This window comes from Watersipora subatra, chromosome 3 (genome assembly GCF_963576615.1).
Source record: "Watersipora subatra chromosome 3, tzWatSuba1.1, whole genome shotgun sequence".
NCBI lineage: Eukaryota > Metazoa > Bryozoa > Gymnolaemata > Cheilostomatida > Watersiporidae > Watersipora > Watersipora subatra.
Window position 1 is genome coordinate 51,720,083 of NC_088710.1, and position 144,179 is coordinate 51,864,261.

General features: G+C 35.1%; 6 protein-coding genes across 13 annotated transcripts in view; 3 read left to right on the forward strand and 3 right to left on the reverse strand.

The window, feature by feature from the left end:
- The first annotated feature begins 1,069 nt into the window (after window positions 1-1,069).
- On the forward strand, window positions 1,070-44,836 carry LOC137391705 (protein boule-like). Of its 4 annotated transcripts, XM_068078236.1 has the most exons (11): window positions 1,070-1,183; window positions 13,576-13,683; window positions 13,924-14,015; window positions 19,013-19,130; window positions 21,047-21,068; window positions 26,950-27,080; window positions 29,019-29,114; window positions 31,338-31,421; window positions 39,451-39,591; window positions 39,772-39,871; window positions 44,172-44,352. In XM_068078236.1, the coding sequence occupies exons 1-11, from the start codon at window positions 1,181-1,183 to the stop codon at window positions 44,201-44,203; spliced, it is 927 nt and encodes a 308-aa protein (XP_067934337.1). In that variant the 5' UTR covers window positions 1,070-1,180; the 3' UTR covers window positions 44,204-44,352. The 4 variants fall into 4 exon arrangements, with proteins under 4 accessions (XP_067934337.1, XP_067934335.1, XP_067934334.1 ...); XM_068078234.1 differs by lacking the exon at window positions 39,772-39,871 and having other exon boundaries at window positions 44,172-44,836; XM_068078233.1 differs by lacking the exon at window positions 39,772-39,871 and having other exon boundaries at window positions 39,451-39,562.
- Window positions 44,741-58,697, reverse strand: LOC137391706 (HAUS augmin-like complex subunit 4). Of its 2 annotated transcripts, XM_068078237.1 has the most exons (9): window positions 58,662-58,697; window positions 55,872-56,018; window positions 55,405-55,533; window positions 55,167-55,292; window positions 54,900-54,996; window positions 52,277-52,413; window positions 49,216-49,346; window positions 49,020-49,088; window positions 44,741-45,059 (listed from the first exon to the last, which is right to left on the reverse strand). In XM_068078237.1, the coding sequence occupies exons 2-9, from the start codon at window positions 55,941-55,943 to the stop codon at window positions 44,867-44,869; spliced, it is 954 nt and encodes a 317-aa protein (XP_067934338.1). In that variant the 5' UTR covers window positions 55,944-56,018; window positions 58,662-58,697; the 3' UTR covers window positions 44,741-44,866. The 2 variants fall into 2 exon arrangements, with proteins under 2 accessions (XP_067934338.1, XP_067934339.1); XM_068078238.1 differs by lacking the exon at window positions 49,020-49,088.
- Window positions 57,177-84,920, forward strand: LOC137391704 (polypeptide N-acetylgalactosaminyltransferase 13-like). Of its 2 annotated transcripts, none has more exons than XM_068078230.1 (14): window positions 57,177-57,264; window positions 59,752-60,052; window positions 60,860-61,022; window positions 62,673-62,848; window positions 65,112-65,216; window positions 66,337-66,439; window positions 69,406-69,576; window positions 76,813-76,930; window positions 79,817-79,997; window positions 81,274-81,413; window positions 81,823-81,921; window positions 82,742-82,864; window positions 83,557-83,623; window positions 84,438-84,920. In XM_068078230.1, the coding sequence occupies exons 2-14, from the start codon at window positions 59,758-59,760 to the stop codon at window positions 84,494-84,496; spliced, it is 1,800 nt and encodes a 599-aa protein (XP_067934331.1). In that variant the 5' UTR covers window positions 57,177-57,264; window positions 59,752-59,757; the 3' UTR covers window positions 84,497-84,920. The 2 variants fall into 2 exon arrangements, with proteins under 2 accessions (XP_067934331.1, XP_067934333.1); XM_068078232.1 differs by having other exon boundaries at window positions 57,194-57,280.
- Window positions 84,921-87,320: 2,400 nt separating this feature from the next.
- LOC137391816 (lim and transglutaminase domain protein ltd-1-like) lies at window positions 87,321-102,498 on the forward strand. 2 transcript variants are annotated; one of them, XM_068078353.1, is made up of 14 exons: window positions 87,321-87,505; window positions 87,940-88,061; window positions 89,641-89,876; window positions 92,811-93,035; window positions 93,239-93,328; window positions 95,132-95,239; window positions 96,862-96,894; window positions 97,433-97,701; window positions 98,677-98,817; window positions 99,502-99,657; window positions 100,450-100,650; window positions 100,985-101,213; window positions 101,295-101,576; window positions 101,655-102,498. In XM_068078353.1, exons 1-14 carry the CDS (start codon window positions 87,369-87,371, stop codon window positions 102,234-102,236), a joined length of 2,811 nt encoding a protein of 936 aa, XP_067934454.1. In that variant the 5' UTR covers window positions 87,321-87,368; the 3' UTR covers window positions 102,237-102,498. The 2 variants fall into 2 exon arrangements, with proteins under 2 accessions (XP_067934454.1, XP_067934453.1); XM_068078352.1 differs by having other exon boundaries at window positions 101,295-102,498.
- Window positions 102,499-102,638: 140 nt separating this feature from the next.
- Window positions 102,639-117,336, reverse strand: LOC137391818 (ornithine transcarbamylase, mitochondrial-like). Its single transcript, XM_068078354.1, has 11 exons — window positions 117,197-117,336; window positions 111,613-111,736; window positions 111,363-111,444; window positions 110,905-111,024; window positions 110,588-110,709; window positions 106,871-106,934; window positions 104,728-104,789; window positions 103,935-103,988; window positions 103,702-103,851; window positions 103,015-103,152; window positions 102,639-102,831 (listed from the first exon to the last, which is right to left on the reverse strand). The coding sequence occupies exons 1-11, from the start codon at window positions 117,325-117,327 to the stop codon at window positions 102,772-102,774; spliced, it is 1,107 nt and encodes a 368-aa protein (XP_067934455.1). The 5' UTR covers window positions 117,328-117,336; the 3' UTR covers window positions 102,639-102,771.
- A 17,046-nt stretch (window positions 117,337-134,382) lies between these two features.
- LOC137391279 (homeobox protein Nkx-6.2-like) overlaps window positions 134,383-144,179 on the reverse strand; it is an 11,741-nt gene continuing 1,944 nt past the window's right edge. For both annotated transcript variants that reach the window (XM_068077700.1, XM_068077699.1), the window contains exon 3: window positions 134,383-135,045. In XM_068077700.1, the coding sequence (XP_067933801.1) occupies window positions 134,824-135,045 (222 nt within the window). In that variant the 3' untranslated portion in view covers window positions 134,383-134,823. The remainder of the gene's footprint in view (window positions 135,046-144,179) is intronic.

The window sequence follows — 144,179 nt, forward strand, 5'->3', positions numbered from 1 at the left end:
TCACAGTACTTTACCTGCCTCACGGCTCATTCAATACTCCACAATAACTGCTCTAAATATCTCAGCTATAGTTTTCAAACCGTAGACCATGGTTACAAAACCAGGACCAGATTTAAATTACCTAATGCTATAAACCACAACAAACTCAACAGTAATCTGCTAAATTCATTTAGTAACCTCTGCACTCATTTAAGAACTCTTCCTCTACAACCTTTTAAAACAAAACTCAAACTACACCTACTTTCCTCTGACCAATAATACCATTCACCATATAGCCTTACCTATTTTAACACTTCATAACTAGAATTTTGTTGTCATAGATATGCACAACTATTTTCAGAGAGCTTTTATTTGTCCACTTTGTTTAAACAATACTCATATCGATCCTCAAGTTAGCTTTTTACATATTCTCTGCATTCAGTTCCAACATTATCATATTAATTAGACTATTCATTATTTTTTAGTTAGACTATAGTTTTTTTGTGTTGTTCTTTTTTATTTTTTGTTGTACACTGCTTTTTAGTTAGTTTACTTGCTGTGGTGCCTTGTGGAAAACATATTGTGAAATATGACTATTAATTACCGCAATATAGATTGCTTTTATATATAGCTGTCAGGTTTTATTTATGTTTCTACATTTTGTGGACATCATGACTTGGGGCAATCATATTGTACAGGCTTCAGTTGGGTACCTTAGCTTGCCCTTAGCATAGTCTCAGACTTCTCAGCATCGCCATGTTAGTAGCTGGCTTTATGCCAAGCTTTCCCCGCTTATCCTTCAATAGCCGTTTTACGGCTCAAGCAAGCAGACGACTTTGTTTGAGATTTTATAGGGGTAGAAACTATATTATTTAAAAAAGATTTTAATAAAAAAATAATTATAAACAAATTTATTTATTATATTTAAATATAAAATTTATATTAAACTTTAGTTAAAAGATAAATTTATTTGTTTTATAGTTTTACTATAAAAATTTAATATTAATCAGTATCACCCCCCTCTAACAGCGCAAAGGAACCGAGTAGCAATGCGCTCACTCACCCTAAGTCATTTTTTTGTAGTTCGTGTTAGAGATTGTTACGTTGTGTTCATGTTTTTGTTAAACTAATACAAACATTTTTAATATAAAGTTCGAAGTTGTAATTCTGTTGAGTATTTCTTGTTCGTTATTCACGTATTATGGTATGTATTTATGGTTAAATTGAAATACTTGGGATAGAAAAATAAGCAGATTATCGGTAGTTTTTAAGATCATCTTTGTTACGCTGCACCTGTTTTAAACTTTTTTATGAAAGCATAAATATGTTGAACCAGTTAAAAAATTTGTTTTGTGATCTACATGTGTTTGGCTACATGTGAAATAAGATTGTCGTAAATATTACCGTAGGGCCTAAGGGTATTTTCAGAATTGTGACTAAATTGGAGAAGCAGATTAAATATTTGAATACTCAAATATTTGAAAAAAATTACAAAATACTTGAAAATTCAGAAAAAAATTCGTGTGTAGTGAATAGAATTAATTGATATAGTATTTGGTTTTGACCAAGTCCAATCATTTATCCATGTAGTGATCTGTAAATCATTAATTAACAGTGCACCCTCAAGATGCGATTACCCTGATATACGATTTTTTCACCTTATGGTGTTGAACATGGTGAGGTTTTCACCTCCTCATACGACTTTCATTTCGCCATACGAATTCAAGAAAATTTTCGCCCGTAACTTTTTTATGTATGGTTACATTGATTCTTGTGCACATTTCATACAAGAAAAACTACTGTACAACTTTCTCTGGATCATTTTACAAGCGCTAGCTAGCAATTTTCCGCATTGCACCAGCATATATAGTGCACCAGCAAGCATCATCTGCAATAAGTGATCAAGTATTCTGTTTCTTACATTGCCCCAAGTTAGTTTGCTTTTTTTAAAGCACACTCTGCACCAGTAGGAAAGCTGTTTCTTCCTGGCCGATTTTGCTTTTTAGCACCCAAAAGTGGTAAACTTTTATTTAAAACCAGTAAAAAAATTGGACAGGATTATAAAACCTTTTTAGCCTGCTAAAAACATCCATTTCATTACATATTAAATTTATTTTTCAAGTTCACAGTAACATAATTAACATTGATACGTCTTTGCCTCCTCTCTGCTCTACTTGTTACATGTACCAGCTCGAGTCACGTTACTCCAAATGTATGTACATCCTGTATAGTAAATAAAATTTAATTTTACTTTTTAATAGCCATTAAACGGTCAAGTTTGTGAAAGGCCACTTTCAATAACTGCATCGCTCGGCCTTTCTTGTTGAATTAGGTTGAAAAAGGTTCTAACTAGACATGCTAAATGTTATAGTGAAAGCGAGAACAAAAAAGTAAGAACTCCTTGCTGTACGTACTCCATTTAGTACACACATTATAATGTTGAATTTGATTGCAGATCGTAACCGTTACAATACACTAAATACGATACAGTTACTGTAGGTAACTATAATTACTAAAGTTAACATATTATTTTGTTATTAATTTTCATTATGTACACATTTATAAAAATTTGACAATTTTTATAAATGTCCCTTACCAAGAGATGTTTGCAATGTATAATTATAATGGTCTCTATACCCTACTGCTAATTTTTTCACCATACAATGCCAACTCTAGAACGGATCAACATCGTATTTCGAGGGTGCGCTGTATTGGTTATTGATGCAAGTTGGTCCAATTTTTTCTACAAATATAGTTATACTTGGACATAGGCGCAAAATGCGTCAAGGTCCAAACACATTAGGTGGTTCATGAAAAGCGTAGAGATATCGCTGGCGCGTGCCTAAACACACTTGAGCGATTCACCTGCAAACGATAACGTGGGCAAATTCACAAACTGCCAATAAAATTCTGCCCAATAGTTTCTGCGGAGTTGTTAAATTTAGGTTAGTCAATATGGCGCCGTCTAGGCAACGCCGTAAACAACTTCTGGCTTTTGTTGTTAATCCTATCTCACTTTCACGGATTGTACACTACAGAACAGACAAAACGATTTTAGTATTTTTACAGTGATATTTTACGATTTTTATATATAGTTAACTTCATAATAGTTTTTTATATTCAATATATTAAATATTTACAATCTCAAGATGGTCACCTGTGCAACAATAAACTCCCAAATGTTGGTTTCAACTAGTTTTTTGTAGTTTTTATCTGTTGTGTAATACAGAAAGTGACTTGGAATTTAATAAGATCACTTGGAAGTGATTTTATTTAATTTCTGAGTAACTCAGTGTTTGTTCTGATGATGTTTCAATCATTACAAGATAGCAAAATTTTGTTGTTGTACGTTGGTGAACATTGATAAAAAATAATTACACACCATAAAATGCATTCTGGGATATAAACCAATCGGTCGAAATGCATCTCGTTAATGATAAAGTTGTGTTAGAGAATGTCTACAGTTGTCGCTCTGCATGAGCGAGTTCTAGCGCAGATTGGCGTCACGCAGCGCGATATCGCCTCGAGTTTTCACCTTTAAGCACATAGACTATATATATATTTTTTATCACATACAGTGAAACACGGATAACTCGAACTTCGAGGGACCAAGCAAAAGTGTTGGAGTTATTAGGGCGTTCAAGTTATCAGGACAGTCATAAGTGCACGTATTTATCAGTAGATACGTGTACATATACAAACTATATATCAATCAAAAGCATAGATTGCTTGTTGCAAGTTGAAGGGTCTCTCGTGTGAAGTTTTAAATATTTTTAATCAGAAAGTATAGATATTTTTCTATCACTTGAGATTTGTTTGTTGCTTTAGGTGATGTGACTGCCAGGACGTTTTCAGATTAAAATTGGCAAAACTTGATCGCAGTTAAAAGGCTCAGAAAAAATACGTATTTTTCTACCGAGCGTTTTAACCAAGATCAATTTTGCAGTAAGTCGGTTATTACAAAACTGCTTTACTATTAAAAACCCATTATCAATTTTGCCGATATTGCTTTAAAGTTATCCAAATTTTGCCTCGCTTTTCTTGCTTTCAAAGGGCTTATCGCTAAGCGGATGTTTGGTAAAATTTGATTTTTGCAAACCTTGAGAAAAGTCGTTAATGAAAATATTTGCTGATGTTGGTAATAACGAGGCCTAAGAACTACTAAAAGTCGATGTTTATCTCTATGGCTTAGAATAAAGTGATATTCTAAAGCGATAGTAACAACCGTCTAGGTAGCCGTTTGGCAAAAAACTGTTCGAATTAACGGAGTTTCGGTCGAGTTATCTAAAGCCATTTATCATTGCGTGGGAACGGACCAAGCAAATCCATTCGAGTTAACCATGTGTTCCTTATATCCGAGGGCGATTTATCAGAGTTTCACTGTATTTCAATACATCAGAGTCTTGGCTTTCGAATGAGCCTATATTCAATACACAAAGAATAATAGAACTACGAAAACAGGGTGTCAAGTATGTCCTGCAAAAAATCACTCTGTTGCGGTTCCCACAATGCGATGTCATAATTATTATTTAGCCTTAAATCGTCGATCCCTTTCATTAAGACCATTCAGGCTGCGCTTTTCTGTGACAATCGATGCTGTTAAACCCAGAGAGCGCTAATAATAAACCAGGATTCTAGATAATCAACAATGCCCGGGAATAGTGCCAAGGTTGCACAATAGCTCGATAGTCGATTTCGATAGTCAATAGTTGTCTTTCTCGATATGAATATGTTGCCTATTTTTAGCCTATCGAAACATCCGAAACAAATATATTATTATCGAATAATAAAAAATAATATAACTTGATAGTTATCGCCCTCGGATAGCTTGAACACATGGTTAACTCGAACGAATTTGTTTGGTCCGTTCCCACGCAATGATAAATTGCTTTAGATAACGCGACCTCAACTTGGTTAACTCGAACAGTTTTTTTGCCCAACGGCTACTACGACGGTTGTTATTGCTTTAGAATATCACTTTATTCCAAGCCATAGAGACAAACCTCAACTTTTAGTAGTTCTTAGACGTCGTTATTACCTTCATCGGCAAAATATTTTCGTTAACGACTTTTCCAAAGGTTTGCAAAATCAAATTTTGCCTATCATCCGCTTAGCGATGGCTCTCCGAAAGCTAAAAAAAGTGAGCTAACCTTCGAATAAACTTAAAGAAAAATCGGCAAACTTGATCTTGGTTAAAACAATGATATACATAATACAGCCCTCTGTATATCATTCCTGGGGGCTGTATATCATTGGTTAAAACGCTCAAAAAAAGATGTCTTCTGAGCATTTCAACAGCGATCAAGTTAGGCTAATTTTAATCTGAAAACGTCCTGGCAATCACATCACTTCAAACAACAAACCAATCTCAAGTGATAGAAAAGTCTATACTTTCTGATAACTTTTTTTAAGCTTTACACTAGAAGCCTTTTAATTTGCAACAAGCCATCTATGCATTTGATTTATATATAGTTTGTATATGTACAATTATCTACTAATAAATATATGGACTTGGGACAGTGCTCTGATAACTTGAACGCTCTGATAACTCGAACACCTTTTCCTATTCCTTCCCACAATCCTCGATCTTTTCAGGCACGATAATTCGATAGTTTTATCAGCTGCCAAGTCACTCGATAACTATCGGTGAACTCTGTCTGCTCATTGATAATTCGATACTCTCGCTATCGGTGGGACAACTACAACGATAGCCGATAACAACTTTTCAAACAACAAATGCCATCCTTAGATCGTGCTAACGCCCGACCAATACAAACACATGTTCTGAGTTAATTAATTATGCTACAATAAATACCCTACAGGATGAATTTATTTGCGGAGTTAAGTTTCACGCAAATTGCCTTTTTTATGTATAATTCGCGGGTAAACACAATCACTCTCTATTAAGAATTAACTCTATTGCAGCTAGCAATAGAATTAACCCTTCGCATGTGCACACCATGTGTTTCGGTTTCTATTTAGCTTACAAATATGAGTCAATCATGCTAAGCATAAACTTCTTGCCGCGTTCAGAGGTTTTCACGAATATTCATTGATTTGGAGACCTTCGATGACCCAACAACTTGTGATGATAAGTAATGAGTAGGAGGGATTTTTGAGATGACAACGCCATGCCGAATAACTTGTGAAAACTCTAATTTTGTAAAAAAGTTTGATACTTTAACAATAGGGTTAACTCGAAGCCCTGGCGATGATTTTAAAAAGGTTTTAGTACTCAGCTACATTTAGTATTTTTGCCTAGTGGCTAGTTTTTTATTTGAGGCAGTAGTTATTCTCCCTTGGGATTAAAAATAGAACTAATTATTTGCGGAATTTGATAATTCGCGGAATTGACTGTTCGTGAAATCGCGAATTTTATATTCATCGAATATTTTCATCTTATAGGTTATGTCAATTACCTCGTATCTCGAATCAACTTTTTGTATAAACTACTTGATACAAATTGATCGTTCTCACCTCTAATAAAAACCACCTAAAACAGTATTACTATGGAAAAATATATGTTCATTTGTCTTATCTCACCACCCAGCTCACAAAGTAACAAATACCAATCATTTGGTTATCTGGTATGAAAATAATATGTACAACACTGAATGCAGTGCTAACTTTCAAGACAGATGGTAGTGGCTAATATCGTTGTGGAAAAGACTTTGATGGCAACACGTTCAGTACACCCCGCTTTTGTTTTGCGATACCACGTGACATAACATCAATTTAACACTTGTACGTCTAGTCTCGGAATAACACGAGGAAATGTTTTTCTGCCTAATCCTTTGACCGAGTAAACCTGGCTTCATAGTTTCACTTTATTTATTCATAGTTCCTGTTTACGTAGGATTACAAAATTTTGATAGCTCTGTGCAGTATAGGTTTTTAAGATAGTTCTGAAGGTTTGAAAGCTTCAGGACTATCAGTTATTAGGATATTGCCAAAGTACGGACGACATTTCTAACCAATCGAGCAATGAAAAATGGCTTTGCTAGAACAATAGCTCTTTTAGTACTTCGGCCCTGTGATCTACGTATGTTCACAACATTTTGCTCGCTTTGTGTGGTTTAGATTTTCAGTGTAATTCCAAAGCTTTAAGTCAATTGGCCTATTCTTGAGATATTGCTGAAATACTGAGGGCACTTCTAATCGACTGAAAAATCGCTGCTCCCAGAACTTTGGTTTCTAATATTATGCTGATTGAAATTATTACCAAGAAGATCAAAAAGAGGACTAGAAAGCTTGTCAGCAACAAGAGCTTTATACATAGAAACGATTTGTTTTTTATTCATACAAAATATACGCTATCAGCCTCGGTGTACATTGATCATTGTTTCTTCAGGTCTCTTTAAATCATCAAATCTTTAAAAGAGTGAGAAAAACTATGTACTATATTTGATTTCTGTTTTTTATCGAGATTTACTAGGTAATGCTAAGAATCATTTCTACAAATGTGCTATCCCAAGTAGCTTGAAAGTCAATTGAAAGTTGTTAGTACCGCGTAGAATCAGGGAACTTGCTTATGTATTCAAGCTTGGGCTTCAAAGTTGTTAACCTAAATGAATTTATCTTACTACGCACACATATGAAATGAGTTTTGTCTTCGTGTTATTTTATCTTTTGACTCGGCTCATTTTGCTTCGAATTTAGACTTGCTCTCGCTTCCACTTTTCACTGGTCTTTTCAAATCCATTTTGATCCAATGAGAAAGACCGAGCAATGCTGTTCTTGTAAGCAGTTTTGCCTACTCGGTCACCTAGCGCTGCATTGAAAATGGTCTCATATGCTTGCATCTCAAGTTTGTCTCACATCTCAAAGCAAAAATTTGCGCAGAATTTTTCATACATGAAATTTCTTTCGTGTTGGGACATTTGTATGTCGAGGTTAAACTGTATTACGGAATTCGAACCCATTGCAGTTTGGTTGTAAATAAGTCATAATAAAACAGTATGGCCCAGCCTGATGGTAAATACCATCTGCAAATATTTTTTATACGGTGATCTTTTTGTTGTTCCAAACTGCAAAATTTATCAATAGTAGAAATATGGTAATAGTATATACATGTATATTCTCATTATAAATCTTCCTGAATTTTTATAACATGTTTTAATTGCTTAACGCAAAAAGAAGATGGTTCTAAGAAGTTTGGTTTTAATTGGTTCAATACTATAGTATTATTTATATAGATGCAAACTAAACTGAGATTGAGAAATTAATTGAATGTTCCAACATATTGTAATAAATCTTAGGTCATAAGAAGTCATTTAAGTCTTTGGTGAAATGCTCCTGTTCATCATAATTTTTATTAAACCATTGTATTTGTTTTCCAAGTCAGTAGATGCTAATAAGCTAGCAATTCAAAATTTAACTCGCAAGTGGCAGTTAACGGACATTTGTTTCATAGCGAGGTACATGCTTGACCCTCAAGGTTACTTGCCATTATATTGTGATGATCGTTGTAAATTCATGATAGCTTAATCTTAATCAATTACAGATTTTGTTGAGATTAGTTTTGCTGGAGTGCATGTCTTCGTGAAATATTTATTTTGTCACGTGATTAGCGCTTTTATTTCGAATGTTTTTGTGATGTACTACATACATAAAAGTCACCAAAAATGTTTTTAATGCTCAATTAGTAAGAAATAGTTGCCAAACAACAAATTAGTAGGCCAGGATCAGATTTTTAACATTGAATGAAATTGGTGTTAAAAAGCCCAAGCAAAGCAATAGCTTTTCTGTTAGCGCCAGCAAGCTATTGAGCTAACTATTACAAAAGCGGGAGTTACCTGTACATGATATACGTAGTGTCAACTTTTCTAACTGAAGATAGTAGTAAATGTTCTGCCTCTGCTGGATGAAACACGGTGATTTTTGACAGTGTGATTCTCGGGTGGAGTTAATCCTCAATTGCATGTCCAAACCAACCGGCCGCAGATAAAGATCGTACTTTTTAGTTAGAGAATGTTAATTTTTTGTTAACATTCACGACATGCTCATATATTTTGATTTGCTAATATTTCCTTTACTACATCCTATTCAACGATATTAAACAAGATTAGGTTGATCTGATTTTCAAGCCTTGATTAGGCAAACCGAAAATAAATGGATCTTGCACTAACATATTTTGATTTTGAACATACTGTTAAAGCAAATAAACTACCTAATAGCAAAATTGTTATAGCAACAATATAAGTATTGATAGGTCACTAATGGAAATATGTTGAGCTATACTGTCGAAAGTAATTTTCTAATAGTCAAAATTTTCAAAACATGAAGTTGCTACATGCTGAAAAAAAAACGTCGCTTGGTGAAAACGTGTATAGCCTGTTCTAGCAAAGGAAATACCACTTGTGCGTTGAGGCAATCTGCATATCTCATAAAACCTTTATTTGAACCCCATTACGCGCTATCTTTCAACCCTTCCTTGTAGTGGTGTATTATTAGTTAGATGTAGCGTTCAAATGGAGGCATATAAACAGAAGTTTTAAGGTAGGAAAAATCATCCAAATTTTTCCAACTATCTGCGACTGCTGGGAAATTTTTACCAAGAAAAGAATAAACATAACAAGGTGCAGATTTATTTATAAAAGTAAATTCATATGATAGAAGCAATTTTTCTCATGCATCAATCAAAATCCTTTTTTGAAAAAATCTAGCATCCCTAGTGTCAGTTTCCTATGATAGGTAAAAGATCGTTTTATTTTTGTTGTGTTAGTGATGGATTTATTGTGTTATACAGTCGCATAATACAGTAATACTTCAACTTACGAGTGCTCTAACGTACGAGAAACTTGAGATACGAGCCAGCTTTTAAGCAAGTTTTAGCACTAATATACGAGCAATGTTTGAGATACGAGCACGTGAGTCAGTTGCAAAGTATGCCGGAGGTGTTTTATGAGAACAGCATCACTCTGTATTTTTCAACTACTCAGGTTATACTTTTGTACCGTGTTTTCTGTGCGCAATTTTCAGTGCAGAATTATGTGAATTAAAAATACGGTGCGTAGACCGAAAGTTTGCCAGTAAAATGAAAGATAATGGAAAGAAAAAGCAAATGATAATTGATATTAAACGGAAAATTATTGTAAAGTATGCGAAATGTGTATGTGTGATTGATCTAGCTCAGCAATATGACAGAAATACATCTACAATCATCAAACCGAAGGGTTATATTCAGGGCATTTAGTTTGCAAAAGGACTAACCATAGTTTCTAAACGACGCAGCGATCTTCACGACCGCTGATGGAGAGACTGCTCAGGCATTGGATAAAAGATAAACAGTTGGCCGGTGACAGCGTAACTGAAACGATGTTTCAATAAAGGCGAAAAGGCCTATGTGAAAAGGCCAGTGCTATCTATAAAAATTATAAAAAATAGCCTTTCGGACAAGTTGGCTAGTGGTCGTGCATTAACCCTTTGTGACGACACCAGTGTTCGTCCTAATCGCAACACGTTGAAAGGGCGACAAAGGCAAACGTTCTTACATAGGTTTATCTTAAAACGGCCGGCTAGTCGTGAAAGCGAAACAAAGGAAAAATTAGCTAACCAGCGAGAAACTTCCAACTATGAACGCCAAAGAAATTTTAATTACGAAAAATGAAAGTTTGCTTTTAGGTTTGCTTTTAAGTTTGTTTTTTAAGACTTTGATAAAATCCAAATTTATCAAATTCAACTGTTGTAATAAAGAATAAGACTTATATCTCCCTCCCTGGCAAATGCTAGCGTTAGCTGCTACTGTATGTGTTTAATTTTACATTTTAATTAATCACATTTCCTTGCATTGTTTTTTATTTGTTGCTTTTTGAAAGCATGTGGTAAGTTAGAACAAAAACCAACATGTTTTTTCTGTTACAATATCTTGTTTTGAGTGTTTTATTTGCATTTTTTAGAGTATAGAAACCAATTAATATATATTTAATTGTTCTATATATAAATAAATTGCACCAACATGCGAGTAAATTGACATACGAGCTCAGTCTCGGAACGCATTAAGCTCGTAAGTCGAAGTATGACTGTAGATAGTTTCTACAAGTGACCTAATATTCGAGGCAATAGATATAATAAGCTTCTATATGACCTTATATTAGATGAAATTGCTGATATAACAAGTCGACCCTTTTTACCCTTTGAATTTGCTCACCACTCGAAGCCACATATTTTCTTTTCATACAGCGTGAAAAGACTTGTCTTTTCAGCAAAAGAGTTTGTACCATAGACATTTAACAAATGTGCATAGAGGCCAAAACATTTCTCTACAAGCTTATATATTTTGCTAGCAGTTAATGCTACAAAGACTCGTCTTTTCAGCGCATTGGTTGTCTTAGGCGCTCAGTTGGTAGGTTAATTGAGATGAGCAAATACCGTTCAAGATGCAGGCGATAAGGTTAATCACTGTTATCGGCAGCTTAAAAGTGTTATTTACTTTTACAAACCCATGATGACTCAAGTATGTATTTGCATATTCAAAACGGAGATTTTTTAGGCCAAGTTAGCCAACTGCTTGCCTTATAACAAATATTTGCTAAATACCAAATGCTGTTTGAATTTGGCAGTACTTGTTCCAAAATCCGTTACCATGTAGGTCGCTTGTCATTGAAGACAACATAGATGTCATTGATTGTCATTGATGGACAACTATTTTGAGTATACCCATTGGCCTCAAAGTTCGTTTGCTTAAAGGTTGACTTGCAACAAAATTCACATAACAGTTATTTGGTATCAAAAGATTCACCATGTTTTACTCTGTTGTGTCGTAGGTGCCAAATATGTGGAAATGTGATTACAGGCTCTTAAAAGCTCAAAAACTAAAAGCCGCCGTAGATGTCTTCATTTCGATGACGTAGCCATGAAATTTAATTATTGTCTTGTCACGTGATGTTCTCACATGAATTGAAAGGCCAATAAAAAGCTCAATATAAAACTTATCGTAGCACTAGTTTATGACAAACACTTCGGGTTTTACCGAAGACCCTGTATCAAATATAGATGCTCGCTACTTTACAGTTTTGGTTCGGTTTGGTCTAATCGGCAAGTCGTAATCTGATCATGTGACCCAATACTTCGCAAATAATTTCTGCAGCACTTTTCGATTATCACAAATGACCAACAGGCTCGTCATGATTATCAGACAATGATATTTACTCCTTCAAGCTAAGGCTAAAAAATTAAATGAATATTTACGGTAAATTTTAAGACATCACAGCTAAAAGTGACAGCATTACAATGACGATAAAACAGACGCGTAAGAACAACAGACATGGTTTTATCGAATGCGTGAAGTATATTTGTGAAAATATTTCGACGAATAAGGTTGCAAGAAAGTGTCAACAGAAACCATCTACCACAGCTACGTCACATTTGAGCCGTTTTGGAAAGAGAATCCAAACTACGGCGGTCTCGTGTGGCTGCGAATAACTGTTCGTTTTTGAGCTTTCAAGAGCCTGTAATCACATTTCCACATATTTTGCAGCTACCACAGAGTAAGACGTGGTGAATCTTTTCATATTAAATAACTGTAATGTGAATTTTGTTGCAAGTCAACCATTAATACCAGTCATTGACTTTGATGCGTACTCACACTAACTGGTTTCTATAAATACAATAAAATGCTCATTTAAAGGTTTACTTGCAACAAAATTCACATTACAGTTATTTGGTATTACAAGATTCACCAAGTCTTACTCTGCTGTTTTGTAGGTGCAAAATATGTGGGAATGTGGTTACAAGCTGTTAAAAGCTCAAAAACGAACGGTTATTCGCCGCCATCATGAAACCACTGTTGATTAGAATCGGTTTATTTCTCTGACGTAGTCAATCCGTTTGGTTATTGTTTTGACACGTAATGTTCTCACGTGAATTAAAAGGCCAATAACAGGCTCAATATAAACTTTGCGTAGCACTAGTTTCTTACAAACACTTTGGGTTTTACCGAAAAACCTGTATCAAGTATAGAGGCTTGCTACTTTACAGTTTTGTTTCGGCTTGGTCTAATCGTCTAGGCGTAATCTGATCATGTGACCCATCTTTCCTGCTAAACAGCCCGAATAATTTCTGCAGCATTTTTCAATTATGACAGATGACCAACAGGCTCGTCACGTTTATCAGAGGATGATGATATGTAGTCATTCGAGTTAAGGTTACAAAATTAAGTGAATCTTCTTGGCAGGTTATAATATATCATTGCTGAAAGTGACAGCATTACAGTTATGATGAAATAGGAGCGTAAGGACAAGAGACATGGTTTTATTGAATCTGTGAAGTATATTTGTGAAAATGTTTCAACGAATGAGGTGGCATGAAAGTGTAAACGGAAACCATCTCATTCAACTATGTCCCATTTGAACCGTTTTAGAAAACGAATCCAAACTATTGTGGTCTCGTGTGGCTGCGATTAACCTTTCGTTTTTGAGCTTTTAAAAGCTTGTAAGCACATTTCCACATATTTTGCACCTACAAAACAGCAGAGTAAGACATGGTGAATCTTTTGATACCAAATAACTGTAATGTGAATTTTGTTGCAAGTCAACCTTTAAGGTTTATAACTTAACGGGTTTTGTGGCAATGCTTTTTGCTATTCTTTCGTTTTAGTCGATGTCTCAAAGCGATTTGGCGTTAAGCAATGCCATTGCTTCAAATCAGAGTAGCAAAGGCACAGTAATACCAAACCGAATCTTTGTTGGTGGAATAGCGCCAGAGGTAAGCTCAAACTTGTTTTGCTATATATAGATTTTTTATGTCTAAAAGAAATTAGTCAAGTTGAAGCAGTTAGCAAATGTTTCCAACTATTGCCCTGGATGCCTAGATCATTTGGGATATCGAAGCCTAGTAGCCTGTACCCAATGATTACTTTGAAGAACTCCTAATCATTTAACTGTTACTTGTTACTAATTCAAGTTGACATTTATTCATGCCATGCAGAAACTAATTTACTTGCAGACAACTGATTCACAACTGAAAGAGTTTTTTTCAAGCTTTGGTGCTGTAAAGGACACAAAAATCATCTGTGATCGCAGTGGAGCATCTAAAGGGTAGGATTTACCAATGCTTCTTCTATGTGAATTTTGTACATAAGCAGTGGTTGTGTATGCTTTACATTAAAGGTTAACAGACAGCTTAGAAAAATACAGTACTATTTTTAGGAGAGATATTGGTGCAATTTAGATTTTCAGCAATATTTCTGTTAAATTTTGATTCAATGCTACTTTTTAACAACCATTTAATAAATCGAAAAATGGGTGGTTTGGAAAATTGTTTGGAAAATATCAGCAAGAAACAAAAACAGTGCTATATAATTATATTAAAGGCGTTGTTCGTAAGCTAAAAATTCAACAAATTGTTCAGTCTTTATTCATGGAAGCGGAACACACGCTGATGCCTCTTTTTCACTTTTGGCATTTAAACAATGAATTTTTACAGAAGAATTCTTTTATATTATTTCTGTGTGAATAGCAAATTTATTGATGTCACATTCCAAAATATAAGTCAAAAACTTCTTGGTGAGTCTGTTAGGTCAGCTTTGCAATATAGAATTGTTTTTCCTGGTTTTTTATATCTCATCAGTTGAGATTTTTTCATCATTTCAAGTTATTTCATATTATAAACTTTCTAGATGGTATGCGTAATTGAAACTTACATATTTAGTTACATCCACTTTTTGTCAGATCATTATTAGATACTAACACCTTGACATGAGGTCATAGATCTGTATTTAAGTTTGACTTTCCTGTTTGTAGTGAACTGTAAATAAAAAAGAAGACAGCTGATAAGTGATTGTTTTAAAACTGAGATCACATTTTTCAGTATTTTACCATGAACAATTTTTGAAAAAATCTTCTGATAATGTTTATCTTTTTCTAAGCATAAATTAAGACTCATTGGTGATGGCATATGGACAATTCTCTCTCCATATTTATTTGAGTTTTACAAACTAAGCAATACCTAATGGTAGTTAGCCCCATCAGGATGTTCGTATAATGATAATTGATTAGAGCCATTGCTACTGGTTAAATTGCGACTTAGTGCGAAAGACCACTTACTGTAGCAAAGTTAGCGTGAAAACCTCTTATTTGAATGCCGCCGTCATTTGAACGCTACCTCTAATAGAACGTCACCAATGGATCAAATTGAACGATACAGCGCCACCCTCTAATTGAACGTCACCTCTATTTGGCTGCCATTCTTACATTTAATCCTCACAAACCCATAATAGAGAGCGACCAGTAGAAGAGTCCTCAAAATGGTTTACTATAGTGACTCAGTTAAATCAATAACGGTTACGTCAACAACTACTATTTCTGATGTTGTTGCTGTAGTTTTAATGGTTTTAATGAAAGTGTACCTGAGAAGCTCGATTGTCACAGTCATCATAAGTACAATCTGATTCAAAGTCATTAATGTCTCGTTTTGATGAACGATGAGAATAGGTTTCAGGAACGCCGTACGGCATAATAACATTCATTATTGTGGTGTATTGAAGTCGGTTTTTCAACTTCTAAGCTTCACAGTTATTTCTTCAAAACTTTGAAATTGACACCATCGAAAGAATTAATAACTGTATCCAACTAAAAGTAGTTCATTGTTCAACTCGATCTGATACTTTGACGCATGAAAAATGGTTTAGCAAAAATGTTGAGGCCGACGGCATTAGTGTTGCTCCGTTCGAAGGAAAGTGCAAAATATAGGTGGCCTTTGCATTTCTTTGTGCGCAAAAAGGTTAAATTTATCTTTGCAAAACTAAAGAACTAGTCAAAAAATAAAAAAATTTTCATTTTGTCTTGTTAATAATCATTGTGCGGAAAATAAATTAGCCCTAGTATGGCGAGGACAAAAAACATCGTGTTTCATAGAGTTTCAATTAATGTCATTTAGCGTGGGCAATCAAAAAAAGATTGTACTGTGTATGACAAGAGTGATTGAATCGTATGAACAGTTTAGCTTGGTGGCTAAATGCATGGTTCGAAACTTGCGGTTACGATATTAGTGGGTTCAAATCCAGCAGAATGTGAAATTCTAATTCGAAGGTTTTTATAGCTAGAGCTGGACACACCGAAGGACAGACAGACATACTTTGTGAGAAATATAGATTAGCTGAATGCCTGGCGTTGCCCTATTAATAAAAAGTCTTTGGACAGAAAATTCAATTCTATTTAACATAAACAGGATTACATATACAGAATTTAACATATACGAAAAGTTTTATACTGAGCCTTTTATCGTCCTTCTAATTCACATGATAACATCACATGTCAAAACAACCAAATTGGTTGAGTACGTCAGAAAAATAAATTGATTCCAATCTACGGCGTTTTCGTGATGGCTGCGCTTAACTGTTCGTTTTATAGCTTTTAAGAGCTTATAATCACATTTCCACATATTTTGCACCTACAAACAGCAGAGTAAGACACTGTGAATCTTTTGATACCAAATAACTAAGGTGAATTTTTTGGCTAGTAAACCTTCAAATGTAAATATTGAAATCATTAGCAAGTAATGCCTAAATATAGTTTGTTTTGTTACAATTACAATGAAAAGTTATTTGGTATACGATTATATAATATTAGTTAGTTTCAGTGTTGGCATCATAAGGCGAAAATATCGTATAGACGTAAATAGTGGTATAGAAATCCATAGTAATCATCTAATGCAACCACTGCCTGTTAAAAATCATAAAAATCGTCATCATTAACAAAGTAGTAACAAAACAGTATGTTAACCTCAGTGACTAAAGTAACTTACCTTAACTTTAGTACATTTTGTAGGTATGATCTGCAAAAAAGTTTAACAATACATTGTACTAAGTACGGTGTTGTTACCTTCAAGGCAGATGTGTATTATAAACTCCGAATCTCACTTGTATGAATTTAGCTTACTAAAAGCATCCTTAATGGAAGTTTTAGTATGAATTTCAGTAAACTTTTAATTTAAAATTTTTTAATTTATCTGTTTGCGAACATGAATGTAGCATAATGAATGAACTGAGACATATTCGCCAAATTTTAATTTCGAGAGAAGTTATTGTTGATATTGTTTTGTGGAAAACAAGTTAGCCCTACTACACAAGGACTAAAAAGCATTGCGTTTCATAGTTTCAATTACATAATACATCATTTAGCGCGTGCAATCGAGAAAAGTATGTATACAGTATATAGTAAGAGCTATGAATCGTAAGAGCCTTCGTAGACTCGTGATTGGAGAATTAGATTGCCAACCGTAGATTGCGTTCTCCGTTAGTTCGAATGCAGCAGAAGCGAGCTTTCAATTCCAAAATATTAATAGCTATGGCTGGACAAATCGGACTACAGACAACTCAACTTTGAGATTTATATATACACTAGGTGTGCTACCCAGTGGTGCCTGGGTATTAAAAATGGGTCTATAAACGAGATGTAATGAGAGTTGCCTGTCATTTGCTACTAGCCTGGCACATTGCCAATGGAAAATTTGAGTAAGCTTACTAATAAGAGCTACGGCTTCTACCGACGTTACGCCATGACTTTGCGTCGCGACAGAAAGCGTAGCTTATTTGCTCCTGTATAGCGACATATTTCGCCAAGCTTGAGTGGCTGAGTTAGTAAGGCAGTTGGACTGGTGACTGGATGGTTCCGAGATCAAATCTTCTGCTTTACAGATTCTTTATTGCAAGATTTTAATAGCTTTAGTTGAACATAGACAATGGTGAACGGACGGCCAACTATATATATATATATATAGACAGGATAGACAGATAAGCTAGCAAGCATTCTTAAAAAACACCAGAACCTAGTCAAAATGATTTAATGAAGTTTTCAATCTGTCTTCTTCCATATAAAATAGTATCAATAAGAAAGTTCATTTCTTTTTATTAGTTTTTAGTAACTAGTAAAGATGTTGATCGGTCAGTTTAAGCTAAAATTGATCTCTCAATAGTTGAAACCAGCTTGATTGATACATTTATATATAGAGTGGGTGCATAGAGATGTTTCCGAGGCAATCACGTTACATTCTTACCGACTGTCACAGTAAAAAGAGAAGTAGACATTTATTGAAAGCCATTCAATCATTGCAATTCACTGGGGTTCAATATTTTAATGAAGCGGTAATACTGAAGTTCAATTGCATTTTTAGTGGCGTTTGAAAGTACAAGCCATGATTTTATATATTTTTTTATGGAGGTGACGCATATGTTTTGCCAAATATTTTGTATGCTATTTCATATTCACAGTTGCTGATTCGAATTTTATTATATTTGTTAGTAAGCCAAAAATCTACAACATAGCGTTTTAAGCTCTTTCAGACAGTTTGCTAAAACAAGCTGTTGAAACCCTAGTTCGTGAGGCAGGATTGTAAATGATAAGGCTCATCCTCCAACAGCGGCACTAAAAATCATGTTAACCTATTGATAGAAAACACCAACAAGAAACATATATGGCCCTTCACTACTGCAGGCTATTGCTTTTGTTTCATTTTCTTTATCTTTTGTATTTACCAGGTAATGCTTACAATGACATCAGAAATTCGTCTAACATCTGGTACTTATTCTATGTGCATAAAAACAGTGTAATGGCTAGCATCCATGTGCAATATCTATAATTTTTTATATTAATTTGTATAATCATAATTTGTATAATTTATTATATTATAACTTCTTTATATTTTCAATAAGCTTCAAGCATATTTTTGACATTGCAGTTTTTAACATGCTGTCATAACTCTTGAGTCACTGTTAAGCTAACCCCTGATTAAGTGAGGGCTACCTGTGTTGTTTGCGTTGCACGTTTGCATTTGAGTTGTGATGAATTTATTTATTTTGTTTCATTAACTTTGCGTCAAGTATGGTGTAAAAAGAGTGAAAGGATATTGGTTTATTATTTGAGGTTCTTTGTCTTTCACCAATTATTTCTCATTCTGGCCAAAAGTTTAAATTGTCAGTTAATTTTTCAGCACCGTCAGAATTTATCTAAATATCTCGTGTGATGGAGTCTCCGATTTGAAGCTTTTTTATTATATCAATATGGCGTATTAAGTAGATACTCTTTTTTGTATTTAGTTATGGCTTTGTTACCTTCGAAACTCAAGAAGATGCCGACAAAATAATTAACAAAGAATCGGCAAATCTGGTTTTCAAGGAGAGAAAACTGAACATCGGCCCGGCTGTTCGGAAGCAGGTGAGTAGAATAGTCGGCGTGAGGCATTGGTAAGCAGCTTGACAAGCATAACATTCGAGTATTTATATAGTGTTGCTAGTACCATTCAAAAAAATATTTTTTCTAACTTTTCTAGTATAAAGATATGTGACCATACATGTGTGACGGAACATGCAATTCGTATGTTCATTGGTGGTATGAAGGGGAGAAATATGTCTCACAACTAACTCGACTTTGTTCCTAATATAGTTTAAATTAATTTACCTTGAAATGTCTTTTTAAACGCTATTTTTATTTGACTGCCACTTCCGTTTGACCGCCGCCTCCGTTTAACCGCTACTATAGGAGGATTGAAAATTAGAGCGCCACCCTTTTTTCATTGAATACAGCCTCCATTTAATCGCAATTTAATTCTGTGATCTTTGCGAACCAGTAATAGTAAGTGATCAGTAGAAAATTTCCACAAATTGATGCTAATAGTAGCTCAGTTACATCATTAACCATTAATGGTTTCGTAGTTGCTGTTTGTATGGAAGTCCCTTTCTAATTCCAAAGCTAGTTTTTCGTTAACAGTTAGAAACCAACGCCATAGAAATAACTAATAACTGTATCAGGCTAATGGAAGCTCCTTGTTTAACGCGGTCTGATACTTTGGCGTATTTGAAAAACAGTTTAGCAATCTGTACTACTATTTTGAGTCAAACTTCTGCTTAGCATTCACAAGCTTACACATGGCGAAAAATTTCTCTTTGCGAAATTTTTTTTTGCTTTGCTAAAAATGGGTTGGACGCTAATATCAACTAGTTAGGCAGTGCAGAGGAAGAATTTGAGTCAGAAGATACTTTGGAAAATATTGAACCGCCAGAAGAAGATGACATGGATCCAAACAAAAGCAACAATCAGAACGCAACAGGCCGAGCAAATAATGCAAATATTTTTGTTTCATAAATGTTGATTTTTGTTTCTGCATGTAGTATTAAGATGGTTTGTTTGTCATTTGTTGTTGAATATATATTCGTAGCATTTAATGAATTGTTATTATATAAGTTTGTATATATGCAGTTTTGACTGCAAACGATAGCAAAATTTCAATTCGTGCAATCAGCTTTCACACCATTGTTAAGTTTAGTTATAAAATAAAAATATGCCATAAATTTGATTTTTTGAGTTTTAATAAATTGTAGCGCGGCTTTAAGATCATTGTAGATTAATTGCAAGCAATATAAATCGATTAGTAAAGATATTTCTCAGCTTACTATTGCGTCATAGCAGATTTCTTACATCTAATTTCTTGCACATTTTGAACTGTGGGCTAAGATCTCTTTGCCTGAAGAAGTGCAAGATAAATGGGATATTTGCTTCACCCGTGAGTGGGTTAAATTTCAAAATTCTGCTGAGCAATTAGAAAAGTACAACGCCATCCTCTATTTGAATGCCACCTCTAATATAACACAACGATAGGGGAAGGTTTGAAAATTACGATATATTATTTTAAATATAGGTATATTATTTTTGTTTTACATTTAAAAGTTAGCTCTTTACTCACAAATCCAATGTTTCTAGCATTGTTGGATGCTGTATCAAGGAAAGTAATTAGCGTGTCAAGATCAGGATTTAGTTAAATTTTGCAATGCATGTCGAAACAATTTGTATGTCAAGGTTTGTCTATACACAGTTTTTCTATACACACTAATTTTCGACGTTTCAATACTTTATTATAGCCAAGTGTAGTTAGAGACAGCTCTGCAACTTCTTGGGTTGACGATTGAATTCCGATTTTGACTATTGGATTCCATGAAAATAAAGGATGTGCGTTTATAAAATTTTGGTATCCGTTAAGTGGTATTTTGTATCTGTATTCTACATGTAATTGTAAATTCATAAATTAGATCCTACTATATGCAAATCATTTTACATGTTTGTTTCTCATTTTGTAGCAGTTGTATCCACGGCTTGTCGGTGAGTATTATTTGTTGCAACATTCTAATTGTCTAACTCAAATCAGTAAAAACCAGCTTATACATGTATGTCAAATATAGTCATTAATCTTTCAATTACATGATTAATTCTTGATGTGTATCTATAAGCTAGAATAAAGGTCGGCAAACATTCAAAATGTATCTCATTGACTATACAATTGTTTTCAATTTCTATGGATAATACGTGTTGTAATGTTTGCAGCTTTTTAGATGTGATTGTGTTATGTATTTGAAGATATTTTAATACGACAAAGCAAGCAAAAAACTTTAACACTTTTTTGTTACTTTACATTTGTATTTAGTTTGTTCAAAAATGCTGGCTACTGATAACATATCATTTTTGCTATCAAGCAAGTCCATCCCAACTCAGCATCTCAAGGCTTTGGGCAAGTTATTGTGGTTATGTGACATTTCTTGAAAAAGCCGTGTTGGTATAATGGGTCCGCAGGTATGAGTGTTGCCAAAACCAGATGTTGCTACAATTTTAATGGCTAGAACAATTGTTAGCACCTCTGTGTTGGTGTGAGTTTTACTATTAACAAAACAATTAGTGTTTTAAGTTATTGCTAAAGCATCACCTCATAATGCATTTTCATGGTTAAACATTCCCTTTGAAGCATGTGCACTGTACTACAAATGGTACTGGGCGGTTGCAATGATTCTGGAACTGCCTATACAAATAGGAAATCCTGAAAATCCAGGCAATGCGTTACTGAACAAGGTTTTGTTAGCAAAAAACTATTAATACAAGGAGCCCACCCCCCCCTCCTCGAATTATGATGACTCTGCTATACGATTTTTTCGCTTTGCGATGTTTTTTGCCCTCGCCACAGCATTTTTTCTATACGATATTAACAAAAATCTATTTTGAAGTTCAAATTTGACAGTCGCTGTGCCATGTTTGTTGGATTAACAAAGATGCCGATATGTTATTTGCCTAAATCTCTCCTATAACGCATGAACGAGATACGATGCTTGGGCTATCTGTTAATTGTTTTTCGTTATTAGTTATAGTGAAAGTAAAACCGGAAACAGATAGCTGATAAAGTTTTAACCTGCGACAAAGTTTAGTAAAATGATAGAACATATCTTCAAGTGTGTGTTTAGTAAGCTAAATTCATTCAAGATAAATTCCATGTTTATCTTTTGTCTGTCTTGAAACCAAGAACTCGTTATGGTATGTAGTGCGCATTGAAATGTTACATTTTATTGCAGATTTTGATTGCAACTAAATGCATTCAAGGTACTGTTAGTAGGTAACTATAGTTACTAGCGTTACCATGTTTGTTACTAATTTTTAATACGTGCAATACATATTTAAAATTTTGATTTTTACAAAAGAGTGTTTGCATTAGACAATACCCCTCTATGCGACATTTTCTCTACGAAACCAACACTGAAAAGAATTAAAATCGTATGACGAGGGTATACTGTAACAGTGTTCTCATTCATTAACAAAAGTTTCTCCAATGAAATGGTCACATGGCAGTTTAACATTGTGAAGTTTTATGGTGTCGAACAGTGCTTCATACCCTTTTATGTTTAAAATCGTGTAGGGCCTATCTCCATTTTTTTTAAATTGTAAATCCTAAAAAGGTTTATGCCACTAGCTTTAGCAGTGGAAAGGCATGAATGCTTTTCTAAAGACCAATGCAAGAGATTATGAAAAGGATGAGCAAACTCTGAAATATTTGATTAAAAATAAATAGAAATGTTGCGAAGAACCATAAGCGGATGAAAATGGAGCAAGGCTATACCGGCAATTAAAGAAAGTTAAATACAAAGTATCACACATGTAAAAACGAAAAATTAAAATCGAGCTTTTGTGTAATGTATATGTACCATACTTTTTGGACTATTAGTCCCTACCTTTTTTGATGATTTGAGCCATGCGGCTTATATAAGGGTGCGGATATTCTGTGGCTTTTTCTTTGACCGCTAGGGCGCATTAACCAGAATATCCTGTTAGTGCGCATCTAGCGGTGAAAGGCTAGAGGCTAGGCACTGTTGAAAACCGTCAGTTAATACGAAACGGCCGTTAGACACTTCCGTTTTAAACAGCAAAGTTGCTGCCGTGTTAAAAAGCACCGTCCTGAGTTCTGCGGCCTATACAAAGGTGCGACCTATGTATTGTTTTAGATTCGTTTCTGGAAAATGAAGCAGATGCGGCTTATATAGGGGTGCGGTTTATAGTCCGAAAAGTACGGTAATCAAGTTTTTCATATTCCATTTTGTCCTTCACCACCTACACCAACACATAATCTGCTAAGTCGGCATCTCAATTTACCTGTACTTGACCTTTTCACTGCCAGATGATCTTTCTCACCTTCTGCAACAAGAAAATGTTATTTTATTATGCTGGGTATTTTGCTTTCTCAAATTACTGCTTCGAGCTATATACTTTTTTGTATCTTCCAACATACTTTAATACAAGGACTGAGAATTTCTAATTTACCATTATGGAAGTCCAGTAGCACACTAACAATCTGATTAACAAGTTTATTTTCTCTTACGGATAGTTTAAAAAACTTTTAGTGCAATATTAGTTCTTACCTTTGGTAATATTAAAGTGCATTACAACCAATTTGGCAACTGCTTAAATGCAACAGCATTCTGATTATTCTTATGACCAAATTTTATGTTCACAAATCGCCTGAACATTTAATAGATTCCTCAAAACGAAAACTTGCCTATCTGTGAAGAAATTGAATGGAAAAATTTCTCAGGTGTTTACCTTTTAACCAAATATATTACATTTCAACTGCTTAATTTTATTAGACAAGTTTATCGAGAAATTGACATAAGATTATTTAACACTGCCAAAAAAGCATCTTGCCTAAAAATTCTATATTATACAAAAAAGGTTTCAAAGTTTACGATACATACTTGTCTATGTTCCAGAGTGTTTCATGAAGCATGTTGACTATGTTAGTTAAAACCTATACAAAACATTTTTAGCTGATGAGATTCACTGCATCATCAATTTAAAGTGAAGGGCAATGATTTTAGTTTCTAGATGATTATTTCACAAAGATTTGCAAAACAATTGGAATAACTACCTTTATTGATCAACATTGATATACCTAAATGCAACGACTCTTTATGGCAAGTGTACACAAATCCAAATTTAAGTTTTCGTTGTTTGGCATCAAAAAAGTTCAAGATAAAATATCTTAATAGCAACAAAAAATTAAATTGCGTTAATCAATTTTCGTTTTGCGTAAGTCAATCAGTTCAGCTATGTTACTAAAGAATCACCTACACCAATTCAACATACCTTTTTCGTCTCATTCAACAATTCGCCAAGACTACTCTTCCATTCTCTTGTAATTGCGAATAACAATGCAAATCTCATTGTACTGATTACTGCTTTACTCATGGTTTTACATTTAATCAAAATTTTCTAAGGTCTACTTATTTTCATGTACTGTGCCTGTTTCAATGCATAATGAAATTACCTGAATTACTGTGTATCTCCACATATAAGCCAACTCTAGAATGCAAAAAGTTATCAAACTATTAAGTCTGGCTTATACAAAATGACATACTAACTTGATTTCAACAACTACAACTCTAACCATGCTCAGCACGCAGCTGGTAGCCTTTTACTTGACTGTTTTGTACAATAGCAAAGGCGTGCACTTGAAGAAAAGCCGTATGTGAAAATTCATCGAAAAAGAAATGCAACGGAACCGGTGCATTTAGCCTTTTTCTGGCCTGCTTTTGTGCTCATGGTAAGAGCTTTTACACTCACGCAAAGCAGCTCTTATTTGAAAATAGTCAAACCTCGACATATGAGCCTAATGCGTTTTGTGACTGAGCTAGTATGCCGATTTTCTAGTATCTCAGTTATTTGCTCTATATAAAAATAACTGAATACAAGTTAATCCGGTTCCATATTATAAAAAACCACCTAAAATGATGCTATGGTGGAAAAACGTGTTTTTAATTGTTGTAATTCACTACCTATGATCACAAAGTAACAAATACCTATTTAATGGTTATGATCTGCAATAAATTGTAACATTACAATGCACAGGGCTAAATGGAGTTCTTACCTTCAAGACAGAAATAGGGGCTAACGGCGTTGAAAGGCTTGACAGCATCGCATTCAGTACACTAGACTTTTGTGACGCTATGTAACCTAACATAAACTTTGTATTTAACTTGAACAAATTTAGCTTACCAAATGCATACTCAAAGCTAAGTTTTAATCTTTTTACTAAACTTGACACAAATTTTGCCGTAGTTTGAATTTTCTGTCATTTCTCCGGCTTTTTGCCTCGCTTTCACTATAACTTTTAGCTAGCCTTTTTACAACTGTTTTCAAACTGATTGGACGGAAAAGGCCGAGCGACGCTGTTCTCGAGAGCGGCTACTTGCACACTTGGCCACTTAGTGGCCGCATAGGGAATCTGCTTGTGTTCCAAGTTTTCTCGTATCTCAAGGTAGAAACTAGCTCAGAATTTTGCTTGCATATGGATTTTTTCGTAGGTTGGGTCACTCATACATCATGGTATGACGTATGTTATGATGGCAATAACAGTCTGTGGTTGGTTAGTAAATAGTTATATAGTATCACTCATACGGTTATAAAGGTTTTACCGAAGCAATGCCTGATTTTATCCATAAAAGGAAACAAAAGTCTAAAATTATCGTCACATGTAACAAACTATTCTTTCATTCTGACCGAAATCACGAAATGAATGAATAATTCGTTACATTTTGCCCCGAGGGTTAATGCGGCAACTGATTTCGTAAGACAACTCACAGGATGAAGTGACATCAACATACCACATGAAAATTTGACAATTGAACATATTCAAATAAAATTATTTGCAAGTCAAACTACAGACATTTAGTAGAGACTGCTCATTCAGCACAAAAGAGTTAAAAAAATTCAAGTATTATTTTTGCCATTAGCAGTGAAGCAAAAGCGAATGTTGTCATAATATTTGCCAAACTGTCGGTAAATGAGATTTTTTATTAAATGCAAAGCCGCTCTGCAGGCTGGAAATATTTTAGTGCAAGCTGTCATACGTAATGAACTAAATAATGATAATAGCTAATAAAACAATAAAGAGGCTAAATGTAATGCCCAGCAGTCCAAAATATTACAAAACATGCTTTTTGAAACCCTTTTTTGCTTTCATAGGTGTTTAAATGCTTTCATCTACCTGAGAGTTTAAAAACTGGTAAATAGTCTTGCAAAATGTTTACTAAAATTATCACAAAAGATAGTTTTCAGTTTTGTAATGTAGGAGAATGCGCTTTCATGCAACTGGGATATGTATATATAAGGTCTCATCCCAAATTCCGATTTGGGATTTTGTATGTGGAGGCTTCACAGTACTTTGTTCATATCCAACAAGTTGAAAAACCCCAGGCCAACACTAACTTCTCCAATTATTTATCTGTGCAATATTTCAGCAACTTTTTTCGATCAACATTCCTTTCAATGTTAATAAAATCTTAACATCTAGCAGATATTATAAAATAGGGAAATTAATCTAGGCTCCACTATACAGCACATCTAAAAAGGGATGGCATGAGACTAAGGGAAAAACTTTTATTTACTTTTTATATAATGGCCCATTCAATTGCTACTTTGTTGATATTAAAATCCAATTTTGTGTTTCAGGCAATGCTTTCTCATATGTGAGCTTAAAATCCATCCAACTTTTTCTTGTACGCTATAATCTTGTACCGTGTAACAGCATGTTGCTAAACATTGCTGTACCATTGTAAAAGGCTTTTTGCAACATGTCATATCTGACAAATAGGCAGTCAATCAGACTTAACTGATATAGATGTTGTTGCAAGGGTAACAGTAATGATCACTACAATTTGGAATGTTGTAGATGGTATACCATCCGTTTCGGGTGCAGCAACGATGTTTCTCACTTCGGCTGGTGCCTACGGCTATGCTGCTCCTGGAGGGCTTGCTGTAATGCCAAATGATGGATATCAACAAGCACTTCATCAACAACAGGTAGGCAATAATACACAACCCTTTTTGGCAGCGTTGAATACACACATTTTGGATGTGAGAAAGTGCTAATATTAAATGAGAGTTACTTCAAATATGATTGAGCCTGTTTTACACGTTTAGTAACATTTTTAATCAAGATACATCCTTTTCGTGTTTGCCTTGATTAAATTATGCCTCTTTACCTTTAGGCTGTAATAGGAATTAATAGTATTAATAATCAAGTATGACACATTGAACATAGTATTTACAGTAGACAGTCCTACAACGTAAATATGCCTTCCTGAAATAGTTAACGTTTTTGGGATTTTACACTATATCGAATATACGTTGATTGCCTAATCTGTTTCACTATCATTTCAAACTACCCATTTGGCATTTCAAATAAAAAGCTAGACATAACTTTTCAAATTAATAACTGTATAGTAACTGTGTTATTATTGGTTTGTATCGATAACTCTTCTGTTGGTACTTTCACTTAGTTTGGTGCTCACGATTACGGTATTTACATGTATGTTGGGGGTTTACGAGGGGGTAAGAGCACACAACAACGAATATGAGAATTGTGACGTCACAATTTGAGACTGCCAGTAAACTTTTTCGCGATAGAGCTCTGGGGAAATCCTATAAACACCAACCATTGTCTGTCTCACCATGGCAAACAATAGCTCATTCGAAAGCCAAGACTCTGATCTATTGAAATATATAATAAATACTTTATGTGCTTTAATAAAGCCCACTTGATCTATAGCCCGCGTTGCAATTTGTTGGAGCTGTCCTATATATAAGCTATACCTATATTTTATAACTATATTTAACATTGTTGCATAAAAGCTCATTGATATCTTTGCTAGAATTTATAAGTTATATAATAACAATAATTTTATAACACGCACAAAAATAAAAATTAACATTTTTGAAACAAAAATAATTGCATTATTTCCCTGGTCAGTTATGTTCTGATTGTTGCTTTTGTTTGGACCCATTTCATCTTCTGATTGTTCAATACCTTCCACAGTGTCGTCTCGCCGTAACCCTTTTTCTGCACTGCTCAACTAGTCAAAATTAACGCCAAACAATTTTTTAACACTGGCAATCTCACGCGGTGCCATTTAAATTATTTCAGGCAAATAGAGCGAAGCTTTTGGACATGTGTAAACTCAACATGTTACGCAGAAGTGCGTACTGAGCAGAATTTTTCGCCTCAAAATAGTGTTACAGATTCCATCGTAGTTTTGAAATCAGTTTTTATTTACATCAAACTATCAAGACCGCATTAAACAAAGAACTACTAGTGACATCATATATTTAAGTATTTCTACGGTGTTGCCTTAAGCTAACGAAAAACCATAAAGTTTTTGGAGTTAGAAAACAAACTGATACGTATCGCAACAACAAAATAATTAATTGTTATTAATGTAACCGAGTGATTATTAGTACCATTTGTGGAAATTTTTGTACTTATTACGTGCTATTATGGGTTTATAAAGATCAAAGACGATCAAATTGAGGTGGCGGACAAACTTAGGTGGCGGTCAAATTGAAGTGGCGGTCAAATTGAGGTGGCGGTCAAATTGAGGTGGCGGTCAAATTGAGGTGGCGGTCAAATTGAGGTGGCGGTCAAATTGAGGTGGCGGTCAAATAAAGGTTTTATGGTAAGCTCTCTTTAAACTTAACGTATTTTGACTTGCTTGTCTGCTAACTGTACATGGCTCTATCGCTAACAAAAAAGATGATTTTGTTTATTACATGATTTTGTTTATTAATCTTTTTACATCATAACAAGTTTAGAACGTTTAACTAGTTCATTTCGGTATATTGATTAAGGTGCATATAACCAACAAGGGCTAACGTTTGATAAAATAGATCTTCTGTATGTCCAACCCGGCCAATGTCCTATTCATTATTCACAATTGTTTAAAGAATAATTCGATCTTTTAGGTGCAGCCTCAAATACCAGCTCATAATTTCTCCAATATGCTTATTCCAGCACAACTGCAATCATTGTACATGCAGCAACCATATACCTACACTGCGGTAAGCATCTTATACCTATTAATGAAGTTAACTCATCCAAAACAGATTTATAAACTCAATTTTCTTTTCAAAAGTTTATTACTTACAGTCATCTCACAAAGTTGAATCTGTTTAATTGAGAAAGTTTTATCAAAACATTGTGCTAAATGCCACCAACTTGTCATTGCATAGGTCTAATTTCGCAGATTTGTTTGCGAGGGTTCATGCACTCTATTGCAGCAAATATACAGGCGTTGATGCTTCAAAATCAAGAAAATTGATCAGTTTCAAGTCATACATTGTGAGTGAAAATAGACTGTTGACCACCCATTTTAGATGTGCAGCTCAAAATATTTCTCAATGACACTCATCATTTCATCACAATCTTGTCTTGTTTATGAAATGTTAGGATATTGTACTAGTTACTCATGGTGAGGTTTAACTGAACTATCTCAATGCTGGCATCTTACAAACTAACGAACTTTCAGGGCAACTATATCTCTCAAATAACGCAAAAAGCAAATGGGTTTGCATGTAACCACCGTTTTGCAACCCTCTACACATATGAATGTCATAGAGGGGCAAGGCATTACCATACAAGTTCTTGTATTGAATGGTCAACTTAACGCTTTACGCTGTATGGAATTTCTTATGTAATACAAAGCGAAAGCTTCATGTTAGTTTTTTACTTTGGGTGGAATTTATATAAGACTAGCTGTGCTACCCGGCGTTGCTCGGGTAATAAAAAAAGTCTGGACAGATAATTGATTTGTATTTAACATATAACAACATTTACCATTCTAACTTTCAAACTACATATCATAAGAGAAGTGTTTTGTATAGTTTGAATAATTGAAGAGAGAAATGAAAACTGTAACAGCTTTAAAACTTTGTCAAACAACTGTAACCTGCAAGCTATTAGCCTGGCACATTGCCAATGGAAAATTGCAGTAAGCTGCTAGGCATTTAATGACAGTACCCCATGACATTGCGTCAGCATTGTTGTCCAGCTGCAGTTATTCTAATAATGGCTATAGCTGGAATGCAGACAGACATACACATATTGCTGACAGCTTGGCATTGATGAGCTGCTCGGAAGATAGTTGTTCAACACGCCTAGTGTTACCTGGCCTTCTTTTCATAACTACAATCACTGCAGTGATCTTTATCAAATTCATGAATCTTGGTTCTTCCAACAAACTGGTGAGATTCTCACTCAGTTGATTTTAGTTTTCTTCCGTGTGCGCGTAAAAGATTTGGGCGGGAGTTGTTCCGAGCTTCCAAAACATTAGTATCATGAAACTTGAAAAAACTGAAAATACATGATTGTTATTAGCCATAAATTAGAAATGTTCCCAATGTTGTCAGGTAACGGATAGTTGAAACGGCTTTAGCAATTCGTTACAATATATGCGACAAAATATAGTCAAACTCGGATAACTCATCCACGAATAGCTCGAACACATTGTTAACTCGAATGGATTTGTTTAGTTCATTCCCACCTCTTGATGAGTTGCTTTAGATAACTTGAACTTGGCATCATTAATGCGAACAGTTTTTTGCCCAATGGCTACCGAGACAGTTGTTATCACTTTGGAATATCACTTTATTCCAAGCCATAGAGATAAAAATGAACTTTTAGTAGTTCTTAGGCGTCATTATTCATCGGCAAAATATTTTCGTTAACGACTTTTCTAAAGGTTTGCAATAGGTAAAATTTTACCAAAAATCCTCTCTGCGGTAGCCCATCGAAAGCAAGGGAAAGCGTGGAAACCTTGGAATAAACTCGGCAAAATTCATCGTGAATAAAACGCTCAGAAGAAGATGTTTTTTTTTTCTGAGCGTTTTAACCGCGATCAAGTTTGCTAATTTTAATCTGAAAACGTCCTGGCAGCCACATCACCTAAAACAAATCTCAAGTGATAGAAAATATCTATACTTCTGATAAAATTTTGAAAAGTTTCACATGAGAAACCCTTCAACTTGCAACAAGCGATCTATGCTTTAGATTTATATATAGTTTGTATATGTACATGTATCTGCTGATAAACACATGCACTTGCGACAGTGCTCCGATAACTTGAACGCTCTGATAACTCAAACACTTTCGCTCGGTCCCGTGAAGTTTGGGTTATCCATGTTTGACTATACATTTATGGGTAAATATTGCTACCAACGTCTATCTCTACAGGTTAACATTTTGCTAGTGTATTCAATGTTTCAACAATTGAGTGTGTATTTTAGGCCACACCATTGCCAAACCAAGTTCCATCTACGCCTACTATTCAATACACGAATCCTGCGACAACTCAGCAATGGGGCTTTCAGGTAAATTATTTTTTTTAGTGGATAACCTAGCATCTTTGAAATGAAATCTGTGTATGTTGTACAGTATGAGACAGTACCTAAATTATATAAAACTACTTGTTACAAGTTGGTACAAAAATTGGAACATTTCATTACCCACAATAAGGTTCTACATTACTGTAGTAGAACCTTTTATTCTTCAACCGCCAAATTCTGCCCACCATTGTTTTTATATCTGCGCTTTGCTCTTTTTTGAATGACGCAATATTTGAACCTTTAAAGGTTTACTTGCAACAAAATTTATGTTACAGTTATTTGGCATCAAAATGTTCACCATGTCTTACTCTGCTGCGTTAAAGGTTCTTAAGCTCTTAAGAGCTTGAAACTTAAGATTCTTTAGCTCTTAAAAGCTCAAAAACGATCATTTGAAATAATGGCTGTAGGTTAGAATCCCTTTATTTTGATGACGTATGGTCATACTTCGACTTACGAGCTTGATGCGTTCCGAGACTGAGCTCATATGTAAATTTACTCGTATGTTGGTGCAATTTATTTATATATAGAACAATTAAATATATATTGATTGGTTTCCATACTCTAAAAAATGTAAATTAAACACTCAAAACAAGATATTGTAGCTGAAAGAACATGTTGGTTATTGTCCTAACTAACCACATGCTTTCAAAAAGAAACAAATAAAAAATAATGCAAGGAAATGTGATATTTTACAATGTAAAATTAAATACATACAATAGCAGCCAACGCTAACATTTGTCAGAGAGGGAGATATAAGTTTTCCTTCATTACAACAGTTGACTTTGATAAATTTGGATTTTATCAAAGTTTTAAAAAACAAACTTAGAAGCAAATCTAAAAGCAAACTTTCATTATCAACTTAACGTAATTAAAATTTCTTCGGCGTTCATAGTTTGAAGTTTCTCGCTGGTTGGCTAATTTTTCCTTATTTTCGCTTTCATGACTAGCCGGCCGTTTTAAGATGAACCTATCTAAGGTCGTTTGCCTTTGTCACCCTTTCAATATGTTGCGATTAGGACGAACACAGGTGTCGTCACAAAGATCTAATGCACGACCACTAGCCAACTTGTCCGAATGTCTATTTTTATAGTTTTGATAGATAGCACCGGCCTTTTCAAATAACGTCGTTTCAGTTACGCTGTCACCGGCCAATTGTTTATCGTTTATCTTGCCTGAGCGGTCTCTCCATCAGCGGTCGTGAAGATCGCTGCGCCGTTTAGAAGCTATGGTTAGTCCTTTTGCGAGCTAAATGCCCTGAATATAATCCTTCTGTTTGATAATTGTGGATGTATTTCTGTCATATTGCTGAGCTAGCTCAATCACGCATACACATTTCGCATATTTTTCAATAATTTTCCGTTTAATATCAATTGTTATCATTTGCTTTTTTTGCATTATTTTTCATTTTACTGGCAAACTTTTGGTCTACGCGCAGTACTTTTAATTCACATAATTCTGCACTGAAAAGCGCGCACAAAAACACGCTACAAAAGTATAACCTAAGCAGTTGAAAAATACAGAGTGATGCTGTTGTCATAAAACACCTCCGGCATACTTGGCAACTGACTCACGTGCTCGTATCTCAAACATGGCTCGTATGTTAGTGCTAAAACTTGCTTAAAAGCTGGCTCGTATCTCAAGTTTCTCGTACGTTGGAGCACTCGTAAGTTGAAGTATTACTGTATAGTGATAGTATTACTGTACTCAAGTATTATTAGTAAGGATAAGTAGGATAAGTATTACTGTACTCAACTTGACGTGTTTGTTTTGACACGCGCTGTTATCACATGAAATAAAAGGCTCAATGTAACACTTCCCATAACGCTAGTTTATGGCAAACACATCAGGTTCTACAGGGAACCCCTTATCAAATATAAATGCTCGCTACTTTACAGTTTCGTTTCAGCTTGGTCTAATCATCTAGTCATAATCTGAGCATGTGACCCATATTTTCTGCCAAATTACGTAAACAATTTTTGCAGCATTTTTCAACCATCAGGTGACCCACACGCTCTTCATGTTTATCAGAGGAAGATATGCACCCCATAAGCTAAGGTTGAAAAATTAAACTAATTTTTACTCAACACAGCTGAGTAAGACATGGTGAACCTTTTGCTACCAAATAACTGCAAAGTTATTTTTGTTGCAAGTCAAACTTTAAACATACGGTTCCCTAATTTAGCTATGCGCGTTGACTGGTAATGCATAACAAATTTGTGTAATACAGACGCTCCCCAACTTCGAACGAGTTACGTTCGGAACGATTGGTGAATTCCTTCATAAGTTGTTTCAGTGCTATATTCTGTATTATAAGTTATGTTTAAGGTCTATATAAGTATATTGAAGGTTTATATAAGTATGTTTAAGGCTTGTATAAGTAATCTGTATTAGTTTGTACTGAAAAAAAATTTAATAAAATGGAGAGAATACTGTGGTGGACGCCGGGCCATGACACTGCATTTCTTATTTATTGTATATGTTGTCCTTTTTATTATATCATTGTTTCACTCGTTATGCTATCACTTATCGTTGTTGTCTTATTTTATTTTATTGTATGTGTTGTCCTTTTATTATATCGCTGTTTCCCTCTTTATGCTATCACTTATCGTCACTTATATTGTTGTCATACCAACGCATTAGCGGTCCTATTTATTCACCTTGTTAGCCGGTGTTCTTGCCGTTAGCCGGAACGGTTGATATTATTGTATATAAAGGAGGGTGCTCACTTAGCTGAGCAGAACAGATAGCCGTACGCCCCTCGGCTAGTGAAATTTCGTTCGCTGATAAAAAGCTGAATGAAACTACGCATACTCTCTTCTCTTTATTTATTAGTCTAGATCGTGCAAAGCAGATGCCGGCAAATTCCTTTACAATATGTACAGTAAAAATAAAAAGTTCTTTGCGCACTGGAGATATGTTCACGCACTTATCCACTGCGACGAACTGGGCAGAGGAAGGTAGATGCTAGGTGGTGCTTCCGAGTAGTGTCTCTTTCCGCCGCTAATATGTCGGTAATACCGTCGCTAATAGCTCTATATTAGCGGCGGACATACCCGCAGACATGTTCGTACGTACCGTTGTTCGTAACTCGAATGTTCGTAAGTAGGGGACCTTCTGTACTTGATCTGCTTGCTTTATCAGCTGACCAGAGAGAAGTTCATACAGTGCACTCTCAAGAAACGATGTTGATCCGTTTCAAGGTTGGCATCGTACGGTAAAACATTGTATGTAGGGGTATAAAGACCATGGTAAATATACTATGCAAACATCCCCGTGTAAAAATGGTCAATTTTTTTTAATAAAAATCTGTACATATTGAAAATTAGTAGCAAAACTATGTTAACTTTAGGAACTATAGTTACCTACATTAACTGTATTGTATTGTGATGGTTATGCTCTGCAATAAAATGCAACATTATAATGTGTGTGCCAAATGCACTACTTGCGGTAAGAAATTTTTACCTTCAAGATGTATGTACAACATAAACTTTGAATTCACTGCAAATAAGTTTAGCTTGCTAAACTCACATTTAAAACTAAGTTTTAGTATGTATTTCTATCTATTCTACTGAATTTCAACTTTTTGATACCAAAATCTTATTCTTATCAGTTTCGGTCTTCACTTGCTATAGTATTTAGTGCGTCTGGTTGAAACCTTTTCCAACTAAATTAGACAAAAAAAGGTCGAGCGATGCAGTTATCGAAAACGGCCTCCCACACACATTTAATGGCCATCGAAAAGAAAAATGAAAATTTTATTTACTATGCAGGGCGTACATCCATTTAGAGTAATGTGTCTTGAGTTAGTACATGTAGCGACGAGAGCAGAGAGGAGCCAAGTATGTATCAATGCTAATTATGTTACTGTAAACTTGAAAATAAATTTAATACGTTATGAAATGTCATTTTTTAGCATGCTAGAAGTTTTATAATCCTGTTCAATTTTTTTACTGATTTCAAAAGAAAGCTTATTACTTTCGGGTACTGAAAAGCAAAAATGGTCAGGAAGACACAGGTTTCTTACTGGTGCAGAGAGTGCTCTAAGAAAGCAAACTAACTTGGTGCGATGTAGAGGACAGAATACTTGATCATTTATTGAATATGATGCTTGCTGTTTCACTATATATGCCGGTGCAGTGCAGAAAATTGCTAGCTAGCTTTTGTAAAAGGATCCAGAGAAGGTTGTACAGTAGTTTGTCTTGTATGAAATGTGCACAAGAATCAATGTAAGCATTACATACACAAGTTTGTACGTATTTATACCCTCGAGGGCATGGCTTTAGCAAGTTCTAGAAAGTAGTGTATACGTCAACTATCTTGAGTAGCTAGTTAGTTATGAGTTATACATGCAATACGATGATTTGTATTTACGTAGTCGAAAACAGGCCCGCCTGCAAAGACATGAATGAACAGGAAAATGAAACATAAAATCCAAATGAAATAAATAAAACATAGAATGAAATGAATAAAACATGAAAAACGCGCCACACTAAAAAAAACTTAATGATATACATTATACATGCATGGCACAGAATTGTTTTTATGTACATCATTAAATTAAACGCTTGAATTCTTTCTGACCAATGTAGGTTTTTCTGTCTTTTCTACTTTGTCTATACCACTAAATGGTTGCTCCTCTTGAATGCTGATCCCGCGCATGACCTCCGACTCCTTCAAGTCGTCAGGCGTAAGCTCCTCATTGTGCGGGCTTTAACGGATTTTTTGTTTTTAATAATAATTGCAATTGTTGATTGGTTGTGACCATATTCCTGGCAATATTAACAATACAAGCGCTGTCTTCCTATTTATGGCATCCAACTTTGTTGTCATGGAAATCAGTTTTCCTTTGTCTTGAAACATTTGTATCGGTCTCAGATTCCATAGCTAATGAATTGAATATAGATACTTGTAGTTATATACCTGTGCTGAATAAAAATTAATGGTAAATGGTAGTATAATGCTAACAATGAATATTTGCTTTTGTTTATGTACTTGTCGAAAAATTTCCCACATAGAATGCTGGCCTGAAAGAAGTCGGTCACTCGTATGTTCAATGTACACCATTTCATATATATGTCATTTTAACGCATATCTACTGAAAGCTTTCAATTTGAGTGCAAGTGTAATTTTCAAAATGACTAAATGTTTAACAAAAACATAAATACGCAAAGCCTACAGTTCGAAACTTTGTTTTTTAGAGTTGAGATGAGCATTGATCAATGGATGTTCCTCACTTTTGTACAAGTGAGAAATGAACATAAATTCTAATCATGAATCTAATTTACTAGATAAAAATGCCAAAAAGTTTTTTAAGCAAGTTATAGCTAGGTGAAACGATAAAAAGTTGTGAAAAGATTAAAAAGTTATGTAGTGATGATTCGTGATAGCAAAAAGTTAAAATTCTTATTAGTAGATGTATTCGTGAGTACTGAAATTATTACTATTAGTTTGGAATATATGTGAAGGATATTCGAAGTTGAAGATAAATTTACTCCATTCTCCTGTCTTTTTCTGGAGCATAACGCTGCTCACGCCTGTCAGCTCTAACCATGACCTGTCTACTTTAATCACCTAACGCTCAAAAAACTTTGAGTCACCTCTCCGCTGAACTGAGCATTGTTACAATTCTGTTATTGGTCAATAAAATGTGTTGGTGCAGTAATTCAGTAAATTGAAGGTGTCAGTCAAATCAGTAAATTAAATATCGAAGTCGATGCATGTAGCTACTAGAATTTACTACTAGTCAATGCGCGTAACTAACTAGTAATAGAGTAAAATTCCTAACAACGAGAATCTTCAAAATCATGGACAAGCCGTTTTTTGAGCGATAACATATAATATGACCTATATAAAAATTTCGGGTTGATGATTGGCTAAAGAAGAAATCTTATATTTATCGCTCGTGGACTTTTTTCACGTGTCACTCGTTTTGTTACATCGCAGATTAAGCACCCGATCGAAGTATTTTAAAAGATGGCCTCATTCAAACGCTCATATCTCTGGACAGGATTAGTCTACAAAGACAAAAATGACATCAAATTTTGGCTGATGTTTTCTAGGCTTTTATTGGTCTTAATTTCATTTGATTGACTCTTGACACAATAAAAACTTTAAAGTAAGAAGCATAACTACAATCAAAAGAAGATCATAACCATTAAATACACTAAAGTTACTGTAGGTACCTTATAGTTATTAAGGTTAATGTACTATTTTGTTACATATTGTTAATGTGTACAGTACCTGTGTAGTAAAGTGTGTAGTAATGTTTTGATGTTTTTCACCATGGGTGTTTGCATTAGATAATTACTATGGTTTACTTTATCCACATTTTCACCTCATGTTGCCAACAACGAAACGAATTAATGTCATAAGGCGGAGTCCGCTGTATTACCATAGAAATCTGTGTCGATTAAGGGTAGGAAGCAGCACAATTCAAATTCCTGACAATGCATTTTTGAAAAGCCATATTGCTAATCATGCACCAACAGCTGGTTGTAGCATTTGTTTTTGCGATGTATATTTGGCTGTCAGGTATGTTTTTCCACAACCTCAAAGAAAATGATATGGTAATAATTTGTTACTCATGACCTTTTTGCCAAGTGTAAAGTCGGGTTACATGGCTATATACATGGTCATTTTCTTTGTTGCTCGTGTACAATCATGTTAAATGATCATTAATTATTCCATAAAGAAATTTCTTGTGAGTAAAATGAAGTTGTCACATACCGGTAGTTATTTTCACCAGATGTGTAGACATTGCCACTGTCACACCGCCTTTAACCTGCAAAGTATTTGACCTTGGGTTTGCAAAAATGATATCTGCATCGTACATCTACTAGGTCAATTGATTTGGCGGTGGAATTTTTACATTTTCTATCTGAACACTAGGAATTGGCCTTCGAAAATGTGAAATGTCTAGTTGAAATACTTTGCATTGCTTTTTCTTTGAAACGTCCATAGAATAAGTTTGTTTGGATATTTGCTTAAATCTAAACCATTTGCATGTTGGAACAAAAATATATGTAAAGCTATATCAATAAAAGAACAATAATCCGTAAAAGCTCCTTTTATTGCTAACTGACCTTAGAGACACGTGTAGGCTCAGCAATTCATAATTTTGGTGTTAGAGATAATGAAGAGGATGTGCTGCATAATTCACCTAGCTACAGTGTAGGAATACCGTACTTTTCGGTCTATTAGCCTCTCCTTTTTTCTGATGTTTTGAGCCATGCGGCTTGTATAAGGGTGCGGCTACTCTGTGGTTTTTTCTTTCACCGTTAGGGCACATTAACCAAAATCTCTGGTTAGTGCGCCTCTACCAGTGAAAGAAAAAACGAAACAATGCCTAATGGTACTGTTCCGTTAGGCACTAAGTTAGAAAACGTCGAGTAATACAGAACAGTGCCCAACGGCACTGTTCTGTTTTAACTAGCAAAGTTGCTGCCATGTTAAAAAGCACCGTCCTGAGTTCTGCGGCCTATGTATTGTTTTATTTTCTTTTTTTCAAAATAAAGCAGACGCGGTTTATATAGGGGTGCGATTTATAGTCTGAAAAGTATGGTAGTTTGAATAACTTTGGTTTAATTATTGTGGAGTTGTTTGTTTCAATTTTCCCATATTCGGTTTCACTAACATAAATGGTAATTTCCAAAAATATTGTTTGATTAAAATAACCTAGTGTTTAGAAACAATTGTTTGCTCTAATTTGATATTAGATGTCTAACATTTTGTGTAAAAAGGTAACTGTCTCTATTTGGCTGCTATCAATAATGCCAAAATACAATTTTTTGCACATTTACAACGAATGTTAAATTGCTAGAAACAATCCATCTACATGTACTATCACCTTGGCCCATAACTCTGATTATCGAAGGTGCGGCTGGTGTTATCAATTTCTACCCATGTTGCGACGAATACATCCATACTGAGAAGCCTCCTAGCGCAAATATGTGTCTGCATTTATTTTGGCCCAACTCCTTTGTTTCCAAGCTGCTCATTATTTTTGCATTTTTAGCCCACTCCTTCCACATGTGTAGCCACCCCTATCTACCCAGACAGTGCCATGTATGCTGTGGCAAATAACAGTAACCAAGCTGTTCAACAACAGTATCTGGATGTGTCTGAAGGTACCATGCATGAGAATAGCAGCAATGATGTAAGACATCATCATAGTGCGGAAAATTGTTACTCTTTTGTTAGTTTGTTAGTTAAAACAAAATGTGTGTTTTAGCTCTAGTCGAGAATGTTTTAAAAGTTTTTTCAATTTAGGGCTCGCCTGTTCATAATTTACAAAGAGTCGCTGTTAGAATATCTAAAATCAAGTGCTTGTATTCAGTGTCATGTTGGTGCCCGAGATGTAAACGTTCAACACTCTTGTCACCAGAATCACCAGCTGGCGCCTCAGACCAAAATGCTCATCCTGCCAGTACCCACCAGTATGTATTGATAACTATTGCAATAGGTGTAGGAGCTGAGTTAATTCTAATTTTGGCCAGTTGTCACTACTGCTGACATTTGTTTTGATATCATTAACCATGGCCCAAAAATTAATTTAAAAAGTTCTTCCAACTTAATCATACTCCCACTCCAATTGCCGAACATTGGAACATTTTTTATTGAGTACTTAACTCTTTGAACACAAATTGGTTTTAGCTGTCGCCACTCAAGTATTTAGTAATCGTAACCAATTTGTCATAATTAACAATCTTTCAACTTTAGCTTTTGTAAAAAAAATACTTGGTTGATAAAGGTATTTTGCTCATAAAAATAGTTTTTCGAAATAACTATGATAGGCAATTTTACTAAATACAACTAGTTGTATCGTCAAGTTTTTTCTAACTCACTGATAGAAAGGCCTAAGCGCAGTCGGACCATACTACGCTGCTACCTTTTATCACACATGTGTTTGTCAATCTAATGATATCAATGCCTTCTTGAAACTTGCAAATTTTTAAAACTTAGCACTGAGACAGATCAACTATCAGCATCATGTTTGTTACCAAACTACAGCTGGAAATCTCTACATTGTAACGCTATTTTATTCAGCTATAAATGCAACATGTATTAACTTATTGCAAGGACATACAAATACTTCACTTGAATAAAAATTCACTTTTTATGGCTATAGCAATTTTAATAGTTCATTGACGTTGAGCTGTAATTCAAATTAAAAGAACTCGGCGCAAACCTACTCATCTAACAGTTGATTGTATATTATTCTCTATCAAAGCAAAATTGACCTAATGTTCACTGTCAATTTTGGCACCAAACCTTGGAATTTAAGAGCTTGAAAAGATTTCACAAAAATTGTAATTGCAAAGTTGTGAGGAAGCATTTCTTTCTTAAATTGAATTACAATAAAATTAGTTCATCCAATTTATTTATACTGGAGTATACTAATATATTTATACTGGAGTATACTAATATATTTATACTGGAGTATACTAATATATTTATAAACCTTGTAAAGGTTATGGAATTGAACAATTGCACCTACAATAAGATCGAAAAACTATATTCCTATTTTGAAAGATTTCTCACTTTGCTTGAACATAAAATAGCTTTGTATCGTGACCTACCATTTTCAAAAAGCATTTTCTGTATTAAAATACCCTAAAAAAGGATTGAACAAAGCTGCATTAATATTGTTGATGGTGTGACGAAGTTTGAGGCCTGGAATAATTGTTAGTTGTTTTAGTTATATTCAGCCTTTATAATGTTATTATTTTCTGCTTAGCCAATAAGGAAATTGGTTCCATAAAACAAAGAAGTATTTTCCATGCAAAGATGAAACCATGGAGCTGTTTCAAACCTCTGCCAACATTTTAGCTGAAGCTGATTAATTGATACAGGAATAAAAAGTTTAGTTTGAGGGCTGATAAAAAAATTGTCTTGCGTAAAAATTGGTTGTTTTTGAATAAGAGAATATAAGTAAAATTGTGGGCTACTTCGAGGACTCACTAATGCCTTCAGCAGTTAGCTGACAGCATTTAAAAATTGAATTTATTTATAACAATATAATCATGATATTTTGTTTTTTTCTGTTTTGATTTTGATGTTACAAGAAAGAAAAAATCGAATAAACCAAAATTTTCTTCTTTCATTGCTTGGGGCGATGCTTCAAGAAAAATAGCATGAAAAGCACAAAATGAGTATTTTTGTAATGATAATTAATTAGATTGTACGAAGCTGGTCGTTTTCCCATTATTTCAACATCAACATTTTTGTCCTTATGAAGCGATTGATAAGTAAGGCTTTCTCTATAAATTCACTAATCGACTGATATTTGGATGACATGCTCACAAACTTGCTTATACTTGGAACGCAATGACACCGTGTTTGAAAAACCTACAAAAAACTACCTTTCATTTTTAGATGGAATAAATACTATTGCAATAGTTTTTAAAATAGTATTCTAACCCAAACATTTAAAATGTTTTCTAAAACATTTCAAGCTAAGTTCAATGTATCATCTGTAAATTCAGACAAGCTCTGATTTGTTGGGCTGTTGGCAGGAGCACTTGGTCATATGGCACCACTTGGCATTTCTGACAGCAAGAGAGTTGAAGATATTCTTTAGGACTTGTAGCCAGTGCCAGTAAGGCAATTGTCATGAATGGCCACAGATATCTACACTTGACCAAAGACCATTATGTTATGCTCGGACCACATAAAACTGCTTTAAAATAAAAGTTATTGGCCATTGCGGTACAAATACAAAAGGGCTAAAGATTTGTTGCCAACAAATTTGTTTTTTCACAGAAAAGGCATTCATCAATTGATAGCAAAACACTTTCATTTTGTCAATGGCTTTCACCTCTATTATTAATTGATGCATGTGGAGGGTTAACTGCTCTAAATTGGTTTCAACTTCTAACCTAGACGGGTTCAAGTTAGTCATGCATTTTTTTGCATGGTGTTTTCTCTGAGGAGGGTTTTTATAAGTTGAATTGCCCAACTTTTCATGCTTAAGTAGAAATGTGGGAAATGGCCAAATGTAGAATTGATAATCGTAGATCCTTCCTTAAGCCACCACCATGTATAAGCTGCACTCATAGATATATATACCTATAGGTATATATAGGTATATATATCTATGGCTGCACTCCATACATTGAAGGCTATTTTTGTGTTACAGTTATGCAGCGTGTATAAGCCGCACCCACCGATTTTTCATTCAAGTAACACGCTTAGTTTAACCTAGCCACGTGTCATTCGCCAAGGCGACTGACTATCAATTGTCGCAAGCCAGCGTTGACTGACAAGCTAGCAATCGATCAGTGAGTGTTCTCACCTTTGCGGAGATGCTTTACACTATACATTTAACATGTACCAAATTAGCGCACGCATTTTGTTACACATGTCATTGAGAAAGGCAAAATACGACGCTGCGTTGAAATTTAGTGTTATGAATGTAGCTTTAGAAACTGTTAAAGGTTGACTTGCAACAAAATTCACATTACAGTTATTTGGTATCAAAAGATTCACCAAGTCTTACTCTGTTGTGTTGTAGGTGTCAAATAAGTGGAAATGTGATCACCAGCTTTTAAAAGCTCAAAAACGAAAAGCCGCTGTAGATTGGAATCTCTGTATTTATCTGACGTAGTCATTGCAATTTGGTTATCATTTTGTCACGTGATGTTCTCACGTGAATTGAAAGGCCAATAAAAAGCTCAATATAAAACTTATTGTAGCACTAGTTTATGACAAACACTTCGGGTTTTACCGAAGACCCCGTATCAAATATAGATGCTCGCTACTTTACAGTTTTGTTTCGGCTTGGACTAATCGTCAGGTCGTAATCTGATTATGTGACCCAATACTTCGCAAATAAATTTTGCAACACTTTTCGATTATCACAGGTAACCAACAGGCTCGTCATGATTATCAGACAATGATATGTACTCCTTCGAGCTAAGGCTAAAAAGTTTAACGATTTTTTACGGTAAGTAAGATATCAGTGCTAAAAGTGACAGCATTACAATGACGATAAAACAGACGCGTAAGAACAATAGACGTAGTTTTATGGAATGCGTGAAGTATATTTGTGAAAATATTTCGACGAATGAGATTGCATGAAAGTGTAAACAGAAACCATCCTGTAACAACTACGTCCCTTTTGAGCCGTTTTGGAAAGCGAATCTAAACTGCGGCGGTCTCGTGTGGCTGCGATTAACTGTTCGTTCTTTAGCTTTTGGAGCTTGTAATCACATTCCCATATATTTTGCACCTACAACACAGAGTAAGACACGGTGAATCTTATGATACCAAATAGCTGTACTGTGAATTTTGTTGCAAGTCAACCTTTAACCGAAATGTTAGGGCAGTTTTTACATTAACGAAAAGCAACTTGACAAATAGAATGAAGTGTTGGAAATGTCGCAGTACAGTGACCACAACTAATTACATCATTACAAGTACTGGATATTTCCTATCATCTTATTGTTAGTAAACTATTTGTAGCATTTGCGCATTCTAAAAGATACTTTAATCCCAAATGTACGTAGTTCAATTGGGATTCAAGGGAGTAATCCCGCTCCCAATACTTTTAAACAAAATTTTAGTTTGACAGGGTTGGCTCATACATGAGGATTTAGGGTGATTTGAAAAGTTAGCCTTGTCATTACCCGAAAAGACAATATCTGGACTGTATACGAATTTGCTTTGGTAAATTGAAGTCACTTGAAAGTTCCATCTTGCTGATTACCATGCGCAACTTTTTTATTTGATTTACAGGTGGAATCCAGATGCAACTTGGTTCCAACTAGTGCCGAGGCCTTACACACACAACTAAATAGCTGTCAGGCCATTACAAGCCTCATGTCAGTTCAACCTGGACGTCCTCTCCCACAATCACACCTTTATAACAGTACATCACCCCAGCCACCTCCAATTAAAAAAATGGCACCAATGGCTTCTCATTTTGGAGATGCCACTATGCGTTGTTTCAGCACACCTTATGTTACAGGCAATATGAAACCGGCAGTCATGCCAGCAAGTATTTGCCCAAGCAGCAGAGGTCCTGGTTTGGCACTACTAGCTGGAAATCCTCATGATCTACGATTCAAGCTTGAACACGAAAGATTAGCAACCAACATTGCTAACATTGCGCCTCCAACACCACCAGCAACTCCTTCTGCTGGAAGCAATTAAATGAGATTCCTTATATATTGAACTTGCTACACATTTCTGTTCAGACTTGCATATACAAACTCTAACTATACTGATATTATGAGACTTCATTGTCATTTTTCCATCAAATTGGCCTCTAGTGTTTATATACATTTGCCACGACAATTTCCTAGTTTTGTATATTGAACTTTATATTAAGTGCTATACATGGAGCTCTATCTGTTGAAAAAAAACACATCTAACATATCTGTATTATCATATTCTACTAACAGTAATATATATATATTTCCGCAGCACCTTCAGGTCTTGTGTTGTTTTGCTGCTTTCAGCTCATCCAATGCCCAATTTGTTTTTTCTATATCAGACCTCAACTTTGAATATTCCTTGGCCATCTTTTCAAACTCCGAGCCTGCTGACAAGCATTTCTCATATTCATTCTTGGTGAAATTCAATTCTTCCTGAACACTTGCTAATTTGGCGTGGAGGTGTTGCCTGCAAAAGTATGTGAGGGCTTAGACATGCAACATAGCTGACCAATCTTGTGAGAGGCTAGTACTGATAGTGCAGTACGTTCAGGTAGAGACGTACAGAAGTATGGAATAAGCTTGTAACAGAGGAAATCCGCAATGCCATGATAGTGTATTTAATATAGCAAAAAATGATTACAAAAATCTTGATTCTGTTCATGGAAAATTGGCAGCGTTGAACAAAAATTTATGTTTCTTCAAATCGACCATAATGCCCAAAACCGTGTGGTAAGTTTCGTATGAAATAATTCTTATTTCACAAATTTTTGAAGTTTGACCAATCTCTCCTCTCGCAAAATGTCATGATGAAATAATCATATAGATACGTTTTTGTTCCGCAGATGGAAATTGCTGCTGCCAGCAAACTTAAATTGCCAGACATGATTGCAACGGCGGAAATATTTTGGAAAAATCCTGTTGGAAACAACTTTACCACCAATAATTGGTTATAATTCACAAATCCGAGTGTTTGTTGGTCTGACATCAATGTGACCAGCTATAGTGGATAAAGTTATACAAATTGAAAACCGATTCACATCGAAACTCGGACAGTGGTTATGCAGACAGGCGACAGCTAGCTTACGATACAATGGAATGATTAGCACGCTTGAATAATTGTAGCATGCTTGAATATGATGATTGCGTGAGGGATCATGGCGCGTAATGATTATAACGTAATGTATATATTATTTCAGAACACTGCATGCTAGCTGTGTGGATTAGAGGTAATATGCTTGGCTTCACATCCATGCATTTACTGATTATAGAAGTTTGATATGAGGTGCAATATTTTTCAGCTTTTATTAAAGGTTGACTTGCAACAAAATTCACATTACAGTTATTTGGTATCAACAGATTCACCATGTTCTACTCTGCTGTGTAGTATGTGCAAAATATGTGGGAATGTGAATACAAGCTTAAAAATGAACAGCTGATCGCAGCCATCACGGAAACGCTGTAGGTTGGAATCCTGCTCAAATGCGACGTAGTTGAACACGATGAGCTTGTTTACACTTTCATGCAACCTCAATCGTCAAAATATTTTCACAAATAAATTTCACGCATTCAATAAAACCATGTCTATTGTCCTTACGGGTCTATTTCATTGTTATTGTAATGCTGTCACTTTGAACATTGATATCTCAAAACCTAGCCTAAAAATTAGTTCAATTTTTCAACCTTAGCTTATGGGGTTGCATATCATCCTCTGATAAACATGAAGAGCATGTCGGTAACCCATGATGGTTGAAAAATACTGCAGAAGTTGTTCGCGCCATTTGGCGGAAAATATGGGTCACATGATCAGATTATTATTAGACCAAGCTGAAACGAAACAAAAGTAGCGTGCATCTATATTTGATAAGGGCTTTTCGGTAGAACCTGAAGTGTTTGTCATGAACTAGTGCTACGAAACGTTTTACGTTGAGCCTTTTATTGGCCCTTCAATTCGCGTGATAACATCATGTGTCAAAACAATAACCACAATGGTTGAGTACGTCATCGAAATAAAGGGATTTCAACCCACGGCGTTTTCGTGATGGCTGCGATTACCTGTTCGTTTTTGAACTTTTAATAGCTTGTAATCACACTTCCACATATTTTGCACCTACAGTGGAACCTCGGTCCTCGAACACAATCCGTTCCAAAAAGTTCGTCAAACACCGAGTCGTTTGAGATCCAAAGCAGGTTTTCCCATTAGGATTAATATATGTAAGTTTTAATCCATTCCAGGTCGATTTAACAACTTCGGTAAAGTATTTTTTAACATTTTACACCATAATCTGTGCTGTATACTGCATACTATAAAAACGAGTAGATATAGATCGTGTTTAATTTTAAGAAAAGATTTTTTATCTTTGATGATGAAAAAAGAAAACAAAAAGTAAACATTTCGTACGCTTTGCTCTTAAAACATTGAAAACATTAAAGGTTATGATGCAATACCAATAATCGCAGAAATTGATAATGAAACTGCAAAAAAATGCAACAGATCAGTTACATCAAAAATCGTGTGAAAAAGAAAACAGAAACAACAATGGCATGTTTATTTCACATCTTTGAAGAAGAATCCTCTTCCAAAACAATTTAGAGTAACTCGACTGGAGGAGTTATGTCTCTAGAAAATCTCTTCGGCAGAGGCGACGTCCTCCCAGATGGCTCCTTTTTGTAAAGAATTAATGACGCGAAACTTCTCCCTTTTTTTGAGAACCTTCCAAAAGGTATAAACATGCTGTTTCCAGAGCTGTTCCGAACGTTAAATTCAAATTTGCATGTTCCGGTTTGGTCGAGAACTGAATTTATGGTCGAGATCCGAGACGAACAAATCTCAAATCTTTTGGTCGAAAACTGAGTTGGTCGAAAACCGAAGCGTTTGAGAACCGAGGTTCCACTGCACAACACATCAGAGTAAGACATAGTGAATCTTTTGATACCAAATAACTGTAATGTGAATTTTGTTGCTAGTCAACCTTTAAGGTAAAGAGCTTATGTTAATCAAATTTAATGGGTAAAAATTCCGCCAATCGCAACTCATTACCTATTACTGTTTATAAGTTGCTTTAAATTTTGAACGAACGCGCAGCATTAAAAGTAAGAAATGTTGTTCAACAATTTGTTTTTAAATGTTAGAATGATAAATGTTTCTTATTATCCGTGCAATGCCGGGCATTCACTTAGTCCACCGACCAAAGCAAAATATAATGTCATGGCTGGAGGTAGAATGCATATGTGCAGACCTAACACATGGATATGCTATCAGTGTATTAAAACAATCTAAATATATTGTATGTAAATTGTTTTAATACACTGATAGCGCAAACTTGAAAATAGATTTATGTGCGTAGACTTAAGTTTATAGAGCGAAACGATTTAGTACACTACCTATATTATTTTGATTTGTTTCATGGGTCTTGCTAAACAAATTATCGCAGATGAAAGATTTGTATAAGTAAGTATAATTGGCCTCTGTGCATCCATGAAACGGGCCAAACAATCAAGGCATAATTTATTGCCCTACAGGTAGTAATAGTTATACTTGAATAGAGCCAAACTAGCGTGCTGACTTTTATTGGTTCACAATAGCTCAGCACAAAAATGGAGTAAGCGGCCAATGGGCATCCAAAAGAAGTGGTTCTTGTCTACAAAATGAAAGGATAACTCAAAGATCGCAAAGCTTAAAAACTAAAATTTTTGTAGAGATTCCAGTTATTCATATTATTTATATAAAAGACTCCCATTTTCTTAGTGACATACATTTTCTGTTGTTACACTGCAGTATTGGTGAATTGCAAAAGGTAGCTTTGTGAACAAACAATGAGTGATGAATTGTAAATGTATTTGAAAAACAGTTGGTGATCATGATTCGAATGCACATTCACGGAGAGTAGATTTGAAATACATAGATTCACCTTTTATAAATTGTCAAATGTTACAAAGTTGCAGCATGCTATCAAATAATTTTAAATTTACTGTTATGATTCAGTGTCACTGAAAATCAAGAGCAGTAATGTCCTATCTGCTCAAGTGTGCACTCACTTAAAAAAGAATAAACAACTCCCAGTCCCAAGTACCTTAAGATCTGTTAGAGTCTTAGAGATGTGATTACTCCAAATTTTAGTAGATCGTATCCGAAAGTAAAGATGGTAGGTCTATAGAGACAAACATTGCATCAAATTGAAGTTTGATGTCTTAGCTTTGTATGGATTTTACTTTAATTTGCATTCTTTCAATGGTGCAAGCTCATCTTTAAACTATTTGGTGATTGATAAATTTGCAAATTCTCAGGCCCTTACTTGTAATATCTATAGCTTGTTGAAGTCTTATCTTATCACAGCACTTTCACCATTTTGTGTGCATGACAAGATTTCTAACATGCAATTTGCATTTTTAATTGTGATCGCCACAACATAAAAACTTGTTGCCTTACCGTATCATTGACAGCTCTTTAATTATTTGCGGTGTATATGTTTCGGAGTATAATTCCTTTTCAATCAATCTGTAATGTGAAATCAGAGCAAACTTGATCATAAATATACCGAGTGTCAGAATGCAGCTGACGATGAATTTAATGAACTCTTGAGTACTGTGGTATGTGTACTTGCATGCGTATAGCGGGAACATACCCTATTTTGGTAGTTAGAGCATCTGCTTTGGCTGAAAGATATTCTGTTGTTTGCGCAGTATCGTCTGGCAGACTCTTAAGAGAGTGCTCGACCAGCAAAGTCTTGAAGAGATGCAAATTTTGGCTATTTACCTGAAAATTGTAAAATTAATTAGCAATCATACGAGATGACAGTAGACATTTTCTAGAAGTACATATTTTATAACAGATACTGAAAGACCATACATGTATGTAGCTTAGACTTGGGTTAAACTGACCAGAGATTTATAGATGTAGCATACAAACTATTGGTATGACTTGCATACACTAGTCGTCTACCTGTCATGGAGATGACACCTAGATAAACACACATCTTTGTGACATACAGTTCAACCTCGACCATGGTCACTTTAACTTACAAATTTTTCAGCATAGACCATAAAGCTTCAACAAATATTTGATTCTACATCCGACGTAACTTCCTACATCCTAAATTCTATTTTAATTTATTTCCATGTATTTTAAACAGTGCATTTCGCCTTAGCATAGCTTGGTTTCTACATTGTTCACATTATGTTAAATAATTCTTTACATTGTTTTAAAACGATGAGCCTCAATAAAAATGGTAGCAGAGATAAAAAAGAAAAGAACACTTTCCGTAGGATTTATAAAAGTATGAAAAAATACTTTAAAATCCCTTTAATAAATTCTTTAAAAGATCTACATAGCTGACTATGTGGGTATGGTGAGGAAACATGTGATAGTGATGTGAAAAAAAAAACAAAGACTGAGGTGAGTTTGTGCAGAGATTATGTACTTCACAAGCAAGGGATGTTCTTTCCTGTCTTTTTAGCAATAGATTTTTAACCTATCCCTTTGTTGTGAATGTGTACAATCACAGCTCTCTCACTCGTTTCAAGGTGTGTAGCCATTTTCGCTGTAAAAATTGGGCGCGAAAACACATCAAATGCACAATGAATTGATACCACCCCATTTTCCATACTTAAGGGCTCACAGTATCATAGGGCTCAGTCTCAATTTTGTGGACTATTACTGTACTTAATCAATATATAAGGTGCACCATATTATTAGACGCATTTTAAAACACAAAAAACAACAAAAGTAAAACTGAGCCTCGTCAGCTTTAACAGATAAAATATTCACTCTTCCACAAAAACCTCAACGGTTTCATTCTCTGTATCCGAATTAACCAACTGAAATATTTCACTGTCCAACATTCCGATTCCTCCTCATCATTGTCCGAGTCAGGCTCACCAGCCGGTGCCGATTCAACATTGATGCTGGCTTTCTCGAAAGAACTAATTATGGAGGCTGGCTATACCTTGGCCATGCATCCACAATCCAACTGCATAAGATGGCGTGACTTGCCTGCTGCTGCCCTAAGTTCAGACTGAGCCTCATAAGCATCTGGTAATACCGATGCCATTTTAGGCGGTTTCTTAAACAAGTAAACACAAATTAGCAGCACACTTCTGCTGTATATTTAGCAGGAGTTTCTATTGTTTTAGCAAGAAATGGTCCGTGGAGCGGTGACCGTAGTGCACTTAACAAAAGCACACAAAGATTTTATAATCTAGTGAACACACAGGGCGCATCATATTAAAGGGCACGGTCTGTAAGTGCGCCTTATACAATGCAAAAAATACAGCACTCCAAATCTTTCTAATTATGAAATAATTTCATACTATGTCTTCCTCCTATGTTACTACGTAAAGAAATATTTGCCTAGCTACATTATTCGATGTCATTAAGCAGTAGTAGTAACAACAAAGAACTTTAAAAAATCAGATTTAGTCAGTTTCATGTGAACCCAGACACTGCTGTGATGGTTTTTGTTTAAAATATTTTGATGAGATGTTTTCAGAAGATGGAAAATAGAGGAATCAGTTGATATGTATACTGTATGGTTTTAATGACACAGAGCAATGGTAAATGAGCAGAAACCCAATTGACGTCAAAGAATGATTGGAGGAGGGTGGCCTCAACTATAACTTTAATACTTTTGGCCACAGATGTAATTAGTCATATTTTGATTACACTAATGTATCATCACCTAGTTCATATCAAGTTTTGCAATTGATCAGTTCTTTTTCTTGATTTGAGAGAAAGGTCAAGGACTGCTCAATACGAGGAGGTGAGCGAGGGTCATGATCATTCTAAAAGTCTGAAAACAGTCCTAGATAAACTTGTTCGACTCAGAGCCGTATAGTTTCACAGAGTCCCGTGACCAAAAGCCGGAAACAAAAACGCTTGATTCCAAACAAACCCGATCGACACACTGATCTCTAATGGAATATTCTTACCTCGCTCTCAACATCTCACTCTTTTGCATTTACTTTTATTTATTACAAAAAACCATTTGTCGTTTCTTGTAGGAAAATTTGTCTGCTTTCAAATGGTGTATAATACAATAATCAATTTCAGAGCGACTGCCAATGGGAGTAATTTTTGTTGGTTGGTGTTGCGGCATCTCCATTATAACTTATATAAAACAATAGTGGGCGCGGCCTATTTGTTTGGAGCCGTGCGAGCTCCGATATACGCATCCATTAGCAGCGAAACTCTGTGAAATTATACAGCTCTGTACTGTCAGAGTCATATAGTTTTAAAAAGTCTTGCGACCAAAACCGGAAACAAAAACGTCCGATTCCAAACAAACCCGATCGACATACTGATCTCTAATGGAATATTCATACCTCGCTGTCAATACCGCTCTTTTTTGCATTTACTTTACGTTCTTACAAAAACGTTATTAGTAGCTTTTTGTGGGAAATTTTGTTTTCTTTCAAATGGTTCATAATACAATAATCAATTTTAAAGTGACTGCTAATGGGAGTAGTTTTTGTTGATTGATGTTGCAGCTTCTCCATTATAACTTATATAAAAATAGTAGGCGTGGCCTGTTTGTTTGGAATCGAGCGAGCTCCCGTATACGCTTCTGTTGGTTGGGGGACTCTGTGAAACTATACGACACTGGTTCGACTAAAACATGTACAGTCTGTGCCTACAAAACAGTTGCTAAAGCCATCTAATCAATCGAATGTGTATATATTTGCAAGTACCTGCTGAAGTCTTTGGAGCATCAACGTCTTCTGTTGTTTCAACTTCTCCAACTGTTGCTTGTTCTCTTCGATTGTTTCTTTATCTTTAGCGACCATACGATGCAGCTGCAGAGCTTTAGCATTGGCCAAAGTAGACCCTATAAAGTGTTTAACCTTTAATAGTATACTAGATGGATGCCAGGCATTGCAAAGGTAATAAAAAAAGTCTTTGGGCAGAAAATTTGTTTTCATTTAACATTCTCTAACCTTTAAGCTTAATAGTTTTTAGTGCAGTTCAAATGAATTAAGAAAAAGATAAAACAACTGTAAAGGTTTTCAAATAACTATAACTTTTAAATTTCATATCATGAAAGAATTGTTTTGTTGAAATAAATTAGGAAGAAAAAGAAAACTATAAAGGTGTTTAAATGCAAATGCGAAATCTATGGCAAGTAATGGCTAAATATAGTCTGTTTTGCTACGATTACAATGAAAAATTATTTGGTATACAATTATACGATTTTAATTCGTTTCATAGTTGGCATGATAAGACAAAATTATCGTATAGATGTATAGAGTTGAATAGAAACCCATAGTAATTATCTAATGCAAACACCTCCTAGTGAAAATCATCAAAGCCATCATCATTAAAAGTTAGTAACAAAACAATGTAATAATCTTAGTAGCTATAGTTACCTACAATAACTTTAGTGCATTTAGTAATTATGATCTGCAAGAAAATGTAACATTACAATGTACTACATGCAGTAAGTACCGCGGGGAGTTCTTACCTTCGAAACAGACGCGTAACATAAACGCGGAATCTAACTTAAATGAATTTAGCTTACTAAAAGCATACTTGAACGAAGTTTTAATATGTATTTCACTAAACTTCAAACTTTGAAAAAAATTTTTATCACATATCTGTTTGTGAATCCGTTTTTACCATAATGGATAAAGCTGAACGGAGTGAGATAGCAGCAAAATTGCGTATCGACATTTTGTTATTTCGTTGTAATCAGTACAACAATTGCCAAATTTTAATTTCAAGAGAAATTATTGTTGATATCGTATGGTGGAAAACAAATTCACCCTAGCATCATGTTTTATAGAGTCAGGCAAAAAATATTCCAAAACAGGATCATTGTAACCTACATAAAACGTCATTTAATGTGTGCGATCAAGAAAAAGCTATACAGTATAGGATAAGAGCAACAGAATTCTAAGGACTGCATAGTTCAGTGGATAAATGTGTGGTTAGAGGTTGCGGATGCAATCTCCATGAGTTCAAATCTAACACGAAGCGAGCTTTTTATTCAAAGATTTTAGTAGCAATAATCCCACAGAATCGCAGACGACACACAAACTTTGGGATTAATATATAGATGTACGAGAAACTACCATTACTAGATGAGACGAGATTTTTTTAAAAGCATTTCCTGAAGTTTCACAAACGTCACATCCTTTGGCTATAGAAGATAAACAAATGCATTAATCTGTTATAATAGTTTAACTGTCCATTCCCTAGAATATCATTCAACTCAGAATTCAGTAGTTACATAATAAAACATTTTAATAAAGAAATTCGAAGCAAAACAATCAAAGCAGATATGCTTAAATTAATTACTAAACTGTGAACATTGGTTGCTATTTCACTTTTGAATATAAAAATAGACTACAGTTGAAACTGTCACAAAAGTTACTAATAGAAGATAAGTACAATTTCAAAATATAATACATTTTTCATTTAATATTGATACTACATGATCATTTTATGACAAATCCAGTCAGTTTTCAGTCAGTCAGTCAGTTTAGTAGAACCTGAGAGTGGATCGGGTGAACAGCATTCAACATGCTACAAGAGTTCCTGATTTCCACTCTAGTGCTGATGAACATTACTTTTCACATGTAACTAAACTAAGAGCTAGTCACTGAAATTTCTTTGACTCAGTATTATGTTTATACTTTTTTTATAATTGCTATTGCATGACATTTGCATGAGGTGCATTTACATTAGGCTACTTGTAAAATCGCCCACTATAAGAATCGCCAGTCGTATTAACTGCGCCTGTGGCAATAACTGGAATTCATCTGCCTCCTGGGCTGATGCAATTTATCGGACATAAATGATCAATATTAGATGGCATATATGATTTTTGATGATAACACAATTGCCATTTGTATGTAAGAATGCACGATCACTTTGTTCAAGCAGATTTTATCTTACAAATAACTCATTTTAAGAGTAAAAAATACTTGAAAAATCAAGTTAGATAATCTTCCACAATGATCTGTAATGGCCTGAATAAAAACACATTAAATTTTACAAATAGCTGGCGTGAATATAACATAAAAATATTTGTTACTACGCATTTTATCCCACTAATAAGCAGTTTACAAATAAATTGAAAACACTGAGTATCACATTTGAATGGAGTTTTTATCAAGAGACATGACTGCTAAAGGCACGCCTAGTAGTAGCTCCACAAGTCTTGCGTCTTTTTATAGCATCATCATCATAGAATGCTATAACCTATTGAAAGAGCCTTACTAAGGTTTTCATTAAAGCCGTTGATTTTTAGCGTACTTCATGTCACTGCAAATAAAAAGTTTAACTCCTCCATATGTAGCTTACAGATCTCACCTGTACCCATTGGACTAGGCTGGTAGAACTGTGTGATGGCTAGAAGTTTTTTATGAATTTGGTCATTAATCAGTTGCATATCACTTTTGTTTGGTTCCTACAAAAGAAAAATGATTTAAACAAACAACCACACATTTTATAGCTTAATAGAATGCATATTGACCAAGTGAACCAAGAATTCTCGTTCAAGTTATAAAATATATTTTCAATGCAAATTTTTGCGTTTGATGCAGGTGTTTTGTTAGCTGATTGTACAATTTTACTCACACTTGATGCTATTTCTGACGGCAAAGAAGGAATCCCTAGCAAACCAGATTGTGAACCAGCAGAGCTAACTTCTACTAGCTCTTCACATTGCGCGAGAGCCAGCCTATCTGATAAATTGTGTATACACTAAAACAATTAACAAACAGATTTTAACCCGATGAGCAACAGAACTTTGAAAACAGCATATTACAATTATTTAAGAGATAATATAATTAGTGACAGAGAATATGGTACATACATCAGTTGAGCTCTCATTAGTAGACAAAGTAGATTCATCCGACAGGTCTTGAACAGCTTCGTAAACTACCTTGGCAGCATACCATTTATGTTTTACTCTCTCTAACTCTTCACATCTCAGCTTTTCTATCTAAATGATCACCAATGAGACAATTATTTATCCTAATAATGATATTTAAACTTTTCAAAATAAATCATCAAATGAAAAAAAGGTTCATCATATAAATCATACAGTACTTCAACACTCACTACGACCACCTGTACACCTGAACCATGTATTTGAAAGTTTCCCTAGTTCGCATAGCCAAGGATACTATTAGGCGAGCAAACAATCCAACTAAAATATATGTTAATCAGGACCACAAACTGCATGACTGTTTCCTGAGCTCACATAACTGCCACTATAAAGTAAACCTGTTACAGTTGTGTTGTGACGAAAACATTTAGAACAAGATTATCTTTGTCAACCTTGTGCTTGTATTTAATCTTCTTGGATAATTCTTCGAGGAAAGTCTGGTTTTTTTGAAGTAGTTCTTCCATCTCAATCACAGGTCTGTATATCAGTAAAGATAGAAGGGACTGCCTTTATTACTGAGAATGTACTTCATCTGCAAACTGTAGAAAACTCAGAGTTAGTGAGTAGGCAGATAATCTATAATCAGCTTACAATAGATGGATGATTGCTAGCTAGAAGCAAGTAAACAGGTGAATCACTCGTTCCAGACTAGTTTTGGGTATGGACAAGCTTCCAAGAAGAGGTCTGGCATATATAATGCTCACTCAGACCCCAAACACTCCAAGACAAAACTATCATATAATCTTCTGGCAGAGTAGAATACTATCAAATGGTGCAACAACCTCTCTCAACTGCATGTGACGAATTCGTCAACATCTGATGAAATACAAATGTCGCTTCCCGAATCACAAACAATCAACACTGTTCCCCACTGTTCATGCTTCTATGTTCTAATACAGCCTTGTCCTACAAAAACTCATAAGTGGCCTACGGATTGGTTCACACAAATTTACAATAGTCTAAAACAGATGCATGCTAATACAGCTTTTATTATGTGACACTCCTATATGTGACATTCGGACATTTCTTCTCTTTAAGCGTTCTTATTCTCTTTGCAGTACGCATTAATATTCCACGCGCATCGCCATTCAGTGGATCATTATGGTCTCGTTTAAATAAAACTCCCTGGGCATACTGTCTGCTTGGTGTTTTATCAAAATTTCATGTCGTTTGAAAACACAACTCCAAATGTTACGAATTTTGTAAGCGAACAAAGCAGAGCTTCGTTATTTCGTGGCCTCATAAAATTGCTAAGTTTGATAACAGACTGACAAAAATTCAAACAAAGCTGTTTATAAAATTAACTTAATAGCTCATGTTACTGTTAAAATAAGTAACTAGCCAATCAGTTATCAGTTGATTATCAAAACAATTTATGACATGATATTGTAAATTGTTCTGAAGCAGTGCGAATATTTATAAATCGCGGCAGATTTTTCAATTTTCTGAACTGCTTGCCCGATAACTTATGTAATGTCGCCAAGGTTGTTTTGCCTCTAGTGTCTAGTATATGTCAAACAAAGACGTTCTATCTTTAAGCATGGTACAAAAAGCACAGGCGCCGTTATTTCGAGCAAAATGCTTGGCTCTGAACAGTACTCAGCAGGCAGCCGATAGGATAATGCTGATTTGACTTTAGTTGATACGCTGTATATAACAATCGAACGCTACGATGCGCTGGAGGTTCCTGTTAAAAAATTATTTAGAGGTAAACCAGCAACGCCGGTTGTAAAGTTTATTCAGTGCGGATCTAAATTCTGATGAAAAATATTTTGCTTAGACTGTGTAAGTGTTATCTTTTGTAAGTATAGTTTTCACAGATTCAGTTTCATATTACTCTTTCGGTAGGTTCTACTAGTATAAATATGCAGCCTGCTAACTGTTTGGATAGTCTGTTAACTGATTTGGCCCCCAATATAGTACAATATACATTTAGTAGTTTATTAATTATATTATTGTTGAAATACAATAAATGTGGAACAAAAAATATTTTGTTTTTTGTTAGAGTTAGTGATAAAAAATTATAATGAACGAATGCTTCTTAATAAAATGAATGGTGCATACGAAGATTGCGAATTCATTAGTTATGGTTTTATAGCGGTATTTAGCTTATATGGTTAGGTGTTCGGTACTATGTGTACTTCAGACTATACATTATGATTGGTTCGGGTATCTAAACACGAGCCTGGTAATCTTAGTGTCGTTTGTGAAGCCTCTAATTGGCCTGCTGAACCATTAATAACTATAGTAACGAATCGCTAGAGTTAGAATTCTTCAACTTGTACTCTATGTGTTGATAATAGTTTTGAGTTAGCCATATTTCATTTTTACTAAATTTTCACATATTGCATATAGTACTAAATAAGTGTTCAATTATTGTATTGAGTTGACATAGAACGCTGTTAAGAGCCATTCGCTTCTACGCAAACATGTAAAATAATAACCTGTTTATTGCACTATATGGTACTTCACCGCTACATAATTTATGAGAAAAAAATTCTCATCGATCGAAGTATCATACCATTTAAAGCTTTTAGATAGACATTCAGAAGTGTTATCAAGGTTTGACTTGTTTACATGAATTTATCTACAATGGAAGCTACGTTGTTATTTGTGTGCAGGTGTTTCAAGATTCTCATAATTACTCTCATTAAAACTAACTACTCTAATCAATCTAAACAGACCCATTCATTCTAAAATCAATGATGAATGTTTTGTATGGCAAGGAGTCTGTAACCATGCACTGTTTGTGGCTGGTAGGAAATGAATAAAAAGTCTATAGTACGTACAATGTATATAATATATGTTATCAGTTGCTCTGTGTGACTGCCGTTTTCCAGTAGCTGTTGTCTTTTCTATAACATGAACACCTTCTACAGGTACAATAGCAATTTTCTTACCGAAACACTATTTTTGATAACAACAACAGAGACGTATTATCATTATTATGGCCCATACCATTAAAAACTGAATGGTTTATGCAATTTTAATTTCATCTAAATAGTTTGTAATTGACTTGCAATGCTCTTAAAACATTGTTTTGTAGATTGGTTATATTAACAATGACTTGCTTAGCTACCTTTTTAAGCAGTTTTGTTTGAATAAATAAGGGGTGCTGATTAGGTGAACTCAATAATTCTATTGGTTCTATCAGTAAGAAATATGATAAAACAGTAACTTACTTTACATTTCTTCGTCGAGTGTAACCACGATATTTTAGCGTAAGGGTTATATGGCTATATGAGTTATCGAAGCCCATATATATATATGTCACATTCATAATTTAAGCAGTATTAATTAAGCTTTCCGGCTCATCTCTTGCGTCATCATTCTGATTGTAATTTATTCATGCGTGGTGGATTTGAATATAAACTCAAATTCTTTATTCGGTTGTAGCAGCAATATGAATGGATTTTGTCTTTCAGGTGTTTTTGTCGCTAAGCTGGTTTTTCAGCAAGCATGTAATTTTGTAGGTTTTGGCTTGGGTAATGCTGCGCCTGTTTTTAGTCCTGAGGTGTTTTAGCCTTTTTGAGTATCTGCAATTTTAAGTACATGTAAAATATATTTTTCACACTCAGTATACAATACTTTTAGGAGATTATTTAAATGTTAGGATATTGTAAAATTATCGGAACATAAATATTAGTTAAAATATTAGCAACAGGGTCCAAACACGTCCGTGGTTTAGGTACAATTCTAGTTTTTTGCAATGTTTGACCTGCTGATGTGAGACATAGTGGCATCCTTCTTGTGGCGTCACAAAGTTCACTCAATTCGTTTCATCGTTGACTTTACACTTTAAAAAAACTTGTTTGTAAGGATGTTCTGTGGTTTTATCCATCTCATGTTTAAATTTAAAGTAGGTCTGACAAAGGTAGCTCAAGTCTTGTGGAGCAATAGCTGCATGTCCTGAGACATAGTGGCATCTTTTACAATAAAATATAATTAACGTGTAACCAATCATGATTCCACCATTTGAAAAGAATATACATGCACTCTTAATTATGTTTGTACATTCCCTTGACTTCACAGTTGTTAGAAATTAAGGAAAGTAATATGGATCCTGTAGATAATACAATTTTTACTAGTTATTGTATTACATTGCTTTAGGATAGCATCTTTAGATTTTTAGGAAGAAGGGTATTTCATTACATCTTTTGGTCATAATTTATTTATATAGTCAGCCATCACATAGTACCTACCTGTCTGTTGATTGATCAGAATTCATGTCCGTATACATTTTTCAATAGCTGTGGTACTTTTTATTGGTAGAATGCGATGTGGTCTAGGAAGTGGCAGCAGACAATAAAGATAGTTGTCATCACCTCACTATGCTGGTGCATCATGGATGTCTGGCTGCTGTCGTACTTCAGTAACTGCGCAGATAATAAATTGAAGCCGAGCGCTTTTGTCGACACTCATGAGAGATCAAACGAAAACCTAGTTGACTCCAAAAATCAAGATGACTGGGAAGATGATGATGTTAACCCAACCAAAATTAAAGAACCCAGTAAAATGAAGGAGCCGCCAAAGAAAAGTGAATTTAACTTTTTGAATCGAATGTTACCAGATGGTAGGTTGTGTCATGTTTCCACTTTCATGAAGATATAGCTCACACATATATTGGTACAGTAGACGCTCCTACAATGTAAGTAATCTCCATGTCTTATTTAGTATGATGCAAAAGCTTACATAATTCATTTACATTAGGTGGAATTCATGTAAAAGGAGGTTTACATTGTAGAAGCATCAACTGTTTTACTATTAAAAAGTTAGCGTAACAACGAAGGTTGTTGTGCGATTGGAATGGTGTACAACCAAGCATCCCCATTTGGAATGTGTATACTAGTAGCGCTGCTAGATAGCTCTATTTTTCGGTTTCTAGTCATCCGCTCGCGCTGTTGCTGGATATTTGTATGTTGGGGTTTGTGGTCATCGACTTGCTGTATCTCTGAGGGTTCAATGTTCTCCCATATCATTGTAGTAACAATAGGCTGCCTGAGTAATTATAATTAGGAATGGAATATGTTTCTACACGTTGTAGTGCTTATTCGGCTGTTTTAGACCAACAAATGCCAACAAAGTTTTCATCTTTGAGTCGCAATGCTGCTTTATGTAGGCCTACTCATAGTTTAGACTGTTTCATTTTGGTATTTCTGCTTTGTTAGATTCTGGTATTCTTCAAACATTCATGAAAGTAGTTATGAAATTATATTTAGAATGTATTAATATAATATATTCAAAATATATATTTTATATTTTGAATTATTATATTATTGTTATTATTATAATATATAATATAAATATAATATATATATAAAATATAGTATAAATAAATATAATATTTTAATATTTTATATTAATGAAATTATATTTGTAGTTCTAAAAGGTTCATCTCAACCCGGAGATGGAGGTCGGGCGGTCCAAATACCACCCGAACTTCTAGCAAAATCTAAAGAAGACTTCCAGATAAATCAGTTCAATTTAGTAGCCAGCAATCTCATGTCCCTTAATCGCAGTCTCCCAGACTACAGGAACGGGCAGTAAGTAGCGCAACTTGTAAATTTCTCATTATCTGGTAATTCACCTCTTTGTTCCTCTAGTAACATACGCAGCAGGTTTGAAATATATATAATTTTATTTAGAAATTCTTTGGATACAATTTAACAAGATTTTTTGCAACTGCTAAAGCAGGGAAAGAGCTACTTTCTTTGCATTTTCCTCAAGAAATATTAAGGCATAGCAAGAGAGTGTTTGATCTGAGCTTGTGTTCTATTTGCTTGTGGTTTAAAAAACCACAGTGTTTCTAAATACCTTAATTCTATCAGCTAATAGGATGGTTAGCTAGTCAAATTGTTTGTAATAAGGTCTGCGCTGGTCTGGCCTGTCATAACAATACATTTAGGTTAGATATCTATTCGGATGATTAGCAATAAATTGCTTTTAAAATGGCTGACACGCTGCTAGCAATTCTGTTTGAGCTTAAATGACATGTATCTTGTCATCGCGGTCCTTAGTCATCGCGGTCCTAAGGGTACACAGATCAAGGGTCATACATACACTTGTCACATGGTCCATTTAGAAGAAAAAGTCGCAAGAGCCATTAAGCATTCAATGTAAAGAACAAAGTTTGTTACTACTAAATGCCATCTTACTCAAAGTGACAGAAAAGTGTTGCGCGCAGCTTCTCTGAGCTTAAAAGGCAATTTTGTCTGCTAACATTCTTTATAGGTTATCATATCAATAATCAAACGACTGAATTTGCGAAAACCAAAAAAAAGGCAAAAATTAACCATTCTAGATTACAATGAGAGGAAAGAGGCTTTGGTGCATTATCCCACAGCTCCTGATATCTGCAGTAAGAATAGCTCTTTGTCTTCCACACGCCTTGCTTAAGAATTTATTAGTGGCTCAGCCAGTGATCTGCCAGCTGTAACTACGATAGTACAGTGTTATCTGCCAGCTGTAACTACAGTAGTACAGTGTTATCTGCCAGCTGTAACTACGGTAGTACAGTGTTATCTGCCAGCTGTAACTACAGTAGTACAGTGTTATCTGCCAGCTGTAACTACGGTAGTACAGTGTTATCTGCCAGCTGTAACTACAGTAGTACAGTGTTATCTGCCAGCTGTAACTACAGTAGTACAGTGTTATCTGCCAGCTGTAACTACAGTAGTACAGTGTTATCTGCCAGCTGTAACTACAGTAGTACAGTGTTATCTGCCAGCTGTAACTACAGTAGTACAGTGTTATCTGCCAGCTGTAACTACAGTAGTACAGTGTTATCTGCCAGCTGTAACTACAGTAGTACAGTGTTATCTGCCAGCTGTAACTACAGTAGTACAGTGTTATCTGCCAGCTGTAACTACAGTAGTACAGTGTTATCTGCCAGCTGTAACTACAGTAGTACAGTGTTATCTGCCAGCTGTAACTACAGTAGTACAGTGTTATCTGCCAGCTGTAACTACAGTAGTACAGTGTTATCTGCCAGCTGTAACTACAGTAGTACAGTGTTATCTGCCAGCTGTAACTACAGTAGTACAGTGTTATCTGCCAGCTGTAACTACAGTAGTACAGTGTTTCAATGTTATCATGAGCTCGATAGTCCAGAAATGTGGAGCAAACTTGTCTGTGAACTTGCCATAGTCGCATTCCATTGTAGCCCTAGGTTGTTATGTTGCGCTTGTTGTTAGGTGTGTGACCAAGGAGAAGACCTACGATGTCAGTGACTTCCCTGATACAAGCGTTATCATCGTCTTTCACAATGAAGCCTGGTCCACATTACTGCGTACTGTCAACAGCGTTATCAACAGGTCCCCTCGACACTTGCTCAAAGAGATCATAATGGTTGACGATGCGAGCACTCAAGGTAGAACTTTCACTCGCTACTACTGTGATAATTATATGAATGCTGGGTAGGTTGGTGAGTAACAGGCTACGCAGGGTTTCATTCAGGTGATATAAAAACTTGCTTGGCTGTTACATTGAATGATAGATGGTGTTGACCGTTCATCAATGGTGCTTCGCATTGAGTTGTCATTTTTAATAACATTCATAGTATATATTGTCAAATTGATTTACAAGTTCAAGGTCATTCGTGTTTACTATTTTCATTTGATGATGAAGATTATGACAATGGTATGAAAACCATTTTAAGTTACTTCTTAAAACAAAATATAAACAAGCATTTTCTAAAGCATGTGATCTGTGAAACATAATTAGCCAATGTGATGCTAAAGATAGAGAAGCATTTTAAATTGATACCACCAAATAAATAAATACCACTTACAAAGCCATCAATTTATTACATGGTGCCTGCACTGATGTTTGAAATGGAGAGAAACACTGCCTCGTGCGATGTCTGGTTGGGGTGTGCTTAAGCATATCGCTCTACACCCTGCTATCAAAACGCACTACAGTGGCTGCTCCTATAACGTATACCTCCTATGGTGTAAATTCCACATCACTTGAAAAATTTATGTAAATTTTATGCTTTGTACAACTTAAAGAATTCCATTGAGGGGAAGTGTCAAGTCGACGCAAATTCTCAAATTCGATATGAACATTGTAGTTAGCCCTAAAAATATCAACATCTTTTGTCGCACTTGAAAGAGAAAACGACATACGCATAGAGCTCTCTCTATTATATATACATGTACTACTACCTTGGCAATCGCCGTTAGCAATCGTCAGGTGTGTTGACAAGTGCAAAAAATAAGTAGGCGTACAATTATTCATAAATACTTGAACGCGACCTATTGGTGCAGGCGTCTGAGTGTCGATATACCAAGTTATATATCTATTGGTGCAGGCGTCGGAGTGTCGATATACCAAGTTATATATCTATTGGTGCAGGTGTCTGAGTGTCGATATACCAAGTTATGTATCTATTGGTGCAGGCGTCTGAGTGTCGATATACCAAGTTATATATCTATTGGTGCAGGCATCTGATGTTGATATACCAAGTTATATATCTATTGGTGCAGGCGTCTGAGTGTCGATATACCAAGTTATATATCTATTGGTGCAGGCGTCTGAGTGTCGATATACCAAGTTATATATCTATTGGTGCAGGCGTCTGAGTGTCGATATACCAAGTTATATATCTATTGGTGCAGGCGTCTGAGTGTCGATATACCAAGTCATATATCTATTGGTGCAGGCGTCTGAGTGTCGATATACCAAGTTATATATCTATTGGTGCAGGCGTCTGAGTGTCGATATACCAAGTTATATATCTATTGGTGCAGGCGTCTGAGTGTCGATATACCAAGCTGAATGTCACGAGTTTTAGTCTCGTCGAAAGCTATCTTCAATCTTAATGTCGAATCCTGGTGATAGGCGGTCAGACAGACACCCGCTCCTAATACGAATAGTAAAGCCATCTTTTTGTTTTATTTTTAGACATAAAATATTTTGCAATACTTTCGATACAATTCCTTGCAGAATAAACAATACAGTCTAGAATAAAATGGAAAGAGCTGATGTATGTTGATATTGCAAGTGTGAGCTCTCCTTAAAATTTTGTAAAATTACCGTTATCACGAATCATAAACTGAGTAAAATCTATTAGAAAATTAAAAACACTTGCCGATACAATTAGGCTACTGTTGAGTCTTTAATTTAAAAAAGTTAAGGCTAGTCTTCTTCTTTTGGAAAGACCAGATTAGTGAATTTTGGAACATCTTATAACGGGTAGGCAATTCACTTGTATTTTGCTGTTCATATAATGTAAAATCTTTATAACATAAACCTTGCTGGAGGCGATTGTTTACGTTGTAGGAACTTTTAATGTAATTAAAAATTCTTAGTCAGTTGAATGTTATGGTTTTTGTTTTAATTGTATGTTATAGCGTTTATTGTTAGTCTCTTTTCACCTGAAGCTTGCACTCGTCTCTCTCAAGACTACTGATATGTTGATGGGTTTCCTGTCTATAACTCTCCTCATCTCATTAGTTAATGAAAGGCCTTTTTGCTTACTAATATCTCAACCCTAATGAATTAGTTATCGCAGTTTTCACAGCCAACCTTGTCTCGCTTAATAAATACTGTACACCTATTTCTATCGGTAATATTGACTTACCGTTAAGGTTATCAGTGGTCTGGTCTCGCATGTGTTTGTATACGTGTAGACCATCTCCAAGGGAAACTCGACGAATACGTTTCCAAGCTATCGGTGCCAGTGAACATTCAGCGTATTCCCACACGAGGAGGCCTGATACGAGCTCGACTCAAAGGTATGACAGTCAGATATTGGCCCTGCAATTTTATATTAATTTAGACTGCATTCCTTGTACAGCACTGATCGACCGTGGAACTTGAATTTTTTTCACCATCTAATAGAGACTTTTTGAAGCTCATGGAATCTGTTTTCATCGCTTACAATGGAGCTGTCGGCCGTCCAAACTTAGATTTTGTAGTTGCACTTTTAAGGTGATATGAGGTTTTTTTCTCCAGTCAACAGAAGTTGCACAACTGATAAAGTTGAAGAATAACTATTATTACTATATATACTTACATATTTGTATGTACACTTTAAAACTTTAAAGTATACATACAAGAAGTATACTTTATATTTCTGACTACTTTAGAACTTCATCATGCTAGGAGTTCTTCTTATTTGTAATATGCACATAAATCTGATCTGATGCACTTCTTAGAATACACAATATTACCAATATTACTATTCAGTCATACATGCCATCTAGAAATGGAGAATTAACTCAGCAACATTACTTCTGGCAAATTAAAAGTCGATTTTAATGATAATTTTAACTGTTAACTTATATTACGTCAAATTAAGCACCTGGCACCAACTTTGTCAATAAATGTCACTGTTAACTTATATGAAATGCAGCATAATCACGTTGAATTAAACGCATCGCATTTGCTTCATTCACAAAATCACTTTTGTGCTCGCATGGCTCACATTAAACGGATAGCGTTTGGTGTCAGCTTGTCCATAAAGTTCTTTAAAAAATCTTTGGATTCCTCTCTGAAAGATTTTCATATGTGCGAGTATATATTGTCTTTAATATTCATTAGGTGCGCTGGCTCCAGTCGAGCGTTTTAGGTGAGCTGTTTTACACAAGCATTTATGATGCTGCAATGGCAGCGGCTCCATAGAATGCAAAGCGCTGACATTATTGATATGTGGTAAAACGGTTAAAGGTTAAATGTTGGGGTTAATGTTATATTAGGTTTGTATTTTTGATATTGCATGTTCGGCTGAGAGGTCCATTTTTGTTGCGCTGACTTTTTTCACAGCAACAAGTACGGTATGTACTCCTTGAGCAGACACTTGTAGAGCTGCGCATCCTGAGACAGCGGTCACATACTTCAGACTTTCTGTTGCAGGAGCAAAGGCTGCGTCAGGCAAAATCCTAACATTTCTTGATGCCCATTGTGAGTGCACACAGGGCTGGCTTGAACCCCTCCTCTATGAGATTCACAACAATAAGTAAGTTTGGGATCTAGAAACTCAGGCTATTCCTGTCTATAAATGCTGTTGAGTTTTCATTACCTGCATACAGTAAGTAGCTGGTGGCTGTCTCTGTTGATCCAGTGATGGTTCAATGCAATGCATGCTGACTGAACCTAAACTACCCGTTTTGTAGAGGGCAAGGTGTTTAGGTAGACATTAAGAAGTTTTATCAAGGTCGGAATTGTTTACATGAATTTATCTAAAATGGAAGCTATTATTGTTGTCCGGTTGCTTCAAGAAACTCAACATTGCTCTCATTAAAACTAATTGCTCTAATAATCTAAACAGACCCATACATTCCAAAATAAATTATGAGTGTTTTGCACGGCAAGGAGTCACAGCAGGAGTCCGTAAACGCTGTTTGTGGATGGTAGGAAGTGGATAACTATCAATAGTCAGTACATACAATGTATATGTTATCAATTGTTCTGTGTGAATGCAATGAAATATTTTTGTGATAGTGGTTGTCTTTTCTATAAAGTAGGTGCTTTCCCAAAACCTCTTCTACATGTACAATGGCAAGTTTTTTGACTGATTTCTTCGCCCTACAGAGTTTGTTAATTCACTTCTGCATGAGATCAGTATCGTTAGAACCTGCTGGTGTTGATGGTGATCGCGGCCTTCCCGTATATAATCAATCATCCACGGGCTAAATATGTAGCTTATCTAGCCTTCACGTTACAGTCAAACCTTCACGTTACAGTCAAACCTTCACGTTACAGTCAAACCTTCACGTTACAGTCAAACCTTCACGTTACAGTCAAACCTTCACGTTACAGTCAAACCTTCACGTTACAGTCAAACCTTCACGTTACAGTCAAACCTTCACGTTACAGTCAAACCTTCACGTTACAGTCAAACCTTCACGTTACAGTCAAACCTTCACGTTACAGTCAAACCTTCACGTTACAGTCAAACCTTCACGTTACAGTCAAATAGTAGTGAAGTTGACTTAGAGCTAGGAGCTCAGAAAGCTTTGCATAGCGAGCATAGTTAAGAGTATATTTAGTGACAATCGATTGTCAACATGTTCACATTCTCAGAGGTCTTTGCGTCTCAGATATCAGGTTATACACGTCTCAGATATCAGGTTATACACGCAGGACTGATATCAGGTTATACACGTCTCAGATATCAGGTTATACACGTCTCAGATATCAGGTTATACATGTCTCAGATATCAAGTTATACACGTCTCAGATATCAGGTTATACACGCACGACTGATATCAGGTTATACACGTCTCAGACACGCAGGACTGATAACCAAAATTTGCTAAATATTCAAAAAAAATTTCATATTGTGACTTGGAATAGGCGAATGGATTACAGCCATTCAGACGAAGGACAACTTGGCTAACTTTAATTAGTTGGTATATCTGGTTTAAAATAAATGTTGAATTTTGCGAGGGAACTATTTTCACATCGCTTTAAGTTTTTGATATCTCAATCGCAGCCATTGATTGCATGTTTTAAATAGTTATAGATTCATTGTCCTTTGATCTCTGTAAATTCCTCACAATTCCATACCTCGTGTTATCATTTCACCTTATAAAGCCGCAATAACGTAATAGTTGGAGACTTGACATTAATCACACCGAATGATTAATAACTTAGAAAATGATGTATGTAAATACCACGACTAGGCTCTTATATCAGTAAATACTTGCAAAAGAGTAAGTGGCATGGTAGTGTAAGAGCTGGAGCAGGAATGTTTCATCTTGTTAATGCTATTTACCAGCATGCAGAGAACAAATACCCTTCATGCGTAGAAACCAACAGTGCAGGATTTAATTTTGGGTGAAATTTGTTTAAAATTAATTCTGTCCAGTTATTTACTAGTTTAAATAACCTGATCAAAAGAAGTTGCAACTACAAGCGCTTAGCATAAATAAGCCAGTTACCTTTACTATTTCAACGTGTCTTCGCTCATACCAATTCTTTTTTTATTAATGAATTGGAAAATGTATGTTAAAAGGGTTTCATTGAATATTGAATATATTCATTGAAAGCTCTGAAACAGGATTGGCAACAACATATGTTGTATTTTGGTGGCTGTTATAAAGCAGTTCGCTCATCAGTGTGTTAGCCAGATTTTACAAATAGAAATAATCCACTCAGAGTCTAAAGTCATGAAGACCGCAAATATGTGTAAGTACATCAAAAATAAATGTTCAAGGTAAAGTAGGTAGATTTAAAACACTTCCAATGTTCATTTAGCTCACCAGTCTGTGCACAATAAATCGAAGTTTTTGCAAATTTTCAACCTGTCTGTGATGTTTGTTTTACCTACATCTAGGCATGGGATGGCAGTGACTAAATCGTATCTGCTGGAACTTTGAGTACGTTTGTTTCTGCTAGAAGGCTGTTGTGGTTCCGATCATAGACATGATCGATGACGACTTTGTATGTTTGTTTCTGCCAGTTGGCTGTTGTGTGTCCAATCATAGACGTGATCGATGACGACTTTGTATGTTTGTTTCTGCCAGTTGGCTGTTGTGTGTCCAATCATAGGCGTGATCGATGACGACTTTGTATGTTTGTTTCTGCCAGTAGGCTGCTGTGTGTCCAATCATAGGCGTGATCGATGACGACTTTGTATGTTTGTTTCTGCCAGTTGGCTGTTGTGTGTCCAATCATAGACATGATCAATGACGACTTTGTATATTAGTTTCTGTCAGTTGGCTGTTGTGTGTTCAATCATAGACGTGATCGATGACGACTTTGTATGTTTGTTTCTGCCAGTTGGCTGTTGTGTGTCCAATCATAGGCGTGATCGATGACGACTTTGTATGTTTGTTTCTGCCAGTAGGCTGCTGTGTGTCCAATCATACACATGATGGATGACGACTTTGTATGCTCGTTTTTTGCCAGAAGGCTGTTGTGTGTCCAATCATAGACATGATCAATGACGACTTTGTATATATATGTTTGTTTCTGCAGGAAGGCTGTTGTGTGTCCAATCATAGATGTGATCGATGACGACTCGTTTGCCTACATAGCTGGCTCTGACCATACTTGGGGTGGGTTTAACTGGCGTCTCAACTTCCGCTGGTATGCAGTGCCGCAACGAGAGATGGACAGGAGGGCTGGGGACAGAACCTTACCTTTGAGGTAGGTGATGCCGAATATTAATGTCTCGGTAACTAAGGCAACCATTGCAGGCGAACTCGCGTTCTTGTTGCTATGAGATTCACTCCTGCAGGAGTAAAGAAATGTGTTACCACGTAGCGTCAGTCTTACTGTTGTGGGGAAATTTTTTTAGCTGATTATTTAGGAGCTATGCATGACCAGACAATTGGTTGAGGTGACAACCGCCGCAGTAGAGTAAACTAAAGTTGTTATCATGGGCTCCAATATTTATACCATCTCTAGGGGTATCATGATTACTACAATGTAGTAACATCAGCTATGCTAAATGTTATAGTTATAGCAGTGACATAGTAACACCAGTTATGTTAGATGTTATAGCTGTAACAGTGACATGGTAACATCAGCAATTTTGTGGTGTTATAAGTGCTGTTGTACTATAACACAGGGCACCGGCTATGCAAGCCTATGTGGTGAAAGTACAGTCCAAAACCTGTCTTTCCTTGACTCCCATATATATTTGAAAGCATGATTGTTCAAATAAAATGCAATGGTCACAGTTATCATGAGCAGCCTCAACAAAACTGTTCAGCATGTTTGGTATTTATTTATGGTTGAGTTGTTTGTTCTGACTCATTTAATTGCTTATCTATATATTGCATGTGATTATTATTTTATTTATACAGTGTATTTATCAATGAAGGTCAGAAATAATTTTTAAATTTTTACAAATATATATATATATATTTCTCAGTTTCTGTGTTTGTGTATGTCCAGCTATAGCTATTGAAATCTTGGAATTAAAACTTCGCATTTTGCTGGATTTGAACCCAGGAAGATTGCAATCACAAGTTTCAAACCACACGCTTTACCCCTGAGCTATACAAGCCTTATTTATCCTCTTCCTCATCATATACCGTATGCACACGTTAAATGACGTATTATTTGAGCATTGCGCCCACGCGTTACGATGCCCCTGTTATAAAATATTTTTCGCCTAACTATAAAACATGATACTTTTTTCACTTTTTTTTCATTTGGGCAGATTTTTTCTGCTACACGATATCAACAATAATTTTTCTCGAAATTAAAATTTGATGATTTGTGTACTGATTATATACGTTATTAAGAGAATTACGTTGCTCGCCATGGCGAGTTCAGCGTTATCCGTTATGGTAAAAATGGATTCGCAAACAGATAAATGATAAAATTTTAGTTAAAAGTTTGAAGTTTACTAAAATACATACTAAAATTTCCTTCAAGTAAGTGTTTAGTAAACTAAATTCTTCTAAGTTAGATTCAGCATTTATGTTGCACGTTTGTCCCGAAGGTAAGAACTTGTCATGTAGTACATTGTAATGTTATATTATCCTGCAGATCATAACCACAAAATGCTCTAAAGTCATTGTTGGTACATATAGTTACTAAGGTTAACATATTGCTTTGTTACTAATTTTTAATGGTGATGATTTTTACCAGGAGGTAATTGCATTAGATAACTGCTATGGGTTTCTATTCCACTCTATATACATCTATAGCCTACGATATTTTCGCATTATGATGCCAACACTGAAACGAATTAAAATCATATACTTGTATACCATATAATTTTCATGGTAATCGTAGCAAAACAGACTCTATATAGCCATGACTTGCTAATGATTTCACATTTACATTTAAACATTTTTATTTTTCCTCCTAATTTATTTCAACAAAACACTTCTTTCAAGTTATGAAATTTAAAAGTTACAGTTTTTTTTGAAAAAGTTTGAAAACCTTTACACTCATTTTATTTTATTTTTTAGATTCATTTGAACTGTACAAAAATACTTTTCTCATGATATGAAGTTTAAAAGTTAGAATAGTAAATGTTGTATATGTTAAATAAAAATAAATTTTCTGTCCAAAGATTTTTTTATTTTCCTGGCAACTCGGGCATTCACCTAGTAGTTTCATATATGCTATTGATTGTCATTATTAACCTAAAGACACAAAATGAAATGAAAACAACTGACATTCAGATGGCAACCCAACACAATCGGTGAAATAAAATCATGTAGCAAAAACTACTCTTATAATTCGCAAATGCAGTGCATGTGGTAGGTCTTTAAATGCAGTGCATGTGACAGGTTTTCAGAATACTGGTGCTAATGTAAAAATGAGATATCGAACTGTCTTTGTCTGGTACATTGTCTGATCGAACGGAGAGAGAATGTAAAGGCTATTCCTACTCGATAATACAATTGTCCGCATGAAAAGTATTAGCCTTTACCAATTTAGCAATTGAACCTTCTGGAAAACCAGAAATAGAAGTGTAACGACACATTTGAAATTAAAACGGCACATTTAAAAATTACAAATTCAAAAAATAGGTTATGGTTGCAAAAAATTAGTTTTTAAACAATTTTAAAAAATAAATGCAAAAGGTAATATTAATTAATAATCAGAAGAGCACATATAGCGTGAGCATACGTATACGTTATATAATAAGAGCGATAGAATGCTAAGGAATGTATAGCTCAGTAGTTAAATGCGTGGTTAGAAACATTTCATTCCAAGATTTTAATAGCTACAACTGGACATCTCGAAGTACACAGACAGACACAACTTTGAGATTTATATATATGGATTGAATAGCTGAAGAAGCTGAAGAATTAGAATTATATCTGTTCTACTCAAAATCCACATTGTGTTACGCTAGTTAATGTGCAGAGTTAAGTCTTGCAGTCAAAAATTTAAAATGAATTCAAGTTGTCATGCAATTTAACTGTTAACTTATATGTAATGTGTGAGCTGCTTTCTTTCGGTGTCTATCAATATAATTTGTTATACAGATTCTAGGATAGCAAATAATTAATTTATTGCATCAACTTCCTTTTCAAAGTATCATTTATGTGAGCCAAAATATGCATCAACAAATACAGCATTAGTCATAAAACTAATAAATCAAAATAAAAAACAATCATATATCAGTCAATTAACTGCGTCAATTAATTTAGTGCATTCAGTGCAATAACATTGGCAGCACAACCCACTCAATATACTAATTATACTGTGAATTTTTTTATGAATTATTCACATAAATTACTGTTTACAGCTTTTAATTTTTAAATCTGAAAACAAATTTCTGTTGCATGGATATTTTTAGCTTATAGACCAATAATCTTCCATTCACGACATTTACACACACAATTAGTTTGCACTTATATAAGGAATGCTTGACCTGGCTAATCTGTAGGTGAGGGCTAGAGTGTGGTCGGTGATGTGGTCTATGGTGTGGTCTGTGGTAAAATCAAGGTTATTGCATATGTATGCCACTCAGTAAGTCAAGGGTCTAAAACTTCACACCCCTCCTTGTAATTTTTGTGTTTTGTCTGCCTATGAATTTTATTACCATTTGTATAGGTAGAAGGAAGGTGGAAAACCATGAGTGCCAACACACAATTCTTCTCATAGCTTAGTTAGCTGATATACTGACAAACAATGGACACACGGCAGATGTAAATGATGTTAAACACATGTTGCTACAAAGATCCATCATTAAACATTTTTAATGCATCAAAATTTGCATAATTTTATTTCATAGCTTTAACTCATTCGCACCCGTACGCGAGTTAACTCGTGTATTTATAACGTTGCTATGCACCCAACACGAGTTATTTCGTCTCTGAAATTTACCTACTCATTGTATCGCTATTTTTAAATTGTAGAATAAAATTTGATTAGTTAGAAAGAAAGATTTCTGACCAATCAGATGAACGTACAAATATGCCTCAATGATGTCTCTGGCAAAAGTAATCATCAAAATAGTGCACCCATATCGACATCTACCTAAACCGAAAGTCATTATGGCGACTTAAAATTTTATTGTTCGGGATAAAAAATTTTCAACTCAAGAAGTAAATATGCAGATTCAGAAATGTTAAGACAGTGAAAAACTGCATAAATCAAAACATTATTTTTAATGTTGCAAAGTTTTTATTAACTTTTAATTTTGCCAATTTGAATCGTTATGCTCGAATGAAAATACATTTTTTAGGCTGTCAGCCGTAGTCAGCCTAAAGTTATCATTCACTTTCGATAGCATCATATTTATGACAGTTTATTTGAGTTATATCGGCATGTAGATTAGCTATGTTTTGGTTTGAATGATGATACTCGCTAAGAAACGTTCGAAATTAGAGTTTCATAATTTTCATGACTGACTGTATATGTATAAATAATATTCATAACTGTGTATTGTATGTAATAAATAAGTAATTTTAGTCAAACTTAGTATGTTTTGCAATTTTTATGGTGCAAATCTAACTTTGTTTCAGCAAATAACAATTTTTTCAAAATTTTAAATTTTCTGAAACTACCTTCTTTGAGACACAGATCTACATGAAAGGAATATGAGTTGTCTCTGTGAATGTAATATCATTTGAAAGAGGAGACTTGGCTGGTTCTTGTGTAACTTGAATGAGTAAATTATCTCAAGTCTGTTTCTTGTAGTAGCAATTTGAACTATGGCAACTCTGAAAAATTTGGCAACTTTGGTATTTGGGGCTAATCGCCTGGAAATTAGTCAGGTGCGAATCAGTTAATGAGGTTATGATTGGGTTCATTCTTTGTTCTTACCACTCTCAGATAAAAATGTAACAATGGAAGGTGACTGGATGAGACTTTGTGGGTGAAAGTAGTGGATAGCTTAGTGGATCTCTATCGAGGTTTCTCACGAAAACTTCTTTATGTACCAGACAAATACTACAGCGATAGAAATATAAGGCACTAGTAAGGATGTGTTTTATATCATTACGATCGCTTCCAACTGAGCTGTGATATTACATCACTCTTTTCGTATGATCAGTGGAATACAACTCCAAATTAATTACAGTGTGACTTTATCTTTTATTCATTATAACTACTGAGAGAATTACAAATATTACAACTTGCATGTTGATTAGCGGTTGCAGCTCTCTTGTCATCCGTCTAGTCTTGTATTGATCGCTATAAAAATGGTATTTGTGTCTCTTCTACTCTTTGTATGAGTTGCTTTACTTTGACCAGGTTATTCTTTTGTGTTAGTCGTTAGACTCGCTTTTAATTCTCTGGAAAGTTGCCAACCACTATAGATGGTTTTTAATTTTCTTTTATAATTTCCAGACAATCTCCGACATTGATTGTCTGAACGAAATGTACTCCTCATTGAACTCTTTAATGCTGCCAGAGTAAAAGCTTGGTTGTCGTGGCTACCATTATCAATCTATCTTCGTTAGCATGGGTAGAGGCTTACTCAAACAACGCTTGATATGTTGACTTAGACAAATGGTATTGTTTGCATCTTTTTTAAAGCATTTATCGGGCCTTGTATCAGGTCAGGCAAGTTGGATTATAAACTAGATTGTGGTTGAATGCCTATCTTATCACCAGGTCAGAGGGGGATGGAACTCAGTCACACTACCCAAGGCTGATCTGTAGAAAGTCATGATAGGCTGTAAATTGAATGGTTCATTCTTCAATAACGCAGTGTTCTTTGCCAACATAAATCTTTGTTCTTATAGAAATATTTTCATATTGCGCTCTTGTGAGCTAAGAGAAAATTTAGAAGTTGTAAGAGATTGTAATCTCGTAATGAAATATGCAAGCTAAATGCCTAAGCTGTATGAAGTATTAGGATGAGCAGGAAGGGTTGACCAGAATGAGCAGGTGGTCTTTTCAAATCTAGCATTCCCGTGCCTTAAGACTGATCGATGGCAGACTATCAATGATAGTCATGTATATAGTAGTGTATTGCTTTGGTTGGCCCTCACTTCACATGGTGGGTTCCTTGTTCTTCACAGATTAACCTTTTCAAGCCTAGTTAAAGAACTCTACATATATTGCACCAGGCGAGGCCCGATTAATGAGTTGGCTGCTCACAAGTGATAGTGTTACTAAATTGCTCGTATCTCCTTTACTTTTAATTTTATTTTAATGCTGTTTTTATTCAGGAAAAAGACATCTCAAGCTACATTTCTATATTAAAATAATGTAGCTATGTACAAGCAACAAACTTTGTATGAGCAAAATAGAAAAATAGCTTCAAATCACTAAACAATTAAAAAATGTACTAGCTACTAAAAGCGTGAACAACCAACCCAACTTAGCAAACTATATGTCTAGGTTGTAGGCACATTTGTTAGCATGAGCAGTGCACAAACATTTTGAATATCCATGCACTCCAAGCTGAGATAATTGTGATTATGTAAAACATGGATGTCAACTTCTGATTCTGTTCAGCTGCTATTTAATAATCATTGTCAATATGCCCAATTTTAGCAGCAAGTAGTAAAGCTGCTTGAAAATAAAATCATACTGCATCAAAGTTTACTCAACTCGCAAAAAACTACTATCACAGCTGACAGACTCAGTCAGATAGTAGAAACTATCGTTATTATTTGATGTCTTGCTCAGCCTTTATTCAAAGTCTAGTACTTACCTGTAAGTAAATCTTATAATCACATCTGCTCTCGAGACTTATGTAGAGCTAGTGGAAAAGCGATAAAGTTGTAGAGTTGGATTTTAATATCGAAATTATAATTATACTGCTGTAAAAAAACAATCCTCAAATGTTGCCGATAAGGTGAATTTGTCTTACAACATATTAAAAGAACAAGCCTTATGGGTCCGTTTTACAAGCTCCAACCTATAGCAAACTGGTACTCAATTAAAGACTTAGAATGTGTAATTTTGGAATGTTGCATCAGAATTTCGATATAGCAAACGACTTTTGCACAAATCGCTTAATAAGATGATCCTGTATAATAGCTTTGTAATCGCTATCAAGCTTTATCGATTTTGATCTTGAAACATCCTCACAATCAGATCACCTCAAACATCAAAAACAATCACAAATTATAGAAAAATATCAACACTTTCTGATAAAGTTTACTATAAAGAATTTTGCAAGTTCATCTTTAAAACTGATGTATAGCTGGTATGCATGTATCTATTTATAGCTCAGTGCCTCGCTAAGCTTGGTGATTTGATGGCTACAAAATGTCCTTCCCTCATCAGCATGCATAGCTCATAAATTACGGTATACACCTTTATCTCCTGGTGTTTACGCCGCAAAAGCACCCACAAACTGAGTATTTGTTGTCCAGATGTTCGTTGTTGCCTAGATAATGTTTTGAAAATGAACGAGAGCGTGGAGCTAAGACCTAATTTCAGGCTTAGGCTAAAATAAACAGGCAGTACTATTTCAAGACATAAGCACATAATATTGATCGGTTGTAGAAGCCCCACGATGGCTGGTGGACTGTTCTCAATTGACAAGGAATATTTCTATACGGTCGGATCTTATGATCCTGGTATGAATATATGGGGTGGAGAGAATCTTGAGATGTCATTCAGAGTAAGTTGCACATACCTTTTATGTGTGGTCATCCCTAATCAGTCACTCTATATCTTTAGCTAGTTTTACCAACTTACCCTCATGCAGATCAACTCTTATTACACTGTGTCCTTCCTCTCTCTCGAGTTCTACCCACCTTTACACACTATGTTTCCATGGAGCGCATCATGCACACGATGTGGGTTTGGAGTTGGCGCAAGTTGCGTTATCGTGCGAATTAAGTGTTTTTTATGGACATCCGCATGATGCGGATTGACTCAGGGGCCTTGTTGGAAAAAGGTAAAGAATTGTACGCTATAAGTTAATAATTAGCGGCGTACGTGTTAGCGACGCAAACATGGGAAATTCGATCGAGAAAGGATGACGGAAGTATCGAAAGTGTTTAAAACTGAATAGCTGGCGTGGTATTTTAATGCGCATCGTTCAAGAGTGCTGTTTCTATTTTTTGCAAGCATGATGAATTTGATAAAGTTTTGTGAATCGTAAAGCTCGCTTAACTTGTTTATGTCGTTTCCATGATGCGGTTAACTTGCGGATTGGCTCAAATTTGCGAATCGTTCGTCATGGAAACATAGTGACTGCTAGTTCAGAATGAGTGTCCACCCTTTTAGTTCACATTATTGTTGTTATATCTACGCCTTCATTTATTATGTGGTCCAGCTATACCATACCTACCTACTAACTTTAAGTTATATTGTCACATATATTGTAAAGGTATGGCCACATGTAACGATTTTATCGTTGGTTTTCACCGAAATCACGAAATGAACGAAAAACACAGAATTATTCGGCCGAAATGCACAGAATTGTCAGAGTTGTGCATGCACACCAAAATGGTCGACGAAACGCTTTTAATTGGCTAAACAAATTATCAGAGAGCGCGATTCTAGCAGCTTTCGCAATTTATATAGTCCATAACATGACACGCAAGAGAAATACTAACGTAATTTGCCATAGTAAATACGATGCAACTGACTTAATTGCGCTATTGTTGGTTCTTTATCGTTTGGACAGCATGGATACAAATCGTTTTTTTAAATAATAACAATATCTTTTTAGCAGCAAAAGTTCTGTTGTAAAAAGAGTTGCCATCTCTAGCGCTATCAAGTCGGTTGCATCGTATTTACTATGGCAAATCACATTAGTATTTTTTGCGTGTCGCGTTATGTGTCTTGGACTATATAAATATTAAAAGCTGCTAGAATCGTGCTCGCTAATAATTTGTTTAGCCAATTGAAAGCGTTTCGTCAACGATTTCGGTGTGCATGCACAGCTCTGACAATTCCGTGAATTTCGGCTGAATACTTCTGTGTATTTCGTTCATTTCGTGATTTCGGTCAGAAACAACGATAAAATCGTTATGTATGGCCGTACCTTAAGAGTATGCACTGGTGCCCGGCTCACTGGATATCATGATAAAATGGGAACCTACTCTCTGATTACTGCCAGAGTTGGACGCTGTTCAACTTTAGCAAAAAGCTGCAGACGAAACCTTTCTGAATTGTAATGTATAGGGGAAGGTCAGCACTTTCCAAACAGCATGGCAGCATTTTGCTGTGCGAAATTTTTGTCAGATCGCGTTGCTTATATGGGAACAGCTTCAGTTTTATGTTGACAGCAGGTTCTAAATGCCCTTGAAATCTGGAGCAGCCAACCAAGCGATCATCGCTAATGTGGCTTTACGTGAAGCACAATCTGCCGGACCTCACTACTGTGTCTGATAGTTGAACCAGGCTTTAGCAAGCAATCATTCACAGCATTTCCATCTTCTAATTATATGCTTCATATGATTTACGAGTTAACCAGTTTTGATGACTATGGTTTACTTTTAGAGCTATGTGAACAGAACTGTTCATGTCTGAAATCACATGTCATCCTGTGCACAAACTGGATATCACTTCTGGCATGCAAAATCTTCAAAGATTATCAAATTCCATTTGTTAAATTATTTTTCGTGGATCCAAATCCTCAAAGAATCAACATCTCAGGAAACACGCTTTACAAAAATTCAAAGTGTCATAGTTTAGAGCATTTCCTCGTATGGAAAGATGTTAAGAAAGGTCAAAATCAACATAGATGTTGTGAAGTAGTGATCTTCAAAGAATGAAAATGGTTTTTGATGTGGAAGCGTTAAGTTGGCTATATTGGCTAGCAGGTCTGCTAATCATTAGGAACTTTAGCGCGGTATGAAGTCGCTCTAAAATAAAATAATTCGTTCAACATAAAATAGCATGGGATCCTTAATAAAACAATTATTTAACTAACAGAGTAAAGGTACGCGTTTCTGTTCTTTTTTACGCATTTTCTAATATAATATTCTTGCATGCATTCCGTGTAACAATAATCTCCAATGCAAACTGGGCAGAACTGAGATGTATATGTGTGCATGTTGATAAGGAGAATAGAAAGAATTCCATAATTAGCGTATTTTACAACTGGCATCACTGTAGAATAATAACAAGGAATGACCACATAAAAAAATTAGGTTGTGTTAAGATTTGCTCTAGTCTGTCCTGTCATCATTCATCTACTTGAGTGTAATCTCATTTACATTTTACATTAAAATATCATCTGGTAGTTTATTGTAGTAGTAATATAAAACTTGGGTTAAAGGTTAAGGAAACTGATACTGATCAGAGAACATTTTAGTACATTAATTATTGGCCCATTTATTGTTAGTAATGCAATCTCAAGATACAATATTTGGTGTTGCGGGACGATAACATAAAAAGTAGCTAGAATGATGTCAATTAGATATAGATATCAAATAGATATGGCAGTGTGACCATGTAGTGCTGATACTCTTCAGATACGACAGTGTTTGTCATGAAATGCTAATACTCTATAGATATGGTAGTGTGACCATGCAGTGCTGATACTCTGTAGATATGGCAGTGTGGCGGTGAAGTGCTAATAGCAACATGCTCTCGAGTCGGACATGTTTTCAGAAAGATATCTCCGTATTCATGGCCTGGAGGAGTGGCTACCATTCTCAATCATAACACCCAACGAATCGCTGATGTCTGGATGGATGAATACAAGGACTTCTTTTATAAAACTAACCCAGGTATTATTATACCTGATATTTTCCTTACTGTAGAGCTCATGTATGATCTGATAGGTATTCACTTACATGGTTATTCCTTCATAAACTCATCGTGTGCCAGTCTACATTGAGTTCACTTTATGGGCTAGTAGTGGCCCTGTCTGTCTAGTGGTCCAGACCGAGGCTTCTTGTCACTTCTGTGCCACTCGCCCATTCATCACATCAGGTGCAACTACATGCCCTTTTGCATTTGTGGGAAACTCTAATATTCTTGAAGTTTAAATATGCAAAAATGAAAACAAATGAAGTTCCAGTTGTGGGAAATATGTGCAGTCAACTGGAATGCAAGGGTCACGCCTTTCTCGGTGTATTATAGTCAAGGTTGCATTGTTCAAACCCATATATTTTAGCAATGACTTGTTTCATGGTTGGGCAATATGACATGGACTACACCCAGCTATTTTAAATCGTCGTCAAAACCTACAGCAGGTGTAAGGGCGGAAAGCTTTTTTCATTAAAGGTTTCGTGTCGGGTAAAGATGGTTTAGTCGCTGTGTAAGCTGTAGATATTCAATTACTATGTACAGTCGAACATTGAGATTCGATTTGAATCTGCTTTGTGATCGGATTTGTCTATCCATCAACTCGTATGTAAATAGGACTGCTTGTATCTCAAGGTTCTGCTATACATGCAAAACTGTAAATATTTTCCATTTTGTTTGATTACATTGAATTTGGGCTAGTAAAACAATTACAGCTTAAGGATTGACTACACTTGCCACTGTTAGGCACTGGTATAGACGTGTTCAGTTTCCAATGGCACCATGACTAGGTCCAACAATTTTACTATTGGAGTGCTTTTTGCATAGCATCATTTCTCAGCATTGTGTGTATTTATTACATTTTGAAAAGTTATGCAAAGCAATAAGCTAGTCATACCATAAAAAATTAAAAGGGATCATTAAAAATAGACTGAGTAACATAAATCGCCCAATAAACTGCAGTGCAGGTATTATTGAAAGATAACAACTACATATCCGGCGTAAGAAACATTTGCACGCATGCTCGGCCTGTGTAGCAGTTGAAATATTGTCATAAAGCCTCTTGCCAAATGCTGGTACTTTTCAACATCTACTTTTTTAGAGAGTCATCAGCTGGTCAGTTCATTCATGATGAACTGAAATTATTATGGAGCGCTACTGGTGTTAGCAAGTTGTTTTTAAACTTTTATAATATTGGCTTTAATGTGTCATCTCAAGCTTGATAATAGTTAGTTACTCCTCACTCGGCTGTTGAAGGTGTGAAAGACACTGATCCAGGTAACATGGATGATCGGCATAAGCTTAGAAAAAAGTTGGAATGCAAGTCGTTCAAATGGTACCTCGAGACAATCTACCCAGAATCAAATCTGCCTATTAATTATGTCGCACTCGGTCAGGTGAGTAGGGGAATAACTCCAGTACATGTGAGTCAGGTGAGTAGTGTGGGAATAATTCCAGCAGATATGGGTGAGGTGAGTTGCGAAAGAATAACATCACCGCGCTCAGATCAGGTGAGTAGTAGGAGAATATTCCAGCAAATGCTTGCTTCTAGCGAATAGTGAGAGCATAACTCCAGCACATGCATAGATTATGTGAAAAGAGGAAGTACAACTCCCGCACACTTGTGCAGTTGATTAAGTGGTGGTACTGCAACCTCACATTTCATTAGGTCAATATTGGGAATACATCATCAGGATTGATCAGTTTTGTCATGCCTACATAACTCTGTGCTCCATCTGAATAAGAATAGGTATACGCTCCTCACGTGAAGGGCAGAATGATGTGCTTCTTATTTTTTACTTTTAGATAAAAAATCCATCCTCAGGCTTATGTTTAGACACTGGAGGAAAGAAGGCTGGGGAGGCGGCTACCCTGTATCAGTGTCATGGTCAAGGTGGAAATCAGGCGAGTTTAAAATAGTTAAAAAAAAGTAAGCTGCATGGGTGTTGGCTTTTCACAGCCATAAGCTATGTAAGGAACGTTTGAGAGATTAGTGAGGTTAGCATTGCCTGTAAAACTGTGGCTGATCATTGGTTTTAAAATGCTATCAAACTCACCGGGAAACTGAGTTTTGAAAACTCGGTCTCGTTAATAAAATTAATGCCGCTCAAAATAACAGCAGTTTGAAAAATACAATTATTTAAACAAGAATACTAAAAAATTGAACAATTCTTACCAGAAGCGCCATAATAAAAAGTTAACTTCTACAAATGTCAAGAACGAAAGCTTACACTCGTATTTGACACCTTCTATGTGCTTCACAGAGCATTCATTGCAAGGATAGTAATAGTACTAACCTTGTGTGAAATCTCTTATTTTGCCTTCAGTGTAGTTCAGCTTTTAAGGATTGCTTGCATTTCATTGGTCAATTCTATGGTCACCACGTACACTTTTAACATTTCTAACATTTACCAGAAACTAAACATTCGCTTTTAGAACAACTGTTTTTGCGATTACTAATAACCTTCAGCTCCTAATTTGATTGAACAATGTATGGCCATGATAAATAGCGAGGGAGTATGAAGCATCGTGAAAAGAGTGTTACCGTGCATATTCGGGCTGTTCATCTACCAAAGCATCAGCTTGACGCCTCGCACACAATATCGGTGTTCTAAAACATGAGCAGGTGTAAGCAGAGCGTTGGGAATTCGATAAAGTAAACGTATTACTACTATAAGGATTGTTTAGAGCTCTAAGGCTATATTGTGTCGTTTGTTACATACAGGCATTTGCTCTAACAAGCAATGGGAACATACAAGCAGACGATGTTTGTGTATCAAGTCGTGCAGGTTCGATCAGGCTGGTGACTTGTCGTCCAAACTCTGGAGAGTGGTCCTATAAGCCCGAAGTAGGTGTTACAATCACAATACAATGCTTTATGACAGGGTCGGTATACTCGCTGCAGTTGGTTAGTACGCTCACTGCAGTTGGTTGGTACACTTGCTGCAGTTGGTCGGTATACTCGCCGCAGTTAGTTGGTATACTTGCTGCAGTTGGTCGGTATACTTGCTGCAGTTGGTTGGTACACTCGCCGCAGTTGGTTGGTATACTCACTGCAGTTGGTTGGTACACTCGCTGCAGTTGGTTGGTACACTCACTGCAGTTGGTTGGTACACTCGCCGCAGTTGGTTGGTACACTCGCCGCAGTTAGTTGGTACACTCGCCGCAGTTGGTTGGTACAATCGCTGCAGTTGGTTGGTACACTCGCTGCAGTTGGTTGGTACACTCGCTGCAGTTGGTTGGTATACTCGCTGCATTTGGTTGGTACACTCGCTGCAGTTGGTTGGTATACTCATTGCAGTTGGTTGGTACACTCGCTGCGGTTGGTTGGTATACTCGCTGCAGTTGGTTGGTACACTCGCTGCAGTTGGTTGGTACGCTCACTGCATTTGGTTGGTATACTCGCTGCAGTTGGTTGGTACACTCGCTGCAGTTGGTTGGTACACTCACTGTATTTTGCTACAAGATTCTCTCGGTGATTATCTTTGTTGTGCTGTACCATGGTAAGAGTTTATTGTAAAAGCATGTTTCTTGTTTCAGGACCAGCAGCTAAAAAATGGCATCTCGGGGCAGTGCCTAGCCATACGTAATAATGAACTCTCTCTAGGTAAGTTCTAAAAAAATTACATTTTTAGGGAAAGGCAATTTCTTTTGACTTACTTGCCAGTTAGTGTCTTGTTTACCAAAGAGTTTTAGAGGCGTATTTAGGGTAATCATGATGTTTCCATGATGGAGTTAATCCCCCAAGTTTGCATCAGCTGCAAGGTGGAGACAGCTAAAATGCGCAAGTTAAGCAAGTTTTGGTACTTACAAATTTTTAACGAATTTTTCAAGCTTACGAAAGATGAAAACAGTTTTTGCAAATGATGCGCAAGATAATGTCACGCAAACTACTCCATTTAAAGCATATTTCACAATTCAGTCGGTCGTATTTTGATTTGATGACCTCTGATTATACTTCTGACTAAAAATTCCTTATCTTTTTTAACAAAGCGCCAGCGTTAATTCACAACATGCGAATTTTCATTTAAACACTTGTCACGCAGTAACTCAGCGTGCACACAACTCCAAATCTGCCTCATTTGCACCAGGGAAACCTAGTAATTGAGCGAGAACCTTTTAAGTATGTGGGAAATAGCCTGCACTCTATATGTGGATTATTTATAGCTTATCCAATAGTATTGGTAGGATAGCTGTGGAGACAATACAATGATGAGACGAGTGCAGTTTACATCTCATTCAGACTAGCCATTCCTTTGCAATGTTATAGCTTAGTAGTATTCATTAGTTTTCGCTCATGTAAATTAGATTCATTCATTTGTAACTATGCGGTGTACTATCCTTAGTATGAGGAAAAAAGGGAAGCTTTGGCGTTCCGTCATACAGTATCTTTCTATATTAACCTCATGCTTTGCTTGTAGAAAAATGTATACTGAGCAAGCCAAGCCATGCCTGGGTATTGGAGAATGTCGCATCATGACAAGAGTTGTCAGCCATGTAAATAGCTGATATTATAGCATGTTTGCTCACCTGGCTCACCCGAATAGGTCTACAGACACTTGTCATCAGTTGCCATACAGCTGATAACAGTAACTTGTTTGATGAGCTTTATTTTTGTAATTTAATAACTAGCATTAGACAGGTTTTACTGGTTTTACTGGTTGAATTCTTCCAAATACTTTTTAGTTATTCATATGCACTACTGTTGGGCTAGCTTTAATGCTCAAATTGTGTGATATCCTTAAAAACTTAGATGTAACTAGGCTACAGATTATGCAAGTAACCACTAAAAGTGCCATTTTGTGCTAGTCACAGTTCTCCATTGTTTATTTATTTCCTTCGCTGGTTGTCTAAGGTAGCATCGATTCTTTTAAAATACTTCCAATAAAACAACTTTCACCGGTTTCTGCTGATTGATCGTTCAATATGATCTTAGTTGTCTATCTAAGTGATTTCTTAGCCTTAATCGTATTTTTATTATAATGTGCAACATGATCATAAGATAACTGTTTTATTGTAAAGGAGCACCATTACAACAAGGTGTTTGATAATTCCTTTGTAAATGTCAGCTTTTAGGGATTGAGGATTATTGTTGCATATAAAATTGAGGTCTTACCTCAATTTATGTAACAAACAACACAATATAGCCTTAGGGCTCTAAACAACCCTTATAGCAGTAATACGTTTACTTTATCGAATTCCCCAAGCTATGCTTACACATGCTCATGTTTTAGAACACTGATTTTGTGTGCGAGGCGTCAAACTGATGCTTTAGATGAACAGCCCAAATATGCATAGTAATGATCTTTTAACGATGGAATAAACATAAAACTTTGTTTTTCGTATTATCTATCATCCTGAGTTAAAAATTTAAGTGGAGTGTTCAATTATTATAGTAAAAATAATATTCTTAATTTTACTTGAAAGTAACTTACTGTGTAACTATAGTCCTTTTGCATTTATTATAATAGGCCAAAAATATTATTAGAAGACAGTTAAGTTATTTTTCTTTTAATAATAGTTTTTATTATTTGAAATAAATAAAAGATACATCTTTACCATTCCAACAAAATGTGTTGAATATTTGTATGCTCGAGTTATCTTCCCAATTACGCTTAAATAATTGTAGCTTTGCTTTCTAATCTGCCAGGTTTTGGAAGGCTTTCACCATGGCCAAGAAATTATGCATTTTAGCAGTTTCCGCATTTCATGATTTTAGTTTGCTTCAACAGTTGCGTGCTTGTATACATTTATTACAACAAACTTGAAAAAGTGATCCATAACCTACCAGCTTAGCCAAACTGGCTGCTGTACATATATATAATCTTTCTAATGATTAATTGAGCTATGGTTGTGATGAAGGAAACATAAACTTTCTTATATCAATTTTGACTGACTATCAGATATGACTAAGTCTTTTTTTCTTTTACTAAAATCCTCATGCAATATCTCTGTAATTTTTTATTTCGTCATATTCGGGTAATATGAATGCATCTTTATACATCTTTCGATCTTTATACAGAGGCATTGTTTGGCAAGTTGGTCAGAGTTTGGAATTGTGTGCCTCTGGAATAATTTTCACCATTATCACTGATACTGTGTTGAATCAAAATGTATGCCTTGACCAGGCTCACAAAGTCTTCATCTGAAATGAGTGTCCAGCGAGCGCTGGCTGGTTGAGTATAAAATGCGCCGAGCAGAACACCTGCACTTCTTGTCAATAGATAGTTCAATGAAGTTCAATGTACTCATTCTGGTCTGGCTACCTTCTACGTTTAACCATTGGAATATTTATTAGCACAAGGAAGATAGGTAAGTATTATGCAGCAGTGCACTGGGCTTGTATATATTGCGGCAGTATTACTTTTGCTGTCTGCGTTCCGTTCAAGTCTTGTTTCCAAATATCGAGCCGATGGACATATAAGCCTGCAATTATATGGTACATTTGTTAGGCCTTGTCTGAGAGTACATCCATTGTGATGTTCCTAAACTGTGTTTATCACTGACAAATATGAATGGAGTGGTCTTGTATTTGTTTGAACCACCAACTTTTTATATACATACTCTGTTTAGTCCTAGTTTAAACATCAACTCATTGCTGCGACGGCGCGGGTAACTTTATGAAGGTACCAGTTCTAGTGGCTAAAACTAATCATAGCTCAAGACGTGTATCATCTGGTGTTAGATCACTACAATTTAGTGAATTACCAGCTCACAGCTCATTGCTAAAATTAATGTCATTCAGAATGCTTTCGCTCTATATAGAAAGTTGTTTAGGAGTTGTTTGCCCTTTGTATAATATTGCAGAAAAAACTACAATTTCATGTTAATCATTTGGTATTATATAAGACTGTAGGAAACTGTGCACAGCTAAATACCAGATATGGGCATTCCAGTTAACTGCTTCTCAAGCAAGACTTAAAGCTCAACTCACAAATGAATTGAATCGATTCTCATTGTAGCTAAATAGCTGTAGAGTTGCAGCTAAATAGTCACAAATACTAGAAATATCAGTATTGAGTAATTACTGAATTTGTAGCTTATTTTTGTTGTATAGCTAAGATTAATTTTCTATCTAACAATTCATAGATATCTTCGTGATCACTGATCACCTTTCTTTGTTTCCTTCAACAATCTCTCAGTATGAAAATTGCTGTATGCAGTCAATACACAAGCTTTATGAATCACACAAAAAAGATGACTGTTGCCATGACTCGACTCTCATCAATCATTTGGTTTACTGATGCGTACCAACGTGACTCTCAGACTGTCAAGCGTTTACTCTCTAGTTAGCACTGGGAAGAGCAACTAGACACTCAGCTGGCTTCTATGTAATCGAGGCATAGGGAAACATGGCTAGTGCAGAGAAGAAATCGGATGGTGGTGCCGTCAAATCTAACAAAGTGGCCAGCAAATTTGCTAGCATGGTGGCACCTAAGCAGAGCTGCATCCGCTGCGGCAAAGCTGTGTATGCGACGGAGTGTGAGAAGTGAGTAGTGAGCATTGCTATTGATCAGGCTCAACCCAATGACTTTTCTGTTTTGAGGTTAAACACACTCGTCAAACAAACAAGATGCATGTTGTTGTCTAATAGGTGATGTGCTTGGTGGAAAATAAAAATATTTTTGATGGTGTGTGGTAAATGTTAGGTGAATGAGAAATACACCTAGTCTAACTAGAGGTAGATCATGCCTTTAATAAATGCCATAAGCTTGCTTGATAATGGTATTTTTTAATATCAGGAACTATCAGCTCTTTACAATATTTGAAGATATGTCCAGCTATTTAGTAATTTGTGTTGGAATGTTTGACGAGGAATCTACACAGGCGTTTGATCAACTGCTTTAATGCATCAAAAACTGTTGGCTAATTACTAGCTTACAGTAAACGTGGAAAGTTGACAGCTGTCATTAATGCTGCTAGGTCAGCGAAGGGCGATGCATTCCACAGACAGTGTTTCAGCTGTGCTGAGCCAACCTGTCGACAAAAACTCAACCACAGAAATGCCCGAACCAACCCAGGAGATCCTGAGATATATTGTCGAGGTAACATACCAATATTTGCTGATATGACATAGTTAAGGTAACATACCAATACTTACTGATATGACATAGTTAAGGTAACATACCGATACTTACTGATATGACATAGTTAAGGTAACATACCAATACTTACTGATATGACATAGTTAAGGTAACATACCGATACTTACTGATATGACATAGTTAAGGTAACATACCAATACTTACTGATATGACATAGTTAAGGTAACATACCGATACTTAATGATATGACATAGTTAAGGTAACATACCGATACTTACTGATATGACATAATTAAGGTAACATACCAATACTTACTGATATGACATAGTTAAGGTAACATACCGATACTTACTGATATGACATAGTTAAGGTAACATACCAATACTTACTGGTATGACATAGTTAAGGTAACATACCGATACTTACTGATATGACATAGTTAAGGTAACATACCAATACTTACTGATATGACATAGTTAAGGTAACATACCAATACTTACTGATATGACATAGTTAAGGTAACATACCAATACTTACTGATATGACATAGTTAAGGTAACATACCAATACTTACTGATATGACATAGTTAAGGTAACATACCAATACTTACTGATATGACATAGTTGAGGTAACATACCAATACTTACTGATATGACATAGTTAAGGTAACATACCAATACTTACTGATATGACATAGTTAAGGTAACATACCAATACTTACTGATATGACATAGTTAAAGTAACATACCATTACTTGCTGAACATACACAGTACCTGCTGTAATACAATACTATAATAAATTGCTGTGCACAGATATTTGAAATAATTGTGTGTCTCAATGCATAAACCTCTGGGCCTAAACTGCTGCATGAATCTGAGTTGCCAGTGTATTTACATTTTAAAATTATGGTTTGTGGCAGCCTGCAGTCATATGGTACAACATAGTAGCATGTACATTCCTTGCCTTTATTTTTGCAACATCTATCAGCAAAAAAGTAAAATATTATGAATAACAACATCCTGACAAAAATCATGCCTATCAGATCTGTAAATGTTGGTTTTTTGGAACAGTTTTATAGCTTGGCCATTCTCAACTGCTGGCAAAAATCTCCTCTGCAAACTATATTGTATGCTTAACTATATGTAGTCGTTATTTGGTCTCTATTCAACGCATGTAACTGCAGGAATATATATGTTTGTAAAGTCAACATGTGAAATACAGATCCATTATTATTTGCCAACTAGCCATTGCTATGTAACCTGCTGGTGACCAGGCGATCAGCTAGTAGTGCTTGGATTAAGACCAATTTGTTCATTGACACAATACTAATCCTTCATACCTGTTTCAAATGTTTTTTTAATTTCTTTTAATCAATTAAACTGCTTTAGAAACCTAAATAGTTAAAATTTGAAAATGTTGACATTCTCTTCAGACATAACACATATATTCCTTTGTATTAAGCTGAAATGTTGATAGTTGGTGTTTAAATACAGGTTATTACAAATATCTTAAGAACTAAGGGTTTGGCTATTAGCTGACTTTCACACTACTGTATTTGCGTTGTGGTGTACCCTCAGGTCATGTGCCAAAGATGGCTGCTGGGAATATCGGACCAGATGCTATGAACATGATGAGACTCAAGCAGTACAGTGACATGCAGAAGAAACTCAACAAGAAAGCGACCTTGAAAGCCGCAAAATATGACCTTTCCTCATACGGGATTCAAGGAGACATCCAATCACAGAGTCTTGTCAAAGACAAGAATGAAAATAAGTTGGATAGTTTGTCAGAGCATCATTTTCCTGCTGTGCTGGTGAGTGCCACAACTTGTGACTGCTGTCACTAGACAATTCAACTGAGTTGCTAAAAACCTGTCAAAAGTTATTTTGATGTTCAGGTTGCCGTGAACAAAGTTGAATCTCTGTACTCTGGTCACCAAACCTCTCTATTTAGAATCAGACCATTGTATGTAATAGTTGGTGTCCATTTCACCAGCCTTATACCAACATCCTGGTCTTGTATTTTGGGTGTGAATAGCAATAAGGTGGGGAAGTATCTGGTGCCTGACAGTTATGTGCTATGTATCAGTATGCCTGACTTATGTATGTGCTATGTATCAGTATGCCTAACTTATGTATGTAATATGTATCAGTAGGCCTGACTTATGTATGTGCTATGTATCAGTATGCCTGACTTATGTATGTATCAGTATGCCTGACTTATGTATGTGCTATGTATCAGTATGCCTAACTTATGTATGTAATATGTATCAGTAGGCCTGACTTATGTATGTGCTATGTATCAGTATGCCTGACTTATGTATGTATCAGTATGCCTGACTTAGGTATGTGATATGTATCAGTATGATTGACTTAGGTATGTAATATGTACCAGTATGCCTGACTTATGTATGTAATATGTATCGGTATACCTGACTTAGGTGTGTAGTATATATCAGTATGCCTGACTTATGTATGTAATATGTATCGGTATGCCTGACTTAGGAATGTAGTATATATTAGTATGCCTGACTTAGGTATGTAATATGTATAAGTATGCCTGACTTAGGTATGTAATATGTATCAGTATTCTTGATTTAGGTATGTAATATGTATCAGTATGGTCAACATAGATAAGTGATAAGTATTAGTGTGCTCTGCATATATAGCTGACAAGTATCTGTATGTTCTGTGTCATAAGTAACACGTATTTACATGTTTGGCGCAGACAGTTGATGAAGCTGTGTACAGACGGTTCCCAACCTACGAACGAGTTACGTTCCGAACGATTGTTCGTAAGGTGAATTTGTTCGTAAGTTGCTTCAGTGCTATATTAGTAGGGTAACCAATAAAGTAAAGGCCGGCAAATTCCTTTACAATACGTACAGTAAAAATAAAAAAGTTCTTTGCGCACTGGAGATACGTTCACGCACTTATGCGCTGCAACGAACTGGGCAGAGAAAGGTGGATGCTGGATTGGGCTTCTGAGTAGTGCCTATTTCCGCCGCTAATACGTCGGTAATACCGTCGGTATTAGCGGCGGACATACGCGCAGACCTGTTCGTATGTACGGGTTGTTCGTAACTCGAATGTTCGTAAGTAGGGAACCGTCTGTATTATCTTATAGAGTTCTTGCATTCTAGCGGAGGAGCTAAGATATTTAGAACTAATGAGAATCATGAGAACTAATATGATTCATTCAGCTGGTTAACGTTTTTGGTTCGTCACAATTTTAATCAAAATTTACTTCGGGCATCCAATAAGCTATTATAATTATGCGTGTGGAGATAATAATGCTCTGCTACATATAATTACACTCCTCAGTTTGTAGACTTCATGACAAGCACAAACATGGTTTCTGGCTATATTAAGTATAGTTCAATATAAACACAAAAGCTTTTAATTGAAAGCTGTTGGTACAGAAAGTGTTACGAAATATTGGGTAAATTTTTAAAATTTTTATAGCTAATGTTGATAAAAAAAACATTGTTATATTTTGTAATAAAGTCCTCAACTGTTTCAGAAGTTTTGCTTTGTTAGAAGTTTTGTTTCTCAAGAGAAATCATTTATAAATAATGCCTCTCATGAGGAAAGTATGCTGATGGCATTGTCAGAAGAGTCAAGTGCTTCATAAAAACTATTCTTCATCGCTTCTTGTCTAGTGAAAGTAATAAAGATTTTACTAGAGCCAACATATAAAAGTTTGGGCATCATTCCCATAAAACCTAGTTGTCATAGTTGCTGTTAAATAGATTAGCTTGATATGACATCTCTTGCATTTCAAACTGTCTTAATTGTGCTAATTGTTTTATCAAACCATTCACAACTCCCTTCCAACATTCTCAAGTGTATATCAGTTGACACCTAGCATCTAGCTATTCTCTGGCCTAAGTTCAACACAAAGTGAGATGGGCAAGCCAGCAGAATGAAGGTGAACAGTAGTACATCATATTTCCCTCATACTTACCAAGAGTTGCTCTTGGTAACCTGATGTTATAGGTCCGCGCTCTCCAGAAAGTCTTTTTGTACTGCATCGACCTGACTGGTACAATAGCCATATTTTGTATAGATTTCAATTTTGTGAAAAGATACGGGCAATACAAAGGGTGGCAGCTGCCTCAAGCAGGTGCCACCCACAATGAAATTTGAGCTCTAAAAATAGTGGTATATCTCTTAGAAGTTTACTACCGCACTATAGAGAACAGCTAATATCTCACTTTGGTGGACATGTCTGTGTAGTAAAGTAGAATTCAGTGTCAGACATGGTACTTTTTCATTATTTTTTCCATTTTATTTCTCAATTTAATTAGAATATTTAATATTACTTTCTCCACTTTTTATCATATGCATAAAACTTCTTGTTGTGCCAAGATATTTATTTGAGTTCACCAAAGATGACCAAAGAGCACGAAGCTCTAGCACCATGCTGGTTTAAGCTCACAAAAAATACAATACCAACTGGTTGTTTCTGTCTGATTTAGATTTAGAAATGAAAACAATCTTCGGTGGTTCTTTCATGCCTGAGATGGAAAATACACACTTGAATTCACACTTTAACAATACTTTCTTGCTGTCTTACGCTGTGTATCTGCGGCATATAGCTGAATCTGAAACTGTTAGAGAACTTTGAAGAAATATACAACGAAAACTGTTTTGATGAAGCATTGAGAATGATTTAGCGGATGTTCCTTCGACTCCTAAAATAGCATATACTATAGAGATGTCCCTAATAACTTATTTTATTGCAGATGGATGCCAACGAGCAGTATCAGAATGAACTGAGAGACAGGCAGGCATTGCTCGAGCAGCAACAGAAGGCAGAGGAAGACGCCTTGTTTAAGAAGTTTGAAGCTGAGCGGCGGGAAGCTGCTACGGAAGCGAGTAAGGAGACTGAACTAGAGTGGGAGTCTAAGCTTAAGGGAATTATTGCCATGTTGGAGAAGAACAACATTGATGAGACAGAGTTTGAAAAGGTGACCACTAGTTCGCAATGTAACTTGAAACTATTTTTAAATCCTTAAAACACTATGTTCCTGACTGCTGTGAGGCTTGTAATCTGTAGTCTTGGAGCAAATATGAAATACTCTTGTTTTACCATGTATACATCGTCTACATTTCTATGAAGAGTATCCAAATATTGCAAATTGGCACTCGCGTATTTGATATTTTGTTGCAGAGAAAAGCGGAGGCTAGAAAAGACTATGAACTGAGGAAAAGTCAAATATTACGGAACAAAACCATCCGAGTGGCCCAGAAACAGCAACGGGTCAGTCAGTTATATATTATTACTCTGTATTATTTGGGTCATATCCTTATATATTATCAATGATTTTGTAATGTGGCTATTTAGCTCTCTTCCATCTATCTAGAGCGTGATGAGTTTGGCCTCTCTAGTTAGAACTGTAGAAGGAAGCAGTGCAGTCTGCGGACTTCTGTATACTTGCAAAAGCTTAGCAATGCCTTATTTGCAACTCCTAGACCACTCACTGCTATGGAGACTACTGACCCTCATGTATTCTACATCATCTCAACTTATATCTTGAGGTCTTGATATTTCATGATTGCTTGTGGCTATTGACCAGGCTCTCTATGATGGTGATTGATTGTTGTTTGTCGTGAGTTAGTGTTCCTGGCTTTCTTGCTGTAATAAATTGTATACTTACGTAAATTTTAAAATCATACAAAATTGGTAGGATCATTCCAATGATGAGCTGGAGACTTTTTCTAACTATTTATGGTCTCATCTGGACTGTTCTTTTTTCTTCCTAAAAATATGAACATCGCAGTAGTTATATGGTAGTCATAGATTACTAGCAGTAGTTATACGGTCATTATATGGTAATCATAGATTACTAGCAGTAGTTATACGGTCATTATATGGTAATCATAGATTACTAGCAGTAGTTATACAGTCATTATATGGTAGTCCTAGATTACTAGCAGTAAACACTACAATGCCCGAAGTCTCTTTAATTTTCAACCAGATTGCCTGCAGGTGGTTGTAGATTTTTAACACAAATTGCCACACAGCTTTCACGACAACAATCCATGAACACGTTCATCAAGGGTATTTGTATTTAATGCTTGTGAAGACCCGTTTTTGATTTTGTAATTCGTGTTTAAAAGGCTGATTCTCAGGAACCAGATGGAGTTTTGAAACAAAATATTTTGGCGACCTGGCAAAAGGCATAAAACATATGCATGTGAAGTTTGAATGAAATTGGGCAAAAAAATCTAGAAATGCAGAGTTTTTACAGACTAACAGACAGAGACAGAGAAAGACAAAGTGGCATTTATTAATAGCATATAGATAGTTATTATCTAATATATTATTCTTATTATTGCTTATGTCATTTACAGATGGGCAAACAAAATTGCTGCCTTTTTGTTATTTCAATTAAAAATCAAAATCAGATAATTTAAGAAACAGCCGACAGCATAGCCTGCATCTTTGTAAAGGAGTGCATATTTGTCCTCCCTTTTTTGTGAAGGAGTTGTCATAAACAGATACTTCTTATCTCTAGTTAGAGTGAAGCATCATGGAGCATAAAGCATCGTGAGGATCCATCGGCTATGAGACTGGAAACGTAAGGAGAGTGGATTAATTAATTGGAGTGGTTATAGCGAATAAAACATCTTACTCTTGAACTATATCACTATTAGCTGATTTTGGTGAGAGTGGAATTTCTATCGATACTATAGATTCATCTTGATATATAGCAAAGGTTTTTGCCACAAAGAATTGTTTGTATGCAATATGTACTTCATGTGTGCTTCTTACGCCCTTCAGAATATATTTACAGTCTATTCATAAGCATACCACATTGGCTTCATGCAGTTACATCGCCTATAACATCTCATATTCGCATGACACAAGCATTATATTTTTAGTACTTATGCAGTAATATCACTTGATGAGCTCACACTGTAAACCTCATGTGTTTTGCACATGACGACTATGTACCTTCCATGGCACAACTATAGCTTATGGTTAGTTATAGCAAGTACAACTATGTGAGCCGCCTTTCAATTTCTTTAGAACTATGAACCACAAAATTCATGTTTGCAGGAGACTTCAGCTCTGGTGGACAGACAGGGAGATGAGATGCTGAAACTAATAAAAGATCAGAAGGAGATACTCGCCAAAGATATGCAGGAACAGCTCGAGGATGCAAAGGTGAAGTAAAGACAAGAACTGTGTTAGTTATAAACCTGTAACACGAACTGATTTGTTGTCTATGGTTTGTAAGTCCCTTACTCTCCTCTGGGATGTAAGGAACCTAAAAACCATAAATAATAAGTATGTATGTATGCAAGTATGCATATGTAATAATATCTTGCTACATATCATTACACTCCTCAGTTTGTAGACTTGATGACAAGCACAAACATGGTCTTTAACTATATTAAGTATAGTTCAATATAAATTCAACCTTTTTATTGAAATCTGTTGGTACAGAAAGTGTTAGGAAAGATTAGGTAAATTTTTAGGGTTTTCAGAGCTAATGTTGATAAAAAAGAACATTCTTATAATTTGCAATAAATTGAGAAACAAAAATTCAAAAAAGGCAAAACTTTTGGAACAGTTGAGGATTTTATTACAAATTATAAGAATGTTCTTTTTATCAACATTAGCTCTGAAAACCCTCAAATGTTCCCCAATATTTCCTAACACTTTCTATATCGACAGCTTTCAATAGAAAGGTTCTGAGTTTATATTGAACTATACTTAATATAATCAAAGACCATGTTTGTCATGAAGTGTACAAAAAAAGGGTGTAATAATATGAAGCAGGATATGATTATACATGCATACATTCTGGACTGTGTTTCTGGAATATAAATGATCTTTACATTAATAAGAGGCGTGTCTATCTGGAGCTGTTGTTGGATGTTAGATAAAGAGACTATAATAAGAGGCGTGTCCATCTGGAGCTGTTGTTGGATGTTAGATAAAGAGACTATAATAAGAGGCGTGTCTATCTGGAGCTGTTGTTGGATGTTAGATAAAGAGAGTATAATAAGAGGCGTGTCCATCTGGAGCTGTTGTTGGATGTTAGATAAAGAGACTATAATAAGAGGCGTGTCCATCTGGAGCTGTTGTTGGGTGTTAGATAAAGAGACTATAATAAGAGGCGTGTCCATCTGGAGCTGTTGTTGGATGTTAGATAAAGAGAGTATAATAAGAGGCGTGTCTATCTGGAGCTGTTGTTGGATGTTAGATAAAGAGAGTATAATAAGAGGCGTGTCCATCTGGAGCTGTTGTTGGATGTTAGATAAAGAGACTATAATAAGAGGCGTGTCCATCTGGAGCTGTTGTTGGGTGTTAGATAAAGAGACTATAATAAGAGGCGTGTCCATCTGGAGCTGTTGTAGGATGTTAGATAAAGAGACTATAATAAGAGGCGTGTCCATCTGGAGCTGTTGTTGGATGTTAGATAAAGAGATTGTCTGTTCAAGATTTGAACTCATGGCACTTTGCTGGGTAGACCGACACTCTCACATCTCCACCAATCAACCACCTGACACATGGGACTAATTGTGCAGATAGTTATTCTCCGTGCTTGATCAGCGCACTTGACGACCTCTCACAGCACTGAGATTGTCAGGATACTAGCATTCATAATAATGATTCTGTTCATCCATAAAACTATATTCCAACACGTTTCAGTTTAGTTACGTAGTATGGCAGTATCTTGCTACTGTAATCCACTTACTCCAGGCAGCTAACATCTGCATATTTTCTGTTTACTGCCTATTCAAAGACAAGACTGTAATAAATATGTTATCTGTATGCAGAATAATGCAACTGGTGATACTAAGGATGAAAAGGTAAATATATGCTGGCTGTAAGTCACTCACCCTACCTTCGCTGATTACTGCTTACCCGCTTTTTACATTCTGGTATATTTTTTGTGCTTGGCACTGGTTGGTTGGCTGCACTCGTCACATCGTGTGCTGCTTTACGTTCCTGCCGTATTTTGTTACAAATGAACTTTAAAGTTTCACATGTTTGCTTTTTGAGGTGTAATTTGAAATTTCTTACTATCGCTATTCTGACACAAGTCGCTTCTATGGTAATTATGATACCAAGTTCTTTTCTCTGGCATTTAAGATGCCAAGATTGTTTATATGGTATTTATGATGCCAACTGCATTTAGAGACGCATTTCAGTAGAAATCTGTTCACAGCATTCTATAGCATTATTTCTATGGCTTTACGTTTTGAGTCTGACTATTCTTACAGTTGTCAGACCTCATGACTGATTATATCAGGTTTGACAGCCATGACTGATACCTTAATATGCATCTTCTTTTGGTACCCAGGCTACCCAGTGTCAGGTAACAGTTTGTGGTGTGTCGTGCTTTAGAGAGAAGCAGCAGAGTGGCTTGATGGACTTGGAGAAGAAAGTATGAATATAGAGGAAGTGGTGACGGGCATTGTGGGAACTACGGAAGCTCCACCTCCTAGGGCAACTCATAATCCAAAGACAGAGATAATGCCAGACGAGGGAGATGATTTTTTCAATGAAGTCTTTGATAATCATGTAGCAACGGTGGCAGAGAATGAGCAGACGAGTTTTACCGAACTTGTACACATTCTTACTGGACCCTTCATGGATGATCTGTCTAAGGCTAGGTAACCGGTACTGAATAACCGAGGCTAGGTATTCCAGGCTAGGTAACCCAGGCCAAGTAACTAAGGCTAGTTAACTAATGTTAGACAACCGAGGCTAGGTAGCCGAGAATAAGTAACCAAGACTAGGTAATAAGCTTCCACTTATTGTATCAACAGGAGTTATCTTATTTGTGATTAAAAAAAGTCTCTAGCATCTCCCTGATAGAGATTACACAGAAATTAATAATTTCACCTCTAATGGCAACATGGAATGATAAATCTTTCCATCGTTCTATTTAAATCTGCTTTAAATGAAGTCACTATTGTTTTGTAGTGCCTGTGCTGGTTACTCGTTGTCCAGTGAGGTTACAAGTATTAGGCTAATTTTTTAACCTTATTTACTTTTATGTGACACCAAACTAGAGCAGTCATGAACTTACTTTTTCTAGCCACTTTCTAATGAAAAAAGTATTTCCGTAGTCAAATTAGTGAATGAGATACAAGCATTACAACAGTCTTGCATTATTTTATAAGGGTGTGCTACACACGTGGTTGATTACACGGGTGTAAACAATTAGCTTGTGTAACCAATCTTGCAGCGTATATCTATGAACCCTGAAGAGTATCTCTATGCATACATGTGCTTGTTCTTCTGAATTTAACTAAAAACCATTACATGACTAATATAATCCTACTGTCTGCAACCTGAGAAGTTATCTCATCATAACAATCCATTTCCTGTTCTCTGCCTCCTGTCACACAAATGACCTCATTCCATAAAATACATAATCTCTCACTTCCAATTGTAACAGTGTAGAAACACATGTTCTGGCTTGGCAAGGGCGCAGAGCTACGCGTCAGTACTCAATGTTTACGTAATCAGCTAAAAAGGTATCTATGGATGTTTTTAAAATCAGGAAGGCGCTTTAATAATATGGACTCACAGTTGGCCACTTTTCACTTCAATTGCGTAATGTTCTGTTGACTGCTTTGCAGGGCTATCTATCGCTGGATAACATATAAAGACTTGAACAAGATAGATTTTTGTGAAGGAGGCTTAGACTCACCAATGGGTTTAATGAGAGGCATAAAGTACGGGACGGAGACCTATCATACCCTCTTTAAGAGACTCTGCAGGTAGAACATCAGCAATGCTAATCATAATTGTCCATTGGTTTACAATTTGCCAAAGCTTTATTGAAATGAAATCACAACAACAATATATTTGTACTCATTTTATTAAGCAATGAGTACAAAAAGCCTGATGTGACTGGTCTTATGATCAAACCCTCTTAAAAAGTGTTTTTGATTGGAAAGCTATAATTTGGTATCCAATTATTGCTTATAAGATATTTTTGTATGGTGTATTGATACAATTAGACATGATATTTAGGATTTTAGATACAAATCTGGAAATCTATAGGTGTATAACATCAACCTTCTGCTATAAGCACATCGGTCGCTGTTCACATATAAAGACGCATGATACAGATAAAACTGCCTGATTTTGTGAAATATTTTGTTTGTATTGTGCATGATTAGTGAATGATGCAACAAGGCTTTAAAATCATTCTAATGTCATTTACTGAGGAGTCATATTCTAGGCAAAATCAATTACATTAAAATTTTTTCATCTATAAATGCTTAGATCTCATAATTGGTGACCAGAGTGAACCAAACTTATATTTTCAGCTGTTGCTCTAATATGCTAATTCTCTTGTAGCGTTTAAAGATTTTGGAAGTCTGATGAAGATCACACACATTTTCCCTGCTTTCACTAATATGGTTATAATATGGTTATAATATAGTTATAACTTGTAGCTATGCAGGATTACATTGCACAGAGGTGAATGGTAAGTCAAAGAGTGTTGGATATGAACCAGGAATGAAGTTTGATGGAAATGCATTTAGAAACACTTGGAATGCTGTACTCATTGATGGGGAGTGGAGATTGGTGCAGTGCAATTGGGGTGCCAGGTATTGTTTACATTAGAATATTACTTTAGTTTTAGCAATATGTTTGGTCTGTCATAGCAAGATGCATCAAAGTAAATTGTTTTACTTAAAATGCTTATTCACTGGCATGCATTAAAATGACAATTTTAGCAGGTGCTTTCAAATAGGCCCATAAAGGGTTAAGGCTTTGAATGTTTATGTCCAATAGTGGTTAACCTTGGGCTTATTGACAAGATGATGAGAGACGAGCATAGGATATTAAACTTTATTCAGAGTTACAGTATATGAAATGGGCACAGGTTAGGAAACTGTCAACAAGATTGAGCCATGTTCATAGACAAGTAACCATTGTTTGTTTATTACACTATTAATTTTCTACCCAGCTGCCCATTTCTGCCTAAAGATCACCAATAAAATCGGAGTATGAGGTTGTGATTTTGTTTTATGAATACAACGATATTCTTGCATCACTAGAGATAGATTTAACCTACAGCTAGCTATCCCATCCCATATGCAATAATAAGTCCAGTTACTAAGATCTCTACACTATCCACTTTCTTCACAGCTTATGCACTCAGTAATGGTATACATTTGTGTATATATATATACACAAATGCTAGTATATATATACTAGTATATATATATACTAGTATATATATATATATATATCTACTATATATATACTAGCATTGTTTGTTATTGATGATCTTGTTGAACATATAGCAGGGAGGTACTCATAATATTGTGATCTTGCCTGGTATCCAGTTAGAAATGGGTTGAGTTGATCATTCGTGGTACTGTTAATTGTTGTAGATTTATGGTGATAAACAAGGACAAAGATTCCAAAAGCCAAGACTCTGAAGATAAGAAAAACATAAAATATCAGTATGATGAGCATTACTTTCTCACAGACCCAGAGGACTTTGTCAAGGAATTCTTTCCAAACAAACCAGAATGGCAGCTACTGGAGTCACCATTGACCCTCGAGCAGTTTGAGAAACAACCTCTGATCAGGTAATGTAATATATCATATTCATAGAATCATACAGCCAAGTGGTACTAAAATCCTCAGACTGGGTCTCAATTTTACAATAGATCTATCCTATTCACGTATAGGAATAGAATAGGTTTTACATTCTTTCATTCTGCCAGTAAAAAGCTAGCAGAACCATTGCCAAATTTATTGGTATGTTAAATTACATCAACTTCGAACTAGTTTTTGCCTAGATCAACTCAGACAAGCATTTATAATCATCACAAAATCCGCATTATCTTTCATGAATGCGGCTCTCACTGTCAGTGAGTTAGCATTGAAAGAAGTCAATTGTCATTCATGAATTGACTTCAGGTCAATATTCTTTCACCTCGGACTCAAGTTCAAGCAAGAATATGAGGCAGTGTTGGATGCTTCAGAGACTGGTGGAGTTGATGTGAGAATTATGGTACCCCAGCAAATAGCCCGAGATACAGCCTTCCTCTATCAGCTTCGATTTATTGATAAAGCCAGAGCACGGGATGTCGAGTACCGAGGCGTTAAACTGGATCGATTTGTCTATCAGTCAATGGATGAAAATGAGGTATAAGACTTCGCTAGTTCTGTTATAACTCTTTTAATCTGACTATTTATAGAATACCCACATATGAAACATATTTTGCAGGTAATTTATTCTGTGCATGTACCGACAAATGGTGAATACTATTTGCAAATATTTGCCTCCAAAATGGATACGACCAAACAAGGACAACTCACAAGCATGGATGGAGTTAAACTCAAGTGTGTCTGCAAGTTCAAAATAACATGCTCTGGAAGAGAGGAGAAGATGTTTCCATTACCCCCTTGTGCACCAGGAGAGTGGGGTCCGACCAAGGCTAGCAGGCAGTTTGGCATGAGGCCTATGTCTCACCCAAAAGGTGTTTTAATAGCAGAGAACAACCTCAAGGTGAAGTTCACTTTAGGAATTCCACTTGTTTTCTTAGCTAAACTTCGCATGAATGATGTTGAAGAAAATTTTTTCCAGGACTTTGTCGATGCGCAGTTTGATGATGAACATCTCCGAGTCAAAGTTGGATTTCCTGTTGAGGGTCAATATGGGTTAGACATTTATGCGAAACCTAAAAATGCACCAGGAGACCAACCCCTAGCTCATGCGTGCAAGTACCTTGTCAATGTGACTAATGTGCAGAACATAGTTGACCTAGGATTGGCTCAGCTCTCAACAGCTTTGAATGCATGTATGGGCAACTGGGGAGCCCTCCCCGATATAAACAAGTATTCAATGGCTCCCCAGTCTCACGCAAACTGGAAAGTCAAGAGCAGCAGTCCTTTAACTGTGATATACTTTAAAGTGCCTCACAATGTTGTTCTTACCGCTCATCTGGTGAAGGAACCTGATGAGAACTATCATGAACACCTACAGATTCAAAGAGAGGGTCATGAGACAATGAGAATCACAGTGAACGGTCTAAGAGAGAATGGTAACTACATGCTTATGATGTTTGCTAGGTTTCACTCCGATGACAGTACGGAATACAACAATGTTTTTAACTACCTTGTAAGGTTCGGTCCGGAGTCTCAGCAAAAGCAAGAGTTGTCTGCTTAGTTTAAGAAGCTGCTAGAAGCTTTTGGCTGACGTGCTAGAAGCTTATATTCCTTACAGCTCACCTGAACTACTCTACTTTTGATTTTAACGACTATTAAGAGCATCACAGCTGTTCCTGTTGTTGCATATAATTAATTATATTTTATAATGTTTTAGCCTCTAACATAAAAAGCATAAACATAGAAATGCGTAATATCACCAAATTACAGAATCTTTGTGTTCACTCTTTCTGATTATGTTATAAAGATATATATGTATATTATACTTGTGGAATGCATAGCTCCTTGCTGTCTTCGATGACTGATCAAATCCTCAATAAAAATTTGGTAGATTTGGTAGAGAAACAAAAAGTGCTGTCGGAAGTACAAGACAGCCTGAGATTCAGAAATTCAGAGATTCAAAAAGAAGGCAGCATCCTGCTCACATGTCAAAAGTCTGGTTCGGGAGTGGTTGGCTGATGATGTCAGAAGTCTGGTTCGGGAGTGGTTGGCTGATGATGTCAGAAGTCTGGTTCGGGAGTGGTTGGCTGATGATTTCAGAAGTCTGGTTCGGGAGTGGTTGGCTGATGATCATGCAGCAAATGGAGTAGAACAGACTACAAAACAAAAATAAGCAACTTGACTCCATATCATTACTGTAAAGCTGTTCCAAAGTGGGCAAACTGTGATTAATACAGCTTACCACAAAGTTTATGCTATTTTTATTATGTGTGATGTAAGAAGGTGATTATTAAATGACTAAGAAAAGCACACTGTGGCAAGCTGAGAAGTTATCTCACCATAACAGTCCATTTCCTGTTCTCTGCCTCCTGCCACACAAGTGACCTGCTTCCATAGAATACATCATCTCTCACCTCCTCTTGCTTCCGAGGGAGACAGTGTAGAAACACATGTTCTGGCTTGGCAAGTGCGCAGAGCTACGTGTTATTAACCCAATGATGGTGTAAAGCTACATGTTATAACCCAATGGTGGTGGAAAGCTTTATAGCAAATACTATAAGAGCTCAACAATTAATGTATATGACAGGCACACTGCTACGCTCAGCATTGCGTTGCTTCATTGCATTGTGAAGTTTGACATGATATTAGGATACCTATAGTTTTAAAAAAGAAATACGGAACATAACCTTAGCATCGCTAAATTCAGAGAAACTAAGCTCAGATCAAAAACTTGACATCGCACCAACTCAAAGTCCATAAGCTCATATAACTGCACCCAAGGAAAGATAAATCATGGCTACATTATACTACATTAAAATGTTGATTTTCCCAGTAGCTGCATGTAATAGTGACAAATGCAGTACACAAAAAGTTTAATTCATGTCCACAAATTTCTGGCTGTAATATATCAATACTTGAACAACTGGTCGTTGCAGAAATTTAGTCAGAACTGGAATCATTTAGAAGAAACAATAAATGATTTGTAGATACAACACTTACATACGACACTGACATACGACACTTACATCTTTTGTGACTTGAAAACCAGCAAAGTCTCGAAGTCGTTGTTCTTTCTCTTCTTCGACACCCATGCTGACCCATGTGTCTGTGACAACAACATCACTTCCTGCCACCGCTTCCCGAGGATCATTTGTGTAATATATTTTTGTTCCATTCTGAATCAGACAAGCGAAGTGAGTGTTACAAAAATCTCAAAATAAAAAACATTCAAAATATAAAAAAGTATGTCTTATTTTACCTCTTTACACAGCTGGTCAGCATCGGAAGCCACGCGTCTGTCTACTTCATAGCCCTAAAAATACGAGCATTTCATAAAATAGTGCTTCAGGTAAGTAAGTTTAAAAAAGCAATGGTTTTGTTTTTACTTATACATATTCTTATAACTGATTTTTTGGAGCATTTTAATTGGGCAGTAAATGAGTCTTTGTTGTCTCAACTTGAATGTCGAGAAACACGCTATTACGCAGAGCATTACCAATAACAACCTGATTTCTCTGCTAAAATTACCAAACAACATTCACCAGTCATTTTTAATCTGATGTCACGCCTAAAACTATTTCTACTTTTAGAGTAAAATAAGCCTTTTTATTGTTAACACAGTTAACATTGTTAACACAGTTATCAGCTTTAAACCCTTCATTACAAGCATTAGATCTAACTTTAATAGCATAGTAATAATTCATTGATATGATTTACTGGCCACACATATTCTGGAGATGCATTTATGTATGAAAATGAAATTTCTCTACATGCAGTTGATGATCAGTATTTAAATCATTCGTACCAATTGAACTAGAAATGAGCGAGAAGCCGTAAATGACAAATTATTAAAATAGTTTATGAATGAGAGTTGCACCAGAATTGACCCACCAATTGATCGATGCCCAGTACGATGTCATATTTTAGTAACGACTTAAGCCTATCATACTCAGTATGACTTACTGCTATACATTGACTTAGAACAGAGACAGAATGACTCATGCTAACGACTTACCTTTTGGCCGAGTAACTTACTCTATGCAGTGTCTTACCTTTGGAGCAGCCACACGAAGGTTCACTCCTAGCTTCGGACAGCCCATCATAAATGAATGTGCTGGAACAAGAGCAGAACAAAACTTATGACTAAGCCAGTTATCAAACCTACAACGTTGACTACAATACTTGTGTATAGAATGAAAGTACCCGTATACTGACATGTACAATATTTCTCATCACTTCTCGCTACCTCACTACTTTGTGGTTCAGCTGAAGCGGCTTCACTACTTCACGAGGTAAAAAATAATCATTTACAAATTGAAAATTAAAAAAACAAATATAAAAATATAAAAACCAAAATATATAAAATACATGAATCTCTCATAATCTTCCCCAGTGAAATCCCTCTGCGAGCATCATTGTGGTTGCAGTCATCGCGGTTCCCTTTTTCCTGTCATGTTTTGAGAAGTGAAAAATGCTTGTAATGCCCTACATCATGCCTCATAAATACCTAAACTCTCAAAATGGTCTAATGAACCTAAGAAAAAGATGAAAATGGTCACGATTAATAAAAAAGTGAATTTATTAAACACGAGGTTTAATAGTTTTTATTTTGCGGATTTTCATAGGAGAGGGAGTTGGTTGGGGGTCCTGATTGACCACACAAAGTGAGGGGTCACTATATTGTCTCTAATCCATATGTACATATAAGTCTATATACTATATATATACTATATATATATATATATATTAATCTATACAACCTTATACTATAATTAATATACTAATAGTATAATATATATATAGTATAATATAATATATAGTATAATATAATAAATATATATATCTTACACATACGTATGGATTAGAGACAATATAGTGGCATACATATACAGTCAAACATGGATAACTCGAACTTCAAGGGACCGAGCAAAAGTGTTTGAATTATCAGAGCGTTCAAGTTATCATAGCACTGTCACAAGTCCATGTATTTACTTATTTATTAGTAGATACATGCACATATACAAACTATAATATAAATCAAAAGCACAACTGGCTTGTTTCAAATTAAATGCTTCTAATGTAAAGTTTAAAACGTTTTTATCAAAAAGTATAGAGATTTTTCTATCACTTGAGATTGGTTTGTTGTTTGAGGTGATGTTATTGCCAGGACGTTTTTTAGATTGACATTGGCAAAACTTGATCGTTGTTGAAATGCTCAAAAGAAAAGACATCAGTACATATACATCTACAATCTATAATATAAATCAAAAGCACAAATGGCTTGTTTCAAATTAAATGCTTCTAATGTAAAGTTTAAAACGTTTTTATCAAAAAGTATAGATTTTTCTATCACTTGAGATTGGTTCCTTGTTTGAGGTGATGTTATTGCCAGGACGTTTTTTAGATTGACATTGGCAAAACTTGATCGTTGTTGAAATGCTCAAAAGAAAAGACATCTTTTTCTTTTGAGCGTTTTACCTACGATCAATTTTGCCGATTTTTCTTGAAGTTTATGCAAAGATTACCTCACTTTACCTTGCTTCCGAAGGGCGATCGCTATGCGGATGTTTGGTATAAATCAAATTTCACCAACCCTTTAGAAAAGTCGTTGACAAAAATATTTTGCTGATGGTGGCAATAACGACGCTTATGAATTACGAAAAGTTGAGGTTTACCTCGATGGCTTGGAATAAAGTGATTTTCTAAAGCGATAACAACCGTTTCGGTAGCCATTGGGCAAAAAACAGTTCGAGTTAACAGTGTTGAGTTCGAGTTATCTACAGCAATTTATCATTACGTGGAAACGGACCAAAGAAACCGTTCGAATTAACCATGTGTTCGAGCTATCCGTGGGCGAGTTATCCATGTTTGACTGTATATACGTATATATACATGTATATGTTTATATGTGTTTACCCATCTACATGTATATGGGTAAACACACACACACACATATATATATATATATATATATATATATATATATATATATATATATATATATATATATATATATATATATATATATATATATATATATACATGTATATATATAGGGCATATATACGTATATATATACATGTATATATATACGCACATGAAATTAAGAGGTATTGCAATGTAATTTAGGTACATAAAGAGTAAAACGTTTAAGCTTGTAGGATTATGTAAAGTGCAAATGTCCGTTAAGCTTACTGATATTGTTGTTCCCATCGCCTACCCAGGCTAACTCAAGCCCTCGCAGCTGTCCAAAGTGTTCCTACAAATAATAACATGATTGGTTAACATCTGGCATTCTATCTAAGCCTTTATGTAACCAGTTAACAGGCTAGCAATTAGTTCATAGGTTGGCACACATAGTCCCACACGAATAGATGTGCATGCTGCTCGAAAGTATCAAGCAAGCTGCCAGTTGACTGGAAGACATTTTTAAAGGTTTCACCCTACGCATGCTTACTTAAGTCATATAGGAAAACATTAACACTGACTTCTGTTTTCATGAAGTAAGAATAATACATTAGAGGTCAGATGTAACTAACTCCAATAAATATTAATGAGCATAAACTGTCTTTAAAGAGCTTGTATTAAATGCATGTACATTATAAAGAATACAATATTGTTTCATTTTCTGGAATGACACCAAACGTATTCAGCTTGAAGGTTTTATAGAATGCTTATACTACAAGCTAACTACTTAATAATTGTAAGTTTGTAATGCAACCATTTCAATACAAAACAAGGAGGATTTGAGAAAAAAAATTTAACTCAGCTGAAGGTGATCACATTTAACTAAAATAATTCTACGTAATGCGGTACTAAATCAAGAACTATGAATCGACTGATAAACAAAAAATGACATCATCTAAAGCAAAGTGATGTCAGCGTCATAAGTCTCTTTAGAACAAACTTATAGATATTTTTGTAGAGATAGTCACTTCTTAGACATTACACTGATGTTTATAGAAATAGCTACTTCTTAGACATTATACTGGTTTTTATAAAGATGGTCACTTCTTAGACATTACACTGGTGTTCATAAAGACAATCACTTCTTAGACATTACACTGGTGTTCATAGAAATAGTTACTTCTTAGCCATTACACTTATGTTCATAGAAATAGTTACTTCTTAGACATTATAGTCATGTTTATAGAGATAGTCACTTCTTAGACATTACACTGATGTTTATAGAGATGGTTACTTCTTAGACAATACACTGATGTTTATAGAGATAGTCACTTCTTAGACATTACACTGATGTTTATAGAAATAGCTACTTCTTAGACATTACACTGGTGTTTATAGAGATGGTTACTTCTTAGACATTACACTGATGTTTATAGAGATAGTCACTTCTTAGACATTATACTGATGTTTATAGAGATGGTTACTTCTTAGACATTACACTGGTGTTCATAGAAATAGTTACTTCTTAGCCATTACACTTATGTTCATAGAAATAGTTACTTCTTAGACATTATAGTCATGTTTATAGAGATAGTCACTTCTTAGACATTATACTGATGTTTATAGAAATAGCTACTTCTTAGACATTACACTGGTGTTTATAGAGATGGTTACTTCTTAGACATTACACTGATGTTTATAGAGATGGTTACTTCTTAGACAATACACTGATGTTTATAGAGATAGTCACTTCTTAGACATTACACTGATGTTTATAGAAATAGCTACTTCTTAGACATTACACTGGTGTTTATAGAGATGGTTACTTCTTAGACATTACACTGATGTTTATAGAGATAGTCACTTCTTAGACATTATACTGATGTTTATAGAGATGGTTACTTCTTAGACATTACACTGGTGTTCATAGAAATAGTTACTTTTTAGCCATTACACTTATGTTCATAGAAATAGTTACTTCTTAGACATTATAGTCATGTTTATAGAGATAGTCACTTCTTAGACATTATACTGATGTTTATAGAAATAGCTACTTCTTAGACATTACACTGGTGTTTATAGAGATGGTTACTTCTTAGACATTACACTGATGTTTATAGAGATAGTCACTTCTTAGACATTACACTGGTGTTTATAGAGATGGTTACTTCTTAGACATTACACTGATGTTTATAGAAATAGCTACTTCTTAGACATTATACTGGTGTTTATAGAGATGGTCACTTCTTAGACATTACACTGGTGTTCATAGAGACAATCACTTCTTAGACATTACACTGGTGTTCATAGAAATAGTTACTTCTTAGCCATTACACTTATGTTCATAGAAATAGTTACTTCTTAGACATTATAGTCATGTTTATAGAGATAGTCACTTCTTAGACATTACACTGATGTTTATAGAAATAGCTACTTCTTAGACATTACACTGGTGTTTATAGAGATGGTTACTTCTTAGACATTACACTGATGTTTATAGAGATAGTCACTTCTTAGACATTACACTGATGTTTATAGAGATAGTCACTTCTTAGACATTACACTGATGTTTATAGAGATAGTCACTTCTTAGACATTACACTGATGTTTATAGAGATAGTCACTTCTTAGACATTACACTGATGTTTATAGAGATAGTCACTTCTTAGACATTATACTGATGTTTATAAAAATTACACTTAAGACTACAATGTGCACAAATGTGAAAATTGCTAAAATATGTACCAATGGTCTTATATAGAAACTAATATTTACAAGAAATCAATCGAGTCAACAAAATCATCACCATCACAAAATACATTTATAACCTGGTAGCTATACTACCATGATGAAAGAATTATAAGTATTCACCTAGCAGGCTGGTAAATAAAAATGTGAAAACTACAATAATAATTCAGATTATTATGCCTTACATACAGTACCTACGCTATTATTTGTGCCTTACATACAGTACCTGTGCTATTATTTGTGCCTTACATACTGTACCTGTGCTATTATTTATGCCTTACATACAGTACCTGTGCTATTATTTATGCCTTACATACAGTTCCTGTGCTATTATTTATGCCTTACATACAGTACCTACGCTATTATTTGTGCCTTACATACAGTACCTGTGCTATTATTTATGCCTTACATACAGTTCCTGTGCTATTATTTATGCCTTACATACAGTACCTGTGCTATTATTTATGCCTTACATACAGTTCCTGTGCTATTATTTATGCCTTACATACAGTACCTACGCTATTATTTGTGCCTTACATACAGTACCTGTGCTATTATTTATGCCTTACATACAGTTCCTGTGCTATTATTTATGCCTTACATACAGTACCTACGCTATCGATGCGCATGGCAGAGAGACCTGTGCACATGTATCACCATTACAATAAACAAAACAGATCTCATGTTGTGACACTAATTAAAAAATATTCTATAACATAGGCCAACATTAAATTTTACATGAGTTATGTGAATGGCATACAGAGAAAATAAATAAATCTTACGAGGTAATAATTTATTTTTAGTGATCCATAAGAAGGACATAGAGCTAATCAGATTTTAAATGCTATGAGCTGTAGGTTGATTCAGCTTAGCTTGTGTTCTATTATAGCAAACTAATTTTACAATTTTTATTATTACTTCTGGAACTTTGATCTTTGGATTTTAAGTATGAATAAAAATGACACGGACTCATCCACAAAACTGCCTCTCAAACAAAAGAGTATACACTACACATTTGTGCTAACTTGGAATGGCCCAACAGTAAAGCGCCATTTTGGGTGTAAGCCAGATGACCGGTCCACAGAAAGAGCATTTCAGTATGGTGTATATCTGACATGACACCTTCAGTGGCTATGAGTATACTTTGTGACAGCAGAATAGTATAAAAAGCTCTTGATTTAACAACACTTCTGAAATAAGCTTCTAGCTCTAAATGAATCTTATGAAATTAGTATAACTTAGAAACAGTAAACATACCTGCAGTGTAAGTAAATCAGCAAGAATCTGAAGAGGGTGATATTTGTCACAAAGACCGCTCACGATTGGAATGTCGCTATGCATGGCCAATGTCAGCAATGTATCGTGGGAGTAGACCCGAGCTAAATTAGAGGATGCAGCAGGAGTAACACAATCTGTATCTACATTTATGTGCAACCAACACCACGTGTTACAAATGTATAAACACTGGGTGTGGCATATACGCTATTTACCATTTAATAATGTATAAACACTGGGTGTTGCATACACACCATTTACTATCTTACAAATGTACGTGCAATATAGAGAAATCATACCGAGCACAATATCAACAAGCTTTGAAAAGACCCTCGCAGAGTCGGAGAGGGTTTCATTCACTCCAAGATGGATATCATCTTTAGTGAGGAACAAAGGATGCCCACCCAGAAGAGCAAATCCTACAAAAGAAAAATTTAGTAAATTTCTTTTTGCAGATTTTCTTATAACTAATGAAGGTGAAACTTGATTAGCAGAGAAAACTTTATATTATATTTATATAATAAAGTTTATTTGTGTAATTTAAGCTTTAATTATTTTTTTTAATATTATGAGTTTAGTTAACTTCCATCAAGTTTTTGCTGGATTCAGAAATTTGCTTTGCAAAAAGGGGTAGAAATGCATATAAAACAAAAGCATAGAATAGTAGCCACTCTTCTGACTAAATACTGTATTTCCCGTGAGACTAATTCACTGTATTTTCCCATGAGACACTCTTTGCCTCTCTCTACCTAGTTACCTGATTCAGTAGACATCCTTGTCCTTGTGCTTCTCTTTTCAAATATCATTGCAAGGCTCTTTCCTTGCAATGGTTGGTAGGGCTGAAGAAAAAAATCAAGGATATAGTTACGTATAAACAATGTGGTGTTGCATGGCAACGCAACAACAATATACTGTAACTGTCTCATAAAAGTACACAGATTAACTCTCTATTTTGTGCAAACTCCATTAAAGCGATTAAACCACTTGCACGAAATGATTTGGATTACCTCTCCCTCATGCTTGATTCTTTTTTTCAAATCCGATGAGGTCCACAGAAGCGTCTTGACCTCTTCATTGCTGAAATCCTTAAGCGTCAGAAAATGTTTACCTATGAGTGGAGCAACTTCACTCCTGTAAAATATGTCTTTACATTCCTTTATAAAGTCAACTCGCAGATGCCCTAAGAAAACCTGTTATTTCTCATGTGAATGCTGTCCAATACTAACTATCCAATTTTATAGCTAATTTAAGACCTAAACACGAACATAGACAAACAATACTTGTGATAAGTGGACTAAACTATATGTTACTTTGGATTTATAGAACGGATGCTGATAAAAAAAATACATTGCCAGAATATCTTCAACCACTGATAGGATTAGCATTAGATGGTGATAGGTGAAAAAAAGGCGTTTCTATCATTCCGATTCTGTTGCAAATTATGTTTATGGTTTATGAATTAGCTTTAAATAAGGTGATGAACAAGATGTAGCTTTAAACTGTATCCTTTTATATAGTGATTAGCAGGTCAAGGTGTAGCAGTGACATCGTCTTAGGTTTTGCTAGTTGCTAGCCCTACAGTGCACTAGTTGTTGGAGAAGCAAAAAGTTTTGAGTATAGTAGGTAATAAGATTAACCAGTAGTAAAAAAGTGAAACTCAAAAATAAAGGTTAAGTTTCACACTGGTAAGCTTAAAGGTTGACTTGCAACAAAATTCAAATTACCGTTATTTGATATAAAAAGATTCACCATGTCTTACTCTGTTGTGTTGTAGGTGCAAAATAAGTAGAAAGGTGATTACAAGCTCTTAAAAGCTCAAAAACGAACAGAAAATCGCAGCCACACGAGACCGCCGTAGTTTGGATTCCCTTTCCAAAACGGCACAAATGGGATGAAGCTGTGAGAGATGGTTTCTGTTTACACTTTCTTGCAATCTTATTCGTCGAAATAGTTTCACAAATATACTTCACGCATTCAATAAAACTATGTCTATTGTTCTTACGCGTCTGTTTTATCATCATTGTAATGCTGTCACTTTTAGCACTGATATCTTTATAACTTACCGTAAAAAATCATTAAACTTTTTAACCTTAGCTCGAAGGAGTACATGATATATCATTGTCTGATAATCATGACGAGCCTGTTGGTCACTTGTGATAATCGAAAAGTGCTGCAAAAATTATTTGTGAAGTATTGGGTCACATGATCAGATTACGACTTGACGATTGAATAATGCCGAAACAAAACTGTAAAGTAGCGAGCATCTATATTTGATACGAGGTCTTCGGTAAAACCCGAAGTGTGTGTCATAAACTAGTACTACGATAATTTTTATATTGAGCTGTTTATTGGCTTTTCAATTCACATGAGAACATGTGACAAGACGATAACCAAATTTCGTGGTTACGTCATCGAAATAAAGAGATTCCAATCTACGGCGGCTTTTCGTTTTTGAGCTTTTAAGAGCTTGTTATCACATTTCCACATATTTGGCACTTAAAACACAACAGAGTAAGACATGATGAATCTTTTGATACCAAATAACTGTAATGTGAATTTTGTTGCAAGTCAACCTTTAAAACATGGGTAAGTATGTGCTCAATGCTGCAATACATTGTTGTGTCTTTAGGTTTGAGTAACACTTGTGACCAGAGCTGTGCTCAGATCAGAGCAAATTCAAATACTTGAATATTTTACACAAATCCCATTAGTGATGCGACTTAATGTGTATTTAGTTTGATTTGGACTAATGCTATAATCTTAGGTTAGATTTGAAAAAAAAAATGAATTGGATTTGATTCAAAAAACAAATGATGTGATTTGCCATTTCTATTTGATAAACAAATCAAAGCAGAAGTAAAGGTTAGCCTAGCTGCTTAGTCCTATAACGGTCAAGCTTTTTTCCCGATAAGCTTATTATATGCCATTTCCCACCTACAATCTCCAATTTGGACAAAAATTAGAGTGTACATCTCAAAGCATCGCAGTTTTATAAGCAATATGGTGAAGGCAAACAAAGAGAACGTTTAAAATTATAAAGATCACGAAACAACAAATAAGACAACGTAGTTTAAAACTTAACTTAGTCGAAGTTAGTACAAGTCATATAGCTATCTCTACCACCACCTCTACCTTAGTCGAAGTTAGTACAAGTCATATAGCTATCTCTATCACCACCTCTACCTTAGTCGAAGTTAGTACAAGTCAGATAGCTATCTCTATCACCACCTCTACCTTAGTCGAAGTTAGTACAAGTCATATAGCTATCTCTATCACCACCTCTACCTTAGTCGAAGTTAGTACAAGTCATATAGCTATCTCTACCACCACCTCTACCTTAGTCGAAGTTAGTACAAGTCATATAGCTATCTCTATCACCACCTCTACCTTAGTCGAAGTTAGTACAAGTCATATAGCTATCTCTATCACCACCTCTACCTTAGTCGAAGTTAGTACAAGTCATATAGCTATCTCTATCACCACCTCTACCTTAGTCGAAGTTAGTACAAGTCATATAGCTATCTCTACCACCACCTCTACCTTAGTCGAAGTTAGTACAAGTCATATAGCTATCTCTATCACCACCTCTACCTTAGTCGAAGTTAGTACAAGTCATATAGCTATCTCTACCACCACCTCTACCTTAGTCGAAGTTAGTACAAGTCATATAGCTATCTCTATCACCACCTCTACCTTAGTCGAAGTTAGTACAAGTCATATAGCTATCTCTATCACCACCTCTACCTTAGTCGAAGTTAGTACAAGTCAGATAGCTATCTCTATCACCACCTCTACCTTAGTCGAAGTTAGTACAAGTCATATAGCTATCTCTATCACCACCTCTACCTTAGTCGAAGTTAGTACAAGTCATATAGCTATCTCTATCACCACCTCTACCTTAGTCGAAGTTAGTACAAGTCATATAGCTATCTCTATCACCACCTCTACCTTAGTCGAAGTTAGTACAAGTCATATAGCTATCTCTATCACCACCTCTACCTTAGTCGAAGTTAGTACAAGTCATATAGCTATCTCTACCACCACCTCTACCTTAGTCGAAGTTAGTACAAGTCATATAGCTATCTCTACCACCACCTCTACCTTAGTCGAAGTTAGTACAAGTCATATAGCTATTTCTACCACCACCTCTACCTTAGTCGAAGTTAGTACAAGTCATATAGCTATCTCTATCACCACCTCTACCTTAGTCGAAGTTAGTACAAGTCATATAGCTATTTCTACCACCACCTCTACCTTAGTCGAAGTTAGTACAAGTCATATAGCTATCTCTATCACCACCTCTACCTTAGTCGAAGTTAGTACAAGTCATATAGCTATCTCTATCACCACCTCTACCTTAGTCGAAGTTAGTACAAGTCATATAGCTATCTCTATCACCTCCTCTACCTTAGTCGAAGTTAGTACAAGTCATATAGCTATCTCTACCACCTCCTCTACCTTAGTCGAAGTTAGTACAAGTCATATAGCTATCTCTATCACCACCTCTACCTTAGTCGAAGTTAGTACAAGTCATATAGCTATCTCTACCACCACCTCTACCTTAGTCGAAGTTAGTACAAGTCATATAGCTATCTCTATCACCACCTCTACCTTAGTCGAAGTTAGTACAAGTCATATAGCTATCTCTATCACCACCTCTACCTTAGTCGAAGTTAGTACAAGTCATATAGCTATCTCTATCACCACCTCTACCTTAGTCGAAGTTAGTACAAGTCATATAGCTATCTCTACCACCACCTCTACCTTAGTCGAAGTTAGTACAAGTCATATAGCTATCTCTACCACCTCCTCTACCTTAGTCGAAGTTAGTACAAGTCATATAGCTATCTCTATCACCACCTCTACCTTAGTCGAAGTTAGTACAAGTCATATAGCTATCTCTATCACCACCTCTACCTTAGTCGAAGTTAGTACAAGTCATATAGCTATCTCTATCACCACCTCTACCTTAGTCGAAGTTAGTACAAGTCATATAGCTATCTCTACCACCACCTCTACCTTAGTCGAAGTTAGTACAAGTCATATAGCTATCTCTACCACCTCCTCTACCTTAGTCGAAGTTAGTACAAGTCATATAGCTATCTCTATCACCACCTCTACCTTAGTCGAAGTTAGTACAAGTCATATAGCTATCTCTATCACCACCTCTACCTTAGTCGAAGTTAGTACAAGTCATATAGCTATCTCTATCACCACCTCTACCTTAGTCGAAGTTAGTACAAGTCAGATAGCTATCTCTATCACCACCTCTACCTTAGTCGAAGTTAGTACAAGTCATATAGCTATCTCTACCACCACCTCTACCTTAGTCGAAGTTAGTACAAGTCATATAGCTATCTCTATCACCACCTCTACCTTAGTCGAAGTTAGTACAAGTCAGATAGCTATTTCTATCACCACCTCTACTTGTGCATTGCCAAACCTACACTTCTGTTTGTCTGTCTCTAAGATGCGGTAACAATACAAACTCTGTTTATCAATTACTGCTTATTAGTACATTTTTCGCATCTCTCCATGAAGGTTCTTATTGCTGTGTGATTGTCTACAGTGCTGAATACCTGTTTGGAAAGGGAAAGAATTTAAATGAACTACAGCGCATTCTCAATGTAATATTTAATCCAAAGCATGGTGGTTTTACTCTGCAACACAGCTTTGAGTATGAATCAAATACAATCAAAATTACTATCGCTGTGAATTCAAGGAATAATAAAACAATAGAGCTCAAAATAATGTTAAATGTCAATAACATTTTCAAGCAATACACTCCCAGCTAAGAAATTTCAATTTACAATTGAAATTTCTCAGTTGTCCCTACAGTTACCATCCGTCAATTTAATATTGACGGATGGTAACTGTAGGGACAATTTAGTCTCTGAATTTAACTGCCTGATGTCTTTAAGTAATGTCATCATTTTTTTGTTTTTATATCATAATACATTTTTAGTTAATTTCAATTTATTGCAATCTATAATTTTAATAACTCTAGTAAAAGTAGAGTATATAAATATAAACTCATTTAATAATGACCCAGTTATGCCTGTTCAATTATGAAGAGAGAGAGAGAGGAAACTGATGATGACCTAGCGTAACTCAAACATCTGCTTTGTTTCTTAGATGTTTTTGTACTCAATAGTTTGTCAAACTATTTAGTGATTTATGATTAGCATTGCGCTCATCAGGTAGTTGATTTGATAGATATATTATCTACATGCAGGTGATTTTATGTAAGTTAAATCAGTTTGCTAATGATTTGATTTCAAATCAAACAGGAGATTCAGACACAGCTCTGGCTATGACAAATTTAAAGAAGGTATGGCATTGCTTGTAAAACGCTCCAGGCAAAATCACTGCCTACTAAGCTTAGCCAAGAGGTTTGATTACAACAAGGTACTGACATGATAAAATGTACGCTGGTGTTAAATAAAACCGGCACTTCCACAACTTGAACAACTTCTTAGAGCTCCCAAAGATACAAAAGCGTGTGCTTCATAACTATTTTAGTACAAGAAATACGGTATTTTAATTTTTTTTAACTACATCGTACCAAACTCCAAAACAAGTATTGTTTACCTTGAAGGACGGGCAAGTGTAGAACGATACTTTTGTTGAGTCAGTTTTGTGTATACAGCTAACGATTGGCAAAGTTGTACATTTGTTCGTAATGTAATAGCCTGAAAACGGCTTGTAAAAATAGCATTCATATTTTAATGAACGTATTTGAATGAACGTACTACCACGTTTAAAATCGGTGCTTTTGCTGGGTGGCAATATGTAGCTTGTGGGCCACGTATTTATTTAATCAAGTTACGTAAAATCGCCAATACAATTTTAGAAAACTACGCCAGCTCTTTAACATTGAAAGTAATAAATTCAAGCCACCGGGACAAAATATGCACAGAATTGGTGTAGACAAATCTATGTAACCGTGATTGATTCTAAAAACTGGCTTTGTAATCAATAGTTGTATAGATTAGCAGTAAACTACATTTTAACTGGTAACTCACAGATTGAAAGTAGCCATATAGAATCGTTGGCAGCCAACTCTTATCCAGCATTAATATCTGATTAATCTGCCACATCGTGAGTGTAAGACACTCGTTTTGGAACCCAGGATATTAATTATCTTTTTAGTTTTTACACTTTTGTAACGTAATGGTGTATGCTCTTCATAACGTGCTGTAACATAGAGAAATTGCAAACATGCGTTGATACCCTCTATCAATGGTCAATATGTTAAGTTATCGTTTTATCAATAACCACTTGCAGTTTTGGTTTTGCACCTTCAATTTCACTCAATCTGATGCACGTAAATTTTGTTAAGTGTCACAGAGTAAGCACACAGTCATTTTCTAGCTGCATATCCATCAATATATTTGCTGTGAACCAAGTCGGCAGCATGCATAAATGCTAATGTCTTGCTTATTTCAATGCCTATTCCAATAAAATACTGTATTTTGGGCTACGACATAACGAGCAGATCTTATGTAAGACCGCGTAAGACGTTTGTTGCACCGATTAAAAAAAGTAGAATGAGGTCATAAATGGGAAGACAGGGTCTTAAACAATAAAATTCCAATAAAATAAACAGTTGCTCTTCCTTCCTCTGCCTTGGAGTGTTTTTATTAATAAAAGCATCTAGTTCAATATTTCTATATGATGACAAGAAAGTCTTAATTGCATATTCTGAAATAAATAGAAGTGCAAAGAAAGAGGGAAACCATTTTGATAAATGTTCCAACTCCACCTTATTGTTCAATCACTGCCCAACTTCTTACTTACTAGTATTTTGAGTGTTCTATAATATCTATGTTCAGAGCAAAAGTTTTAGATACGGGATTAATGTACAAAGTGCCTCGATAATCACATACAAATTTTTATGGCACATATATCAACAATAGTAGTTAATATAATAAGATTGTAAAAAGTATCATGTATACATGGCATAAAGCAACTAGCAAACTACTAGCATCTACCAGTTTATGTTACTTTGAGTATGAATATAATGATTTTCTCAGAAATCCAATAATAAAAAAACGTAAAGCGGTACAAAATTAGGTGGTTTAGCGAATTATCAGCGAGTATATAGGGCAATAATGGACTTCATACATTGCAAGAAAAGCAAGTGTGCAGAGTCTTGCTCTTGATTAGAGCGAGACTCTGCAGCGCTTTCAGTAAGAGTAAAGAGCAAGACTCTCCACTCCTACTTCTCAAGAATACTTTTGAGAAAATCAAACAAATGACTCTGTTATCTGATTAAGACACGATTGTCAACTTAGAACATGCACAACTGTGATAACGAGGTCACCTAAAAGAAAAAAGCCTTAAAAGAAATTTAACGTTATCAGCAGTTTATGTAGACAGTTTTTATCAAGAAACTTTCTACTTTAAGAGTTATAAAAAATAAAATTAATTAGATAGACTCGCTTAACCCCTAAAAATGGGTAGAAACAGAAACTACTTCAAATCTCTCTACAACAAGTATCCCTATGAGCAATTGTGATAGCAGGTTAAGCAAAGCCTCTTTGGCTGAACATGAAGTTTAATGTTGAGCAAATGCAACAAGGTCGCTGTAGAAGAAAGGGTCTTTAGACATGTGGTGTGATGTTTAGTTTAAATAGACAACTTAGCAAGCAGGTGAATGTGCTTTTATACTTAAGAATTAATATGCATTTAAAAACAAAAAAAGGTGGTTACTAAAAGCATCAAGTGTAACTTTGACTTGTTATTATGAGCGTTTTTAGTGTGTTGAGCTTAACAATAATGCAAGTTACTTACAACTACTGTGTCTACAGACCTCTCTTAACATACAACAAGTTTAGTCACTTGTTTCTCATAGTTCCTATGAAAACTTTGTTGTTGATGATACGAAAAGTTGTTGTAAAACTCACCTCATCTCATTGTGATGCAATGTGATTATGGTAGCTTGTTTTAAATTGCTATTGCCTTATTTGTAGTGTTTCTGTTTAAAACAAGATTTGAGCTATGTTTAGGTAAAACAATCTGTTAACAATTTTTAAGCACACTTATCTAGAATCACCAAATTTCAGGTCATTTGAAGCAGCAGTTTTCTTGTACCTGGCCAATATGTACACGAATATTTGCTCAACCTATAACTAAGGTTATAAACCTATATAAACGTATAAGTTATTAAACCTATAACTATAACTCAACCTATAACTAAGGTTATAAACCTATATAAACGTATAAGATATTAAACCTATAACTATAACTCAACCTATAACTAAGGTTATAAACCTATATAAACCTATAAGATATTAAACCTATAACTATAACTCAACCTATAACTAAGGTTATAAACCTATATAAACCTATAAGATGTTAAACATATAACTATAACCTTGTAAAATCGTGTTATTGTTTATAAAATGCTAGTTCAAGTTTGTAAATGCTTCCGTCAACCATGATCTTTTTCCGGAGTATGTATTGATCTTTCGCCAGCAGTATGTATAGAACATTTGAGAGATGCATTCGCACAGTTGCCGTTAATGTTTATTGGAACTAGTAGGAGAATTGATGATAAATGATCCACTTTGCACACACATCATTAGAATATTTATATTTTTTAGAAGTTTACAAAGTCTTTGAAAAAATAATGTCATTAGAAATTATTAAAAAGATTTAAATAAAGGTAGATTTTTATCATTTTTGGTAATAATATAGTTTTATTTAGTAGTCGAATATGACATGGCATATACATGTATGTTCATTATATGACATGACATATACATGTATGTTCATTATATGACATGGCATATACATGTATGTTCATTATATGACATGGCATATACATGTATGTTCATTATATGACATGGCATATACATGTATGTTCATTATATGACATGGCATATACATGTATGTTCATTATATGACATGGCATATACATGTATGTTCATTATATGACATGGCATATACATGTATGTTCATTATATGACATGGCATATACATGTATGTTCATTATATGACATGGCATATACATGTATGTTCATTATATGACATGGCATATACATGTATGTTCATTATATGACATGGCATATACATGTATGTTCATTTTAGTCAGTTACAGGAAAATTGATGCTTTGAATGCCAGAACTTGGTGATTCTCCGAAAAAGTCTCTGCTTAGCAAAGTGGTGTTAACATATTGTTTTCCCTGAACATGGCCCAGTAGTACTATTGATGAAAACAATATGGCCTACACTCGTGGTTGCTATGTGCTTATTTTCAGCCCTACTATATTTATTGCAATTATTGCACCTTGTGTTCTGCTGAATTTTATCTAGAAGTCCTCAAGCTATTTTTAGATATGTTCTGGTATATTTCTTTCAGGTCACAATTTCCAAAGATGCTGTTTCGTTTTCTAAGAAGGCCTGGTGGCAAATCTTGGGGGTTGGAAGTATTCAAGGTTCCTTTCTTCTTTCTTTGTTCGTACTTTTTTCACAATTGAATAAATTTGAATTTCACTTTCTACTCCATTTACAGCTTGTTAATCTCATGCATACATTATTTGTAATATTTACATGAGAAATACGTGTTCCTAGGCATGCCTTCTAGTTCAGCAAGATACTCCTTCATATCACAGCGAATCATCAGAAACACCCATTGTGACTTCATTTTCTTCTGAACATGTAATTTCTGGAGACATATTTCAGACAGTACATACTGTTCGAGTAGGTGTATTCGTGTAATTGTTGACAGATGTGTATGTATATGGCCTTTCCTGTTGGCTGCTTCTACGTCTGCAATCAGCCTGAGTTTGCAAGGAGACTAGACTACTTCGATATGCAGAAGGATGTGAGTGTCTGTGTTGTTACTACCATGATTATGCCTCAGGACCCTGATTAAATAAACCTGAGGCTTTTTGCTATTGATGATCCAGAACTGCTTGTACTTACTCCTTGCAAGTTTGGTTTTGTGTGATGTCTATCACATATCAGTATTAGAGCAGCAATAGGAGTTGTATGCTTATCATTATTAATTGTATCCATTGTTTGAACAACATCTCCAAAGTTCCTGGTACAGTCCAACCCCTACTCACAATTGCTTTATCCTAAGAATTTATTACGTTTAATGCTGAAAAATATTTGACTAGACATCCAAAATAATTCCCTATATATTTTTACTCCTTAATAAGTACCTGCTGTATTTATTAAGGAGTAATCATAGGTTTCTGTCCTGTGGAATGAATTTTAAGAATTGTTGTGTATTCTTATGGGAATATTTACTCCATCATACGTGTTGTAAACATAAGAAACAGACATGGAAAGAAACTACTTTCATCCGTAGAGACTTGACTGTATACGGTATCATCTAGAAGAAACTACTTTCATCCGTAGAGACTTGACTGTATACGGTATCATCTAGAAGAAACTACTTTCATCCGTAGAGACTTGACTGTATACGGTATCATCTAGAAGAAACTACTTTCATCCGTAGAGACTTGACTGTATACGGTATCATCTAGAAGAAACTACTTTCATCCGTAGAGACTTGACTGTATACGGTATCATCTAGAAGAAACTACTTTCATCCGTAGAGACTTGACTGTATACGGTATCATCTAGAAGAAACTACTTTCATCCGTAGAGACTTGACTGTATACGGTATCATCTAGAAGAAACTACTTTCATCCGTAGAGACTTGACTGTATACGGTATCATCTAGAAGAAACTACTTTCATCCGTAGAGACTTGACTGTATACGGTATCATCTAGAAGAAACTACTTTCATCCGTAGAGACTTGACTGTATACGGTATCATCTAGAAGAAACTACTTTCATCCGTAGAGACTTGACTGTATACGGTATCATCTAGATTCTATGAATTGAAATCACCAACTTATTTTTTATGCGTTTATAAAGCAGCCAAAGTTAATCATTTTATTCTGAGAAGCTGATATAGAAGCCACTTCACTACTTCCTCAGTTGTAAGATAATCGATATCATAGGGTAACTGATTTACTAGGGCCAGACCACTAGGCTGTCCTCTCAACCCTCCAATCCCTTAATCAGTGCTTTGATAGTGAGACTTTTGTCAACTATTGGAGCAAATTCCTATAATTGGTTGATTCTCTCTTTTAGCTGGACACACTTTCTCACCTTGACACAAATGGCAATGAGGAGGATGTAAGTCGGTTTTGGAGTTTTCTACTCATTTTATTGTATGACATCCAAAACATACATTGCTTTTCTCTCTCAAATGGATGTCATTTTATTGAAGAAAAGTTTTATATACAAGCTTTGCCTTTTGTACACGGTTAAACATGCTTGGTCTTAGCTCTGAGTACAGATGACAGTACATTTATGTAGCCATTTGACAAATCGGTTTGAAGTTTTTTATCATATTGAAAACATCCAGATGTTCCAGAAGTTTCATGGCATTGATCAATTCTATTTTATATCTTTTGAAGGCACAAAACATGCTGCAAATAGATGCAACATTTTTACGTGAAGAGTATGAAGCTACACTGTGAAGCGTACACATGTGAACTCAGGCTTTATGTACATCTCATCTTAAAATTGTAATGTAGACACAACTATCACAAATGGCATGAATGTATACAGCCTCTGCATTATATTACACCGGTGCCATGTATATAAGACATTTTTGTACACATCAATCAATGCTTTTAAAAGAACAAGAAAAGCTATTAGTATGAGAAGATGACTATCAAGATGTCCTTATTTAGGTGTCAACCTTTTAAATGCCTCTCATATTTGTATCATCTCAGTGTTGCTACTTGTTATATAATTTACCTACTACATGACATTTATTTTAAAAATTGACAACCTTGTTGTGTAATACTTAGATGATGCGCCAATTTTAAAGATAAAATTTTATGTAAAAACATTGCAAGTTTGTTAAACCTGCTGTTAGGCTGGTTAATAAACCACACACTGGTTTCCATCTTTTCACTCATTCTTATGTATTAATATTAGTTGGAGTTGTTTTATCTTGCAATACACTACCTTTTGAAAACTTGGTCCAATACTCGATGTAAATTTAAAATGTTTTTCATTTAGAAATTAAAGCTAAAGCAGCTTATGAAAGACAGAGCAACTGAACGCAGACGTAGATGGGCAGAACAGTACGAAGCTCAAAAGAAGTCAGGCTAGGGAGTGAAGTTTCATTTTTATTTCAACTCTGTAGATTTTATCACTTTCTGCCAGCTGAGGGCGGCCATATCGAGGCTCTCTATCAGACTTACCATATTAAATTTACGTTATCTACGAAGCATATTTTAGATATGACTTCTATTGTGTGAAGAACAGTTATCCTGATTTTACAGATAGCAAGATATTACTACTTCATGTAAATTTTGGTTGAATTATTTTGTGTATTTAAGAATGTACAATGCGAAATATATAATTATATCTACCTGGATGAGATCTGTGAGCGTCGAGTGTCATTATTACTGGGAAGTTGGAGTTATCAATCCCTGATCACCTAATGCATTTGACTAGGGGCAATTAGCCTTTCCATAATTTATAACAATGCTTGCTAAAATGAGCTGATCGTGCTCATCTAGTCTCTACATCAAAAATGTTTGCTAGTTTTATATGCTGCCTCTAGAGCTGTCATGAATATTTGGCCAGCTATTTTTAGTTGAAAGGTTAAAAAGCACCTCAAAAACTGTTTATATCCCTTTATCTAGCATGTTTGAGTTCTTGCTTACAGTTCAGAATACTGAAGCTTTTGTAAGATAAGAATATTACCCTACTCTATAAATTGGATAGACAACTTGTAGTAAGTTGATAATCATTAGTTGTATTGAAGAACGATAGTTCAATGTTACATGCTATAAATATTACGGGATAGACTGTCTAAAAAGGCGATCGCCAGCAATAAAGGAAATCTTTAATGATTCAATAAACTTGTACTGCTCAAAGTTTAGAGTTTTGTGCGATACAAAAGTGTTCACTTGTCACAGGCTATAAATCAACTCTCAACTAGATACACTGATTTTATCTAGATCAAAGTCTTGTTTATTCATGTGTATTTTTTATACTTAGCCTACTGGAAGGAAAGAGCTTAAAAAGGTTTGCTTTAGTATTGGTAAAATTCTACCATTATGTTTTCATTTTTTGAAATTATTTGGTTAATTTTTGCATTGACCAAAACCTGTATTAATACCACATGCAAATCTGTGGTTTTTATATGTTTGAATACATGTATTTGAATATGAGGTCTTGCATTTTTGTAGAAATAGTTACTTTTGTAAAACTATGTTATGCAACTGCAAAAAAAAGTGTTTAAAAGTGGTCAATATCATAAATATATACTGATATGAGAGGATTGGAAACTCACTAAAGCCATTAACACAGCAATTGTTACAACAGAGAGATAAGCATCTGAACGCAGTGATTAGGTATGATTCTATCGCACCTACACCGTGTGACAGCTATCTCCTCACTAGTCTTCAACAGTGTATAAAGATAGGAATAAAAGGGCGTGTGGTGTCCAGACCAAGATGGTTGTGTTGGTTCTTTATAATGCAGTGTTATGAGCCATGTCTAAAGCACGCAAGCTGATGGCAAATTTATCTTTAATATGAGCTTTCTTGCTTTTAAGACAATGGAGCTCGTGGTAGCTTATGAGAAAATGAAAATGGACTTGCAAAGAGGAAAGCAGCTTTTGTCAAGGATTGACAACTTCTACAGTTCTAAGTTTATTTGCTCCACAGGAGATCCTGTTAACTACTAACTATTTAGAATATATATGTTAACTACTAGCTGTACAGGATTGTATATTAACTACTGGCTGTACAGGATGTATATGCCAACTACTGGCTGTACAGGATGTGTATGTTAACTACTGACTGTACAGGATGTGTGTGTTAACTGCTGACTGTACAGGATGTGTATGTTAACTACTGGCTGTACAGGATGTATACGTTAACTACTGGCTGTACAGGATGTATATGTTAACTACTAGCTGTACAGGATGTATATGTTAACTACTGGCTGTACAGGATGTGTGTGTGTGTGTGTGTGTGCGTGTGTGCGTGTGTGCGTGTGTGCGTGTGTGCGTGTGTGCGTGTGTGCGTGTGTGCGTGTGTGCGTGTGTGCGTGTGTGCGTGTGTGCGTGTGTGCGTGTGTGCGTGTGTGCGTGTGTGCGTGTGCGTGCGTGCGTGCGTGCGTGCGTGCGTGCGTGCGTGCGTGCGTGCACGTGTGTGTGTGTGTGTGTGTGTGTGTGTGTGTTAACTACTGGCTGTACAGGATGTGTATGTTAACTACTGGCTGTACAGGATGTGTGTGTTAACTACTGGCTGTACTGGATGTGTATGTTAACTACTGACTGTACAGGATGTGTATGTTAACTACTGACTGTACCGGATGTATGTGTTAATTACTAGCTGTACAGGATGTATATGTTAACTACTGACTGTACAGGATGTATATGTTAATTACTAGCTGTACAGGATGTATATGTTAACCACCGACTGTACAGGATGTGTATGTTAACCACCGACTGTACAGGATGTATATGTTAACCACTGACTGTACAGGATGTATGTATTAACCACTGGCTGTACAGGATGTATATGTTAACTACTGGCTGTACAGGATGTATATGCTAACTACTAGCTGTACAGGATGTATATGTTAACTACTAGCTGTACAGGATGTATATGTTAACTACTAGCTGTACAGGATGTGTATGTTAACTACTGACTGTACATGATGTGTATGTTAACTACTGACTGTACATGATGTGTACGTTAACTACTGACTGTACAGGGTGTATACGTTAACTACTAGCTGTACAGGATGTGTATGTTAACTACTGACTGTACAGAGTGATTTTCTATGTTAACTAATAACATTGCAAAGTTATTAGGTTAATTACTACTGGTATTGTATCGCTGTTATCACTATTTTTGCTAGAAATTATAATATCTTGTACAAAGTGCCATTATTTACAAAGTCTTATAACTGATACAAGCCTATAGTTTTCAAACTGTAATTAGTTTGAAAATGAAATATTTCACATTTTTTATTTATTTTCTTGTTACATCATTGAAGTTGTATCAATTATTTGGTTTCTATCAGTAAGCCCAGTGATGTCTGAGATTTCTTTTATTTCCATCCAGATATCCTGAAGGTGGGTGATTGAGAGGCTGGTTCATAGGAACCAGACAGAGTTCTAAAACGACTCGGCGGAAGGCACAAAGCAGATGCGTGTGGAGTTTGGATGAAAATCGACCAAAAATTGTGGGAACGAATAGCGTTTATGCAGACTAACAGACAGACAAAAACAAAGTGGGATTTATTAACGGAGATGTAGTTTGCTGTTGTGTAGGCCATTTGTTCACTCTTTGACAGAGTTGTAATCTTCAGAATTGGTACGATTATGTTAGAATGTTTCTTATTTTTACCAATTTTAAAGCTTTCCATTATTGAGATTTTTCTTTCTCTTATTTTGCAATATAGCAACATGAAGAGGAAAGTTCTGTACCAGAACCTAGATCTCTACAGTCTCATCGAAGAACTTGCTGTAACTCAGCCAGATATGCGTCAATATGGAGCCAGCCTTAACCTGGTCAAGTAACCATTGTGTTTTAACCATTAATAGAAAACAGTTTGCCCATAACAGACTAGCGCAGGAGACTGGGGAGTTGAACAAGGACGGAAGAACTCAGTGGTACGCACACGTATTGTCACTGTTAGATTATATTGTGTCAAGCCTGTGATTAATCGCTTGTGTCAGTATCTATTGACTTCCCTGTGTCTCCTCTCACCTGAACAGGCATTCATAGTCATGAGGGTCATGTATAGCTGAACTATTCAGAGTCATGAGGGTCATGTATAGCTGAACTATTGGAGACAAAGTTGTGTTGATTTAAGTATGCAGTACAACAGGGTATGAAATTGGGTAGTGCTTCGTCCCATTGGTGCAACTTGTGCGAGATTAAAGATGAAATTTTGCACAAAATTTACATAGATTTTATCAGAAAGTATCTGTATTTTTTTGTCATTTGCGATTGTTTTTAATGTTTGAGGTGATCTGACTGCCAGGATGTTTCAAGATTAAAATCTACAAAACTTGATCATGGTTAAAACACTCAGATCGAGTGAAACAGCAATTATAATATTTATGTATACTTCCAAAGAGACCGACAAAATATAAAGACGCATAACAATGCAACTTGAATGCAATAGCCGATATCAACTATAGTAACGATAGCAACTAGGGCGTCATTTTACACATCCTTTTTCTGAGTGTTTTAACCGCGATCAGGTTTTGCCGATTTTAATCTTGAAACATCCTGGCAGTCCGATCACCTCAAACATCAGAAACAATCACAAATGATAGAAAAATATCGATACTTTCTGATAAAATCTACTTGAAACTTGTGCAAAAGTTCATCTTTAAACACCTCAATTTGTAGGACGCTGTATGCACGCTGTATGCACACTGTATGCACGCTGTATGCACACTGTATGCACACTGTATGCACACTGTATGCACGCTGTATGCACACTGTATGCACACTGTATGCACACTGTATGCACGCTGTATGCACACTGTATGCACACTGTATGCACACTGTATGCACGGTGTGTAATGTTTTAAAGTTTAGTTGACTTCACACAATATACAGTAATTTAAATTAAGAAATCATAGATATTGGATATGTGGTTCACACACTAACTATACTTTTAACCTTTATAGCATTTGCTTGCTCAACTTGTGGTTAGATCGCCTCACCAGAGTTGCTTACCAATACCGTGTTGCAGGGTTGATCAACAGTCTTCACAGTGTGAAGGTTTGAAATACTAGTTACTAAGCACCTTATCAACTAATTCTCTAAAAGCAGGTTCTGTATCTACCGATACTCAGCCCATGTCAATGTAAGGAACACTGGCTAGTGGGCAAGCTAGTCAATGGGCTGCCCAAGCCTTAGAATGCTAGTTATTGTCATTACAATCTAGTGAGAGAACATATTGTTTTATGGAACAGCAAGCCCAGGCTATCGGCTGTACTTAAATCCATCTCACACGGATAGCTGTGATTGACCATGTGCCAGCTTTATTTTCCATCAAGGCTTGAAGCTATGGTCGAGGGTATCAATACCTGGATATCAAATCTGTGAATGTTTCATTTCAATATGACTTTTTATTCTTTAAACAGCCGACTGCAAACAAAGTTTTTTTCATTAAAAAAGTATTCAGTACGTTCAGTTTTAATTTGACTCATACTGTTACATACTTTAATATAATTTAATTATATATTTTGACACAGATTGTACAAATCACCAGTATCAGCTGGTAACACTGACAAAATTTTATTATATTATTATAATATATTCAAGGCAAGTGTGAATCTAACTTGCTTCTTGCTTTAAATAATATACATAACTTGAACTGGCATTATTTTAAAAATAGCTTGATGGCTTCTAAATAAAATTCAGCAGAACACAAGGTACAAGCATAGCAATAAATATAGCAGGGCTGAAAATAAGCACATGCCAACTACTAGTGTAGGCCATATTGTTTTTATAAATAGTAATACTGAGCCATGTTCAGGTAAAACAATCTGTTAACACCATGTTGTTAATATCTGTTAACATTAACACCTGTTAAAAATCTGTTAATGTTAAGATGGCTCTTTCTCAGAGAATCACCAAATATCGAGCATTCGAAGCCTCAATTTTCTTGTAACTGACTGAAATGAACATGTATGCTAGGCCACAGCTCAAAAAAGAAAATAGGGTTTCGACCAGTCATTTGATGACATATATAAAGAATTAGGAGTTGTTGTTCAGAGCAGTTAACCAATGAATTGGCTGCATTTAAACCTTTAAGATTGAAGGATCTTGCAAAAACTGAAAAGTTAAATTTTTTAATTACTTCATTAATTTATGTCTGTCAGTGTGAAGCTGCGAGCTTTGCATGCCATATACATGTACTACCTATCACGTTGTATTGGTCTAATATAGTCTGGTTGCCACACACCGTTATTGTGTCAACAGGTGGCAGAGAATGGGATATATGGTAGCTTACCACTTTTAGCACACTTTTGACACAGTAATTAAGAATTCAGGGTCTGTGCCTTACTGCTCCTTTAGTTAATAAGCTGGGAATAATTAGCCATTAAAGATAGTAGTGACTATTAAAGATAGTAGTGACTATTAAAGATAGTAGTGTCTATTAAAGATAGTAGTGACTATTAAAGATAGTAGTGACTATTAAAGATAGTAGTGTCTATTAAAGATAGTAGTGACTATTAAAGATAGTAGTGTCTATTAAAGATAGTAGTGACTGTTAAAGATAGTAGTGACTGTTAAAGGTAGTAGTGACTATTAAAGATAGTAGTAACTATTAAAGATAGTAGTGACTATTAAAGATAGTAGTGACTGTTAAAATTAGTAGTGACTATTAAAGATAGTAGTGTAGTGACTATTAAAGATAGTAATGGCTATTAAAGATAGTAGTGACTATTAAAGATAGTAGTGACTGTTAAAATTAGTAGTGACTATTAAAGATAGTAGGCTACTGGCTGTTAAACATAGTCACATGAGCTGATTTTATATTTTACAATTTTGGTCAAACATGTAAATACGAGGACTTCACCAAATGTTAGCCTAATGTGAATCCTATATGAGCAGCCACCTTCACAGGTGTCGTCTCCTGTTCACAATCTTGTATACAGCTGCATTAAGTGGTCAGATCACGGATTTGTCTTTGCATTTAGTATATGTCTGTAATCACACCTGTTGATCGATGTCTGTAATGATATCTGGACGGCCTTAAGCGGAGGAGCTCCGAGATCATAAAATACAAACAGTTGGCGTTACAGCTGCACAGTCGAGAGTTAATCCATGTCTAACCTTTCATTGATAATTCGTAGCTCAGTCATTGTTCAGTTCTATGTGATAAGTATTTATCAATAGGCTGTTTATGTAACACAAGGCAATGTATACTTTATATGAGGCAACCTGTGTGGAATTTGAAAATAAAATATTTCGTAATATTGTTTGGTCCATTTCGGGTTTATGGTTTAGACAAAATGCAGGATTATAGTAGATGTGTAATATATCAGGGCTATTACAGCAAATGCAGGATATAGTAGATGTGTAATATATCAGGGCTATTACAGCAAATGAGTGAGTTACTTTTTAAATGTAGGTTTCTTGCACAGCCGATCATTTTTTGTTATAATCACAAGCAATCTGTTTAGATGGGCAAAAAATAGCCTGGCCTCAAGTAGTAATGGGATTTTTTCTTACTTTGCCAGAATGGAATCAAAAGACTGAGATCATTGCTGTCCAACAGTTTTAGTTTGGGTTACGCACAGCAGCTCCCGCAGTCTATCATTAGCGCACTCTAAATTCTTACTGTTGATAATTATACTAGCCGTATATATAGTTTTATAATACCTAAAAATACACTGAAATTTCAGTAAATAAAATATTACTGAATTATAAATTTGACCTAGTATTCTACTAGCTATCATTAGCAAAGGAAAGCTTATACGTGTAGGTTTCCTCTGCTTATACTCTATAGCAGGGCTGACCAAATAACAATGGTGTGATCTATTATTATAGTTGTACTGTATGTAGCAAACGTACAACATAGCAATGCGCAGTTAAACGGCTAGTTTTTACTTAAATCAAACATGATACAATAACCTTTGTATCTCCGTAAGAAAGGACTAACTTACAGCCACCAATACTGCAACAAATTTGCATAACAATGTAACCCATATAAATGAGAAGAACTCTAATATTTAAGGGTAGAAGTGGTACTTTTGCTTAAAAAAGTTTTTCAAAAATAATATTCAAATCTCAGACTCAAAAATTCTCAAAAAGAATAGAAATAATTCAGAACTGAATCATAGTCCGTCATTTGAGCATGACTGCTGTAAGGAATGGCCTCTAACTTGGTAGCCAGTGACTAGGGAGATGAAGGTTGGTTCCCTCGTCATCAGGTTCATAAGACATACAATACTAACTTGATAGTCAGTGGTTAGGGAGATGGAGGTTGGTTTCCTCGTCATCAGGTACTTAAGACATACAATACTAACAGTTGTGCACGAATGAGAAATGAACATTGGCTCTTTTGTAATGTAATGGGTCAGCGTATTAAATCAAGGTAGTAAGGCACCTCTAATCAATATATCATATCGTTGTAGATAATTTGGGCGGCGCTCTCTGTTCCCTTCTATATGTTTTAAATAACCTTCTTCATTCGTTTTGTGTGATGGTTCTAGTGGAAATGCTGTAGTAAATTTAGACCAATAAAGTTTATAAATTGGTTGCCGTTGAATATTTGATGCTTTCAAAGTTTTACAATTTTAAAACAGAATAATACATTCATTTTATTTATGATTCCTCTTCTAAAAGGAAATTTTTGGAAACATAATAATTTTGATGAAAATAAATCTCTAAACTTCAGATATTGGTTGCGGTCAGATGGAGGTGCAGACAGGCAGGTCCTGAGTCATGGCCGGGGTGCCTCAGCTTGCCACCCATCATATGTCCGGTATTATTTATCAATACTTACTAATACTGAAACCAGCATTCATTTGCTGAGTCAGAAGTTATTAGATGTACTTTCATTGGCTTATAAATTAATTATCAATAACAGTTGAGAATATCCGGAAAACTGATGATTATTATCTTGCTAGCTTCTCCGTAATTAAATTTATCATGCGTCAGGTTGATCAAGTTCATCATCCGCTAAATTGATTATACTGTATATCAGATGAGAACTTTCCTATTATGAATGTTGTTACAAAAAATGGCAAAACCTCTAAACTTTTCCATTCATTTAAAAACCATTTCGAAGTTCTAGTGAATTTTTGTCATCCGCATTCAGAAATCAGTACACTTGTATGTCATGCATTGGCATACTTGTACTCGGGAGTTGGCGTACTTGTATTTTAGTTATTGGTGCACTTGTATTTAAAACATAGGTGGTCTTATCATCAAAAAATTGCTCAATTTATACAGTGAAGCCACAAACTGCTGTCAATTGACGAAAATAGTTTATCTTGAATTTTGCAGTCTCTAATCAGTATAACAAGCAGAGCTTATTGTGAGATACAACTGTGGCTTGCTTTCTTCTGACAGAGAGCTCTGGTTGACACTGTACAACTAGTTCTCTATATATCAACTTACCAATGCAAGACATTGCACGGGTGTATAAACAGCTTATAAACAGTTTCAGGTAATGTAGTTGCCTGCCACTTGCCATTAGCCTGGCACATTGCCAATGGCTAATTTGAGTTAGCTAGTATTGCTAAACTTACTAATAAGAGCAAGCGTAGAATGGCGTTGCGTCGTAATGCAGAGCGGTGTACGTATTTTCACCAACATAGTGACGTATATCGCCCAACGAATCCATCAATCTTGCGTAGCTCAATGGTTTAGCATATCATCTGGGGAAAGGGAGGTTTTGAGATCAAATCTTCTGAGATACGAAGTCTTCATTCCAAATTGTAATAGTCTATGGTTACACAGACAGACATCCGAACAGCTAACAAACTTTGAGATTTATTTAAATAAAAAAACAAGCAGTAAGCCTGCGATGCCCAATATTTCTTTTAGTTTTAATCAGATTGCCAACAAATGAGGGTTTAAAAAGCTGGTTCTCAGGAACCAGACAGAGTATTGAAATCCAGTATTTTAGTGACCTGGCAGAAGGCTCGGAGAATATGAGTGTGAAGTTTGGATAAAATCAGCCAAAAATTGTGGAAACGCATAGCATTTATGCTGAATCACAAACACACTCAATGAAAGTGTGTGATTTATAAGATCAGTTCTATACTGCTGGTACTGAAAACTAGCTAATCAAATCTAAACACTCGTCAGAAAAGAGCTTTGAAAGACTCAAAATCATAACTTAGTCTGTGCATGGCATGTTATCTGTGTGACATCTGTGTGATCTATTTGTATGTTATCTGTGTGACATCTGTGTGATCTATTTGTATGTTATCTGTGTGACATCTGTGTGATCTATTTGTATGTTATCTGTGTGATCTATTTGTATGTTATCTGTGTGACATCTGTGTGATCTATTTGTATGTTATCTGCGTGACATCTGTGTGATCTATTTGTATGTTATCTGTGTGACACCTGCATGACTTGTTTGTACATTGTCTATGTGACACCTGCATGACTTGTTTGTACATTGTCTATGTGACACCCGTATGGTCTGTTTGTACGTTATCCATATGACACCTGTGTGATCTATTTTTTATCTGCTTGCTATGATGTGTCATGTGGAATATTTAATTTGTTGTTACTCGGGTTACATTGTAGTGATTTTGTGTAACATGCTACTGTCAGACAATTTGTATATTAACAAAAAGTTAACATACAAAGTTAATTAACATGTACTAGTTAACTAACATGTTATGTTAGTTAACTAACATACATTAATTAACTAACTATTGTATTACAATAGTTAGTTAGTCTGCACGTTAACTGATAGCTACTTGTAAACTGTCTGATAGTTATCAGTGTGCTAACTGATAATTGTTTTTAAGATATCTGTTAGCACACTGTACCAATACTGTATCAATCAAACATACCATAGAAGCACCATTCAAGAAAATTCTTCGCACTCTATTGTCATTTTGCGTGACATGTAGATGTATGTACATGTAATTTGCTAACAAAACTACTTACTCTCCTCAGTTATGGCTTAGATGACAGCTTTAATTGTTAGTGCTCTACTAACAGCTATTATTCCTAGTTTCTGCACTGGTTGGTAAACCTGGGATTGATGTGTATTATGTCTGATCTGAGAAGCGATAGTCGCAAAAAACATAATTCTTATTTCCAAACAGCCACTCTGATGTACTTCATTAAACGAGGCAATAAGCAAATTATTTGCTTTTAGCTGTTCACAATGACACAATTTCCTGTTACTTCTGTGGAAAATTATCAGTAAAACTAATTATAGTAACTTGTCTTTTTAAAAAACTTTCTACAGATAAGTTAGGAATATACAGTAATGACGCAACAAGAATATAAATTATTATAAGAAAAATACATTGAGTTCAGAGAACTTTTCACAAAGGTAATTTCAAATTATATCAATGTTTTAGTAGTCCTAGTGATTTCTTCGAGCGGCATCACATAATAGAGGTATTTGGTTTGTTTCATTAAACGAAACAACAATCTTGATACATTTTATGTAAGTAATAACTAGAGGAAAAGTGCATAAATCTATAAGGTTAACTCTGGGTGTGTCACAGGATGGCTGAGTGTCTGCTCGCTTTGGTACGGATTACTATCTCGACTCGCGTTTCCACCACTCGGCAGCAACTCCTTGTGCTGCTGAAGCTGAGGATAAACTTGACTATTGGTGTCTTCGGTCGGTCTTTTGGTAGTCGCTACATCTGCTGCATGTCGCTTCCGCCATTTCGTTCTGCGATTTTGAAACCACACCTGTAAATATTTCAGGCATTGTGTACCAGGTTTAGAAATATGTTACATGCCACAACTGACAGAGCACCAACTACCCCATGTGAAAGAGCATCAACTACCACATCTAAAAGCATGGAAACTACCACACCTGTGTAAAGACACAGTGAAAGGATTTCTAAAAGCGTGTCAAGTTGCAAACAGAATCACACCTAACTCAGACAAAGTCACAAAAATATAGTGAGATGCTTGTTTTTCAACATCGAGCAAACGCTCTTTATAGCAATGTAAATTTTTAGATTTATATTGTTTATTTTTCCTAGTTCGTCATTAATATTTCCTGCTATTTATTTGCCTCACCGCTATGTTACAACATTTAACAATATGGTATAGCCGTTATGCATGCGTAAGCATGAAGCTGTAAATGTCCTCTGATCAGCTCAGTGGTGAGCTCGCAGGAGGCTGCGCGTGCGCGATGTGCGTGTTCAAATGCGTCACATAATCCTCCAGATTTGTTATTATGTTAGGATGAAGCGCTTAAAAAGATTATTTGTCATTGGTTCCATTCAATCCAATGGGTGTGTCACAAGGCAATAGAAGACAATGCAGTCATAAAGCCTTGCCTCACCTTTTTTGCAGATTAAAATACTTTCCGTGTTTTCTAATAACTACATTACGGGTTGTGGTTGTTTAAATAACAACAGCCATTTAGCAAATAGTGTATAGTTGTGGTTTTCGTGCGCTGAAATATTTTATGAAATTGTGACATAATCTATAGAACATCCGTTTGGCGTTTCTATGCGGATGACAAATGTTAGATGTGAGCCAATCAAAACAAAAGTTCTTCGATGTCCACGCTAGTAGCTGTTGGTAGCTCAAGTACATCACAAGAGACACTAGCTAGTGTTATCTCATATTGTATGTATTGTACTCTTGTCATACGCACTTACAGTTTGGTCAAATAAAATCTAGTGTTTAGCTTTGAACTGCAGGGCTAGTGTTTTGCAAATGTTAAAGTTCTTATGCTACGCAAAGAAAAAGTAAGAAAAATGTTTGTTTGATTTCAAATTTATCCATTGTATGATTTCAAATTTATTTATTGTATAATCCATTTATATGCAACCTTTACTCCAGACAGAATAGATGGATTTATTATGAAGTAATCATAAAAGGCAACAGAATAATTCAATTAAATGTTTTGTTATAAAATACTCGATTGTAAAAAATTAGCTTATTCGTGTACAAAACTTAAGTTCTGAGCTACCTTTGATATTCATCTGATTGAATCATGATGTAATATGCAGTTTATAGAGACCATATGCAAAGCAATGGTAATTGTTTTTCAATAGAAGAGACAATTTCTATTTTGAAAGAGTTCAGCTAATAAAAGCATATTTAAAAAATCCAAGTAGATCTCAAATATTAACAATAGATACTTGATTAACTGCAGTACTGATAATTGATTGCAAGTGAAAAGAAATATTGAAGGTAGTCTGAGGGGAGAAAACCTAGTATGTGTTACAGGATATAGTCACATACATGTAATAGCCTCTCTACTATATATATGTATATTATAGAGAGGCTATTACTTTAGCTATATATATTATAGATATATATTGTAGGTGTATAAATATTGTAGGTATATATATTGTAGGTGTATATATTGCAGGTGTATATATTGTAGGTATATATATATTATAGGTATATACATGTATATTGTAGGTGTATATATTATAGATATATATATATATCTTATATATATTATAGATAGGTCCTATATATATTATAGATTATTATAGTTATAGATCTATATATATATATATATATATATATATATATATATATATATATATATATGTTATAGATATATTATAGATATATTATAGATATATATATATTATAGATATATATATATTATAGATATATATATTATAGATATGATAGGTTATATACCATATATATTGCATATACCGCTGAAAAACTGGCCAATAATGAGGAATGTTGTAAAGCTCACATTTAAGTTGACATCTCCAAATACAATATTGTGTTGTCAGGTAGTCTATATGATGCGTTGATAAAGGCTCATTATTACATTAGCAGAGCTTCGGTAAGTTTTCCTGAATTTTACTACTATTAGTAATGCAACACATCACAAACTTCCATGCGCCCAGCGCAAATTTGTTCTCATTATCATCAGGTGATTGAAAAAGTAGGATGGTGACATTCTGAGTAACTATGACGTGTTTAATCTGACGTGGTTATTTTGCGTTTTATATAGGGTACAGTTAGAATTATTCTTATGGTTAACTTCAAGTTGGTGAGAATTAACTTGGTTCGGTGTAGTCTCTATTTTATGGCTGCACCTTTTGCTGAATGACACTAATGTGAATCTATGAACTAGTGTATTCTCATTTCCTTTTTGTAAAATTATTATTATATGAGTATAACCTGGCACCCAGTTTTGATCAAGTATTTTAGTTTTGAAGTCAGGTAATACTCGAGTATGTATGATAAATATTAAAATAGAATTAAATTTGTTTACCATGATCTTCAAAGGCATTGCTTGTGTCATATCATGATTATTTTAAATACACATTCAATGTCAACAAAACCTTTTCTTTCTGCTGAAAACTTTATTTTAAATATAAATTATTTCCGAAGCAAAAGCCTCCAAGGCGTACATTTAAATGGTGTCTGCTTAAGAAAGTTTACAATACTTGACTTTAGATATGCGAAGAGACTCCTCACTCTATTCTTGTGAAACATCCTATAAAATCACCTCTTTATATTTAGTCAATGCAAGCACATCAAATGCATAGTCATTTAAATTGCCATTGCACTGCCAACTTGTCATTGACGGTTGTATAATGCATCAAGTCTAATGAACACGTTGGTCTACAGTTTAGAGAAGAAACTGTCACATCTACGGTTGGCTAAGAGTTAGTTTCAATTGATATAATATATAATACCTATTCAATATAATTCATTTCCAGCACAAGCTGATTTCATTTGAGAATCGCTTTCTGATGACAACGACATGACTTCACAAAAGCAACTATTTAGTTAGGGGCAAAAAATCCTTGATTATTAAAATGTTAAATTTATGGAAGACCTATGGTGTGAGTTGAAAATGTTTTTTTTAAACATTTTAGGGTAATTCATTAGCTAACTAAGTCTATCGGAGACTGCTTAAGGCTTGTTTAATGCATTTCAAAAACAAAAGCCCTTCTTTTTGTAATAGCCTGAGTTTCATCCTTCAAGTGTAACAGTTATCTCTTTTATCAAAAACACAGCAGTATAATAACTGTACACTTGCTATTACAACTACACACTGTTGATTGTCTATAATTGATAACTGATACGCTGACAACCCTTCTATAATAAATAATTCGAATAACGAAAATTTTGCTAAGAATGTCATGGCCTTGACCCCTGACTTAAGTGGATTCACATCAGCCGTAAATGCGGCCGTTGTGTTGATTAGTCACGTTGACACGCATAAACACAACAGATGTCTACTTTATGTATCTGCTGTGCATATTGTTGCTGTGCGCTTCCATCGAAGATGTTTATGTCACGCTAGTGACATAGTTAAACAGGGTATATGACCAGAGTTGAACTTAACAGAGACTACTGACTAAGCACCCGTGCTGTGATTGGTTAGTTGAGCCTCCATAGTACTTCACTAGTGTTACATGCTACGAATTTTTGAGTTTCGAAGTTGTGGTTATGATTGTAGGAATGAGGAGGATGAATTTACATGATACGCAAGAGTGGTCGCACCACTCGCAATTATTCGTAGCTGATGAGTTTGCGTGCTACGAAGAAATTGTCATACAACTCCGCGTTTTCTATACTAGTCTGTTGCGCTTTTATCTACAACGGGGCGTATAATTTATATCGTGGCTGGCACTCCTAAAATGCGTTTAAGGTCAAACGTCAATGTCAAAGCGTGTAAGAAATTTTTTTTTTTAATTTCGGCATTAATATTTTTTATTTTGAAGATAATATTTTTAAAACATGTGACTTAGAAACAAAGATGCTGTAAGGACTTCACTAATGAAAACGATGAAAATCCAACCTCGGATCGCAAAGATTTCTATGTGTAATAATACGAATATCAATGTTTGCATGATACGCAGTACTTTGTTGTTGCTACGATGTTTTCAAAAATACCCTCCTTTGAAACGGAGGTTTGAATCGCTTTGAGGATTTAAAGATTTGACGTTTTAAACCATATACATGCTACGAAGATGAAAATTACGAAAAAACTTCGTAGCATGTAACACTGGTGCTTGTGAGACATAGTTAAGCGCTGTTGGTGTGGCTAGGGGTTCGAATGAATTTTAAGGAGGGCCCTGCTTACCTTTTGATTTATCCTACAACTAAATTCAAGTTCTGTCTACAGACAGTTTCTACAGTTAAAAGCCTATATGATGGAAAATTGAAAAATTTAGATGGTTTTGTATCACTAAATCAGCTAAAGATCGGCATTCCTGCATTTGTCTCCTTATTATTTAAATTTACAAAGTTAGAATAGTACTATAAGCTTTGCTGACTTTTACAATTTTATTCAAAATATTGCAATAATAATATAACAGGATTAGCAGAATCCCAACGGGATGGTCCAGCCCTTAAAAGACAGTTGCTTCAGTGACAAATCCGATGAGCGGTTGTATTACGCTGGTTAGGCAAGGTTCTGCGATAATACAAAAGCAATGCCTTCAATAAACACCCTCATTTACTGTTTTCAAAAGAAAAATTTCCATGAGTAAAGTAATCTAAGCAAACACAAAGCTATTAATCCCATAATAACTTCTTATAGACATGTGAAATTTAAATAGAAATATTTTTCTTCTTTTGCAAGATGATTCTAAATTTTATATTGACCAATCGCAATGTTACAATACCTTTTCAAGTCAAGAAAAAGGATTAGATTTGTAAGCTTATTTCACAGAATAATGTTAAGCTAACATACCAGTGTAAAAACAAAAACCCTACAGTTGGAACTGTTCACTTCTTTATTTGTCTATCAATTTAAAATTTGCAAGTTGTTAATATTTCCATTGATATCAGGATAAGACATATTAGTAGACCACCACATACATGGCTGGTTTTAAAAATGATAGAAAATTATTGCCATAATACGAACTTGCAAAGTTATAGCAATGCATCCAACAATTTATCTTAGTCATAACTGAGAGAGAGAGCAATGATAAAAGGTTTAAAGACAAACTTGCAAAAAAACTTAGTAAATTTTATCAAAATGTATCAGTATTTTCTATCAATTGCGGTTGTTTTTGATGTTTGAGGTGATCCGATTGCTAAGATGTTTCAACATTAAAAGTTATAAAACTTGATCGCGATTACAATGCTCAGATCAAACAAAAATGCGATTATGACGTTTATAGTTGCAAATAGATCGAAAGAATGGAGACGCGTAACGTTGCAACTTGAATGCAATAGCTGATATCAACTATCACAACGATGACAACGCATTTTAACCGCAATCAAGTTTTATAGATTTTAATCGTGAAACATCCTGGCAGTCAGATCCCCTGAAACATCAACAACAATCACAAATGATAGAAAAATACTGATATTTTCTGATAAAATCTACTAAAACTTTGTGCAAGCTCATCCTTCAGATATGCATATTTTGTAATAATTTACTGCTTTACCAATTGGTATCTCTTGGCAGAAAGAAGTATTAAAAAAATATTTTTGTAAGAAAGTTATTTTTTTAAGTTGTGCAACTGTTAACAGTTTGAAGATATCAAATAGTAAATGTTATTCCTTAACAGATTTAGTGGTGATTTAGTTTAAGTACAAAAAATTATAGCAAATTAGTCTGAGCTGTAAAAGGTGAGCTTGAACCTCTTGACAGTAATCAAGGTTGGCTGCGGCTATTTAATACTGTTTTAGCAAGTTCACATAAACAATTAATCTATAGCTACCAACTCTGGTCACCGCAGTTGTCAGAATAATATAAATCAACGACCCTAATGACACACAGAGTTTATTGGTACATCCAAGCATGAAGCTTTTTATCAGCAATACATGTACACTGTTTATTGTGTCTGAATGTTTTCTTATTTTTTCTTTTTCTATATATTACTTAAAAATAATAATAATATGCAACTGCAATATTGTTTTCAACTTGTGCACCACTCGTTACCATAAGCGATATTAAAAACGTATGGAAAATGTACATAAAATGGTTGAGACAAAGTCGCCAGCTGTTACGCTGTCAATAAAATGATATCATAACTTCTCGTTTAGCTCAAAAATTGAGCTTGAGATATTTTGTTCAGTTGGCCGCATTAGTCTGAAAAACTTAAAGACCACCCTTATAGGAGAGTTGCCATGGCGATAATTTCTGTCACATTAGATTATCAATCAAACGATTTCACACACTGACGTCTCAATTTTGAAAAGGTTTCTATAAGTGCCTCCTGTTTTTATGTATTATAAAAGTTTTTCCATAATTATTTTCTGTTTGTCAAGTAGAGCGAGTGTATCATGGCAGCATTTCATAAAAATAAATTTAGAGAACTCATATTTAGCCAATAGTTTTCTTGTATAAACCCCTTTTTCTCCATTCTCATCTATTAGCAAATAATGTAATACAGCCAAACATGAAGCATATGTTTGACTCTACATGTTTGATTTTTTGGCTATAAAACAAATTAAGCTATTTAGTGTATTCTCATAGAAATATCTGATCTAGTATACAAAGATATTCCTGAAATAAATTAAATTGGTGTAGAAGCTTGACATTTCATAATTTTGATTAGAAGATGAGTGAATTTTTTTGTATAACAATCATAAATTGGCTGATTAAATCTTACTAAAGTTCCTAAACTTATGTCTTATTACTAAACTTCCATAAATGTATGTCTATAAATATATAGACATAAATACATAGAAATAAATACATAGATATAAATACATAGATATAAATACATAGATATAAATACATAGACATAAATACATAGACATAAATATATATTATATATATAAATATTTATATAACAAAATATATGTAACATATTTTATTTTCTTTCCCATTTGTTCATTATTTCGTGAGAAGCTGAATACGCAAGCTATCACCATCCTCCGTGTTATTCATAACTTTTAACCTGTAGGCTATTCCTATTGCAGAATTTCTCTGCTTTTTATGCAAATTTTTTATGTCTAGTTTTCAGATGTTATTTTTTAAATGTATTAGCACTTTATTATTATTATCTTATGACTTTATTACTAGTTTTAGTCTGAAATTCCTCAATTTTCTCACATCGTTTTACTGCACAAATTTTCTTTCAAATTCAGCAACTACCTTGCCTGAACATTGTCACTCTTTTACCAAAATCTGCAGAAAAAGTTATTAATTTGATTTACTGTGAATCATTGAGTTTTTGAAAACATGTATTTTTATAGCAAATCATTGTCAATTTTAATCAACTACTTCTGATCCATACAATAGTTTATGTTTATAGCAAACATTTGGTTATTATACATAGCAAAATATTATATTATACATAGCAAAATACTTTGGTTATTCATATATATTTTTAGACTAAAAAACTAATAAAAATGTCTCATTGTTTAATGATAAAAAACAAAAACAATTTTTCAGTCTACGAGCAGTCTGATAATCATGAAAAGTTTATTATTTGGCTAACAATTACTAACTTAGAGATCAGGTTTGATAAAAGTGTACAGTATAAAAAGTTTTGCTGTTCTAAGGCTAATTTACTGTAACTATTAAAAAGATTGGCTTATAATATTGACGTAAACAAATTCTGTTTATCCATATGAGGGTTATGTTATCATAAGATAAAAAACTACTGGTGAGTAAACTGTTTTACTTTCTTGCAATCCCTTTTAACATTTTTCAACTTATCAGTGCACACAGGCGCGCACACAAACACACTCACATACAGACACACAGACAGACAGTATAAACCATTGGCAGCTATAAACCAATATTGTTAGCCACCTACAATGTAGTTAAAAAATTATTTCACAAAAAATTATCTATTAAACATTTGTATGCCTATAATTCACTTCACTCAGCTTTACTTCAGTCCTTCTTGAAAAAGCTACTAAGTTTTTTTCCAATGGCCACTGTTTAAACGTTTTCAGTTTGAAGCTTTTGTCTATATCACACGCTAACCTATTTTTGTAAATTCTACAAGTTGTGAGCGGTTATTATGATAGGGGAGTTGTACAATCACTGCACATCAATAATGGGTTAAAGAAGACATTGCACTTGACTCAGAATGTCAAAGTAAACAGCTAGAATCAACTGGGTCATTGTTATTGAAGATAATGACTAGCTGGCAGCCGGGGAGGAGAAAAATTGAAGGTATACATAATTGAGGCACTATAATTAAGATTTGATTTACTGCGTCCTTGAGTCAGGGCCAGGCATTCCCCAGCTTTTATTTCATTCACTAGTTTCAGTAATCCTATGACTTTACACCTGAAAAACTTTTCCAAATATCAAAAGACAATAATGTTGCAAAAAATTCAACCAATTTCATTATTGCTTGTTTTTTGCCACGTATAGGCCTACTTGTTATTTTGTCTGTCATTCTGATTAAAAATTCAACTGCTAAAAATATATATGACAGCTTATGCGCCAAAAGACCTTTTGACAGATTATGTATTAAAATTTGATAGCAGTTTTTAAGCTGAATTTCTGAAAAATTATTTACCTCTGGTAAACTCTTTATGGAAATATCAAATAGTAAAATTATAGAAGTAGCGAACAGAATTAAACCAATAAATTCCTTATATTTTGTTCTTCTCATGAAAGATTTTATATCATTCAATAATTTACAGTAGATGCTCACTGAAATTTCTGATTAGAAATACATAAACAAAATGGTAACTAGAAAGCTGATTTAATATTCCAAAGAAAAATGATAGCAAAAACCTTAAGTTAATCTTTGTTTTATACAAAGATCAATGATGTGCCAAAATTTATTATTAGTTACAAAGTTAATTCTGATTATTATAAGCAGTAAATTACCAAAAAAATAGAAATAGCTGTTAGCTTCTCTGAGTTTCTCTCTGCTATATAGCTTTTTGTTTTTCCTTATTAAAATTTATTCGAAAACACTTCATTGAAGACACTTAACACCTTGCAA

Coding starts and splice junctions, on each gene's coding strand:
- LOC137391705 (XM_068078234.1), top strand. Junction 31,422..39,450: donor CTCAGCAATGGGGCTTTCAG/GTAAATTATTTT, acceptor TTGCATTTTTAG/CCCACTCCTTCCACATGTGT. Junction 39,592..44,171: donor ATGAGAATAGCAGCAATGAT/GTAAGACATCAT, acceptor TTTGATTTACAG/GTGGAATCCAGATGCAACTT.
- LOC137391706 (XM_068078237.1), bottom strand. CDS start 55,943: ATGGAAGAACTACTTCAAAAAAACCAGACTTTCCTCGAAGAATTATCC. Junction 55,534..55,871: donor AGATTAAATACAAGCACAAG/GTTGACAAAGAT, acceptor GTGATCATTTAG/ATAGAAAAGCTGAGATGTGA. Junction 45,060..49,019: donor AAAGAGCTGTCAATGATACG/GTAAGGCAACAA, acceptor ATACTTTTGCAG/GCAACACCTCCACGCCAAAT.
- LOC137391704 (XM_068078230.1), top strand. CDS start 59,758: ATGTGGTCTAGGAAGTGGCAGCAGACAATAAAGATAGTTGTCATCACC. Junction 65,217..66,336: donor GATACGAGCTCGACTCAAAG/GTATGACAGTCA, acceptor TTTCTGTTGCAG/GAGCAAAGGCTGCGTCAGGC. Junction 79,998..81,273: donor CTTTTATAAAACTAACCCAG/GTATTATTATAC, acceptor CGGCTGTTGAAG/GTGTGAAAGACACTGATCCA.
- LOC137391816 (XM_068078352.1), top strand. CDS start 87,369: ATGGCTAGTGCAGAGAAGAAATCGGATGGTGGTGCCGTCAAATCTAAC. Junction 93,036..93,238: donor ATGAGACAGAGTTTGAAAAG/GTGACCACTAGT, acceptor ATTTTGTTGCAG/AGAAAAGCGGAGGCTAGAAA. Junction 93,329..95,131: donor TGGCCCAGAAACAGCAACGG/GTCAGTCAGTTA, acceptor TCATGTTTGCAG/GAGACTTCAGCTCTGGTGGA.
- LOC137391818 (XM_068078354.1), bottom strand. CDS start 117,327: ATGAATGCTATTTTTACAAGCCGTTTTCAGGCTATTACATTACGAACA. Junction 110,710..110,904: donor GCTTGTTGATATTGTGCTCG/GTATGATTTCTC, acceptor CCTCTAATTTAG/CTCGGGTCTACTCCCACGAT. Junction 104,790..106,870: donor CGATGGGAACAACAATATCA/GTAAGCTTAACG, acceptor CTCTTGTTCCAG/CACATTCATTTATGATGGGC.